At 35.2% G+C, this 144,179-nt stretch overlaps 1 protein-coding gene across 2 annotated transcripts; it reads left to right on the top strand.

Moving 5' to 3' along the window:
- Window positions 1–59,256: 59,256 nt before the first annotated feature.
- On the top strand, window positions 59,257–130,432 carry LOC149532136 (U-box domain-containing protein 44-like). 2 transcript variants are annotated; one of them, XM_089811883.1, is made up of 3 exons: window positions 59,257–61,732; window positions 61,975–62,284; window positions 128,778–130,432. In XM_089811883.1, the coding sequence occupies exons 1-3, from the start codon at window positions 60,497–60,499 to the stop codon at window positions 130,283–130,285; spliced, it is 3,054 nt and encodes a 1,017-aa protein (XP_089668009.1). In that variant the 5' UTR covers window positions 59,257–60,496; the 3' UTR covers window positions 130,286–130,432. The 2 variants fall into 2 exon arrangements, with proteins under 2 accessions (XP_089668009.1, XP_089668010.1); XM_089811884.1 differs by having other exon boundaries at window positions 59,269–61,732; window positions 61,975–62,119.
- The last annotated feature ends 13,747 nt before the right edge of the window (window positions 130,433–144,179 follow it).

Below are 144,179 nucleotides of genomic sequence, written 5' to 3'. Positions count from 1 at the left end.
TATCATCAAAAAATTTCCAAATCATTAACAGGTCATAGGATTACCATTCCATTATGTTTATTTATTTCTATAGCAGCCAGGTAGGCTCAGGGTTATCTTTCTTAACCATGATTACATTATAAGCTTGTTGAATAATCCATGATATGATTAATGAATCTTCTCCTTACTTCATACTTTCTCGATTCATCATAAAAGAGTCGAATAGCATCTCTTATGGGAGATTTTTCCAATGCAATAAACCTAAAATAAAAAGTACAATAACATCAAATTTCATAGCAGTGATTCTCAGCATTTATCATGATGATATCTTGTTTGAATTTACAGATTGACTTTCTTTAAATTTAACCTTGTTCATGGCAAGTGAAAGCCAAGTAAACATGGTATGGATCCGTAAATTATTATACTAATGGATATTAAAATAAATTCTAGAATCTGGAAATCTTCAAACATAATCATGTAATCACAGATTGTGAAATGTTGGATGCATGTGATCTTCTTGTATAATTGACATAGCCGATTGCTTTGAGATCTAAGCACCTAAGATTCACCAGCTATATAGCCATGGAAAAGGGTGAAGAGGTGAGATAGAGTCTGTAATTATTTAGAAAATGAAATTCAGATATGATACATTTAATATAGAATAATATCATTTAATAGCTCACGCATGGTCATGATATTGTAATCTCTCGCTGTTAAGTCGAGTGGTATAGATACTAGGATTGCTCAGTAGATGACAAATGTTCCAAGTCCAATTTTGGGTCGGGAGGGCCTTTCTCATTAGAGATTGTGTGGGGAATAAAGTTATGGTTTTAGGTTGGGTGGTTAAGCCCCTGACAATGTTTCACCTCTTCCCAAGTTGTCAAACATACAACAGAAAAAGATAAGCTATGCATTCAATTGTTTTCAGAAACAAGTAGTTTTACTTTTATGAATTATATGCAAGAAGAGGGTGAGATTAATTGAGTTTTCTTATCATTATAGTTATTTTATATTTAGATGTGAGAGAAATATTTATCTAATGGATTTGTATATCAATCTTTCATTTATATGAATAATAAATATGAGCATATCTTCTAATCTTATGTTATTGCCATAGTTAATCAATCAGAAAGAAAATAAATAATATAGTAGAATCTGAAGCCCTAATTGAATCAGTGGTATCTAAAACCCTAAGTGATATAATGGTATCTAAAGCCCTAAATGATACAGTGGTATCTGAGATCATAAGTGATACAATGGTATCAGAAGCCCTAAATGATCCAATGGTAATCGATGCCCTAATTTATACAGTAGTATGTGATACCCTCATTTTATATAGTGGTATTTAATGGTAATCATCATTTAATTTTGATGTAGCAGTATTGGATGGCAGCTATTATTTGATATTGTTATAGTGGTATTTAAGAACTAATCTAGATGATTGCAGAAGCATTCTTACAACAATTTATCAGTTGAATTCCATGGAATGTGGTTTTTAATTTCTATAATAAAATCATTAATGGTGTTTTAAGTTCTTAGTTAAGAAATTTTATTTAACTAATTTTAACGGTAAATCTCTTTCACATGAACATGACTAATATAACTATCTTCCTATAGAAATGAAGTAATAACTGTATTCTATGAGTATGTTAGTTGTTAATTAAGACTCGAGAAATATGATTGTTACAACTAGTTTATGAGATTGCTTGATGATAGTATTGGTTCTTGGGATGATCTAGAGAAGCTTTTCATGGAGTAGTACAAAGATAACACTAATGCAAGTTTCATGCTAAAAGAATTTTTTAAAATTAAGAAAAATCAAAATGAATCTACATTTGATTTTAATGTGAGATTTTAAAAAGGAATGTACAAGTTATTCCAAGTTATGAGATTAGGTGAGAATGTATATCTCACTACCTATTTCAATGATTTTGATAGTAAGATACCTTATATTCTGAGGGACACATATCCTAATACACTAAAACATGCTCTCAAGATAGCCATTAATATTGAAAATAATAGGAGAGCCTTTGGAAACATGGAAGAAGAGATGATCCTAAGTTGTTCAATCCTAGGAGAAATAAGAAAGAGGGTGATAAGCCTATTACAACCAAAAATCCTAAAGATGACAAAATAGATTAGGTTATGAATTTGCTTAAGAATTTGAATCCTCCAGTAAACCATGCTAATAAGCATGTTGAGTTGTTATTATGCACGATGCTAAATGGTAGGAATTCTTGTGAACTCCTCCCTTGAAAAGATGATTTTGTGAATCAACTCCAAGGTTTCGAGTTGATCTTGTGACCTACTAGAATTCATTTAATTGAAGATAAATATGATTTTTCACAAGGAGGCCTTTGCCAGTTCATTTTGATTTCGAATCAAATGAAGAATCTGCACACTGCTTCAAAATAAAACACACAAGAAAGAACTATCTTTTTGTATTTTTATGTTTTTCATGAATGCAACTAGTATAAAGTCCTATTCTAATAGGGAGGTTAGCAAAGTAAATAAAATGAAATTGAAATTCCTAATGGACATAAGCTATGGAAAACAACACATTTTTGAGTTAAGCTTTCAAAGAAATCGGTAGGTAACCAATGAAAGGAGGAGCAGTGCTTCCTTGATTCCATTGATGCAATCGTCGGTGAGAAACTTAGTGATCATATGATGTTTCACCCTTCATCAAATCACAAGGCCATGGAAAGTGTGCTTATGCGAGACAAAAAGTTATGCAGGCACAATTCGATGATTTCTTCTCAAGCTAGTTATGTCAGTGGAATTCGTCTAAACCATAGAAAACACCAAAACTAATGAATCACACAACCAAAAACAAAGCAATAAACCTTTGGCTCAATCATAATTTCATGAACATAAAGGCACAAAAATATGACACATTTAGGCAAGAATTACTACACTCCAAATGCGAGCACCAAAAGCATAATTTTATTACAAAATAATGGTGGCCCCAATTACATATTACAATGGAGTATTTATAAAAAATAATCTACTCAATTTTTGTTGAGAGTGAGAGATATATTCATGCAATAAAATGCTTTTAATTTAATAAAACAAACTAATTATATACAAACTACCAATCTAATTGGTCCTAAGCAGGACTCCATCCATTTTTTATTCATTAATTGGATGCATGAGCCTTTGCATGTTAAAAAACAAATAATTTATGAGAGGAGAAATAATAAGAAAGCCTTCAATCAAAGTAGAAGTGTTTGGAAGTGCCAAAATTGGAAGTTGATCCTTCACTGGGTGTTTGTCGAAGTTAAATTGTCATCAAAACATTTTTCTGATACATGGAAAGCTCTATTTTTAGAAGTGGCATTTAATAGTTGGTGCATCTCTAGAAAAGAAGACCTGTGCACCTGCACACCTATGGACCTGTGCACCTGCAAAGCTGTAGATCTGTGCACCTCAAAATGGTCCAAAATCTCAAAATTTTATTGAGTGTCAAAATCGAAATTCTAGCTTCTGGGTTTTGTTCCCCTTCATCCCAAAGCTATGTTTGGATATTTGCCCTTGATTTTCTCTATAATCTTAGTCATTTTAGCCACATCTGATAAATCTAGAGCCTCATATTTATCTTTGACCTTTTGTCTATAATTGTCTACCTCAATTTGAGTCTCAACAAAATCCTCAAGTTTGGTATCCAATTCTAATAGGGCTTCCTCTATTCTAAAAGCTTGCCAGATGTCTTCATCATTAGTAGCTTCCTCAAAAATCTTCTTAAAACTCTCCACTACTACCTCTACAGGCAACAAATTTCCCCATTCCTCATCTTCAAAAATCTCTAAACATGCATCGCTATAATGTCTCTCTACTTCCAAAATTTTCTCTCGGGCTTGGTCTTTGAGCTGATGGATCTCCACGTGTAATGTTTCCATTACTTTATTACTATCTACAATCTTCTCTATCTAATCATCAATCAAATCTAATTCTTCCACTGTATATACATCTACCGAAATCCTATATCTCTACCCCTTTATTGTTTGCAAAACTTTCAAGTCTTTGATCCAAGCTCGTACTTCATCCATAATGTTGAAATCCTGCTTCAAAATTGCTACCATCTTATTCACATTCTCCTGTGTAGCATGTAGTACTTTCAAATTTCCTTGGATGATCAAAATGCCCTTCTCTTCAAAACTTTCCTGCCACTGTTGATAGGCTTTTAAAATGGATCTAAACGCACACCTCCACGATCTTTGAGTATGGTGTTTAAGGTCTCCTCAGGGTGCTTGAGGTCTAGAGGACCAACAACTTCAGCTAAATATCCTCTTAGGATCTCATTTTTTCTTTGAAGTATTTAGATTTTGACCTCTTCCTATTCCATATTCCTAAAAACTTCTTTGATCCCCATAGTCACCATTAATCTGGCTATATCTCGTGTGGGCTCCCAAGCATGACCTCTTTGATTTGATAATCTTGAGGACTGAGGCTTTCTATATCTATATTAGTAGAGGGATGGTAACTTGTGCAAAAAAATCTTGATCCCATGTACTATTGACAAATGCCAATGGTCTTGCTTCATGTGATGGGGATTCAAGTTTGTTCAAGATCTTGGCCAACTCAAAAATATCCTCCTCATCAGCATGGAATTGTGGTTTCGTGCTCCTCATTATTTCTTTCCTAAGCCACTTTGGGATCTATTCAACTGAAGATCTACCTCTCAATGACAAAGAAATATGTTTGGCTACCTCCTTTCCCTTATCACTCCTCCTCAGAGTACTTTCCCTTTGCGATGACTCTTCTTTTGTAGCCTCTGTCTCTGTGGACCCTGTAGTTTGCACCTCAGTGTCTTGGGAGGCTAGTTGAGAATATTCTACCATTTCTCCCTCCTTTGGCACTTCATTGGTTGCCATCTATTGTGGATCCTCTTCTTGTGAAGGTTCCTTCTAAAACTATTATTCTTCTAAACCTAGGGGTGGAGGGGTAACCGAGCCTTTATCTATCACCGTGGCTTGTGGTGGAGATAAGGGAGTAAGATCAGGACCCTGTGACTCTGGCAACTTCTATGTCTAGTCTTCCTATTAGGGTTCACCTATAGGGGTATCCCTGATCTTATCCCCAACCAATTCTATTCCCATGGGCATGAAATCAAAATCTAACATCTTAAACACATCATCACCCTCAACATCCTACTCATCCACCATTGTCGTACCTCATCTTCTGAAGAAGAGTCTTCCAAGGGTTCCTCTGGGGTAGACGACAGTATTACTTTGGAACTTCTTCTCCTTTGTTGTTCTATGGCTCTAGCTAGCCAGGTTCTTCCCTATAAAGGTACATCTTCCTCTTCATCTTCCTCTTCTTCCTCTTCTTTTCCCTTAGGAATAGTTTCGGGGATAGATGGGTAAGGAATCATTCTTTTAGTCACCCTTTGCCTCTTATTCAAGAGGATCTTAATTCTTTTATGTTTCATGGAGGTAGAAGGGGATGTTGGTTCTACTTATGGAGGAGGAACAAAGACCTATTGAATTTCTCCTTCTTTAGACTAGCTAGGCACAAAGGGAGGCAATTGAGGGTTAGGCTAGTCTTGAGAAGCTACAATATCTTGTGACCCTTGCACATCTATTTCTGACTGCTGAGGAGGTGCTTACACTTCACCCTCTTCTATTTTGGCCTATTGAAGAGAACTCCTCTTTCTTTTGCCCTTTCCTTTTCTCTCTAGAGGGTGATAGTATCCAATTGGGCGGTCAAGTTGGGATACCATTTCTGGCCTATTGGGAGACTAGGCCGTAAAGGTACAAATGGTAACTTTCTTTCCTCTACCTTTCTCTAGGCGGGCTTGCACATGAAAAATCAAAATTTTAGGTTTTAGGTCAAGTTGAAAGGGTTTCTTGATCCAATCCTTTGTCATCCTGATGGCATGCCTCACCTAATGATTAATATCATCACCCTCCTCCCTGTCAACCTTGACATTCATTATGGGTCTCTCTCAAATTTTGTCTGAGTTGAATAGGAGGTCCAACAGCTCCTTGGAATCTTGTTGTAGTATCTCCTTAGGAATGCTCATTTTAAAAGCCTTCTCTACCAAATACAAAGTCATCCTATAGTAGTCCCTAATATAGACATCATAGTCATTTATTGCATTCATCCAGTGGTCCTCAATGGCCTCTTCATGGTGGAATTCTCTAAAAGCCAAACTCTCAACTTTTCCAATGTTATAAAAATATGGCCTGGGAGAATTGTACTCCTCAAGAGGATATTGCTCCCACTCCCATTTGAAACACAAAATATCCTATTTTGGCTTCACTTGATATGGTCCTATGACCAAGGGGCATGTTCAACATGGTCTTCGTTGTTTCCTTACCCTGTCATACACAGATTCAATATGTCATGCAATCTCCAACAAAACTAGTCTATCACAAGGATATCTAGGGAGCTTTTTCAGGTTGATAGTGGCATTAGCTACCCTAAGATATGTAAATGTTTTGAACTAGATGTAGTAGGCCTTGAGAGCTATTTTCTGTGCTATTACATCATCAAATAATCTTTTAGCGTAATCTCCCTCAATAAATTGAATGGTAGCAAAAATGAATGCATCATTCACGATCCTATATTCTTTGCTCTATCCCAAGAGCTTCTTCCTCACCAATTGAGGGTAGATGATGTAAGGCCAGGCATTGGAATCCTACATGTTCCCCCTCTTGTACAGTCCAGGATAATTGGTTACCCTTGCTACTAGTAGATAAACCATGTCTGAGGTCATATAGAATTTCTTCTTGTATTTGACTGCCCCTAATTGTTCACATAAGTTCTCACTCAATGTGATGGCCCATTCAATTGGCATTCTTGCTGTCTTGATTGTCTTAATAAAGTTAATCATGAAAACATTTAGGTTCTCAGCTGCCGATAGACCCATGACCCTACTTAGAAGAATGATGGAGTATCCAATATCTTTCTTCATATACCCCCTTGCCATATCCACTTTTCCTGTTATCTTTCCTAGAGGAGTCTTTTCAATAAGATAGGAGGACCAAATAATCTCAATTGCCTCTTTCAAGTGCTCCCTATACTACCTTTTTGCTGCCTCATAAGAAAGTCTGATGAATTGATCCACCCTAGGCAGATGAAAGGCCCGCTCAATTTTGTCAAGTTAGAGGTCAAGCACAACTTCTCCAGTCATGCTCTTCACCACCCTTTCCTCAGGAACAAAGTGTTATGCCAGTATCATAATGAGCTCAGATGACTGCATTGATGTCGGGTGCAAAGCTGCATTCACCAACCCTAATCAGATTAATGTTGAAACCAAAGCTGATCTCTCCTTAGGCTTGTTGAAAATCCTTAAGAAGTCTCCCAGGTTAGTATGTCCCAAATTAGTATCTTTTATTTCTGTGTAATCATCCTGGAACCTTGATTTGGATGGGATCCCTTGGAACTTGAATACCATGGGCTTCAGTGCTATTTTCTCACTAGATGAGGATGCCATTATATCTGCATGACAAAAGGAAGATGCTCGTTAGTTAAAAAATGACAAGATTTTAGTATGAAAAAAAAAATGCATCAAAATATCCTAATAACCTCTTTTTTTACAATAGGAATGTAAAAAAATAAGGTGTACACTAGATCAGGTGCGCAAGTGCACACCTCATTTTTGGTGCTTCTAAATGTATAAGGGTGCGCACTTGCACACCAAGTTGGGTGCGCAAGTGTGCACATCTTTGTTTTTAAGGCTTTGGGTTTGATAGGGGTGCACGGGAGCACCCCAAACCAGGTGCGCACTGCCCACCTCTTTAATTTTGCTCATGAGGTTTTTGCATATTTATGGGGTGAGCGATTGCACACCAAAGCAGGTTCACAACAGTGCACCCCTTTATTTTTGTGTTTGAGGGTTTTGATTATTTGGGGTGCGTAGGTGCACACCTAATTAGGTGCACAATTGCACACCCTTTTTATTGCATTTATTCATTTTTAAGTTTTTTGAGTTTTTTTTAGGTTTTTAAATGGAGTAGCAAGATGGGGGGTTTAGAGTTGCACAGTAGCGCACCAGGCCAAGTGTGGACCTGTGTACTGCTTTCATTTTGTTTGCACCATGCACCTTAGAAGCTATGGAGTTTAGAGTTGGAGGAGTTGTGAGTGTAAAGCTTAGAGAAAAGTATGACACAAGAGTTAATGAAATGCTAGGAGAAAATGGAAAAGTGAGGAAGTGGTGGGGGTGTGGGGTTTAAATAACCTCACCCCTTGTTGGTGGTGTGCAAGATGCACAACTGTGTAGGTGAGCACTTTGCACATCACTGACAGGGGTGTTGTGCCTTTTGAAGTCATGCACTAGTGCAGGTGCACTGGTTTGCATCTCTCTCTCTCTCTCTTTAAAAAAAATTCCAATTTTTTACTTTTTACTTTTTGACTTTTCGACCTTTAAAATTTCTTGACTTTTGGACTTTTTCAAAAAGACATGTCCTTTCAAAAATTTAACTCCTTAGCAAGGATGTAGGATGCAATTCTGGGGACTTGATAAGACCCCATTAATCTTCCTGGATCCTAGACTAGGAATCTGAGATCCAAAAGAACTCAAGTTATCACAAATCTCTATGTTATCACAAATTACTATCACAGTTCCATTGTTTGAAGTTTTTAGGATAGAGGAACATAAAATTAAAGCCCTTTCTTAGTTAGGGAGAATTAGGAATAGTACCAACATCAAACAAGAATCAACATTAGGGTAGGACGTACAAATTGTACAAAAAGAGAAAGAAGATAAAGGAGTCATATCCCAAACACCCCAAATGTATCTGGATAGTTCATCTGCAACATATATAGAGAATATTGACCCTTTCTTCCGTAGTTTGATTATAAATGGAAAAACCTTGAAGAATTGCATGATTGATTTAGGAGCTTCTAATATTGTCATGCCTTTTAAAATCATGGAAGCCCCTTGGTCTAAAGGTAGATACCAAACAAGGTAGATGTAGAGCCATGGATGCAAGCGAAGTACCTATTTAGGCACCATTAATGAACTTCCATATAGGTTAGCTAATTATCCTGATGTTGACTTAACCATGAGTGCCCTAGTAGTTGATATTCCTCCCCAATATGGAATGTTATTCTCAAGAAAGTGGAGTGTTGCAATGGGAGGTAGCCTACACTGTGACTTGTCTTTTGCTATATTTCACATAGAGGATAAAGCCATCAAGGTTAATAGAGAACCAAGGGTGATTCATGATATGATTGGAGATAACATTGATACTTATTTCACATGTTTCTTAAATACATAAGTAAATGCTTTCAGAGCTGAAATTACTATTCTAGAAATTGAAAAGACAGTTCCATTGATCCAACAAGACAAATAAAGATGTATGGATTCACAGAATATTTGGTGAATGTATTTTGATGGGCCTAGTTCCAAAGAAGGTTCAGGGGTAGGAGTAGTTTTTATATCACCAAAGAAGAACATATTCAAATACTCCTTTACCCTGAATTTCACTTGAACAAATAATATAGCAGAGTATGAAGCACTTTTACTTGGATTAAAAATAGCTGTAAGTCATGGCATAAAAAAGATGCATGTTATTGGTGATTCTGAGTTAGTGGTGTCTTAGATTAAAGGGACATATGCATCCAAGAATAAGAGACTAAAATAACACATAAATGTTGTATGTGATTAGATTGAAGCATTTGATGCTTTTGGAATCACTTGGATAGATATGAGTAATAATAAAATGCCTTATCTATTAGCTAATGTAGCTATTACGCTTGATGACATATCATTTTCCAGGGTCTCAAAGATTGAAGTGTAGAATAGGCCTTCAATTCCTAATAATATAGCAAATTGGCAGGTATTTGAAGAAGACATAGATATTCTAAATTTTCTTCTACATGAAGAAAATAACCATGGTTAGGAGTTAGATTGCAGCAGTTTGGTTAAGAACATAGATGGGAAGGACACCATCTTTGGCCAAGAAATACTCTAGTTGAAAACAAATAAAGTGCCCAAAGGGTTAGTAGTGCTAGAAAGTATTTTTGACAATCAAGAAAAGGTTCACCTAGAAGTCAAAGACAAGAAACCATAGAAGCTTGAATAAATCAACATTGGAACAAGTGAGTTTCCCAAAAGGGTGTATATAAGTAAGCCTCTATCCCTTTCTATAAGAAAGTCGTTAGTTTATTTATTAAGGAAGTTTTGACATGTTTTTGCATGGTCATATGATGACCTTAAGGTTTATAGGGAATATTTTTTTCCATCATGTTACCCCATTAAAATAGAATGTTAAATCATTTAGATAAAAGAAAAAGCATGTTGCCAATAGTGGCATGTTGTGATGGTTAAGTTGTTGCGTTGTTATCCTTGTCATCAAGGTTCAAATCTCATGGGGATGAGGTCCCCCGTTTGTGGCCTCACTAGTTCATAGCTCTAGGTCAAAGCGTTTACCCCTTTAAAAAAAAAAAAAAAAAGAAGAAGCAAAGGCATGCCAATCCCACACTAGCTCCAAAAATATAGGACTTAATGAAACTTAGGGATGGGGGTATTATTAAGCCTATAAGACATTCCTTATGGGTATCTAATTTAGTGCTAGTTAGGAAGATAAATGATGATATTAGGCTCTGTGTAGACTTTAGAAATCTCAATATTGCCTCCGTGAAAGACAATTATGATCTACCCAACATGGAAGCTATGCTACAACAAGTCACTGGCTCTAAGTTGATGTCTATGATGGATGGGTTTTCTGGTTACAACCAAGTGCTGGTTGATGAAAGGGACCAATTCAAAACCACTTTTATTACACCATGGGGAACATATGTGTATGTTTTGAATGCTCTTTTCTTTAATCCATGGAGTGGCTACTGTCCAAAGAGCAATGGATGTTGCCTTTACAGAATATACAAATAAATTTATGGTTATTTACCAAGAAGATCTAACAACCTACTCCAAGAAAGAGGAAGATCATTACAGACATTTAGAAAAAAATCTTTTAAAAGGCTTTGGAGTATGGAATTTCTTTAAACCCAAGTAAATGTACATTTGGATTTATAGAGGGGAAGTTGATAGGTCATATATTATCTAATGATGGAGTCAAGATTGACCCAGAAAGGGTTCCTACCATAGATAAAGTTCCCAAGCCAAAACATTTCAAAGGTATACAATCTTTCTTTGGCCAAGTAAATTTCTTAAGAAGGTTTATAACTAACTTTTTTGAGATTAGCATACCTATATCTAAGATGCTTAAGAAAGTGGGAATGATCAAATGGGAAGGTGAACCATCAATTTCTTTCTAAGAAATTAAGGATGCAATAAAGAGTGCCCCAGTGCTTAGAACACTTGACTATGTAAAACTAATGCACATCTTCTCTTTTTCATCTTTCCAAACAATACATCAGTCTTGCTCAAGAAGAATGAAGAAGATTTTGAACAACCAATTGCATTTTTCAGCAAGTCACTCCAACCTACAAAACTAAAGTATGATAAGTAGGAGATATTTTCCACAACAAGTCAAATTGTGATATTGCTATCAGGAATTAACTATATATGTATTTTTCAGTCAAACTCATTGGCCCATATTTCATAAGTAGTGATTCACACGAATCCATCTCTCATGAGGTGCTACTAAAAAGCAATGAAAAGAAATTTTATGCTCTTGTGAAAGTTATTAAAGCTTTTAGGTGTTACTTGGTAGGTTCTACTATCATATCATTTGTTTCTAATGTTGTTGTAAATGATATTTTTCCCAACAAGAAATTTCTGGTAGGAGGTGTAGATAGATAAACAAAATCCAAGAATTCAACATGGAGATCCAAATTACAAAATTGGTGAGAGGCTAGGGATTGGCTAAGATGATGACTCAAACTAATTTGGATGCTAATAAGATAAATCTTGTTGATGAAGACCATCGACCATATACATGTGATATTGATAACTGTGAGTGGTACAAAAATGTTATTTATTATTTACAACATATGGATGCTCCACTTTATTTGAATAACAATTAAAGGAGATCTATGAAGCTGCATGCAATAAAATATATTATCATTAATGAGAGGATTTGGTAGAGAAACTTTGAAGGGATACAATTGAAATGAATTAATCATGAAGAATCAACAAAAATACTCACTAAGATGCATTCAGGAGTATATGGAGGTCATTATACGGCCAATACTACAATCCATAAGGTGATGAGAGTTGGCTTTTGGTGACCAATCTTATTCAAGGATACTCATGTTTTAGTCAAAAAATGTGATCCTTGTCAAAGATTTGCTGGTAGGCTAAAGTTCTCTAGAAATACCCCTTTGAAGCTAGTAGAAGTTCAAGCACCATTCTAATAGTGGGGAATGGATATCATGGGAGAAATAGAAAAAAAGTCTAGCATTGGATATTCATGGCTTCTTGTAGCAATAAATTATTTAACAAAATGGGTAGAGGCCATTCCTACTAGAAAAGCTTCTAGAAAAGTTGTGAATAACTTCCTGCTAAACAACACAATCACCAAATTATGATGTCCAGAGAGGATTGTGACTAACAATTCCATGTGCTTTAGATTAGATGAGTTTATACAATTTTGTGACAAGTATGGCATCACTAGATCAACATCATATCCATATCATCCACAAGGAAATTGGTAGGCTAAATCTACAAACAAGAGTTTGTTGAAAATCATCAAAAGAACATTGGATAATAACAAAAAGGAATGAGATTACAAGTTATATCTAGCAATTTGGGCTGATAGAGTAACAACTAAGAAAGAAATAGGTGATTCACCTTTTTATTTGGTGTATCGAATTCAAGCAAGAATGCTTCATAACAACCTGATTTGTTTATATAATTATATCCAAATGTATGATGAGGATATCATAGATGATATGCAAGAAAGGATGGATGAATTGGTGGGATTAAGTGAGCATAGGACAAAAGCTTCTGCTAAGAATGCTAAGTTGCAGTTGTAGATAGAATACTTGTATGACAAAGGGCAATTCCAAGAAATTTTGAGCTTGAAGATGTGGTCCTAATGTGGAGTGCTAGAATGGAAGACAAGGGTAAACAAATAAAATTTAACTCTATATGGCTAGGCCCATATTTGATTCATGAAAAATGGGAGAGGGTTCCTATCTTGTTAAAGAATTATTAGGAAATATTCTAGAATTTACAATTCATGGATAATTCATGAAGAAGTACTTCTGTTGAAGGTACTTGTTTTTCCATGAATAGCAGATTAGGTCTTTGTATAGTTGTAAATCCTTGTATATATGTTGTGTTTTCCTATTGTGTGTGTGTAAATAAAAGTTGGTGATGGAATGGATAGAGGGCATGTAGAATCACTTTGAGTGTGAAGGAGTCACAAAGACTCAAAAGGTGAAAGCTGCAAAGGAAAGATTGAGGGGACCAACCCTAACTTGGTGGAAGTTTCTTCAAGAAGAGAGGGAGAAAGAAAACAAGAAACCAATAACCAATTGGAAGGCTATGGTAACCAAAATTAGAGAAAATTATTTTCCTAGAGACTATGAAATTCAATACCACAAGAAGAGAGAAAGCCTAAAATAGAAGGACATGGATGTTGCCTCTTATACAAAGGAATTTCAAAAATTATGTTTAAGATCTAAGATTCAAGAAGAAGAAAGTGTGAAGGTTGCTAGATAATTTAGGGGCTTGAGGTGGGAAATTCAAGAAAAAATCAATCTATGGACCCCCACCATAGTTCACAAGTGTTTCTAGTTGGCCCTGAAGGAGGAAGAGAAGAACAAGAAGAGGCAATAATCCAATTTAAGGGGCAATGTAAGAGGTAGAGATGCCAAAGGTACCCATAGAGGTGGATATGGAGAAATGAGTAATGAATCCAAGCAATAAGGAGACTCCAAGCTCAACAAGAAATGTAGTGATGGTAATAGAAGGGGTATCTACAATAGAAGAAGAGGCCCTAATAGTGAAGGAAGAGGAAGATTTGGTAGTTTTAGAAGGAGTTCACATTTTGCTAATATGAAGTGTTACATCTATGGTAATTTAGGTTACCTAGCTTATAGATGCCCCGACAAAGAATCCTCATAATCCCATGGGGAAAAAAAGATCAGTTATGCACAAGGAAGGATAGATGACATGATCCATTCATAGGTAAGTGTTAGTTTGTGGTCACTGATCTGGGAAGTACTATACATACTTCATAAATTCTTTAGGGTTCTTTTTTTTGGCTATTATTTGCCAATTTATGGCTGATTATTCACCAATTATGACTAACATGTTGTGACTAATTTTAACCCTAAAGTGGTAAAAATACTTGTATAAAAGGGCTTAGGGTTAGGGATTGTTTCATAATGAGTGATGTGAAATTTCTTCTTGCGATAGTATTGAGTTGTAAGGGATTATGGATTGTAATTAGGTTGTAATCATTGGATCATAATAACATTGGACTTGTTTTTTGGTGGATGTAGCCTAGGGTTTGGGTGAAACATGTTAAATCTTGGTGTCTTGTGTTCTCTTCTGTGTGATCTATTATTTTTTGATATTGTTTATATTTACATTTAATTTTTATTTTAGCCTGAGGTTTAATCCTAATAGTAAGTCTTTCTTCAGAGAAAGGAGAAAACCTAATGTTCAAAAGAGTTCTGATTGGAGAACCAAATAAAGAGGAACCTTAGCAAAGAAGGTCATTATTTATAATCAAATACAAGATCCTTGGCAAGGTTTTCAAAGTAATAATAGACTCAAGGTCTACTGATAATATCATCTCAAAGGAAATAGTGGAGAAACTGAAACTTGTAAAGAAACCTCATACTCATCACTATAGAGTGATCTAATTGAATAAGGGACAAATTGTGCTAGTGAATGAACAAGTTTGAGTTGAGTTTTCTATTGGGGAATATAGTGAAAAAATAATTTGTGATGTGTTGCCCATGGATGCTTGTCATGTTTTGTTGGGAAGAACATGGAAATTTAATATAGATGTTGTACACCAAGGGAGGAAGAATGCCTATACTTTCAAGAAGAGTGGAGTGACTTACAAAATACAGTCCTTAGTGGAAGAGGAATATGATGAAGTAGAAACAATACACCAATTGTTAATGATTGGAAAGGATTTATTGAATGACATCAAGGATGATGAAGGGGTAGGGTCTTCCATTGTGTTAAAACCCAAGGAAGAAGAAATCACCAAATAGTATACCATTCCTAATGAAGTGAAGTAGTTACTTGAGGGGTTTCAAGATATCATTTATGAAGGGGTACATACTACCTTACCTCCTCAAAGAGTAGTAAGCCACCAAATTGACTTTGTAGTAGGGGAATCCTTGCCCAAAAAAGCTTCTTACAAGATGACTCCTGATCAGCACAAGGAGAGAGTAAGATAAGTACAAGAATTGATGGATTGAAGCCTCATTAGGAAGAGCATGAGTCCATGTGTAGTCCCAATGATTTTAGCACACAAGAAAGGAGGTGAGTTGATAATGTATACTAATTCTAGGGCCATTAGTAGGATCACTATTAGATATAGGTTTTCTATTCTTGGAATAAAGGATTTAATGGACTGTCTAAGTGGGGCTAGGTACTACTTGAAGATAGAATTTAAAAGTGGGTATCACCAAATTAGGATAAACAAAGGGGATGAATGGAAAACTACATAGGATCTTTATGAGTAACTTTTTATGCCTCTTGGTCTTGCAAATACACCAAGTACATTTATGAGATTGATGAATGAAGTCTTGAAGGACTATATAGGCAAGTTTGTAGTAGTGTACCTAGATGACATCTTCATCTTCAGTAATACAAAAGAGGATCACATGAAGCATCTTGAGATAGTGTTGAGAAGGTTGCAAGAAGAGAAACTCGCCATTAACCTTGAGAAGAGTGAGTTCATAAAACAAGAGTTGGTATACCTAGGTTTTTTAGTCTCCCAAGGTGATTTGAAAATGGATCCAAGTAAAGTAGAAGCCATCCTAAACTGGCCTACTCCTAAGATAAGACCAAAATTTTCCATGGATTGGCCTAATTCTATAGGAAGTTTGTGAGAAGATTTAGTGAAATATGTGCACTCATACTAGATTCTATCAGAGGAGGGCTCAAAACCAAGCTTGTGTGGACCAAGGAAAAAGATGAAGGATTTGAAAAGTTCAAGAAGGTTGCTAGAAAACCCATCCTAGTTTTTCCAAGTTTTGATGCAAGTCATATTGTTGTGGGAACAATCCTAAGTCAAGAGGATAGACCTGTGGCATTTTTCAATGAAAGGCTAAATGAGGTTAAGTCAAGGTACTCCTCTTATGACTTAGAGTTGTGTGCACTAGTCCAAGCACTTAGAAAGTGGAGGCATTACCTTTTGTCTAAGGATTTTGTGGTCTACACTAATAATCAAGCCTTAAGATTCATTAATACACAAGATACATTAAGTTTGAGACATATTAAGTGGATGGAGTTCCTACAAGCATACACTTTCAAAATCAAGGAAAAAAAGGGGAAAGCTAACAAAGTAGAAGATGAATTGAGTAGGAGGCTCTTAACAGTTCAAGAAATTTAATTAAAGAGCACTAAAATAGAGGTATTCAAAGACCTCTATGAAGGAGATGAAGATTTTTTAGAAGCTTACAAGGTATGCTCCTCATTTAACAATTATTTTCATAGTGAGTTTACTAACTATAACTTGAAAAATGGTTTGTTGTTTAGAGATAATCAGTTATATGTTCCAAGGGGTTCTATGGGAAAAAATATCATCCAAGAAAAACACAATGGAAACTTGAGTGGGCACTTTGGCTTAAATAAAACCTTAGAGCTTGTGATTAGGTACTACTACTGGCCAAGAATGGAAATGGATATTAGAAGATATGTTGACCGATGTATCATTTGTCAAAAGGCTAAAGGAACCTCTTCAAATCTTGGCTTATATTAGTTAGTACCAACACCTAGCAAACCTTGGGAATGCATAAGCATGGAATTTCATAGTTGGTTCACCAAGGACAAGAACTACTTTTGATAGTGTGTATATAGTAGTGGAAAGATTTAGTAAGATTATGCACTTCATACCATGCAAAATAACTCATGATTCCAACTACATAGCACACCTTTTCTTCAAGGAAGTAGTTAGAATTCATGGTCTTCATGTCAACATTGTATGAGATAGAGATGTCAATTTTATGGGGCATTTTTTGAAGACATTGTGGAAGAGATTAGGCACTAATCTAGCTCATAGTTTAGCATACTATCCTCAAACTGATGGTCAAACATAGGTCATTAATATAGTGCTTGGGAACTTAGATTCTTAACCAAAGAGCATGGATAGTCATGGGATCAGGTAATACCATAGACTGAGTTTTCTTACAATGATAACACCAATAGAGTCACTAGCAAGATCCCATTCCAAATTATCTATGGTGTTCATCCATGGGGATTTCGTGAGCTTAGAGAGTTGAAGGAACAAGAAGGAATCAATGGGAATTTGAAGACTTTTCTCAATCCATGAAGGAGATCCACAATCAGGTCAAAAAGACTCTCATAGAGGTAAACCAAAAATTGAAGAGCAAGGTAGATGAGGGGAGAAGAGAAATTCAGTTTCAAGTGGAAGATTAGGTGTTAGTGCATCTAAACAAGTCCAAATTACAAAAGGGAGTTCCAAGTAAACTTCAGATGAAAATGATAGGACCATGTAAATTCTTGGCCAAGTATGGTCAAAATGCATACAAGATAGACTTGCCTAAGGAGTAATACCTTTTAATAATCTTCAATGTGAAAGATCTTGTTCCATACAAAGGCCCTGAACTGACAGAGGACACAAAGAAATTAGAGGTTGATAAAGAGGTCAAAGACATTAGTATACTTGCTCTAGTTAGGCCACAAGCTGAGAGGATACTTGATTCTAGGGCAAAGAAGAAAACTAAGCACACAATCTACATGGAGCACCTTGTGAAGTGGAAACATATTCCTACTGCAAAGGCTACTTAGGTAGCTGAAACTAATTTCAAGAAGCTAGGGATTATAATGGATTTATTACCTGAAGATCCTACTTAATTTCTTCTTGTAGGGGGGAATGGTGTAGGAGCACCTAAGGATCTTAGAGAAAGGTCATAGAAGTTTTAGATTGTAGGTGTTTTTAGCCAACCACTAGGGATAAGGGCTAAGTATGAAGCCCCAAGGGTGTGATTTTAGTTATGTTAATAGGTAGGTGAACGTGAGAAAACTGGGAGTCAAGAAGTGTCCTTAGAATGCCTAGGTTTCTTGTAATTGCTTGAATGGGTCAAGGGTTGACCAAAATTTGAAAAAAAAAATCTTGAGTTGGGAAATAGTGTTAGAAGTTTGTTTTGGACCTTAGTAGACTCATGTGAGATGTCTTGAGGTCTACACATGGTCAAAGTGCAAAGTTGTGAAAAGTTGCACTTGACAACATTGACAACAAATTGCCAAAACTAAGCAACTTGCAAGACTTTGGTTATGGGTTTGCACAGAATGTTTCCACACGTACAAAAGTAGTATTAAATACCATTATAGGCCTAGGAGAAGGTTTGGTGTTCAGTTTATATAGATTCATCTTTGAAGTAATAGCAAACATTAAGCAATTTCTTATTAGAGTCATCTTGCATACTCAATACCCAAATGTTAATAGTTTGATTGGATTTATTGTTTTACATTACTAGTTAGAGGATTAAATTTAGGTTTTTATATCTTGATTTTATTTCTTAAAGTTATGTATAGGCAGGTGTTTGAAAATCATTTTTTAACGGTATAGTTTACTGCCCTAACTGGAGTAGCACCAAGACAAATGTCTCTTTCTTGAATTCCAATGGTCATATCTCTCTAGCCCTTTGGAATCAAGAAGAGAAATGTACATACTAAGTATATATGCATTTTGGAGTGTTTAGGAGTTGGTTTTATATTTTAAAATAAAATCCCTAGGTAAGTAGTAGGCTACTCGGTTGGGTGAAGATCATCAAGACAAAGGTGAAAAATCATAGGAGATGGATTGAAATGATCAATCTAATGGTTTGGTTGGAAGGAGTAAATACTGAAGGAACACCAGGCCAAGGGAGAAGCATTGGGGTTAACATCTTGAAGGGGTTTTGATTGACTCGAGTTATTTGCTGCGAGAAGCCCTCAAAACCCTTAAAAATAGGAGATTTTTGGTTTGGCACTGTACGGATACCTTGGTGACCCAAAACAAAGTGAATATTGAAGTACTATGAAAAGAGTATTGGAATCTAAAATTAGTTTGGAAATTCCTTTGGAAGTATGTGAAGTTATAGGCCAAAAACTCACTTAGGAGGCCAAATTGCTACTAGCCTTAGTAGCCCTCCTAAGCAAGGAATTCTCGAGATCATCTACAAACTGACGAATCAAACCTCATCAAGCACCTTAAAAATCATTGAATGTATAAGAATGGAAGCCCTACATGCCATGGAATCCTAGTGAATGTCTTGTTTCATCCTATGGTGGGATTCAAGTCAAGGGATACAACTTAACCTTGGAGTTTGTGAAGAGTTACAAATTGGTAGGAGTGGATTGGTGAAGTAGGGGAATATGAGAAGTATTCCCTTAGTGGTAGGGTGAAGATAAGACCCTAAGAAGGCTATAGAAGAGCCTTGAGTGCCTTGGTGGATAGGCTAAGGTAGATTAGAAATACCTCCTCATCAATATATAGTGAATATATATAATTTTTCTTATACACTTTTTTCATGTGAATTAGAATAGATAATGTAATGCCCCGCTTAGAGATCCTTGGAACAAGGATAAATAAAAGCCAAACTATTGTATTTTATTTTTAAAAAAGTATGTATACACACGAAAATCAACATAAAAGGATCACAAAGATCAAAACAGAAGGCTAAACAAACATCCAAACACCAACTAATCTCCAAGTGCCAATACTGACCAAAGACGACAAAACTACAAAGGTCAAAAAAAATGTGTTTGAATCTGAAACATCCTAAATTTGAAAGGTCCAGCATAAGGGTTCAATAACTCTATAAAGGGTATCCAAATCACATCTTGAAACCTTTTATTCAAGTCAAAAAGTGCTCGTTGGTCATCCCAGTAGGTCTTCTCATAAGGTCGTGCAACACTTTCAAATTATCATGCAATACTTTACCAATATCATACAACATTTCTCAAAAGGTCATGCGATACTTTCAAGGACTGAGCAATATAATTTCTAAGGTCATGCGATACTCTTCCAGTATCATATGACATTTCTCCCATGGGTGTGCAATACTTTCCAGTATCACACACCATTTTTCCTTTAGACCTACGATACTTTCTAGTATCACATGACATTTTTCTTTTGGATGTGTGATACTTTCCAGTATCGCTCAATGCTAGAGTACTATCACCCATAAATGTAAGAAACATTTCAATAAATGAACATAAGGGAGAGATAGAGTTAGAACCTCCACACTAGGGAGTACCAGATCCACAAATTAAAGCTTGGACACTCAAACACAAGAGTTATAAGATGAAAACACAAATGACCATCTAATCCAAAGCAATATAAGAAAATGTATTGTAAGCAACATCGTAATCTACAAAAAAAAGAAGCTCTTACACAGTTCCTCCTAACCATAATAGCATCATGAGACCTCGAGGGTCCTAGCCATCCCCAGCGCATAACATCCCAAACTACCAACTAGATAGTTAGAGCTGTCTTATGAGGGTGTCACTACTAAACATAATAACATTGTAAGAACAAGAACATCTAACATGCTAAACCAATAAACATTAGATATTCCAAATAAGTATATCACATCATCTAACCATATGCTAACATAATAATAAAGTAATGCATCAAGTAAACTAACATCATCTAAACATGATATCCAAGCATCCTAATAAAAGCATAAATCAAAAGGTAACATACTCCAGAACCTGAAGTACCAAGTGAAACATCAAGCACCAATTGCACTAGAATAGTAGATTGTCTTTGTACACTACTCCCCAACAACGGTATAGGTAGCTATGCCTCCCAATCATGTGGAAACCCATAGGTCCACTCCCACCATGTTGATGGAGATAATGATCCAACTACAAACATACATAAAGAAAATGTCCATGGCTAACACTCACACCAAACAGTAAAGATGACTCAAACCAAGATCATGAGACAATGCAAGTGGATCAGGTCCTTGTTAGACACTCAATGGATCAACTATGTGGGGACTCGCTGGAGGATAAATTGCTTGGCATTGGGTAGCCCAAGCGAGTATCATGCAACATCAACTCCCCCAGGGAGGCACACACACTATGTCCTCAGACTAAATCGGGTGCTCACATATCCTTTTATTATCTTAAATTTATTACCTAGTAATATATTTAGTTGTCACTTAATTAAGCCTTCTTTATGCCAACCTAGGAAATATTCACCAAGACCCTCCATGGTGCTACCCTACCCTACATATGCTCATCTAGTGATGAGTGCCCGTAGGCATGCATATTCCCAACCCAACCCCAAATGAACATAGGTCCATTAAAATACAACTAGGAGTTTGGGACTCCCAAGTCACCTAACACATGCATGCACACACACTCATGTGTTGGTGTACCACCATTATGAAGATCATAGGGTTGGATGAGAACACAAGAAAAATAACACTCAATCAAATAAAAGGTCAAGAGTTTAGATGTGACACACATCCCAATGCAACACAAAAATGCAATAGTGGTCTGGTTGACATCTTATGGATAATCCAAGTCCACGACCAACATCATGCCAAGAAAACTTGAGAAAATTGGGTGGCACACAAATCAAGGCAAAAATCTCAAAAACCCAAAAACTTTGAAATTAAAACCCATTTGGTCTTAAGGCACAAAAGTCACAAAAATCTAATAAAATTTAGGTTTGAACACCGTATGTAGAAATGACCAGCATAATGGTGTGAAACCCAAAAGCCCCATCCCAAAAATTGGGAAAATGTTCATACTTGACCAACCGGGTAGAACTAGCAATTAGAAATAGAGGGGTACACTAGTTCTTAGCCTCCTAACATACAACTACTAGAAACATAAGCAAAAATAGAGCTAAAAAATAAAAATAGGAGAGCCCTACCTAATAGCCAAAAGGGAAAAAATGAGAAACAACAAAATAAAATAAATATCTTACGAAAGCTGTCGAAAGTTGTGGCAATCCAAGGTCTTCCCGAGCTGGATCCAACGAGACTAATCTCACAAAGATCCCATGCCTGTCGCTCCTATAGAAAATAGAAACACCATCCTCTAGAAGAGAAATTGGAAAAAACTCTCAAATTCTAATTTCTAAAGGTGAAAAGTGAGGAATAAAATTCCTCTTTGGATACTTATTTACATTTCAAGTGAATAATCAACTAGGGTAAATAACGAGGTAACCTAATTAAACCCTGAATTAACCCAAACAAAAGTAGGATATTCCAAGTAATTGGAATTCATCTATGAAAAAGCTATTGGGAATTAAAATTAATTAAAATAAAACTAGAAAACCATTAAAATGAAATCACAGAAAACTTTCCAAACTTTTATGACAAATGCGAACCTCTAAATGCATAGACACATTTACAAGTCTAATAGCATAATGCAAATGAGTCCAGATTTAATAAATCACCAGAAGGTTTAATTTAAACAATTAAATCAGATACGTCGACCATACAGGGACAAGATTGGTTAAATATGAACAACTAAATCACTAACTCCATGTACCATTGCCAAGGATATAAATTCTACACATTAAAACACGTGATCAAGTTCAATTGCATATAATAACATAGTTGAAGCAATAAATACATTAAATAACCTAATTTAACCATTTATTTAATTATACTAAATTAATCCATTAACATCACTCACGTTTGCATAAAACATAACAAAGTGAGAATGAAGTAAATAACCATAGCATTAAATCCAACATAAAATGTAATCAAAGAATATATCCAAATACTAGATAAACAGATATCATCATAAAACATACTGTCATCTCAAAATGGCATCATCATGCAAATATGATCAACTAAACAAAATAGTAATCTAACATCTACGATACTGGAAATCAAAGTATAACATCTAATCATTAGGTCATCTCAAAAGTAAAAATAACATGAGTAACAAGTATCTCTCAGATCAAAATATAATAAGGTACAAACGACAAACACGAGAGACACTACAGATAAGATTGAGACTTATGGTTTATACATTTTTTTAGGTATATGCTACTGATACTTCTTTATTGTACTTCCTTAATATTGAAAGTAATATAAAGATATTTTCTCTAGACTCTCAATTTGGATACTTGGTTGTTTAATATCTTGCATTCTACATTGTCCTCCTGGATTTATACTACTAATTAATGGATTGAAATTGATATATGCTCTCAATTATCAAATATTGCATGCAATATAATATTTTTCTAATTGATATCCTTTGGCTAGGGTCGACATCATTTAGACTAGGGTTTGTATTTTTAAGTTCTCTGTCTAGTAATTGATTGAGTCTACACTATCTCCAAGGAGTTAAATGATAGTCAGATCATGTGAAGTTGATTCCATTTTTCCAAAATTGGATTAAGGCTTGGCCTTGCCCAATTAATTTAAGTTGATATACAATTGTAGCTGGTGAGGTTCTTTTCTTGAATTTTCTATATATCATTGAGTTAATTCCAATTCATATTTTCCAATTACCTTTATAAAATCTCAAAGTAACATATAATTTTATAATTTTGATTTCTCCTTGAGAACTACTTGCCATTCTAAGAGAATTACTTAAGAAGTCTGCAATAAAATCTTTGAACCCATTTTTGGACGTTGAATCTATAGGTCTACCCACCTAGGTTTTGTAGAGCTTCAAGAGCATAGGAATTTGATTATTGAAGGATCAAACCCATTCATTGGCTAAATCATGTTGAAGTACCCACCATGGAGTGATAAGCTCATAGGATTTCAACCAATAATTTGAGGAACCAATATGTTGATTGCTTCAAAATAAAAAATGTAGAACTATTATTTTCAAGGTCTTCTCAATTTTCTATAGAATGGGAAGTCAAGGTAGCACTCACACCATAGAAGATTTCCCACCCAACTATGGTTGATCAAGAAGCAAAGGCCAATAAAATGGAGTTTATCATGCTACAAATCCTTGACTGCTCCTTTTTTTAGATGTATTGAAGGCTTATGAGCACAAGTGACAAGATGTATGGTATGAAGGTACCATCAATTGCGTATTGGAAACATTTTCTTTATTCATTTATGTGACTAACTTTTAATATTTATGAAAAGCAGAATGCATGGTTGTGATCCCTCTTTATTTTATCAAAAAACTTCCAAGTTTTAGAATGACAAAAAGGTAAGAATCAATCTATTCTTCAAATCATTTCAATGGTAGTCAATTCTGTTGCACAAATTCCCACTATTGGATGCAAATTTTAACTCCTCATTTCAACAAAAAGGGAAATGAATCAGGTGTAATTAAGGCGTCAAAGTCTTTATATCAAATGCCTAATAAACAATGTAGCAGATGTACAAAAAACTATAGAAGTGGCATAGAGAAATGTTGTAGTTGAGAAATACCACATTTAATCATTTGGAGTGTTTAGATATGTAATAAATTCATCGACAATATTGGAGTCGCATACTTCTAAGGAAAAATTGTTATCTCAGTTCACTATTCTTCATTATGATATTGTAAACAAGTGTTTCCCCCTCAAGCCATCTACTTAGAGAAGAATCTATATTGTTAGGATAAACCACAGACAGAAATAAAAACTACATGCAAATATAACCAATAACAGAAAATAATAGAACACACAAAAAAATGAACACAAGGCACCAAGATTTAACGCGGTTCACCCAATCCCTGGGCTACGTCCACCAAACATCAAGTCTGATCTTATTACAATCTAGTGATTACAACCTGATTACAATCCGTAATCCCTTACAGCTCAATACCGCCGCAAGAACCAATTTCACATCACAACATTATGAAAAATACCCAACCCTAAGCCCTTTTATACAAGTATTAAACCGCTTTAGGGTTATAACATGTCGGCCATATGTCGACTACCATGTCGGCTACTGCCCAAATTTTTTTTTAATATTTATGAAGTATGTACAGTACTTTCCTGATCAGTCACCACAATCTAACATATATTACTTATAACACTATTTATTTTGTCCCTAAGATTCATCAATGACATCTATATTCCAAGTATAAAACCTTCAATAATTTTGTTGTAAACCTTGGTAGGGATCCATTATAAGGAGAGATACATTATAGGATGACATCTTGTGAAGTGGTTCATATTAATCAATTTTTGCATGATAATATTGTAATACATGCTATGGACAAGATGAGTGGATGAAAAACAAATGACAAGTCTCCATTCAAGTACACTTGCTAGGAGTTTCATCTTGGCTCATGCAAGTTGGATTCATCAAGTCAATAACAAATGTAATCTTCAAGCAGATGAATCTAATAGTATAGGGTAGCAAACAAGAGAAGACTAGTTACCATCAAGCACAGTAGGATAAGGATGAGGTGCCCATACAATTGGGCTGGGATCTTGATGGGGTATATATATATATATATATATATCAATCACATGTTTTTATATAGAAGGATTAAAAAAAAATCCTTGGCCCAATAAGAAATAGAGAACCTTTCTATTCTTCAAGTTTCCCATTCAAACTATTTTCCTTTTCAAAATAATTCTTTTAGGATTGTCACTTGTTTTGCTACCATGTTAAACTTTTACAGTGTATATAGTTTTCAATCTTATGCTTAGAGGAAGACTCAATCTTCTTACATATATGATGGTGGTGCTAGTAATAGAGGAAAACCACCTTTCATATAATTATTGTACACCCTAAAATTGGCATTAAAATTAATTCAAAAAATAATCGCTAAATCTAATATTAAAAAAAAATCAAAAGAAAATGAATCATTAAAAAAAAAAAAAATGAAAAAGAAAAAGTCAAAAATTGAAAAGAAATGCAAATTTAAATAAATCAAATAAAGCCATTATCCTCTCAAAAGTGAAAATCCGTCTTTTTGGATTTAAAGAGAAATGAAAAAGCCTATTTATCCTCACAATTCAAGTTTGTTGGACTTTTCCTCTTGGGATTTTATGAGATATTTCCTATTTCACCATTACCCTTAGTAAATAAGTAAATCCCACATCTTTATCCAAACCCCTTCTAAATTCCTATAAATAAGAGGCAAAATTGAGAGCAAAGGGCCCCAATTCTGCATTATAATTGTTTTTACATTAAGCTAGAGAATTTATCATAATATTTGGTTAATATATCATACCATTTATTTAACATTATCATACTTAGAATCATGTTTAGAATCAATTTTTGTTAATTTCTTCACCTCACCTCTAACTAATCCATCCATCTTGCATCTAGATTGACATAATTATTAATAGATCTGCATCCATTTAGCACTATCATGTCATTTCTCGCTTAGAACTGTCACTAAGATGCTTCTCTGAGGGTCATTTTAGCAGTTTTAGTTAGGGATACAAGGGTAGTTCTTTGAAGCTTGTTACTTGTTCAATCTTAGCATTTAGACATTTAGATTTGGTATAGTTTGTGCACCTTCAACATTATGTTGATCTCATATTGGTTTTGCCAAGTGAGTGTTGATACACTTAAGTCATTTACTTAATTCATGTTGAGTAAGTAACATATGCTGAGCACAACATATAAATTAGAGTATGCCAAGTAAATTGTGAGTGTTGAGTCACTCATGTGCCGAGTCACTCAAGTGACAGGTAGATAGTATATGCAGAGTGATTTAGGAGCCGAGTAATCAGTATATGCCAAGTCATTCAGATTCCAAGTGATAGTATTAAGTCAATATGTGTCGAGCACCAGGGACTTTAGTTGCCAAGTAACACAGTTTTGTCATAGTTGTTTGTATTGGCATAAACTATTATGTAAACCATTTTTGAGCCATCTTAAAGATTGAATTACGATATTTTGGTGATAAGGATGAATCTTAAGTTGGAATACCTATGCATTACATGCATCCAATTAGGTATAGGAAAGGTTTTCAGTAATATGGATGAATCATAGTCATTGATTCGTACCTAACCCTAAGTTACCTAGGTCTTCTTAAGGAAGAAAAACCCTAAACTTTCTAAGGAGTGAGATAGGGAATGATTGAATGATCAAAGATAATTTTGCATGCACAAACCAGGACATTCATGGTGACCAAGTTATTATGATTTGAATTTTATTGTTGAATTAGTTAAAGGAGAAAAGAGAAAGGAAACAATGACAATCTGAGAGACATCTGATTAAGAAGGATCAAGAACACAACAAGATAGAGGTGATATGTTATCAAGCATAAGAGTGTTAATCATAGGATCAATGTTTAGACATTCTAATAGGTGAATGAGTTAAATCTCTTAATAGAGTAGTCCTAAAAGGTTGTATTGAAATACTCTAACAAGGTGCTTACTTAATTATGAGTTGAAGTCCTTTAATCAGGCACACTTTTAATAGGGTGGGACCTAACAGTCTTTGTAAGCTTTTAACAAGGTAGACCTTTCACGGGGTGAATCATGTTTCATGATCAAACATTGTAACCTTCATTGGATACACTTTATTGCTGTAGCAGTGAAGATTTATGGGTGGCATCCCCACCCTAGTTTTACCTTCTCATTGGAGGGTTTCTGGGTAATCATATCTTGTGTCATATATGTGTGAATGTTTACTTGTTTACATGCTTTAGATGTATATGTTTTGCATGGTATTTCAATTTACTTATTGAATATATGAGATGGATATGTGGTGAATATTTTATGAGTCAAAATTTAAAGCACTGATTCACCAACTTACCTCCCCCCCCATTCAAAGTTTATCTTTCCTATTGTAATTCCAACAATTGGTATTAGAGCCTTGTTCTCTAAAGAGAAGCTTTGCAGCTTTGAGGAAAGATCTTGGAAATGGAAGTCTACAAGTTGGGAAAGATCATTAAGAATTAGGGAATTGAAATACAACTCATTCTACATCATTTAAATGTGCTGAAGTGGCAGAGAAGAGAAACGCTATAGGAGGCAACATTGTTGAAAATGTAATAGGAAATTTAATGTTATGTTTTAAATGCTTTTAGTTTTTGAAGTTTGTAATAACGTCCTACATGTGGTGGCATACCTAGAGTAGCAGTTCGATAAGCTCTCCAGATATAGCCACCTAGGACCAAGTGTGTGGATCTTAAATTAGAATAGTTTTTTTTTAGTTCGTAGGTGGAGTGTTTAATGATTTTTAAAATCCAATAATAAGTAGTAGGCAGTTTTTGGAATATTCCTGACTTAGAAAACGAATGTCTAATATTGGTAGAAAAATGTTTCAGATTCTTATCCTTTTCTTGGATAGAAGATAAAAAAAATGTTTCTCATCCTTTTATTAGAAAAGGAGAGTCAGTTTTAAATAAGTCGGTTGGCTATGTAAGAGAGGCATTCGAATTTGGGTAATAGAGAAAGTTTCAGTTTTTGCCTTAGAAAGGATATAGATAATTGACTATGGAGTTTGGCAGCAATTCGATCTTGGTCTCTCTTGTCAAAGTGCAAATATATTTTCTTTGAGGACATTCCGAGTTAAAGATCTTGGTGTGCGGGTGAAGATAAACTATGGAGATTTATATATTCTGATTAATCCAATCTTGAGTTTGGTTGAGTTCGATCTCGGCTGATTGATGTCGTGCCCCTTGAAGTAACTCAGTTGAGTGAGTATTCCTCCTGAGTTTTCCAAGGTGTGGCTCTGCATCATTTTTGGTATCAGAGCTCAGCAAAAGGTTTGGGAAAAAGTAGTTGTGTATATGTTTGTGTGATTGTGAAAGATTGAGAGAAATAGTCTGAGAAGAAGTCCAGGAGACTAGATAAGAAGAAAATAACTTAGTTGAGGAATGATGGGACAAGAAGAAGTAGCTTTATTGTATCTTTTTAGAAGGTATCAGCAGAGAAAGGATTCTAAACAGAAGGAGATAGAGGAAAAGAAGAAAAGAGAGAAAGAAGAAAGGAGAAAACAAAGAGAAGAGCTAAGCAAGATAGAAGAGGAGATAAACAATTTGAGAAGGAGACTTGAGGAGAATGACGCTAAGTTGAAAGAGAATAAAGCTAAGTTGAAAGAAGTGCAGCAAGAACACAAAGTGCAGCAACAAGAAGTGCAACAAGTATCTCTTGACGAGAGCAGTAATAAGACAAGCCCTATTGGATTTGAATGCAAACAATCTGTAGTTGGAATAGTAACATGTCCTTTGAAAATAGAGAAGAGTACAATGTTGGAAGGTACTCCTATGGAAAATATTTTGGAGGCAACTGATGAAGCCTTAAATATGCATAATGACGAAAAATGTCAAGACGAATGGCATGAAGATGAAGCTAAGGAATGTGTAACAACAAGTTCTAAACAAGAATCTGATTTATGGGAAAAATTTGTAGCCATTGTGGGAGAATGGAAAAGGCATGGCGGTAGTACGAAAACTCAGCTTGAAGAAGAAAGGAAAGAGTGCAATACTGTTATTGTTCTTGAGAAAAGTTGTAATAAGAAAGAGATATTTGAAAGTGAGATTACTACAGAAGATCAAGATGATGATAAATGTTTAATAAAGGAAGAAGAGATAAATACGATTCTTAAGATTCAAGATGTGAAACTGGTTGATAGTCAAGAAGCAAATAAGTTTATGGTTACTATTGATGAAGATAGATATGATGCACATTACATGGTGTATAAGGAAACTCATATTCAAAAAGAGAACTCAAATAATCTTAATGCTGATGATATGTTTTCTTCTAATAATGTTTATGTAGGGATGCAGATTTCATGTATAGTGAATCATGTTGAAGAATTTTCTGTGACATTTACAGCATTAAAGAATCAAAGCTACAAGGTGGAGAAGTTGGATATTATTTTTGTTTTTCTTGTAGATATGCTAATCCTAGTTCAAAGAAATTGGAAAGTTTGAAAGAAGAATGAGATTCATTTCTACAACACATCATCTCAAGAGGACTTGAGATTCATTCTACAGGGGAGTATGTTGCAGTGGCAGAGAAGAGAAACGCTACAAGAGGCAACATTGTTGAAAATGTAATAGGAAATTTAATGTTATGTTTTAAATGCTTTTAGTTTTTGAAGTTTGTAATAACGTCCTACATGTGGTGGCATACCTAGAGTAGCAGTTCGATAAGCTCTCCAGATATAGCCACCTAGGACCAAGTGTGTGGATCTTAAATTAGAATAGTTTTTTTTTAGTTCATAGGTGGAGTGTTTAATGATTTTTAGAATCCAATAATAAGTAGTAGGCAGTTTTTGGAATATTCCTGACTTAGAAAACGAATGTCTAATATTGGTAGAAAAATGTTTCAGATTCTTATCCTTTTCTTGGATAGAAGATAAAAAAAATGTTTCTCATCCTTTTATTAGAAAAGGAGAGTCAGTTTTAAATAAGTCGGTTGGCTATGTAAGAGAGGCATTCGAATTTGGGTAATAGAGAAAGTTTCATTTTTTGCCTTAGAAAGGATATAGATAATCGACTATGGAGTTTGGCAGCAATTTGATCTTGGTCTCTCTTGTCAAAGTGGAAATATATTTTCTTTAAGGACATTTCGGGTTAAAGATCTTGGTGTGCGGGTGAAGATAAACTATGGAGATTTATATATTTTGATTAATCCAATCTTGAGTTTGGTTGAGTTCGATCCTGGCTGATTGATGTTGTGCCCCTTGAAGTAACTCAGTTGAGTGAGTATTCCTCCTGAGTTTTCCAAGGTGTGGCTCTGCATCATTTTTGGTATCAGAGCTCAGCAAAAGGTTTGGGAAAAAGTAGTTGTGTATATGTTTGTGTGATTGTGAAAGATTGAGAGAAATAGTCTGAGAAGAAGTCCAGGAGACTAGATAAGAAGAAAATAACTTAGTTGAGGAATGATGGGACAAGAAGAAGTAGCTTTATTGTATCTTTTTAGAAGGTATCAGCAGAGAAAGGATTCTAAACAGAAGGAGATAGAGGAAAAGAAGAAAAGAGAGAAAGAAGAAAGGAGAAAACAAAGAGAAGAGCTAAGCAAGATAGAAGAGGAGATAAACAATTTGAGAAGGAGACTTGAGGAGAATGACGCTAAGTTGAAAGAGAATAAAGCTAAGTTGAAAGAAGTGCAGCAAGAACACAAAGTGCAGCAACAAGAAGTGCAACAAGTATCTCTTGACGAGAGCAGTAATAAGACAAGCCCTATTGGATTTGAATGCAAACAATCTGTAGTTGGAATAGTAACATGTCCTTTGAAAATAGAGAAGAGTACAATGTTGGAAGGTACTCCTATGGAAAATATTTTGGAGGCAACTGATGAAGCCTTAAATATGCATAATGACGAAAAATGTCAAGACGAATGGCATGAAGATGAAGCTAAGGAATGTGTAACAACAAGTTCTAAACAAGAATCTGATTTATGGGAAAAATTTGTAGCCATTGTGGGAGAATGGAAAAGGCATGGCGGTAGTACGAAAACTCAGCTTGAAGAAGAAAGGAAAGAGTGCAATACTGTTATTGTTCTTGAGAAAAGTTGTAATAAGAAAGAGATATTTGAAAGTGAGATTACTACAGAAGATCAAGATGATGATAAATGTTTAATAAAGGAAGAAGAGATAAATACGATTCTTAAGATTCAAGATGTGAAACTGGTTGATAGTCAAGAAGCAAATAAGTTTATGGTTACTATTGATGAAGATAGATATGATGCACATTACATGGTGTATAAGGAAACTCATATTCAAAAAGAGAACTCAAATAATCTTAATGCTGATGATATGTTTTCTTCTAATAATGTTTATGTAGGGATGCAGATTTCATGTATAGTGAATCATGTTGAAGAATTTTCTGTGACATTTACAGCATTAAAGAATCAAAGCTACAAGGTGGAGAAGTTGGATATTATTTTTGTTTTTCTTGTAGATATGCTAATCCTAGTTCAAAGAAATTGGAAAGTTTGAAAGAAGAATGAGATTCATTTCTACAACACATCATCTCAAGAGGACTTGAGATTCATTCTACAGGGGAGTATGTTGCAGTGGCAGAGAAGAGAAACGCTACAAGAGGCAACATTGTTGAAAATGTAATAGGAAATTTAATGTTATGTTTTAAATGCTTTTAGTTTTTGAAGTTTGTAATAACGTCCTACATGTGGTGGCATACCTAGAGTAGCAGTTCGATAAGCTCTCCAGATATAGCCACCTAGGACCAAGTGTGTGGATCTTAAATTAGAATAGTTTTTTTTTAGTTCATAGGTGGAGTGTTTAATGATTTTTAGAATCCAATAATAAGTAGTAGGCAGTTTTTGGAATATTCCTGACTTAGAAAACGAATGTCTAATATTGGTAGAAAAATGTTTCAGATTCTTATCCTTTTCTTGGATAGAAGATAAAAAAAATGTTTCTCATCCTTTTATTAGAAAAGGAGAGTCAGTTTTAAATAAGTCGGTTGGCTATGTAAGAGAGGCATTCGAATTTGGGTAATAGAGAAAGTTTCATTTTTTGCCTTAGAAAGGATATAGATAATCGACTATGGAGTTTGGCAGCAATTTGATCTTGGTCTCTCTTGTCAAAGTGGAAATATATTTTCTTTAAGGACATTTCGGGTTAAAGATCTTGGTGTGCGGGTGAAGATAAACTATGGAGATTTATATATTTTGATTAATCCAATCTTGAGTTTGGTTGAGTTCGATCCTGGCTGATTGATGTTGTGCCCCTTGAAGTAACTCAGTTGAGTGAGTATTCCTCCTGAGTTTTCCAAGGTGTGGCTCTGCATCATTTTTGGTATCAGAGCTCAGCAAAAGGTTTGGGAAAAAGTAGTTGTGTATATGTTTGTGTGATTGTGAAAGATTGAGAGAAATAGTCTGAGAAGAAGTCCAGGAGACTAGATAAGAAGAAAATAACTTAGTTGAGGAATGATGGGACAAGAAGAAGTAGCTTTATTGTATCTTTTTAGAAGGTATCAGCAGAGAAAGGATTCTAAACAGAAGGAGATAGAGGAAAAGAAGAAAAGAGAGAAAGAAGAAAGGAGAAAACAAAGAGAAGAGCTAAGCAAGATAGAAGAGGAGATAAACAATTTGAGAAGGAGACTTGAGGAGAATGACGCTAAGTTGAAAGAGAATAAAGCTAAGTTGAAAGAAGTGCAGCAAGAACACAAAGTGCAGCAACAAGAAGTGCAACAAGTATCTCTTGACGAGAGCAGTAATAAGACAAGCCCTATTGGATTTGAATGCAAACAATCTGTAGTTGGAATAGTAACATGTCCTTTGAAAATAGAGAAGAGTACAATGTTGGAAGGTACTCCTATGGAAAATATTTTGGAGGCAACTGATGAAGCCTTAAATATGCATAATGACGAAAAATGTCAAGACGAATGGCATGAAGATGAAGCTAAGGAATGTGTAACAACAAGTTCTAAACAAGAATCTGATTTATGGGAAAAATTTGTAGCCATTGTGGGAGAATGGAAAAGGCATGGCGGTAGTACGAAAACTCAGCTTGAAGAAGAAAGGAAAGAGTGCAATACTGTTATTGTTCTTGAGAAAAGTTGTAATAAGAAAGAGATATTTGAAAGTGAGATTACTACAGAAGATCAAGATGATGATAAATGTTTAATAAAGGAAGAAGAGATAAATACGATTCTTAAGATTCAAGATGTGAAACTGGTTGATAGTCAAGAAGCAAATAAGTTTATGGTTACTATTGATGAAGATAGATATGATGCACATTACATGGTGTATAAGGAAACTCATATTCAAAAAGAGAACTCAAATAATCTTAATGCTGATGATATGTTTTCTTCTAATAATGTTTATGTAGGGATGCAGATTTCATGTATAGTGAATCATGTTGAAGAATTTTCTGTGACATTTACAGCATTAAAGAATCAAAGCTACAAGGTGGAGAAGTTGGATATTATTTTTGTTTTTCTTGTAGATATGCTAATCCTAGTTCAAAGAAATTGGAAAGTTTGAAAGAAGAATGAGATTCATTTCTACAACACATCATCTCAAGAGGACTTGAGATTCATTCTACAGGGGAGTATGTTGCAGTGGCAGAGAAGAGAAACGCTACAAGAGGCAACATTGTTGAAAATGTAATAGGAAATTTAATGTTATGTTTTAAATGCTTTTAGTTTTTGAAGTTTGTAATAACGTCCTACATGTGGTGGCATACCTAGAGTAGCAGTTCGATAAGCTCTCCAGATATAGCCACCTAGGACCAAGTGTGTGGATCTTAAATTAGAATAGTTTTTTTTTAGTTCATAGGTGGAGTGTTTAATGATTTTTAGAATCCAATAATAAGTAGTAGGCAGTTTTTGGAATATTCCTGACTTAGAAAACGAATGTCTAATATTGGTAGAAAAATGTTTCAGATTCTTATCCTTTTCTTGGATAGAAGATAAAAAAAATGTTTCTCATCCTTTTATTAGAAAAGGAGAGTCAGTTTTAAATAAGTCGGTTGGCTATGTAAGAGAGGCATTCGAATTTGGGTAATAGAGAAAGTTTCATTTTTTGCCTTAGAAAGGATATAGATAATCGACTATGGAGTTTGGCAGCAATTTGATCTTGGTCTCTCTTGTCAAAGTGGAAATATATTTTCTTTAAGGACATTTCGGGTTAAAGATCTTGGTGTGCGGGTGAAGATAAACTATGGAGATTTATATATTTTGATTAATCCAATCTTGAGTTTGGTTGAGTTCGATCCTGGCTGATTGATGTTGTGCCCCTTGAAGTAACTCAGTTGAGTGAGTATTCCTCCTGAGTTTTCCAAGGTGTGGCTCTGCATCAAAATGGAGCAAGAGATGATCTAAAGAAATCACTGAAGAGAAGGAAGGAAATTGCTATTGAGGAGAATGACACACAATACCAAGAGATGGACACTACTAAACTATTAACAAATGGAGAATCTAATGAATTTGATGCAACAATTATAGATTTAATGGAAAAGAATAGAATTCAAGCTAAAAAAATCATAAATCTTAAGTTGGAGCAAGAATCACAAGCCATATTACTATGTAAGGTGACCAAACAGAAAAAAGAAAGCTATAGAAGACAAAGCCATGATTGAAGATGACAAAAGAGTTTTCACCAGTAGATTGGAAGAGAGATCATCTGAGGTAAATAGGATTGCTAATATGAACTTAGAAGCTTTGGGTCAACAAATGAATGCAAATCATGAACTAAATGCTAGGGACATTGAAATAACAACACTAAAGTTGCAGAAAAAATAGTTGAGAAATGATCTAAAAAGGGAAAAGGTGTTTACTGAAAGTTTCAATAAACCTAGTGAAGCCATCAAGTACTTTGGACAATTGATGAGATCCCCTAGATCTAACAATGACACATCTAGACTGGGATACACAAGTACAGAAGAAGGAGAATCATCCAAAAATGTTGAAGAAAGAAGTAGCAAAGATAAGAATTCCAAACCTACTTGTCATAATTGTGGTAAGAAAGGACATACTACTAACATGTGCAGGAGCAAAATTGTAAATCAAAATGTTAAGTGGAAGAGCATGTGTCACTGCCATAAGTACAACAAACAAGGCTATTAGGCACATGAATGCAAAACCAAGACCATGCACACTCAAAGATTTGAAGGATATTGTTATAATTGTCATAAGTATGGACATAGAGCTTTTGAGTGTAGATCCAACCCAATGTGGTTATCAAATAAGCAAACAAAGGTAAACAACAATGACAACATTTATAATTGGGACTATAATACAAGGTATAGTTGTCACTACTTTTAAGAGTTTGGACATGTTCTTGAGAACTATATTGTAACACACTTCAAGAGTCACTACAAAAGGTGGTTGAGTCAAATCAAATATTTTAGCTATTTGAAGACTGGTCACATCAGTCGATATTGTCCAACAAGGACAAAGACACCAAGTTGTGAGTTCAACAAAGGCAAGGCAGCTATTGAAAATGTTAGAAATGAGATGAACAAGACATGGAAGAGAAAGGAGGATTGCAACACATCAAGTGGATATGGGATTACTTCACCCAATGGGTCAGGTGATCACACCTCATCAAACTAAGTAATCAAGAGGTATGTTGAGTTGATATTTAAAAAGTTATACCATACATCAGTTCCAAAGGATTAAGTTCTGAAAAGATTACATAAGCATGAATAAAGATGCAAAGTGTTATTAGGAATCAAAGAAAAATCTTCAAATTTTGTCAGCTTTTTCATGTTACTATTGAGTATGAAAAGTATCCTATGATTGTCGAGTGAAATGTTAGTTGATGTTGAGCTCATAATAATTGTTGAATGAATGGAAAGACAAGTGGATGTCGAGCGAGCCAGGAATCAATTGATGCCGAACTTACAATTGTGTAAGCACTTAGCATTAATTACAGTGTTTTAAAGGGCTATTTGATCAATTTCTGCTCATTTAACATCATTTGAATTTGAGAAAGAGCAATAAGAGCTAAAGTCGATCTAGAAATTCCATCCAAAGCATTTGTAGGAGATTTGAGCAGTTGTTTGACATCATTTCATCAAGATGTACAAGGTATTTGTTGTGTTCCAAGCTACTCTATTTCAAACTTCATAAACCCTATATTTATATAATGGTGTCTAGTTCTTCATAAATGAAAGGTGTAGAGGGAAAAGAGGTTTTAAATGTTTATTTAGTTAGTTGGCTTTGAGATAAAACCACCCATTTTCAAGGCTATTCTAGAAATAGCATACAAACAAGATCCCTCTGGTGCATTATCCATGATACCACCATAAGTTTTAATGATTCAAGATGTCATAAAGTGTTATAATTGTAAGATTAGTTGCATTAGTGACATGGAAATTAGAGAAGCAGATGGAAATTTATGTGACAATGCTGTGTTGAGGGAAGAATTCAAGATTGTCAAAAAGAAAGGGTTAACTCGTGCCCTAGATTTCTCTTATGTTTTCAAAACTGAGTGGATCAAGATTATTTTGAGTAGAGTTCATGATAGCTTAGTGTGGTTAGATAATGGACCAATAAAAATCACAAAGAGGACAATTCATAGGGTAACAAGGTATCCAACCCTAGATCGACCAAAGACTATGAGAAGTGATTCTAAAGATGTTGTTAAAAAGAACATAGGGGTTGTATGGAACGAAAGAGGTTGACCATAGACACAATCATAGATCCCCTGATAGATTTTTTAGTGAAGGTAATAACACATAAGTTTTACCAATCAAGCAAATTGAATAGTGTACCCTGCATTACAGTGGAAATATGCTAGAAGATTGTGAAGAAAGATCATACATATGATCTTGTCAAGCTGTAGTTACAATAATTGATTGAAAATCTAGGAGCAATAAGGAAAACAAAGAGTGCTCAGTGTAAATTTAGATCTATTTTGATATGTATCTTCTTTTATGTACAGAACACATTTCCTACATTTGGTATTGTTGCATGGAAGACAAATAGGTTTATTGCAATTCAAATAGAAAAGTTCATTAAATAGTTAGGTGATAATTTTGAGTCAGTAATGACTAGTTATTTTGAGGACTTCAAACAATCCATGAAGAAGAGATTAAGAATTCTAGCGTCATTAGTGGAAAAATATTGTGATGATGTTTGTTTCCTAGTTGATGTTGATCACACATTTGTTCAAGCAACAATCCCTAGAGTGAGATGGCTAAGGCCATTAGGTTATGAGATTAATGTTGATGAGGCCTCTGCAACAATTATAACATTACTTGCAGAAGAAGTGGACAAAGATGCCAAAGCTTTTGGTAACTATGAGCTGGCCAAATCAAAGATTACTATGGAGTTGAAAACCACTTCAGTAATTAGGAAGAAGGATAAATTGTTGAAGAAACTAAAAGAAAAATTTGGTAAAGGTGTTGAGGAGGAAGAGGATGAAGAGGAAGAAGACACTCAGATTCAAGCACCACTAGCATTGACACAAGGTCAGGGTGAGGATCAACAAGAGGAAGAAACAGAGAATGCAGAAGGTGTCGAGGAAGAAGAAACCGAGGAAGCACCTATTCCTACTAAGAAAAAGAAGAGAAAGGCCAAGGCACAAATAGTGACAAGACCTAAAAAGGTTTCTAAACCAAGCCAACCCAAACTAACAACACCTACCACAAGGGCCAGTACACAAGTCATTGCACAAAAGGCTAAAGAGGTAGCCAAGTCTACAGAGTAGGAAGGTGGAGCACAAAAAAGACCAAGAAGAAAATATGTTGCTCAGGCTGAATTTGATGAGGAAAGGACTAAATCTGATGACAAAAACCAATTCCAAGTGGTGAGTCATAATCCATCTTCAGATCTAGATAACTTATGTGAGAATGTTTGAAATAATGTTGATTTATTAGGTTTCTCTCACATTGATTTTGAAAATCTTGGAAAAGTTGAGAAGAATCAAGTGGAGGAGGCAATATATGCCATGATGGTTATTTTTAAGAAGGCTCATCTAGAAATTTCGAACTCCATACCTAAAAGTCTATATGAAAGAGCGAATTAGGGAGACAACCTCGCTCAAGTTAGGGAGATAACCTCGCTCAAGTTATGCCAAAACTTAGCAAGGCACATATATCTAAAGGCATAAAGAAATATGTTGTTAGATTTGTTCCTAAGTATATGACATTCAGCATACTGCAGAACAACATAGAGGATGTTGTAAAGAAGTCCAAACAAATATGGAAGATCACATATGGACTAGCCGTAGTCAAAGAAGGTGAGCAAGAACCTATTGAGGTCAAAGATGATGACAATTAAGAAGGCACAGTTGAGGGAGACACTGATATGAAAATAGATGATTAGACAACAACTGAGGAAGAGCAATAACAAGAATAGAGTGTACAAGATACAAAAATGTCGAGTGTCAACCCTCCACAGATAATAAATGTAAGTACTGAAACTATTACAATAAAAGATGTTTCTTATCTTACTACTCAGAACATCAATCCCTTAATAGAGGAAGACTTGAAAAAAGATACTTGACCAATCCACATTATAAGCCAAATTATGTGACAAACCTATATTGGTGAGTGTAGATGAAATCCAAAAATCTGTGACTATAATTGCAAGGAAGGAGGTGAAAACACAAGAACTACCTACAAATATTCCACAAGTCACTAATAAGACATAGAGTCGAATAGGTCAAGTAGATTCACCTGCACCTCCAACATAAGAACAAGGTGTAATTCAAATCAGTGAGGCAGAAAAGGACAAACCTGAAGAGACTGATTTGACACCCAAGCTGAAGGAGCTAACAACCATTCAAGCACTAGTAACTTTACCAAAATCTAGCACTCCTTCCATTCAAACTCTTTAGAGGCCGAACACAGATGCAACACCATTGCAATTCTCAATGCCAAGTCCTAGTTCATCAAAGGTAGAAGAGATAATAACCTATGGAGATATTAGCCTAGATGAAGAAATTATATTACCCAAGTTTGATCTTGCAGCAATAACAATTGAGCAGATGGGTATACTTCAAGAAGCCTTAGCAAGAAATAAATAACAAGAATTTTTTAGAAGGGAGCATAGGCAGAAGCAAGCTTTAATTGAGATCAAAGAAATTTTCTTAGATGCATTCAATTTGCCTACTCTAGATGAAACTAAGCCACTCATTGAAAAATTAACCATCATAGTGGAAAGAGTAAGTGATACATATCTTGATACTAATCCAAATTATTAGAATGGTTTGAGAATAAGTTTCAACATAAAGTGATTGAGAAGATATCTAGTGAAATAACACTTACACAAGTTGCATTGGGAACTAAGATAGAAAGTGTGAAGAAGGTACTAGAGAACATTTTCTCTTTGTACACCAAACTATGTAATCCTACTCTCTTCACATATGGAAAGTCAAATGCAATCATCTAGAGCTAAATTGCCCATGACCCCAGCTCAAAGTGAGAAACATTTCAAAACACTCTTGCAAACCCAAAGTTAGTTAGCAACATTATTTGTAGATGAAGCCAACATAAGGGTTAAATTGATAAGCATCTGGTGGAGTTGATGAAATCCAACTCCGAAGATGCCCAAGATCACCTGCATGCAATAACCTATCAAAGGGAAGCCAAAGAAGGAAGAGCATAGAGTAAGGGAAAAATCCTAAACGGACATGAGAGAGAAGATATTGTAACACAAGAAATTTTATTTACAATGAGAATGCAATGAGATACAATGAGAGAGAGGCTACTTATAAAGGCCTCAAGGAAGCTTGTAGAACAAGCTGGAAGGTGGTAGAAGATAAGGTTGACAACCAAGCACCCTTCCACAAAAAGGTGGAACATGCTAGAAGGGAACAAACTCCCGTGTTGTCAACAACTCACCACAACATGAAATACTAAATATTAAATAAATGCATTAATCTAAGTAAGCTTAAGCAAATAGAATACATAATTAATAATTAATTAATTATTTACTCTAACACCCCCCCTTAAGTGCAACTTAGGGGAATTTCTTAAGCTCACACAACTGAGAAATGAAGAAATGGGTCCTGGTTACGAGGCCATGTTAGGTACCCATGTACAAATGCAAAAGATGCAACCTCTGTAAATGAGGAAAGAGAGAAAACCATGTGGGAAAAAACCTCCTCCAAAAAGAGGTACATGGGAAAAAACCTCCTCCAAAAAGAGGTAAGAACCTAGTGAAGAACTGAAGAAGCCTCCAACTAAGGGAATGTCCCCTAAAACAGGAACACAGAGTGATCATGAAGAGCATCACTGAACCATGTAGAAGCCGCAAATCTACCACAAAAAAGAAACTGTTGATCTGAAGAACCACCAAGGAAGAAGATGACATGAACTGAGCGTGTCTATATGGTAGATGATCCATCTCACCGAAATGCATAGGTAGACAGCCACTGCAATCGCCTTGTATATAGGATCAACCACTGAATACATAGTTCACACTATTGAACCATTGAACCATGGATGCATTAGAACAACAACATAACCCCCCCTTAATGTAGATGGGGTGAGATGACAAGCAACTGAGAAGGTGGGCCAAAGTCTCCTACAGACGAACCAAGAACGATGAGAGAGGAAGAGGTACAAACACCTATAAAGACATGGTCACACTGACACTACATGGGGCTAATGTCGTAGAAGGGACACTCACTTGACAAAAGGAGAATGCCTAAAACAGCAAACAACTATCCCCCCATGGTGCTTTATAAAAATAGTGCATGTACAATTGACTCAAAAACAACATTCATGAACTCGAAATGCAAAAGTGACACTTTATCTCAATGCGTATACAAAAGTGCTTACAAATGATGTCTACAATGATTAGAACAAGGAAAAAGCTGACACAAAAGAAAGTACAATCCAAAACAAAAGAAACCATGTCAGGAAAACGATCCTCGGACCTAAAACACCCAAGATATCCACCATATAGCAAAAATGCAAAAAACATGATAGAAAGAGCATGGGCCAAAATCTAAGGAAAAAGATCACATTTATGAAAAGATGACAAAACTAGCTTTTCAAAAATATAATGTTTTCAAAAAACTGACATGGGACGCAAAAGATATGCATACTGGAGTTAAAAACATAACTTTAGACTTCAACTAAAAAATGGGCAATAAAAATGTATCAAAACTTGAAAAAACTACACCAATGTCTTTATCTTGGAACTAGCTTTCCGATGCTTCTTTTAGATCAAAAAAATACCTCTGTATGCTCATGTTATGGCCAAAAAATCAAAGGTAGGTAAAAAAGGACCTTGGAGAGGTGCAAGGGACACATGATGTAATGTTGATGTCAGCATTTCATGAGCTTAAAATTAACGGCCAATCAGCTATCGCAAAAAAAAAGAGGCCACGTGGCACACCATGTGATAGGTCCACGTGGCAACCACATGGTAGGGGTGACGTGGTAGGTTCATGTGGCAAGGTGCCACATGGCACCCAAGCCACGTGTCACCCCCACACTGTGCCAAGTGGCAGCAAAACCTGTCGAGGTGGTAAGAGTCTCCACGCAGATGAGCTAGCTATACTGGTGGTAGAACTCAAGGTAGAGCGACAAGTTCTGGTGGCTCCGTGGCTGAGGGACCTAAACAGAGCGATGCTAGAGCAGAGGTGGCGACGCCGGGCGCAGTGGCCGAAAGGAAGCTCGCCAGTGTTGGTGGGGCGCTGGTGGAGTGTGGGCGGCCCTGCAGTGGCCATTAGGTGGAGCCACGGTGGCACACTCTACGTAGATTTTTTTTTAAAAAAAAAATTGCGCTCAAAAAATTTGTACAGTCCATACGACCACCTATAGTGTTAAATTTTTTTGCCTCCCGGAGCCCTATCTCCAAAATCAACAAGTTTTATATAATCCTAACTGCAAACGACCTTCTGGATCCAATGGAAGCATACGTTTGGGCCCAATGTGCTCTAAAAATTCGTTGTCCCCCTGATTTGAAGAAAAATGCATAAACAAACTAGGGTTTGTGACTTCAAATCATAGCTTCAAAAATCTTTCAATGAAGCAGCAACAGGAAGGCTCTGATACCATGTTGGAGTTGATGAAATCCAACTCTGAAGACGCCCAAGATCACTTGCATGCAATAACCTGTCAAAGGGAAGCCAAGGAAGGAAGAGCGTGGAGCAAGGAAAAAACCCTAAACGGACATGAGAGAGAAGATATTGCAACACAAGAAATTGTATTTACAATGAGAATGCAATGAGATACAATGAGAGAGAGGCTGGTTATAAAAGCCTCAAGGAAGCTTGTAGAACAAGCTGGAAGGTGGTAGAAGATAAGGTTGACAACCAAGCACCCTTTCACAAAAAGGTGGAACATGCTAGAAGGGAACTATTGGTGTAAATACATACTTTACAATTGACACTTACTTGAGTTTACTTAGGTTAATGCATTATTTAATTATTTGCATTATTTTATTATTTTTATTTGTGAGACACTTAGGAGTTTGCACACATTTTGAGTTGTCATGTAGACAACATAGGAGTACGCAACTCTATTTAAGCACATGGTGTCTACAACACTATTTTGCGTGTCCCACCCTTGTAGGCTTATCCTCTCATCATTGCACTTACTTCCGTGCTTAATGGAGGATAATCCATATCTAGTGGACATGTGCTTGGTTGTATAACACATCATGATGCTAACTTCTATGCATTCTAGAAGCTCTCCCGAGGCCTTTGTATTCAGGCACTCCTAGTGTACTCTTATGTGGAACCAGTTATTGAATACATTGTTATTCTGATCATACTCTATCTACTTTTGGTTTATTGTGTGCTTGTGTTTGAGTTCTTAGTTCTTGCGTGAATTTTTCTCTTAGACAAATTCTTACATGGTATCAGAGCAACTTGGAGATTTTCTCATCACAAGCCATTCGAGACCTCTTGCTTACTTCATCACCTTAGCCTGAATCCGGAGTGCTGCAGAAATTGGGAGCATCTAGCACCAGATCTGACCTCGCCATTGTGTCCGAAATGCTGAATCAGTGAAAATCGACTATAAGCATGCCTACCTTGGCTCAAAGTCGACCATGAGGCAAATTTTTTTTGCAAATCGAAACCCGAAGGCCCCGATTTGCGATATGGGTATGGTCATTTTCAGATCTTTGATTTAATTTTCGAATCTGAATTTATTTTCTCTATATTACTTGTATTTCCGTCATATTTTTCTTACAAATTTTTGAAATTTTTTTTAGCCCTACGGGCTGGTAGCAGAGAAATTTTTTTTGACAGACCCGGGCAGTGACATCCCAGATCTATCATTGGGAGGCTTATTATTGGTTCACAGGGTATTTATTTGGCACAGCAGGGCAAATTTTACAGTGATCGACTAAACTAACCGACGAACTTTAACATTGCATTAAAGGTAACCGAATTTCCCATCCGAGTTATACCTCTACCGACGACCCAATCCAGCGACGGCAACCTGCCCAACCACATCACCGGTGGGCTTTGCTCTTTGTATTTCAGTCTGCGGTATATTTATTTTAAAGAGCACAGAGCGCTATCCTACTACAAATGTGGGACTAATTCCCATATACTGACGATGACCTTGGAACAATTCTCTGGCACCGTCCACAGATCGGTTTTCGACGACATTGAAAACTCTGCCCGTCACTGTTTCGTCGTCCCGCGCGCTTTCGGCACCTATGTCTGCAAATTTTAAAGCATTCTCCAACTACGATCTACTTTTTATTCTTCTCTATTTCCCAGTGTGATTCCCGTGCACGAGTTACATTTCAGTAAGGGTTTGCCTTTCCCGCCCGCGCAGTGAAGACTTCAGCGATTGCATTTCCCGCCGCTTTGAAATCTTTCAACTTCCGTGAACGCATTTGATGTGACATCCAGCACAAATATTCTATCAAGGACACTTTTTTAAATTTGCAGACCACAGACCTATCATCTCTTGACACGTAGTTCCTGCCAACTAAGCTGCCTCCACTGCCACGCAAGAGAACAAGTGGATAGTACATGTCACCTGCCAACTGCTCGAAATTGCCATGTTTGCCACGTAGATAGCCAATACAACCTACTACCATGTCATCCATACAGATTGACATGTGTGAGTCCGTACAGAATAGATGGTGACTCAGCTTGCCACGTCACCCAAGGGCATTATTTTTTGCTGACATCATCTTTTGCCTGTGTTAAATTTGATGCCTGTCAAGACGTCATTTCCAGGTGTTTTAAGACTACGTTGACAGCCAGTTGACTATCAAATTTAGACTCGCAGTTTTACCTTGAGACCCCTCTCCAGAATGCTTTTCAGTTTGGCAGCTTGACTTTGCGAGCCCATATCTTGGACATCTAGACTCCGATTCAGGTGTAATTTTTTTTCAAATCAGGTAGAATTTCCTGAATTTTCTAGTGGTGTGTTGTTTTCTGATTTTGGTTCACAAATTTTGTAGAAATTGCATTTTTTGGTGATTGTACCTGCATAATCTTGTGTTTCACAACTTCAGAAGCTCCGTACGGGCACATCTGGTCACCTTTTCAGGTTCTATTTTTTTTGAAAGTGCATTTTTTTTGCCTAATTTTTAGATCTAAAGTTAGATTCTAGAGTTGTGTGGTAAAATTTCTCACTTTCAGAATTAGGCCTTCTTTGGCATTGTAAAGCTTTGATTCTTTTCAGAATTGTTGTAAAACTAAGCTACAGTGCTTAAGTGACAGATTTAAGCCTCATAAGGCAGTTGTAAAAGCAAAATCAAAAAGTCCAATTTGTTCATTTTGACAAGTGGCCCATTATAAACGCACTACTTATAAAGTGCCAAAAGCATCTCTTGTGGGGGGGTCTTTTGATTGAGTGAAAAGGGGGGGTGTGTACTATTTTTTTTGTGTCTCTATTGTGCTCTTTTCATTTTTGCATCATGGGTTTTAAATGTCCTCCTCTAACTTCACGCAACTATTCTACATGGAAAGATATTGCATGGAGTAGATTAATGGAAAAAAGATATAGTCTTTATGTTGATGGTACAATTACCAAACCTACTGATGCTAAAGAACTCATTGATTGGACAAGACAAGATCAACAAGCTTTAGGTGTAATTAGGAGTTGTGTACATGGGGATCTTCTCTTTCACATTAAAAATTGTTCAGAATCTAAGGAAGGTTGGGATAAACTTGAAAAATTGTATGGTAAAGTGGATGAAGAAAAGGGATTTCAAATTGAAGATGATCTACTTCTCTTGGATCCTAAGAATTATGACACAATTCAAGATTATATCATTAAAGTCAATGAGTATAGGGTACTTCTTAAAGATTGTGGAAATCCCATGAAGGATGATCAGCTGATTCATCACATCCTGAAGAATCTACCTTCTAAGTACACCAACTTTGTTTCAAGTTTTAATACTCATAGGTTAACCATGGGATCTGCTTACTAGAAGCCTTCCTTTGATGGATTTGTAGACATGTTTATTGTTGAACAATCTCACTTGGTGGATTTTGGACTTCTCAAGTCATCTAAGACCAAAGCCTTAGTGGCTAGTGATTATCACAAATCAAGTCAAGGAGGGAAAAACAACAAGAAGAAGAAGCAGTGGAAGCAGAAAACACAATCTGAGACACAACATGACTCCTCTCAGTAAGGCGGTTCTTCTTCAAACAAGAAAGGAAGTAATGAAAAGAAGGAAAAACTCTTTTGTGCATACTGTAAAAAGCCAAATCATGACGAGCATCACTGCAAGACAAAAAGAATCGATGAGTTAGAAAATCTACTCAAGAAGAACAAGATTCAAGTGTCAGGTACTTCCAAGGATTCTACTCCTACCTCTTCAAAAGGTAAAGTTCAAGCACTAATGGCAAACTCAAATTCTTCTTTGGAATGGATACTTGACTCAGGTGCCTCCTACCATATGGGTTCTTCAAAGGAAGACTTTTCTTCATTGAAGCAGTCAAAGGTATCACACATCTTCGTGGGAGATGATGCTAAGATGGAAGTTGAAGGGAAAGGACATGTCAAAATGGAAGATGGGGAATTCAAAGATGTTCTCTACGTTCCAAATCTAAGCTCTAATCTCCTATCGGTTTACCAAATCACTCACCTTGGAGATGGTCATAAGGTTGAGTTCCTTCCCGATTCAGTGATGGTGCGAAGTCTTAAAGATGATTCATTGGTAGCAGTGGAGAAAGTCAATGATGATAAGAGGTTATACTCCTTCTCCCACTTTGTGCCTAAGAGTCCTTCTCAAGCCTTCTTAACTCACTCTACTTCACAAATCAACTTATGGCATGAGTGATTTGGTCACCTTGACTTCCGCTCTCTTCAGCAACTTTGCTCAAAATGCATGGTCAAAGGTCTACCTAATATCAGCTTTTCTAAGGGAGAGTGTTCATCTTGTTCAGTGAATATGAATCTCAAGGAGAAGTATGATAAAGGGAAGTCTTCTCAAGCTCATTTTGTTCTTCAGCTAGTTCACATGGTGTTAGCAGGACCCTTTGTAGTGACTTCAGTCAGCCAAGGCCGCTACATACTCGCATTTTTTGATGACTTTTCGAGACTCACTTGGGTCTTCTTCCTCCATCATAAGAATGAAGTGGTTCATAAGCTTCAAGAATTCAAGGCTCATGTTGAACACAAGTCAAGGAAAGCCATCCAAGTATTAAGAGTGGACAATGAGAATAGACATGTTGATAGAAGACTCAAGAACTTTTGCACAATTGAGGGCATTGATCTTCAGAACTCACTAGCATTCAGTCCGCACAAGACAGATGTTGCAGCAATGAGGATCATGACTCTCAAGACCATGGCAAGTTGCATGATAAAGGCCAAGTCTCTTGATCCTACACTTGAAGTTGAAGCCATTAGCAGTGCTACTCACATACTTAACAGATCTCCTCATCCAACCTTAGATGGCAAGACTCCTTTTGAGGCATGGTGCAACAGAAAACTGGTTGTGAGTCACCTTAGAGTCTTCAGTTGTCCAGCATGGGCAAACCTTTCTTCTAGGAGTTGCAAGGCACCGGCACCTAGGTTTTGTACCTTTATCGATTATGAAGAAAATGTAAAGGCTTACCGACTAATGGATCCAAAGACACACGAGACTTTTGTGGCGAAGGATGTTCATTTTGAGGAAAGTTCTCCTAGCTTGTCCTCTACTCCTCTCCACACATCATACACAATGTAAACTGATAATGACACTAGCAATAGTGCTTCAACAGGTTTAGACATGTGGGGTTCTATCGACAGTTGCAGTGAGGGGTCACATCAGTCCAATCCATGTGCTTATATTGCCACAGTGAAAGGTCCATCACAACATGGTACATCTCGTCTTCCAACTCTAGTTTCACTTGACTTGGGAGACAAACTTGAGGACTTACATCTTCTCATTGATGATGATTCTTCTACAGTTGTTGCGAGGGCTCACTTTGACCCTCATGTCCATTCTCTATATGATCAATCTGAATAGGTTGGCGTGATTGTGGATCCTTATGAACAACAATTAGTGGAGGTCTTTTTGTTAGTAGAGGAGACAGATGGTTCAGTGGAACATGTTCAACAAACATCCTTGCCCAATTTGCATTCATTCTTTTCAGCACAGTTGGAAGGGGTGAACTTCAGCATTAGTACAAGGATACTTGAGCAACCTTCAGGGCCACCATACATCTTCAGGAGTGTACATTTGCCTTTTTTTCTTCCTAAGGGGAGGAACACTATTCTGCATTCTTGGACTTGCTTCTTCATTGGAGTAGCTTTCACTTGTTGTCATTCTTCTTTTGGGGGGGGGAACTTATTCTGTCTCTCTTCCTTCTCTTATTCTCTTATGTATATACTGGATGTATTTCGTAATGGGGGGGTCTTGATTACTCCATCCATCGATGCATCCTTATTTATCTCTCTTTTTAGGGGAGGGTTTTTTCCATGAGGTTTTCCCTCTTTCCTCGCTTTATGGGAGATTGTATTTTCATTATGTACATGGGTACCTAATATGGCCTAGTAGCCGGGACCCATTATCCATCTTCATCCTAGTTTGTAAGCTTAAGGGCATTCCCCTAAGTTGCACTTAAGGGGGGGTGTTGGTGTAAATATGTACTTTACTATTTACACTTACTTAAGTTTACTTAGGTTAATGCATTATTTAATTATTTTGCATTATTTTATTATTTTTATTTGTGAGACACTTAGGAGTTTGCACACCTTTTGAGTTGTCATGTAGACAACACAGGAGTATGCAACTCTATTTAAGCACATGGTGTCTACAACATTGTTTTGTGTGTCCCACCCTTGTAGGCTTATCCTCTCATCATTGCACGTACTTCCATGCTTAATGGAGGATAATCCATATTTGGTAGACATGTGCTTGGTTGTATAACAGATCATGATGCTAACTTCTATGCATTCTAGAAGCTCTCTTGAGGCCTTTATATTCAGGCACTCCTAGTGTACTCTTATGTGGAACTAGTTATTGAATACATTGTTATTCTGATCATACTCTGTCTACTTTTGGTCTACTGTGTGCTTGTGTTTGAATTCTTAGTTCCTGGGTGAATTTTGCCCTTAAGCAAATTCTTACAGGAACAAACTCCTGTGTTGTCAACAACTCACCACAACATGCATTAAATACTAAATATTAAATAAATGCATTAACCTAAGTAAGCTTAAGTAAATAGAATAAATAATTAATAATTAATTAATTATTTACTCTAATAGCATCCATACTACATTGAATCCTCACATGGAGATTCTACACAAGGAGTTAGGCTATGCAAAAACTCTTACGAAGGAAGACCCCAGTCTGGCCTAGTAAATCTTGTTGACGAGATGGCCATCTAAATCAAGTCTTTAGAGGTAGCATGTTATAATTGAGATGCAACTCTTAGGATTATTCTTGAGGTCCATAAATCCTTTCTGGACAAACACACTATTAGTTTATAACCCATTGACATCAGTGTCAAAAAGGGGAAGTAAGAGCTATAAGGGAGCAAGAATGAGAGAATAAGAGTAAAGGTAGAGAAAGAGTATCAATAGTTGAGGCAAATCTACTCAACTGGAGAGATTTTGATACGAAATACATAATAGATCAAATAACTACAGATCAAACAACTTAGGGGGAGTTATGAGATTTTTGAGGTATAAGTTGTTGCAAACTTTTGATATTTTGAAATTTTGTATAAAAGCCAAATAATTAGTTATGTTATGCTCGTAATACTTGACCAAATGTTTTTGTGACATCATGTCAAAAGGGGAGATTGTTGATCTTAGATTGGTTTTGACAAGTGAGTGTCTATACACTTAATTCATTTACTTAATTCATGCTGAATAAGTAACATATGCTGAGCACAACATATAAATTAGAGCATGCTGAGTAAACAGTGAGTGGTGAGTCACTCATGTGTCGAGTCACTCAAGTACCAAACAGATAGTATATGCCGAGTGATTCAAGAGTCGAGCAAGTAGTACATACCGAGTCATTCAGATGCCGAGTGATAGTATTGAAGTCGGTATTTGATGAGCACTAGGGACTTCAATTATTGAGTAACACAATTTTGTCACAGTTGTTTGTATTGGCACGAACTACTATTTAAACCATCTTTGAGCCAACTTAAATATTGAATTATGATATTTTGGTGATGAGGATGAATCTTAAGTTAGAATCCCTATGCATTACATTCATCCAATCAAGTAAAGGAAAAGTTTAAGCAACAATATGGATGAATCATAACCGTTGATTCATACCTAACCCTAAGTCACCTAGGTCTTCTTAAGGAAGACAAACCCTAAGATTTCTAAGGAGCGAGATAGGGAATGGATGATGATCAAGGATAATTTTGCATGTGCAAACTAGGACATTCATGGTGACCAAGGTATTATGATCTGAATTGTATTGCAAAATCAGTTAAAAGAGAATAGAGGAAGGAAAAAATGAACATTAGAGAGACATCTAATCAAGAAGGATCAAGAACACAATATGATAAAGGTGATATGTTTTCAAGCATAAGAGTACTAATCACAAGATCAATTCTAAGACATTCTAACATGTGAATCAGTTAAATCTCTTAACAGAGTATTCCTAACAAGCTGTATTGAAATCCTCTAACAAGGTGCTTACTTAATTGTGAGTTAAAGTTCTTTAATCAGACACACTTTTAACAGGGTATTGAAATCTTTTAATAGGATGAGACCTAACAGTCTTTGTAAGCCTTTAACTAGGCAGACCTTTCACAGGGTAGATCATGTTTCATGATCAAACATTGTAACCTTCATTGGATACACTTTATTATTGCAGTAGTGAAGATTTGTGGGTGTCATCCCACCCCAGTTTTACCCTCTTATTGGAGGGTTTCTGGGTAATCATATTTGTGCCATAAATGTGTGAATGTTTACTTGTTTACATGCTTCAAATGTATATGTTTTGCATGGTATTTCAGTTTTCTTATTGATTATCTGAGATGGATATGTGGTGAATATTTTATGGGTCAAAGTTTAAAGAATTGATTCACACCCCCCCCCCCCCCTTCAGAAGTTTACCTTTCCTATTGTAATTCTAAAACATTAATGTTCCTTGAATACACAAATAATCATGTAAAAAATGGCACCCACTATGGGGCACATATAAATGCATCATTTTCACTTGATTTTTTCATGTTAATCTTTAACATTTATTGCAAATTTGTGTGTTTCTCTCTTTGCTTGTGTAGATCTAACTTGTTGTAGGTCCTAAGGCATTTTAGGCAGCCCTTTCAAGTGTCACACACTCTTTGAGGGACTCCCTGGTTTCTAACTCATGTTTTTAATTCTGTTTTAGCCATTCTAACACATCCATGTTCTATTTTAACACCTATATCTATTTCTATAATGCCTCAGATATTTTGCACATGATTATGGATTTTGTTAACAATTAATAGAAGGTGCTTTTGTTTGTTTGTTTTTGGGATCTAAGATACTGAAAGGAATCAACCTAACAACCTGAATCATCTGTGGAGTGCAAGAAAAACCTCAAAAATGTGCCTAGCCTTTGCTAGCGTTTGGAATGGTAAGCCTGAACCTTATCTAATTTCTTTTGCTTAGACTATAACATTTCACTTTCAGAACCTAACTTTAATTAATGTTAGTTTGCTGATACACCAAATCTGAGCACTAGGTCTATGCTCTTCACTTTTGATGTAGGAACATCCTAGGTGTAAGAGCAATCTTGCATCACCCAAAAATACTTCCTTGCAGTTGTTTGAATATGGGTTGTCTTAATGTAGAGTTGTTGTTTGTGGAGGCTTGCTACTTAGTAATCAATCATACGAGCTCAGGATGTCCTAATTTCAGAGGTGGATGTTCATCTTCGATATATCAGTCTACTAATTGAGTTTCAGTGCCATATCATGAATATTCATGGATTTATTATGGATTTTTGGTTTGCAATTTTGGTATATAAAATTTAGGCTTATCGTTGAAGGCCTAAAAGTGCCTGGATGAGGCCTAAAAGCTTGAAAGATGGGTGCTTGCACCAATCCAAGCCTGTAGATCAAAAGTTGAGGTTTTTGAAAAGTGGTTATAATAGCCAATCAGAGTAGCGGTTCGAGAGTTATGGCCTTCCAAAGTTGGGCTGACCAAAACTTCTGAAAATAAATGTCAGAAATGTATTTGGCTAACTCTATATGTATTTTTAGGGTATGTTGGCCCTAGGTATTAAGTTTGAATGTCTAGAATCTTCCCGGGCAATATAAAATTACCTATTTAAGAAATGTGCGAACATTGTCTAGGACAACTCAGGGTGATAGTTTGTAGCTTTGTCTTGCATATTACTATAATGAAGGCGTCTATGTGGGTTAGCATATTGTAACTCTAAATTCTGTAATTTCACATTTGCAGTGATAATAAGAAGCCCATATTTTGATCTTGCAAATTGACGTTGTTTCCTTGTTTCTATTATGTGTTTATGGTATTAAGGGGAGTACACTTCATCAAGTGGTATTAGAGTTGGAATTCTTGGGTGTGTGGACAAATTGTCGATTGTGAGACAGTTTGCACTAGGATCATAGTTTGGGTTGTGCTTGTAGAGAGATCATCGACTGTGAGGCAGTTTGCACTAGTGTATCAACAGAAGCACAAAAATGCCTCCACAGAGAGAGCGTGGTGGAAGAGTCAAAGCTGTTACAGTCGAGGATTTTAGAACCCTCTAGAGGAAAATGCAACCATTGCAAGAACAAATGCATAGAGGAATGAATCTTATTGTAGGAGATGATGAAAGAGAAGAAGGTAATGCAAAACAAGTCATAGTAGAGGAAGTTCTCAAACCAGAGGAGGCGAAGATTTTTAAGGCCATTTCCAGTATTAGAAAAAGACGTAAGCTTGATGTTCCTATATTTTTGAGAAATCTCAATCCAGAGGAATTGATCAACTGGATCAATGAATTGGAAGAGTACTTTGAATATGAAGATATTGAAGATCCGGATAGGATCAAGTTTGTGAAGACCAAACTAAAGGGTCATGCAAAGATCTGGTGGTAGGATATCCAATTGGATCGAAATAAGAGATGAAAGGAAAAAATCACTATATGGGATTAGATGGTAGCTAAAATGAAGTGACAATTCATTCTCATGGATTATGAGCTTGATATGTTGAAGAAAATGCAAGGGTTGATGCAAGTGGGAAAATATGTTCAAGAGTATACCGAATAGTTCTATCGAGTTCTCACTAAAACTGACCATGTAGAAGCTAATAAGGAGAAAGTGGCCTGTTATCTTAATGGGTTAAGGCCAAGCATTCAAGAGGAGTTGAGTCTTGTTCGAGTGACCAGTATTGAGGAGGCGTACCTATTTTCTCTAAGAGTTGAGGAGAAGCTAAGCAACAAGTTTGATAACAAAAATAGTGGTAGAGGTCACAATGGAAGATCTGGCGGATGATCTTATGGAGGTCAAAATGATGATCAAAAGAAAATGATGAGGATGAAAGTAATAGTCAGAACTAGAGGGGAAAAAATTCCACTCGTTTCCATGATCAAAATAATAGAGATTATAGAGGAAAAGGTAGAGGACAAGGATTTGGAAGAGGAGGCTTCTGTGGGAAATTTTTTCACTGCGAGGAAGAAGGGCATAGAGCATTTGAATGTTCCCAACGCCAAGGAAGAATAGATCGAAGAGTAGAAGGCTAAGCTAGAGTTGTGTCTTTAAAGGTCTCTCAAACCCTCTTCTATCACATTCTAGCTCTTCTACCATGATTCCTTTGCAGATGCATTTTTGCACTTGTTGCTCAAGCCCACAACTACCGTCTCGGTGCAAACTATCTCACGTTCAATGATCTTGATACACACTTAGGAACTTCTACTCTGATACCACTTGGTGAAGGGTACTCCCTTATTAGCACAAATACCCACAACACAATATAGAAATAATTTGAAATTACAAGAACATGAAATTGGCTTCTTTTATCTCTAATAAAATGGAATTACAATATTCATAAATATGACATGCAAAACTACATGAACATTTTTCTTACAATATTTTGTGAGCTAGAGTCACCGTATACATTCCCAAGAACAACCCAAGACAACCCTATAGACCTTATTTATACAAACATTTTAAAACTACCCAAGAAGGTTCTAAAAATTTTCAACTCTAAAATTTGAGGATGACCAACCTTAAGATATTATTATTTATATTTTATTACATTAGAGTAGGCCCCAAACAACTTTAGAACTCAAAATAAATTTTGAAAGAAATTCATTTTTCATTCATTTTAAGTAGCTAAACTTCTGGAGATCATAAACTCATTGCCAGTTGCTTTGATTGGCTATTATGACTCCATTTCAGAAATGCCACAAATTTCTCTACAGTCTAACAAGTGCAAGCTTTAGTCAGCCAATGTTTGACCCCATTTAGGAGCCTCTAAAGTTTTCAAAACTGATTTCAAAATTTTTGTACTCTATCAAAAATATAATTTTCTTTAATATCTTAAAAAATAGACTTAATCTTACACTAAAAATATACTGACATATATCTAAAGTGAACATCTAGAGACGAAATTACAACATTGTGAGCTCCTACAACCAACTTACTAAAAATAAAAACCTTCCAGAAATAACAATTCTACACTAAGATAATCCTTATTGAAAAACAAACCAAATAATATTTTCAGATGACTTTACACATAAAATGATCTTGCATCATCTAGAAACATGAGTTAAGTCACAAATAAAGAAATATTATAGTATATTCCTTTTAACAAATATTTTTTTTCATAAGACCACACCTACTCAATAGATAATATAGAAACATTTTAGTATAATCCTTCTAGCAAATAAAAAATTGTATCTTATACAAACTTGCTTAAATTTAAGATTCGTAGAGGATCCAAAAATAATTAAGAACACGACGAACATAAGAAATTAATAACAATCAACAATTTTTTTAATTTAACATTTCAATTCCCAACTAATTATTAGCCGATAGGCTATTATATGTGAGCATTTCATCTAAATCTGTCCAACGCTTGAAAACAAGTAATGGTTTTTTTTGGGTGGTTTGCAAATTTCAATAAATGCAATATCTAGGGAAATCAAAGTTTGATTGAATTTCAATCTTTTGCAATAAAGGTGAGATCTTGCGCAATACATGTGTGATCAGCTATAAATAGCTATATTCTCGAGATTGTTCTTCACCTTGTTCTTCAGGGCAGGATCGAGGGCCAGAGTTTTGAACGTGGACAGATGCTTGAACCCCACCAAACTCCACCTTGCTTGGCTCTCATTGTTACTGAAAAGATTCCTCTCCTGACTCCTCCTCTACACATCCTTTGCATATTTTGAAATGTGGTCAATACATGGAGCTAAGATCTTTGCTCTGTCTTTGCTCAAAACTTTTAGGACGTATTTTCTCTCTATGCTTCTTTCTCCCCTGTCTTTATCGCTCCCCTATTTTTCCTCTGTTTTGAGCTGGTGCATCCACCATACTTCGATCTGCATGAATTTGTCTTTGATTGTCTGCTCAGATGGGAGATTGAAGGCTGGTTTGTTTATTCGATTAGGGCAAGAGATTGAGACTCTTGGAGCACTTGTTGTTTCTTCGAGGCTGCTGAGATAGAGTCCCATAGAGAAGTATATCTCGTTGGAAGATCCTATGGAGGATTCTTTGAATTCAGGGATCTCTATGTGGGCGTATGCACTCAGATTGTCTCTGTAGAGCTTCCAAAGATTGTAGAGTTGGCAGAGATAGGAAGGGATGCCGTTGGATTGCAGGGACATCAGACCCATCATCGACCATAACATTGTTTTGTCTAGTTCCATCTTTGCAAGCGAACTTGAATGCAGGGCTCTAGAAATTTGCTTGTTTTTGCTTGTGAAACTATATGTTTGAGAATGTTTATATTTTATTTTGTGTAATGGGCTCTTACATTGTCCACTTATTATTATTACTTAATTTTGGTGGAATGCTTGTGTTTGAAAATGGTATCTTACATCATTCATTCATTATGATTATTATTTAATTTTTTTTGGTAGAATGACTATGTTTTGTAAATCACATCAAAAATAATTTGGGGTTGATTTTAGAGGAAACTTTGCGGTTAATTGTGTTTGAGCTCAAGTAGTACTAGAATGGGAGATCTTTCACAAAGTCCCGATGTTTCACCTCTGTGAAGATCACTAGACACATGGAATGCTAAGTGTTCTATTCATTCTCATGAGAGAAGGGTTCTTGTGAAACCACTCATGAAACATGTATCAATGTTATGATGTCATAAATGTGACGACTTTGTACCCTTGCACATTTCAACAAAGGAAACTCGTTTCCATGAGAGAGACGTGTTTTCAACAAGTTTTTTACAAGTTGAATGACTTTAGGATTGTCATTTATTTAAGTATTCATTTTGATAACTTTCACTTTATTTATATCAATTTCTAATCCACAAAGTTAAATTAGGTGCTTTAATAGTTACACATTTTATGTGAAATTATATTAAGTTTTGAGATGTTTGTCATCAAAGGATTGGTTGCATATTCATATAGTATAATTTGCATGTGATTTGCTTTCTCACTAATTTATCTATTACAACTAAGTTTGTCTTCAAGTAAGTATATCACTTTATAGTCCGCACATGGGTAGTAGAGTTCACTTAAAGTTGTGGGTAATTTCCCATAGTCTTGGGTTCAAATATGCTTCTAGGTTTATGAGGCAGGACATGTTGTGAGCAACAAACTTCACCTGTGCAGGGACTAGTCTCACCTTGACTTGTACAAGTATCCAAGGTATTGGTTGTTGGTTGTTGGGCTAGAATGAGGGAGTACCTCCCATGTAGTAAAAACAAAATGTAAATCACTATAGGACAACAAGTTTATTATTAAATTATTACGTTTAATTTTTAATAAATTAACTATTTTTCAAATAGTTTTGAAATGATTTAATATTTTATATAAATATAAATTATTTAAATATATTTTTTATAGCTTAGTAAATACATCTGTGTAATTTTTTTTAATAAATTCTAAATTGTTAAAAATATATATTAATTAAAATTTATGTATTATGACAATTATATTTTCTTTTCTATTTGAAAATTCTTTTAAAAATATATTTTAAAATGGGCTATGATTATCTCTATCTTTTATTTTCATTAGATTTTGTGTTGGTTGTGTTTCTTTTGTGTTTTGTTGTTTGTTGTCCTTTCTTGGTTGGCTTTTGTTCATTGGTTGGCCCTATCTTTTTTAGGTCTTGTATTACTGCATGGGCTTAATGTTTTAATCTTCAAAGTACCCTTGTATAGGGTTTCAAAGGTCCTTCAAAACCTATTTTCTTAATAAAAAACCTTTACTATAAAGCATTTTTTATTATGTGAAATTTATATGCAATCTTCTAAACATTTGTTTCTCTTCAAATTGTGGTTTTCATTATGTTTCTCTATTCTTGGTTCTTACAACATAGGATTAATAAGTTTGATTCAAAAGCTACACAGTCAAATCATGATAACAATATTATAAAAGTTTTGTTTTTCTAAAAGAAGCCAGAGTTCTTTTTCACACAAAATAATATTACTGGAAAATGCACATCCTCAACAATTCTTTACTTGTATTTGTCACATTTCTTGAAAAGTTTAATAGATGGTAGACTTAATTCATGATTGCCAAAGAAACTATAATCATTTTGGGCCCATTACAAAACCAACCACCATTGTCGAGGGCCACTCTTTCTAGCCATGGTCATAGGAAAATCCACACACATCTCTTCAAAAGGGATTTTCTTGCACCCCCATTTCATGGATGGCTAATGTATTGTGTTTTTCGTCCTCCAGTAATAGTCTTTGGAACTTACTGACCTCTACATTTGGACAAAAATCTAGTAATAGTAATTGTGCACAAATGTTCTACTAAAAGTGTACAAATTGGTCAATTAGCAATCAAAAAGTTAAAAAATGATGATTCCTTAAATACTCTTATGAAATTACTACTTGGGAATCAATTCTATGAAGAGCATGCGAGAATTACGCATGCTTTTCCCAAAAACTAATTGGTAGACTTTGACATTTATATTGTTGGTATTTTAATTGGTAAATAGATAAGAATAAAAGTACTATATATAAAAATATACAAATAAAAGTGGATTATTTAGGATGTCACTTTTCAGTTATAATTAAATATTATACTATAATTTTTAATATTAATGTCAAAATGTATATTTCCTATTTTTTTCTCATTGTTTAAACTTAGTTTGTTCATTTTTTCTTTCTAATGCATTGATATGTGTCAAACTTAACTATCAAGTGAAGAAAGTAAAGTACTAAGTTTTTAAAGTTTTTTTTTATTGTTCTCTATGTTAGTTATTTAGGTTACGAATTCTATAGGAATATTTTCAATATTAAAGATAGTTTATAAAATACATTATGAAAACCAAATTTATATCCATCCATAATATTAGCAAAAAAATTAAACTATGAGAAGTTCCATCAGAGTTTAGTTAGCTAAAAATTATACATGTATTATATCGCATTAAACAATAATAATTAATAGTCCTAAGCCTACTAAGATTAAAACAGAGCCCTCGTCATCAATAATCCCAAGGCCCTATGATATTATTACTTCCTTCAAGTTGATCAATTTCATATGTACCCAAGGGTGGTTCAATATTTGAAACAACTCGTCTTTCTTAATTAGGAGCATCTTTTTGTTTAGGTACTCTATTTTTTGCACCTATAGATCAACTTTAGTAATGTGTCTATTGTTCAACACCTATTCCAAGGCTTAGAGCTCATCTTTATCTAACATATCTTTATATGCACTAAATAAATGGGTAGAAATAACATCATATTTGTAGAGGAGCATAACACCAATTGAATATTGATAGCAATATTACAATTTGAGTTGCTATGGAAAATATCTCCTACTTATCAATTAAAAAGATTTTAAGGGCTTTCTAATCAATGGTTGATAAGGCATAATACTTGGAGAAGGTTTTGCAAATGGAGTTGCAAACATAGTCAATTTAGCTATTGGGGAAAAAGCATAGTTAAGTACACTCGAGCTAAAGTAGAATTGGGATGGTTGATCTTCTAGGAAGTCCGAGTGATTATATTAAATGTTTAACACAAAATATATGCGGCCAACCTTCTTATCTCCACTTGCACCTTTTGTCACTATCGGCGTACACTTGCTCCTCTGGATGCAAGTGCTAGTAATTAATTACATTAATTACTTACATTTATCATTTAATTGAGCTAAGAATAATCTAACGAAATATTATTTTTCTTTTACCCAAATTTCCCATGTATTGGAGAGAAAATTAAAAAGAAAAATTGGTATTTTACTGACGTCATATGGGACCTACAGAATTCCACATGACGTCATTAATGCGTGTAAAAGCGGCAACGGACAGACATTGTTATTGATTTATAATTAAATAAATTAAAATACGGAATAAGATATTTAATTTAATTAATTGTTTAGAAATGGCTGATTCTATCGACTGAATATCCATCCAACGCGGAGTCTGTGACGGAGGCAGTGACGAGTTGTGACGATTTTGATTCAACTTGACGCCGTTACTACGGTTGACAAGTCTGACCAGAAACTTTGTTGCAATAATGGGGAAAGATGTGTGGAGAATTCTCTCTCTCTTGAAGGTCAAAATTTCCCAATTCTCTTCATGGATTAAATCATCCACAATCAAAACAAAGGTTTTGGTGAAATGTTGGTTAACTAATGAAAAGGCTGATTCAACCTTCTCCTGCCAGGTCAAAATTCAACGGGATTGATATAAAAAATGTTCAGTAAGGAACATGCGACTTTTTAAATTCGTTTTTCATGGTAGGTGCTGTTTTCATTTTTGATTATTTTTGGGGCTCTGTGAATTATTGAAGATAATTGGCGTCTCGAGATGGCAATTCGAACCAGTTATATGTGGGGTACGATTTGGGTAGTCACTGATTTTTTTTCTATTTGATATGGTCCTCGGTGTTTTTTATGCAATACCAATACCCATTTGCAGAATTAGCACCGAAGGTAACGCCCAGGAGTCCAATTCTAAGGGTCTCTGCGAGGGTGGTTCCAGGCGAATCCCTCGCAGGGAACACAAATAAGTAGAATTGTAAGAAGGGGTTATTTATGCACATTTTATGATATAATAGGGTATTGGATCAGCAGCTCAGCTCCTGGGGAATGGCTTTGTGATGAGCGCGCTTGCAAGCAGGTGCGTAGAAGGTAGTATTTGGACACTTTAAGCAAACCCACAGGACAGTTTAGATGATTGCGGACATGGAGGGGTCTAATTTCAGTGAATTTTTGAAATTTTAGACATCTCAGTGTTGATGTATGTAACAGGGTGGATAGATATGCTTTCATTATCCCTTCATGAACTGGGCCCAGATGAGTGACCTTCTGTCTTTTTATGCTCTTACGCATGATATGATTGCAGCTTCAGAGGCAGATATTGTTCGATTCTGCTATTGTATTTGTCACCGGGCCTAACCGGGTTCTTACGTTGCGGCGAGGTCAACAAGTCCTCGTGGAAGACCTATTGAGGAAGTAATCTTGGTACGGAGACGGACTTGGCTCCTGGCCTATAAAATCAGAATATATTAAGATGCTGGATATGGGAGACTATCGCGAATTTGAGTAAGTTTCCCTTGTGATAATCTGTCAAGAAAGAATTCCTGATAGTACAGAGCCTCATAGCTTTTGCCCTCTAAAATCAGACTTGTTTGGAAGGCTTGATATCAGAAGGCGTTGTGATTTTAAAGGAAAAAGATGATTCAACTACCATTCAACCTAGTTTTTATCTCCCGTGGTTAAAGTTGGAGCAATATGGCTTCTGGTGGAGTACTTGGCAATGTAGCCCTTGTGCCAGTGTCTGAGGTGTTAGCCAGACTCGTAGTGCTAACTACAGAAACCATTAATGCGGCACATGATGTGATTATCAAGCAAGAGAGCCTCACTGAGCTCTCCAAGTATTTGGAGCATATAAAACCTATATTGAGGGAGCTTGCAAATAAAAATGTCAGGGAAAGTGAGATAATTAGAAAATCCCTTGAAATTCTGGAAAGAGAACTCAAGGCCGCAAAGAATGTTATAGACAATTGCTCCCATAAGAGCAGGTTTTATCTGCTGGTTAATTGCAGGAATATTGTCAAGCAAGTGCAAGATATTACGAGGGAAATTGGACACGCTCTGAGTCTGGTTCCTCTTGCATCGTTGGATATGTCTCTGTCTATTCAGCTGAAAACTCACAAGCTTTGCAAGGATATGCAGAATGCCGAGTTCAAGGCGGCAGTAGCAGAAGAGGAAATAGTGAATAAAATTGAATCTGGAGTCAGAGAAAGGAATGCTAATAATGTGTATGCAAATAGTTTGCTTTTGCAGATTGCTAAAACAGTGGGAGTTCCTACTGATACGTCTGCCTTGAAACAAGAGTTTGAAGAGTTTAAGAAGGATATGGTAGATGCCCAACTTCGTAAAAATCAAGCAGAGGCTCTGCAAATGGAACAAATCATCGGATTGCTTGGCTGGGCAGATGTTGCATCATCTGCCAAAGAGAGAGATCAGAAATACCATGACAAGAGGATCTCTTTGGGTAGTCATCCTTTGCCTCCCTTACAATCCTTTTATTGCCCAATTTCACAGGAAGTAATGGAAGATCCTGTTGAGATTTCCTCTGGACAGACATTTGAAAGAAGTGCTATTGAAAAATGGTTTGCAGAAGGGCATACGACTTGCCCTTTAACTAACCGGATGCTCACCAGCAAGGAGCTCAGACCAAACATCATCCTGCAAAGATCCATACAAGAGTGGAAAGATAGAAATACAGTCATCACAATAGCTCTACTGAAACCTAAACTAGAGTCTGGAGAAGAACAGGCTGTGCTGTATGCTATAAATGAACTTCTGAGATTAAGTGAAGAGAAAGAAACACATAGACATTGGATTGCAGCAGAAGGTTATATTGGTCTTTTAGTTGACCTTCTGGGTCGGAGCAAGCCATCCATCAGAAAAAGAACGCTAGCATTACTTTGTAGCCTTATAAAAGACAACAGTGACAACAAGGTAAGCTTGGCAGAAACTTTTTGTGCTGATATGTGAAAGATTAAGTACTTTAAGTTTCAATTCAAATTTCTCAAATTGAGGTAGAAGAGGGGTGGATTCTTTTGCTCACATGCACAAATTTCAGGTGTAACTTTGATTTACATGTTAACTATGAGATGCATGTGCTCAAAAAAAGAAAAAGCATTGAGCGCGCATCTTATTTTAATCATGTATTTGAAATCTATAAATGGGTTATTTGACAGGCAAGAATAACTGAAGTGGAGCATGCAATCGATTTTATTGTTCGCTCTCTTGCACGTGATATTGGAGAAGGTGCAAGAGCTGTAGCATTACTGTTAGAGCTTTCAAAGGATAAGGATGTGTGTGAACAGATTGGCAAAGTCCAAGGTTGTATCCTACTCCTAGTTACCATGTCTAATAGTAATAATGATAATGCTCAAGCAAGTAAAGGTGCAATAGAAATTCTGGAGAATCTCTCATACAGTGAGCGGAATGTTGTTCAAATGGCAGAAGCAAACTATTTTAAGCCTTTGATACAGCGCCTGAATGAAGGTGTGCACTCTTTTGACTAACATAAAAATTTAGTATTTTTTAAGTATTTGTGTTATGACATACAGATCACCTTTGTCTTCCCAACTTAGAGAACAAAGATGCATAAAAGGCTGAAATCTTTAGATCACGTTTGTATTGAGTACAGTCTACGTAGAGTGTTGTTCAAATGGCAGAAGCTTTTGATACAGTGCCTGAATGAAGGTGTGTACTCTTTTGATTAACATATAAGTACAGTACTCTTTTGGTATTTCTTTTATGACGTTTAGATTACCTTTGTTTCCCCAACTTAGAGTAGAAAGATGCATAAAAGGCTGCAAGCTTTAGATCATACTATCTTTTTCTATGAAGTCTAGTTTACCTAAACAGATTTACATTATCAGGAGGTGCTGCTCCGATTGTATCAGAGAAGATCACCCGTCAAACTGAGAAATGAAGTATATGTTTTTACGACTGATAAACATGCTATAACAAGTGTACTGATCCAATCACTATACACTCTGCTTTTATGCTCATGTGTGCCAAGGGGAAGCATAATCAGATCCAGATCCATGTCTTTGAAATCAGTCTGGTAACATGTTGTTTCCTTCTTAGTGTCTCCTTCAGGATCTGGTCTGGTAATGTTTTTCTCCTCTAAATATTTGATCAGCAGCTCTAGCTCATCCTTATTCAGTTTGTTCCTTCCTTGAGGAAAGAAATGGGTTTATTTTATCTCTGTTTTGCAAACTATTGTGAGACCCTCTTTCTACAGTATCATGAACTGATCCTTATGGAACTCCAATGCTACAGAAACCTAAAATATAACAGTGAGATAGGTGAGTTGGAATTCAGTAAGACGCTTCCTTTCTCCCTTAAAAACTCATCATTCCTCTTAATCTCATAGTAAGCACAAGCCAAAATTTACATTAAAAAGCATCAACATAACCAACAAGAATCTCATGCCATGAAAAGCCAAGGTTCTCATTCAGATCCCCAGTATGACTAAACAGGAAAGACCAAATGCTAGGTGCATTCTTAAAGACCAAATGATCAAAAGTTTCAGGCAAAGCATAAAGGTTACAGATTCTAGTAGACATGCCATATTTATGCAACCCATGACCGACAAGTTATTTGAGAATGAAATGACATTGGAAACAAGTTAATGTTTGGTTCAACTGAATAATGCCACTTTTGGAGTAGCTTGTGGGACCATTTAGAATCAGGCTAGTTGAGGTTCTGGGACTGATTAACAATATACCTGCCCCAAGGCAGATATCATCATGTGTGTGTGTGTGTGTGTGTCTCTGTTATTAACAGAGTGTTGCCTCAATTTTTGAAGACCCAAAATGTAAAATTACCAAGTCATTTCCCTTTGTCTGTGACAGTTTCTGAAGTGTGAAGTCTTTGTGAAGAACAAAGTTTTCCATGCCATCCCTTAACTACTTGTTGAACACGAAAGTTTTAAAAACTTTAACTTCCATACTTTTCCTATGTTACCTCGAGTTTCCGGGACGGGGGGACGAGGAAACAGGTTTTGTTTTGGCTGAAATAGAGGATGGCAGGGGGACGGCTATATATATATATATTCACGAATTTCAAAATTACATAACATTGTCAGATTCATCATAGCAACATAACTTAAAATTATCAATTTCATTTATTAAATCAGCATAGAACATAGCATCAAATTGAATCATCGTCTAAGAATACTAAAGTCTAAGAATTGGAATATAGGATGACGTCAAATGAGAGAATCAATTTGGCATAGATGGACAATATGTTTAGACTTTAGAGCCCTTTCATGTGGGTTTTGGAGGAAAACTGAATTTGTTGTGCCAAATCTTCCTAGACGGGTACCAGCCATCTTGTTTGGGCAATAATCAGCAACAAAACTTTATTTCTGGGCAATTGTTGCTGCTATCAAAGCATTATCAAAGCTGAAAACAATCTGGGTATTCCTCAAGCCAGAAACAATCATTTCTAGGTCTGCAATATAAATATCAAATAGCAGTCTGATTTACAATCATTTTCAGGTTTGGTTTGTTGAACAAAAGTTGAAGTTTGAATTTTCAGTCATAGTTGGATGCCAAATTCGTAATGGCTTTCAAAAAAAAAACTTTCAACATATGTTATATTAACATATTTTATTATTATAATGTGAAGCCTGCGAATAGGCTGAAAATCACCATTTATTAATGTTTTTTGAGTAAAATTTTATTTTAAAATTGGAAACTTCAAGCAGTCCCTGGGACGGATGGGAAACGTCCACGGAGTCCTCGGGACGGTCAACACCATCTAGAAACACGTTGACCATCTCCAAAGTTTCGGGGACGGGTTTCTGATTCTCTTGCTTGAGTGGGGACGACTTGGAAATGTTTCCGGTCATCCCCAAGTCCCCAAAATGGGGATGGTTTCTGAAACTCAAGGCTTAGGTTTGGAAACGCATCCTTGGCAACATAGTACTTTTCCAACCTTAGATCTTAACTTTAGCAATTTTGGAACTTCAAAAACTAACTTTAGCAGTTATTTCTCCAAAATCTTAACTTTGTGCACCTTTTGGCTCCAAGCCTAACTTTCACGCTTTGGGAACTCCAAACCTTAACTTTTATGTCTTTTCTTCCAAAACTAAGCTTAACCGTTGCGCTCAAAAGCTAAAATTTATAACTTTTGCACATGATAGCCCAAAATCTTTACTTGTGCGTTTGAAAGTTGAATTTTCAAAATTTTACACCTCTATTTGAAGAACTTGTAACCACTTTTCAACTACTTTCAAGAAAATGTAATTGGAAGCCATAAAGCTAAACCTCTACCTGTACACATGAAAGAAGCAAAGCATTGAAAGGCCACATCTATCGTCATACATAATACATCCTTATAATGTCATGGAGTGCAACTTAGGCACAGGCACTGCTTAGTGATTGAAGGAAACACATCAAATCAATTTTCTACAGTGTATTGTCCCTTTTTTCGTGAGCATTAGAGTTTGTTTATTTTAGCCTCTCATTGACCCTCATAGGCTAAGTTTGGTGGATAGAGGGTTTCAGTTGGTTGAGCCAAGTGCTATATTTCCACTCCAAAGGCTAGGGTTGTGCAGGATTGCTCTTCATTTGAGTTAGATTGACACACTTATATTTATAGTAAGTGTCCATTTTGGGAAAGTCATGGTTACTATCTTTAGCAAGGCACTTGATCAGCTTGGTGGCAGTGTTGATTGGAGCAGTTATTCAAACTTACTATTTATAAGTGTACCATTGATACTAGGGCACGTCGGGACAAGTTTCCAGGATGCGCGGACAAAGGGCCTCAATTTTGGGATGTTGGGGGGACGGCAGTGGAGAGTACGGGAATGTTGTATACTATACATGTAGAACTTGAAATGCTAGTAACGAAATGATGTTTGAATATGACATTCCAAATTGAAATACTTGAAGACAACAAAATTGCAACACTAACCAAAACCATTGAACATTTAACATAGTACATACCCAATAGTAACATCAAAAATCAAGATTCAAATAGAAACTCAAGTACTCATCCCGGTTGTGGCATGGTTGTGGAATGGCAGAGGTGGGGGTACTTGGATACTCTAAGTACCTAGTGTGGGGACGTCTTAGGGATGAGTATTTTCAAGGTTTTGGCTGGGGGGTGGGTGGGTTGTGAGTCCCTGTGTTTCACTTCTATTTATAGTAAGTCATTGTTGAGGAGCTACTATATTTGGCATGGGTGCCTAGATTCGTGGTATACATGGTGATTGACTCATTTGTCAGTTGGCTCAGTTTCAGTGACTCACTATTTATAGTAAGTCAATTTATGGTCGGTGCAATTTTCGGTAGGGCACCTTGGCATCTAAGTTAAGTGGTGAGCACCTAGGTTTGGAGTGAGTCATTCAAGGAATTTAATGAGCTATTAAAGTCATTATTAATCATCAATTAAATTCTATTTAATTAATGATTTAATAGAAAGTTTATAAAGTGACTTGGTGCCTGTATTTGGAGGGAAATATAATAAACTATTATATTTCAAACATGGCAGCAAAAGCAAATATTTTAACGCCCAAGTCATCTTTTAAGTTATGAAAAATGTGACCGAGAAGCCTCTAGTAAATTTGCATTTGCGAATTATAAATGCGTTCAATGCAAGGATCAAATAATTTATTGTGCATTTGATATTTGTGAATTTGGTGAAATTGATGAGGAGTTGGTGCCAAGGGTTTCAGATATTGAGAGCTGGAAGAATCGATTTTTTTCGAAGTGTTTCTGCATTTTGAACTGGTGCAACTATCCAGTGAGGTGCTTGTGGATGGTTTAATACAGAACCATCATTTGTGCTTCATTTGTGATCAAATTGAGAGGAAGTTTCTGCATTCTATTTCAGCAAGTGTTAACAAAATCTGGAGTTTAAATTGAATGCAGATTCACAGCCTTTTAGAGGTCTGCGTTTGGGAATTTGAGCAGCCAGCAATCATCAGCGGCCAGAGTTTGTGAGGCTGCATTCGTATTTGATGGGAATAATTTGATAGTAATTGGGCACATTTTGATATAAGTGTGCCTTAGTATTTGATTCAAGGCTTCAGTGTCTATCTGAAATATTTCCAGTTGGAGTTAATTTGGTGCATAGCTACATGTTTCCCCTGTCTTTAATCAAATTTTAGGCTAAGCATTTGTCATTATAAATTGTTTGAATCATTTGTGGAGGAATAGGAATGCACACCCAATGTTTGATATAATGTCATGTCTAAACTGCTCATAATCAGCATATTAGTATCATGTCAAGTGTTTGGCAAATTGTCGCTGCGGTATAAGTGGTGGCTTAAGCATGTTATGACAATACAAATATTGACAGAATCTTTAGGCAAACACTTTTAATTTTGTATGGTGTTTTGTGATTCAAGAACTCAGAGAAATTTCACACTATACCTTGTATACTAATTGTTTGATGAAATATCATTGTGTTATAATGGAAAAAAGAGTTGGAACTTGTAGGGGTTCTTACAATGGTATCAGAGCGGTTCCTGCCACCCTGTTGGGGAGGCTTCTTGCATTCAGAATAGAGGATTAGTTGTGAATCATGGTAAAACAAAGTCTACAGAAGAGCTTATGCCAGAGCTCATGCAAGCCTTTCAAAACACAGATAAGAATTTATCCAGGCCACTACATCATAGGGAGATCATGGATTCTTTGTTTACCGAGAAAAAGGAAGCAAACAACTAATACAAGTAATCTTATCAGTCCTAATAACTTATGTTTTTTTATGATAGCAGCCCTTTCTTGAGCATAATGATGGTGTCGATGTCTGGAAAGTGTGAAGGATGTTGTGGGCATCCCCTTGAGTAATTTACACACAAGATGGGAGGGTTAAACATGAGGATTGTTCAAAAAATACCATATATGACAATTCAATTTTTTATGACAGCAGCGAGTTATGTTTGCAAAAACATGAGACAACAATTCACATGTGGATGCAATTTACGATGAAGATGCATGCCAGAATGAGTTTGGTTTTTCATATCACGCCTTAGAGAAGGAATCAAAAAATTCATTTAGTGGAGGTCGTAGTATCGTGATTTGGAGGGACTTGCAGTTACATTGGAAGCATAAGTGTGTGAAGAGATTGCCACAACTACAACTTTCACTTTACCAGCTGAGCCATCTTTTGAGGTACATAACAGAAGTACCTCGGTCGATGATGTGTGCACCAATGATAAGACACATGATGTTGTTGACCATGAGGTGAGCATTGCAGATACAACTTTATACCATAGTACAGACTTTGATTAAGAAAGTGTGCACGGGAGCCGTGAATTTGAGACACCATTTGGTTGGGCTAGTGGAGGTTAACGATAGAATGATTGTCACAACCACAAAGCATTTTGATGTTGCTCATCAGATGTTGGCTACCTATGGTTGGAATGCTTTAATGATAGATGAGCATTATGATGGTAGTAGTCTTTCCCATATAGAGTTTCCTACACTTTGAGAAGCCATCGAAATAATGAAACAACTCTTTTTATGGTTATTGGCTGACAGAGACTATCTTCTCGAGTGGGGTTGCATTTTCTATGAGGCACTAAGGGGAATGGAAGAGGAGGTAGATGAGCTCACTCACGTGTTGGGAGTGACTAAGGATTTATTAGTGAGAGCATAGTTATCCCTTTACGAGTCTTAGTCATGGTGAGTGAGCTTACTGTGAAGTTGAGTTTGGCACATTTTTCACCAGCTACAAACACAGTACAGTCTTCTATGGTGACGGTGATGACCTTATATCCATGGGTTGTGGTGGTGGATGTGTTAAGGACGTGGCTACATCCATCACAGATTCGGGTACAGTTGTCACAATTGGGATCAATATATTGGAAGAGAGCAGTAGAGAGCCATAGAGCTATTAGTATATGGGATAGTATATGGGGTGATCTTACTCAGGCATATAGATTCTAAATAATATATAAATAAATTGGTATGAAGTATCAGCTCTTATAATAGGCAGCATAATAGATCTTGTTTTATAATTTCTTGCTCATGAATAATGTGTATAAATATATAATATTATGGTATGTTCTTTTATTTGAAGAATACATGCAATAATGTGTAGCTCTTTTATGTGTTTGTGTAATAGCTCCCCTATTTGTAATAAGTATTTAATAAATAAGCTAGTAAATATGTACGTATCATATATATACTAATTGATTACATTAATCAAACATTAATGCTATTATTAAATAGATAATTGTAGAATAATTTATATATTGATCACTAAAATAAATAATAATCAATTAATGAATGCATAATTATTATAAATATTAATAAATCATATATATAAATAGTATATTGATCAATTCATAGATAATTAATAAAGTTAATTATTCTCAATTATTTAATAAATTGAATTACTAAACATATATTTTGTTGTCGACCCATTTGATAAATTCCTTATTATGAATGGTGCATCCAAGGAGACATATTTGATGTCTAATAATGAAGGCCATTGTTCCAATTCAAATGTCCACGATGATTGAAGGCCATTGTTCCAAATCGAATGTTAATACCTTCCATCAAGACTAAATGTAGGGAGATTATTATTAACAAACGAGGATTAGAATGGGATGTCGTCAGTGTTGTTAAGGGGCATGATCAAGCTTAGCGAAGGATGCAACCCTTGTATGAAAGGGATATATAACACCAACTATCGGTGAAGAGAGGAGACCATTAAGGCTACTAGAAGGTTGTCATTCAAAGGGAAATTAAAGCCAATCAATTTCTTAACAACATACATAAATATTAAAAGGATCTCAGACTATAATCTGAGATAAAACTGGAAAGAAGAATAAGGAAATATAAATGAAGAGCAGATCTAAAGAAGATTGCCGATTGTTATTACCACCAGTCTAATTTGACACAAGGGTTTTACTATTATAAATTATATTAAATATTTGAAGAAACATGGAGATATATACACAAACTGGAGATCAATGCATTTTCTCGTGAATTCAGCTTAGGATATAAAAATGGAGATTAATTTAAATAAAAATTGAACATGGATTAGCAGGGGCCATTACACTAAACCCATAAGGGGACATTACAATTTGCTATAGTCAATCATAGTAGGGATAATAAGGGAATGCATAGAGGGAGAAATTGTTATGAGGTCCTCTTATACACACACCACCTCATGGTGGTGATACGTTGTCCCATGAGGCCAAGATTGCCCTTGTCCTTGGGCTTTTGAAGAGAAGGACACTCCAAATACTTTGTTGTAGTTTCCTCAAACCCATACCTTGGTTGAGCATTTTGTTAAGGAACTCTAGTCATACAAAGGAGGATAAGGGTGGCAATGGAAGAGGCAAATACTTATTGGATTCTTTAGTAGGCACACCCCCTCATCTGGATGGCTAAAGGGCCACATTATGGCCAAGAGGGATGACATATGCTCTTGAGCCTAGGGTAGATGTTTAAGGCATACTAATATGTGCCTAATCCTAGCTCTCCTATGGTTGAACTCCATCAACAAATTAAATATATCTTATGATTGAAATTATGTTCCTAACACTAGCTGAAATGATCTATGCTTTTAATGTTTGTATTAAGGAAGATGTACTCTTGTGTATTATGTTTCAATGATTCTCTAACACGTTGTAGGATCTCAACTAGGTACATGATTCTATTCTACTTCTTGTTCTACTTGGAATGCACAATTTTAAGATGAAACTAGGGCAGTTACAAAAGAGGACATTACAAAGAATTAGAAAACCTTTCATTATTTTTTGTGGAAAAGACTAGAAAACCCTCCATGATATTTTTTTGGAAAAAATATTAGAAAATCCTCCAACAGAGAATGAACCCACAACTTCTCAAAATAATGTTCAAAATTCTAGAAAACATAGATGTCTTCACACTGCAAACAAAGCCCTTCATCACACACACCTAGTAAACCCCTTAGCTAAAAAAAATGATTTTTGTTGACGCAAAAGAACGATCTAATAAACCCTCAGCTCTAAAGAACTTGATTTTTGTTTAAGCAAAAAACTAATGAAAAGGCCCTAAAAAATCTTCTAAAGAATTCCTCAAGAAATGTCAAGGAAAAACCACATTTTTTTCCAAAATTCACCAAAAATCCCACATTTCATGTTTGAGAAAAAAATTGGGCAATTTTTAAAAAAAAAGTTCAGCGAGATTTCTAGGTGGACCTTGTGATTGTTGTTTTAAAAGTGAGGCAAAAAAATTCTAAAAATTTCCTCAAGATTTCTAGGTAAACCCTGTGATTTTTCGTTTTAAAAAATTGATTAAAAAGAGCTTCTAGAAATTTTCTCAAATTTTCTTGGTAATTAAACCACAAATTTTATTAGGAAAAATTGCCAAAAACCAACCTTCGCTCTGATACTATGAAATGATTATGGATTGATATTCAACATAAAACAAAGGAGATGAATACTTTGTAAATAGAGATTATAAACAAAGGTTCTAAAATAGAAACAAAAACTGAAAAGAAACATTCTAAATAAGAACTAACTACAAAAAAGATCCTAATTGAATGACCATTATAGAAACATTACATAATTACTTTAGTAGACAATCTAGTGGCAATTATACTTCCCGTTTTACTTATCTATTCAATGGAAAGTCTTTGGATCTTGGAATGCTTCTTGAAATTGGTGCAACAATTCTTCCATTTGCTTTTGATAATTGTTAGTATATAGACTAGAAGCCTAGAAGTCTTATGAAGTGCTAAATCACTCAAGAGAGATGAAGCAAATTTACCATTAGCATTTATCAATGTCTTGGCTGGATGTACACTTACCAAACATACAGCTGATTTGCTTTTGTATGCGTTGGCAATGAAACTTTCAGCATCTTTATCAACTTGTATTTCCTAAGTTGTCTCCAAGAAACATCAGCTTTGGAAGATGTTAAGTTTGTAGTTACAGTCAGATTGATATGATCATGAGTTTCATTATTGATGGTAAATAATCATTAGATAAATATTCTTTTATATATATATATATATATATTACATATATTATATTATATATATGTGTGTGTGTATATAATACTCTATATATTAGACATATGGTTATTTATATTATTGATATACTAACTAATGATGTTTAAACCTTGGAGACATGTCTCCTCCTCTCATACTTATATGAGATCCAAATATGCATTTGGAACATACCTATAACAATGGCAATATAATTACATTTGCAAAAACGATCCATGTTTTTTAACATGGTATCCGAGCAAGGCTGCAAATATAAAGCAAGTGATGGAGAAGAAAGTAAATACATTTCATAAAGAGAAGCAACAACTATATTAGAAATTATGCAGTGATAGTTGGATGTGTTGTTTTAATATGGAATGATTGGCGAGCGACAAGTTGAACTTATAATGATATCTGATTACATATCAATATCACATCATTGGAATTGAAGTCTTTTAACACTGAGGATACAGGAGATGTTTAAATGCATAGATTCATCGACCCCATACCTGTTTCTAAACTAGGCATCCCTCCGGATGAAGAACAACTTCGTGAAGACTTTTTTAAATTCAACGTTCCATACATATCTCCAACTTGAACGCATGTAATCACATATATATGTTTGAAGTCTTCTATTGCTTGACTCCATTGTTACACAAGACTACTCGATTCATACACCTCCTGCCCTTGACTCGAATATGGGTTCATCTTGTTCATAGTCTCATCTTGGTTCAACTCTCTTGTGCTTTGGTTTGTATTCATACAAAGTCTGACTCGAATGATAGATACATAGTCTGAAAATGTATATAAATAGCATGAACCGAAATAAATTTTATTGGTAAACTCATTCATTGAAAAATATCTCTAGTGTGGCCCATTATCATCAGCACTGATACATACTCAGTACCTACGGGTCATTACTCATGAATAGATAGTATATAAATAATATTGTGACTTTGCATGGAGACAAGTATACATTTCATCCTATCACGTCCTTTCATAAATAGAACTAAATATTATCTGGACATCAATCAAAGACAATAAAAGGAGAGAAAGCAGACAAGAACACTAGAGCTCGATTTCGATCGAGTACTTCTCACGCTCCATGTTGTTATACAAGTTTGTTAGATATGCATCCGACATAGTACAAAGACAATAAGAAGCCATACATGACATCGATTCCAAACATACTTAATCAATCACTTGAAAGCATCAACTATTAGGAAAAGGTATAGGTAGAAGAAAAACGAGTAATCTATGTTCGGAAAATCACATGATTGTGGTATCATAATAAGGACACAGAGGTATGTGGTGACATAGATTAAGGAGGAGAAATATCACGAAGGAAGAAAGGATCTGACGAATAGGCTTATATAAAATCAAGGAACCCCATACTCAAATAGGGTTAAGAACCTATACTTGGCGGATGAATAGATCCAAGACAACCCTTAAAGGTTCGATACATTGGTCCCATCGATCCCATTAAGATAGCTTGGAGTATAGTGGTGACATCCTCGTATGTGGTTGGGGAGAGGAGTAGAGCCGCTTATTAACAATTTCAAATTCCATGTGGAAACTAGTGTGTTGAATGCAGAGCATGAAGATAATATTAAATCTTCTACCATGACCAATATGGTCCCTCTAAAATTACGAAATGAAGAAGGGTAAAGACATGTGGATATGGTGGCACAAATAGTTATATAGGAGGGTGTAAATTTTTTGTAGACTAGGCCAGTCTTTACAATACATAGCAGAATGATTATGATGGCCTCACAATTGACAATAATATTATGAAATCAAGAGAAGCAGTTTAGCCTCAGATTTGACGAGGATACATTCTATCCTTGAGATAATGTTGAACAAGGAACAGAGGCATCGGGCACAGTAAAGTATGTAGATATATTTTATTATTGTTATTAATATAAATATGGCTATTGTTAAATGTAATATATATATATATATATATATATATATATATATGTGAATTTATAATAATTATCTATAGTTATATAATATCAGATAACCAAAAATATATGTTGATTATTAATTCTTATGAATATAAGTGAAATTGGTTACCTTAGATTTTTTTTATAAGGAAATAATATGTTTAATATATATAAGTTTGAATATATGTATGTTCAATATATATTTTATCTATATTTTTATTGGAATGGTCTTATTATGTAGAACTAATTATTATCCTTGAATATCATTGTTGTCTCTCTGTCTCTCTCTCTCATAAAGATATTTTTATAAGAGCTATTTGCCTTGATCTTTTCCTCTGAGAATGTTCTTACAGAAAAAAGTATAGCCTACAAATTGCTCTGTAGAGGAAGTTGTTAAGCATGTTGGTGGATAGAAGTTGCACAGAGAGGCGCCCATGGGAGTGAAGGAGATGGCATTTGATTTTATAAGCCATGGAAATGATTGAACCATCGGTTATACTTCAATATAATCAAAATCATATTAAATATTAAATACTGGTTAGTTTTTTATGAAGAGGTGCAAGGTTTGGAAAGGTAACCAATGCCTTTTGATCCTTTATAAATATATGATGTAAATAAACAATGACCACCATTCAGATATAAAAAAAACTCTCTGCATGTTTGAAGCATATGTGCTATTTAAACTCCTTTCTTGGAAAAGATTGAAGCTTGAACCAAGCTCTTGGATAGTGAATTATTGGGCATAAATTTTGATATTATTTGAGATCAAATTGTGTTGAGTGAAGCATCAGCATCTTAGTGTCATCAACACGATTTTTTCTACAATATAATAGTAATATTTTTATTTGCTTCAGAGTTAAATTACTATATAGTTCGTCCTTTGTGATCATCTTTCTTTTCTATTAATAATTTGTTATTAGGATAAGTGGATCAAATTGTTTGTTGCTATTTAAATCCAATAAATACAATTATTGTGATTGTTTCCTTATTTGTATCTATTTTGTCTCTATAAGGGTTAAAACATCATAGACTGGTTCAAATACACATGAATACAAAGTGATTTGATGCATCTTGATAATTGAATTATTTATAGATTTAATATACATAATATTATAGAGTTGTATGTGAAAACTTATAGTTTTGACTCTATCGCCTTTTTAAATTTCAGCGTTGATCATTAACTTGCTCATAATTTGCAATCTATATGCTGGCAATATTATAATCTCTTTCCTTTAAGGGTTTGATATCTATTTGTTTTAATAATTCACTTTTGATCTTATTTCAACATTCACAAGTTTATTAAAGTAATCATATTTTCGAAGATTAATACTCACTATTAGCAATCCAGAAGTTTCCTTAATCACTTGCCATTTCGGGGAACTGTCTTTGCATTAAATCTTTTTGCTATAAACGTCTTGGATCCAAGTTTGTTATCCAAGATCGGGTGCACCGACCTTGGTTTTGCAGAACCAGAAGCGCAGAGGATACAGATCAAAGTGATTGATCCTATCAAGTTGGCCATAATCGATTAGATATCCTAGTATTGAGTAGGCAAGGCTCGTAAGATTCTAATTTATGGTTTTGGGAACCAATAGTAGGTGCCCAACAAAAGTGATAAGGGTTTCAAATACAGAACTAACCCTCGTTGGTAGGCTCACAAATCTGCAAAAAAAATGGCATCCAAATGCATGGAATGAGCACCGAGGCAGAATTACAGTTGCCCACAATGCAGACCCTAGATATTGTTTCAAACGCTGCCTGTAATGAAACACCCAACCTATAGTAATGGCACCGCCCTTGAGGCAAATCACAAAGGTTCTTAAAGGCAATCCCAATCTCCAGAAAGTGGCATCACAGCCTGCCCAGAAATACTGACGCCTGTAGATGTAATTTTCAGCCACACTGCAAGAAATGACAGTCACAAATGCCCAGTTCGATCCTTCACTTGCAAGCATAAATTGGTGTATCCAATTTAGACAATTCACTCTCACAATCTTTAGCTAATTAAGAAACCAACTCAAAATTTTAAGAATTATAATTGTGATGCAATTTGTTCCTTTCACCAAATTTGAATGCTAAAATCAATAACCACTTCTCCGTAGACACAGATTTACAGTAGGAGAGCAAGGCAAATTATACACCTCAACATAATTTGCAAACACTTATTTCAAAATTCTTAGTGTGATAATGCCAATCTCCCAGACATAAATAATCACACATAGGAGATTTAACTAATGAAATCACTATACATCAGTAGTGACTTCAGACAATCTTCAGAAACTTAGAAACCCTAATACTTCAGCAAGGGCATAAATATTAGAACCTCAGAAAAAGCCACAAAGGAAACTAAAGCAAATATATATCCAAGCATGCTTTCCTCAACAAATGGGCTTGTATTTAATATTTATTGTTGGAAATATAAGAGGAGTAACCGAGAGGGGAGGGTTGAATTAGTTATTACAAAAATGAATCTTAGATCCCTTAGATGTCAATACAAAATAATTCTGTGAAAGCTTAATTCTACTGATGCTCGGCAAACAAAGAAATGTTACTGAAAATGCTCGGCAAACAAAGAAATGTTGTAACTTGGTAAATACTGAAAATGCTCGGCAAACACTTATCATGAAAATCTTAAGATGTTATTTGTGATTACTTATTACTTTAACTTAGTTGCAAACACATAAAAGAAATAGCATGAACACATTTGACACCAAGATTTAACGTGGAAACTCAATTTAGGAAAAACCACCAATTGCAACTGGTTACTGTTTTCAACTCTTCTGAAGTGAGCCCTGTTAGGAGCCAACCCTGTTAAAGGTTACAAAATACACTGTTAGGTGTAACCCTATTAGAGGATTTAATCACCCTATTAGGAGTGGCTTTGTTAGAGGTCTTTAGACAATTCAATAGAACTGCCACCTTGTTAGAGGATTTACAAATAGCTGTTAAGTCAAATATGTTAAGAGATTTAGACCACTGCTACAATGGTTAGAGAGTAACAATGACATGACTTGATTTCTGATGCAACTAAATTGCTGATTTCAGATCTCAATTTTGGCTTGCATACTTGATCCTTCTTGATTGAATATATCTTTTCAGCTTCTCAAGGATATTTTGCTTATCCTTCTAATTTGCTTCCTCTTGGCATCTTTTGATCTTTAGTTCACTTCCATTCACTCACCTTTCTAATCCACAACTCGACTTTATATTTATATCTTTCACATTGTCAAGTCGGCTAGAATATAACTTAGAATAAATAATATTCATCTTCTCAGTCGGTTAGAACCAACAGATAAAACAATTGAACTTAATATGCCAAAACAAAAAAATCTTTTGTTAGCCGACCCTACTCAGTAGACACTAACTTAGAAACGATTTTCCTGTGTTAACCAAGTGAACTTGGTTAACATTGTATACACAAAAAGTTCCTTTGGTAACCGAGTGAGCGTGGTTAACATTGGTTCCATCCAACATTTCCTTCATTAACCGAGTGAGCTCGGTTAATACTCATCTTCTGTAGACTTTCCTTTGGCGCCCAAGTGAACTTGGTAGATACTGCCTGTTGAACAAGGCAAACTCAGGAATGTTCGGTAGCCACAGAAAACTATCTTTAATGCCTAAGTGAGTTTGAGATGCACTAACTGGTAATGATATGACATTTTGTGTAACATCAAAGACAATACATAATTAATCAATTGTTCCAACAATCTCCCTCTTTGGTATTGATGGCAATACAACATGTCATAACACAATGAAATTTTGGAGCAAGAATAAAGTAAGGAACATATTCTTAGTTTCATTTTGATTCTCATCCATGAGAACTCCTTCTGTCAGTGTGAACTCTTTCTACCTTTTGTTTCTCCCTCTGTCAGAAAGCTTCTGTCTGCTAGAACTTCTGCCAAGTTCATTCTCCCTCTTTGACAATTCTCTCTATGAGATATGACAACAAACCTCTCCACAAAAAATTTCTATGAGATAGGACAAAAAAACTTCTCCCTCTTTGACATCTCATGTCAAAGACAATAATCAATGAATATCAATGTACCTCAAGTATAGGTTCATTTGCAATATGCCCTTGTTAATATTGCACCAACTGAATGATCTTCAACATGTTCTGGTTGATGCATCACTAAACTTCATTTAGTTAGCTTCAGATAGGGGAATGACTCCTAGCTTACCTATTCGATACAGAAATGCATCCTTAGCTAATGGCTTGGTGAATATGTCTACAATTTGTTCTTTAGTATTTACATATTCCAATTTGACTTCTTTATCTTGCACCAGTTCTCTCAAGAAATGATATTTTATGGCAATGTGCTTTGTTTTAGTATGCATCACTGGATTCTTTGATATATTGATTGCATTGGTGTTATTATAGTATATAACTACTAGATCCTTGATTTCTATCTTCATACCTGTCAATTGTTGTTTGAACCAACCAATATTAGAACAATTGACTGCTGCTGCCACATATTCTGCTTTTACTTTGGATTGAGAGATACAATTCTGTTTCTTACTTGTCCAAGACACTAGTCTTTTACCAAGAAAAAATGCTTCACCACTGGTGCTTTTCTTGTCATCAATACTTCTTGCCCAATCAACATCTATAAATACTTTTAAGTCCAAATTGCCTCCTATTTTGTACCATAAATCATATTCTTTAGTACTTTTCAGATATCTCTTGATTCTTTTGACTGCCATCAAGTGATTTGCTTGGGGATTTGTTGAGAATCTTGCCACCATACCAACTGCTAATGCAATATCAGACCTTGTATGCACTACATACTGTAATTTTCCAATCATTGATTTGTATGTGGTCTGATCTACTTTTTTGGAGTTGTCATTTTTGGAAAGCTTATGTCTAGTAGACATAGGGGTTCCAACTGGTTTTGAATCTTCCATTCCAAATTTCTTTAATGTCTCTTTGATAGATTTAAATTGAGTAATATAGATACCATCTTTCTTCTGTTGAATCTGCAATCTAACAATTTTTCTAATCTCTCCAAACATAAACATCTCAAATTCTTTACTCATTTCTTCTTAAAATGTCTTGCACAAGTCATCATTTCCTGTGAATAAAGTATCATCGACAAATATTTTTGCCAACACAATCTTTTTGTCTGGTCCTTCTTTGATATACAGACTACTGTTATCATTTGTTCTTTGAAAACCACTCTGTATCAAGTAGTTATGAAGTCTTTCATACCCAGCTCTCGGAGCTTGCTTGAGACCATATAATGCCTTGTGTAATTTACAGAACATGTCTTTTTTGCTAGGATTTACAAAACTTTCAGGCTGTTCAATGTAGACTTCCTCATCAAGAATTCCATTTAAAAATGCAAATTTTACATCCATTTGATAAACTTTAAATCCTTTGTGAGCTGCATATGCTAGTAAAGTTCTAATACCTTCTTATCTTGCAACAGGAGCAAAAGTTTCACCATAATCAATACCTTTGTCTTGAGAATAGCCTTTACATACCAACCTTGGTTTGTTTCTTGAAACTTTTCCATCTTCATTTAACTTATTTCTGAACACCTACTTTGTGCCAATTACATATTTATCCTTGGGTCTAGGAACAAGAGTCCAAGTTTTGTTTTTCTCTATTTGTTCTATTTCTTCATTCATTGCTTCAATCCAACTTTCATTATCAAAAACATCTTTAATATTTCTAAGTTCAAACTTAGCAAGTAAACATGTACCTTTCAATTTGCTTCTTGTCATTGTTCGATCTGATTTGTCTCCAATGATCTGATAAGGTGCATGATGCCTTCTGACATATTTTGCTAACACAGGTTCTTTGGATTTGGAATGAGTTTCATTGATTTCATCATGAACTTTAGTATCAAGCTGGGGTCCCATTGTCTGTGACTCGGGTCTAGCAGACTTGATTTGCTCTAGCTCGGTAGTCTTTGATTGTGACTCGGGTTGCACTGTCTGCAACTCGGTAGCTGTTGGAGATTTTGGGGACTCGGAAGGTGAAGCCTCCTTTCTTTCAGATAGATTTGGCAGGGTATTAGGTTCATAGGAAACAAATCTTCTGTAATCCTCAGACTCTTTTCTGCTTTCTTCTTCACTTTTTCTTGCAAACTCATCAATTCTCACATGTCCACTTTCTATGATTTTATGAGTAGACAAATTCAAACATTTGTATGCTTTACTTTTGCGGGAGTATTGTAGAAATATGCCTTCATCACCTGTGATATCAAATTTGCCTTTTCTAGATTCTTTCAAGATGTAACATTTGCTACCAAATACTTTAAAATAATTTACATTAGGTTTGTAGCCATACCTTATCTCATAAGGAGTTTGATTTGAGTTTTTCTTCAACTGTACTTTGTTCAAGGTATGAACTGCAGTGTTCATAGCGTCCTTCCAGCATTTGATTGCAACATTTTTTTTCTATCATTAAAGTTCTTGCACAATCCATGATGTATCTGTTCCTTCTTTCAGCTATACCATTCTACTCTAGTGTACCAGGGACTGATACTTGTCTTTTAATAATTTTTTTAACGCAAAATTCATTGAATTCATTGGAGATGAATTCACCACCTCTGTTTGATCTCAAACATTTCAATTTCTTTCCAGTTTCTTTTTCTACTCTTGCCAAATACCACTAATGTCATCATTCTAGAATAATCATCAACAAAAAGAAACAAAAATTTATATCCACTATAACTCTCTATTCCAATAGGTCTACGTAAGGTTGTGTGCACAAGCTCTAAGACTTCTTCAAAATGATAGTTCTTTCTTTTGAAATTGGTCTTTCCCATCTTACCAATTTGGCAATTTTTGCATAGACCCATATCAGGTTTCTTCAAGCTACCTCTTACTCTTTTATGTTTGCTTATCTTAACTAGATTATCAAAGGTTATATGAAATAATCTTTTGTGCCACAACCAACTTTTTTCTCCTTGAGCAATAAAACATGAACTTTTTTTGAGATCAAGATAAAATAGATTACTTTTTGTTTATTTGCCAGATCCAACCAGATTTCCTTTTTCATCCAGCAGTTTGGCCTTCCCATTTATAAATTCTACCTTGAATCCAATGTTATTCAACTGTGTCACACTCAATAGATTATGCTTTAGTCCTTCAACCCAATAAGCATTACATATAAGTTCATTGGTCAAAGAGATACATCCTTTTCCTTCTATGCAACAAGGTTCATTGTTTCCAAATTTTACACGACTACCATCATAGTATTCCATGTTCTCAAATTTTGTTTTATCTCTAGTCATATGATGTGAGCAACCACTGTCAATAATCCAAATTTCATTTTTGCTAACATGAGAGATAAGTATCATCTCATCTCTTTGATCATCAGATTCATCTTTTACAACAATATATACCATTTCATCTTCACTGTTATTAGAATCTTTAGCCATAAAACAAGATTTCTTACCTTTGTCCTTGTTGTTTTTGAATTTCTTCTTGCCTTTGTACTTGTTGCTTTTCTTTTCATCATTGTTTTCTCTGTTTGGGCACCTAGCAGCAATGTGATCAATTTCTTCACAAGAAAAGCAGATTAGAGGAATCTTGCCTTTGTACTTTCCTCTGCCTTTAGAGTATTTCTTTGCAAGTAGGGCTTCGACAACTTCAAGATCACTATCAGAATTTTCTTTTGTTTCTTCTTCACTTCCTGATTGATTGGCCTTTGATTTCTTACTCTTTTTCTTGAGTGAAAGTTTGGCTTCAAATGCAGACTCAATACCTTTGGAATTAGGAACATAGTTATCATAATTATCCAATTCAAAAGCTGTCAATCTTCCAACTAGAGCATCTAAAGATATTTTATTATTTGGATCACATCTCATATCCAGAATAGGAGATACTCTAATTGCATAAATAGGAAAAAGGGTTCTGAGTACCTTGCTTACAATTGTTTTGTCATCAATGTCTCCTCCAGATGCTTTGATTGCACTTATACTTGCTTTGATTCTTTCCACATATTTTGCAATGTTTTCATCTCCTCTCATTTTCATCTGATCAAATTGACCTCTGAGACTTTTGCTTTAGCTCTTCTTATGTCGTCATCTCCTCCATAAATGTCTTTTAGTTTGGTCCACATTGCATGAGTTGTTTTGTAGTCTTTTACTTCATCAAATTCAACATAACTAAGAGTAGATGCAATATCAATCATTATGATGTTATGATTTTTCTTTTCAGCAATGTCTTCAATTGATAATGTTCCAGTAGGAGTCTTGTATTCAGCATCAAGATAGTTACAACCTGAATTAGTGATAGTCGCCAAGTGTAATCTCATAAGTCCTTGCCATGCTACAAAATTGTCTCTGTTCAACTTGGGAATCTATCTTTTGTAAGACATCTTGATCTTTAGCTTATGTCCTTGAAACCTTCTCTTCAAGCACCAAAAGCTCTGATACCAATTGTTGGAAATATAAGAGGAGTAACTGAGAGGGGAGGGGTGAATCAGTTACTACAAAAATAATCCCAAATCCCTTAGATGTCAGTACAAAATGATTTTGTGAGAGCTTAGTTTTGCTAATGCTCAACAAACAAAGAAATGTTTTAACTCGGTAAATACTGAAAATGCTCGGCAAACACTTATCATGAAAATTTTAAAATGTTATCTATGAGTACTTATTAATTTAACTTAGTTGCAAACACATAAAAGAAATAACATGAACACATTTGACACCAAGATTTAATGTGGAAACCCAATTTGGGAAAAACCACCAATTGCAACTAGTTACTTTTTTTCACTCTTCTGAAGTGAGCCCTGTTAGGAGCCAACTCTGTTAAAAGTTACAAAACACACTGTTAGGTGTGACCCTGTTAGAGTATTTAATCATCCTATTAGGAGTGGCCTTTTTAGAGGTCTTTAGAGAATTCAATAGAATTGCCATCTTGTTAGAGGATTTACAAATAGTTGTTAAGCCAACTCTGTTAAGAGATTTAGATCACTGCTACAATGGTTAGAGAGTAATAATGACATTACTTGATTTTTGATGCAACTAAATTGTTGATTTCAAATCTCAATTCTGGCTTACATACTTAATCCTTCTTGATTGAATATATCTTTTCAACTTCTCAAGGATATTCTGCTTATCCTTCTAATTCGCTTCCTCTTGGCATCTTTTGATCTTCAATTTACTTCCATTCATACACCTTTCTAATCCTCAACTCAAATTTATATTTATTTCTTTCACATTGTCAAGTTGGCTAGAATATAACTTAGAATAAATAATATTCATCTTCTCAGTCAGCTAGAACCAACAGATAAAACAATTGAACTTAATATGCCAAACAAGAAAATCCTTTGTTAGGTGACCCTGCTTGGTAGACACTAACTTAGAAATGATTTTCCTGTGTTAACCAGGTGAACTCGGTTAACACTGTATACACATAAAGTTCCTTTGGTAAACCCGAGTGAGCTCGGTTAACACTGGTTCCATTCAATATTTCCTTCATTAACTGAGTGAGCTTGGTTAATACTCATCTTCTGTAGACTTTCCTTTGGCGCCTGAGTGAACTCAATAGATATTGCCTTCTAAACTAGACAAACTCAGGAATGCTCGGTAGCCACAGAAAACTGTCTTCATTGTCCGAGTGAGCTCGGCATGCACTGACTAGTAATGATATGACATTTTGTGTAATATCAAAGACAATACACAATTAATCTATTGTTCCAACATTTATAACCTCCAAATTCTCTTTTGTTGCCAAAATGTAACTTCACTTAAGAAGCTTCACCACCCAACATTAATTAGAAGCTTCCATTAGATTCTCTCACTTGACTTAACTAATTAATAAATGATACTTTCCAATGATAATTCAACTCTCAACTTAAGTGAAATTATAAAGTTAAATTATAATTTTATAATAAGCCATTTAATAATTAATAATAATTTGGCCACTAAAAAATATAATAACTCCCAAAATACTCATCATATAAATATGCTGTCTGAATTAGGAGGCATATCTATTATTTCTTCATTTGACCAAATGCAATTTCTAAAAAAAGAAAGGGTCCATCTCAATCAACACCAACTTATCACAAATAATAAGTACACAAAACTAAGCCCAAACGAAGTCCGATCTGAGCCAAACGAAGACCAACCTGTATTTTACTGAGATGTGGAGAAGATAAGACCCTCCCAAGCCAAGCCACTGCCACAAAAAAACCCTCTATCCACAATAATTAGCCTATGAGGATCACAATAATAGGATAATCCTTGAAACTCCGATGTTGGGAAAAATGGGGACATTACAATTGAATAATAGATGTGGTTCAATTTTTTTTTGATCGGTAATGAAGTATATTGTATGGATATCAAAAAGTTGAGCACATAAGTAGATTGCCAGTAAGGCAATGTCGAGTTTGGATCAACCCAAAAAAAAACCATAATTCCACCTAGACCCTTCTACAAAATCGAAGTATTACATCGATATCACATGACATACTGGCCAAAATGTGATTAAAACATGACTATAAATAGTAAACAAACCCTTCTACAAAATCGAAGTATTACATCGATATCACATGACATACTGGCCAAAATGTGATTAAAACATGACTATAAATAGTAAACAAACCCTTCTACAAAATCGAAGTATTACATCGATATCACATGACATACTGGCCAAAATGTGATTAAAACATGACTATAAATAGTAAACAACTACAAGAAACCCCCAGTGTGTTGTGAGGTTTTCACACCATCGCCCCGAAATTTTGGGGACCCCCCTTTTTTATTTTTTTTGATCGCCTCGGCAAATTTTTGGATTGTCCAACAATTTTGAGAATTTTGAGCCTTGGGCACTTTTGGGCCAGTGGGGAGAGGGTTAGATTTATTTTCATCCGGTTTCAACTTGATTTTCCAGAGTCACCAATTTCATCCTTAGGCCGAACAAATTTTAAAAGAGCAACACTTGGCAGGATAAAATTGTAAATTTTGCATTTAGACATTTTCTTTTGAAAATTTGGATATAATTGTATAAATTTGGATAATTTTCAAAAAATGAAAATTTTGTTAAATCTGGTCGTTTGGAAAATTTTGATTATTTTTGGTAAAAAGGATTAATTTTTGTGATGGTGAAATAAAATTGCAAAATCGATTTTAGGCTCTAGAGAAATAATTTTATTTGTGTTAAAAAGCTAAAATTGCTTAGCTAAATCGATTTTGAGAGAAATTGCAAAAAAATTGGTTTTAATAGATTAAAATTGCCTTGAAAACTTTTTGCCTTTAATGAAATTGGTAATTTAATATTGAAAAATGGCTTTTGGTTAGCCAAAATCCAAATTTAATGACGTATTAATTACTAAACCCCCCATTAAATGGAAATATTTAACACCCTCAAGGCATTATTTAATTTTTTTTTGCAATTTAGAACTAATTGGCAATTTTGAAAGTTAATTTTCATCACGGCAAAATTAATTTTGGTTAAGTATTTAATTGTGGGCCATAATTTTGCATTAATTATTTGTTTTTCTTTCTCCCAGGGTCCAAGAAGAAAGTTGGGTATAAGAGGAGGCCTCTCTCCCATTTCTTCCTCACTTCTCACTTCTCCTTCTCAAGGTGTTGGTGATTTTGCAAGAGCAGATCTGCACTTTTCTTGCTTGGTGAATTTTGTGGAGGGCGAAATTTGGGAGGCTGAATTTTGTAAGAGCCGAAATTTGTGGGAGCCGAAATTTGTGGAAGATAAAATTCTGATTATTTCAAGAGGCTGCGATTTTTGCCCTAGGTTGGGTAATTTTATTTGGAGGTGAATTGCATGATAAATTTTTGATTTGCAAGGGATTTGAAATTCTTGAAGTCATATCCTAGGTTCCGAAAAGCCACTGTAAGATTATTGGTTAAGGTGAATTTTCATCATCTAGAGTTGCAAGGGGTCCTTAAGCTGACATCCATCTTTCGTTCTAGTCTAAGGATTGCTCCTCTTGGTTCTTCTTGCCTTTTGGTCCACCACTCTACCATCCCGTAATAAGGTGACGAGCATGGAGGATGGTAGTGCAAGTAAGAATCCCAAGCGGGCAAACACTAAGAAAGACAAAGAGGATATGATGCCCAAAATTCCCTTCTCAAAAATGAAGAGAATAACCGACACCAATATCGCTACAGTGGACATGATACGGATGAAGGACAGACTAAAGGAAGGAGAATCCCCCTTGGCTATAGGTAGAGGTAATTTCAAATCATTTAGAGTTGCAAGGGGTCCTTAAGTTGACATCCATCTTTTGCTCTAGTCTAAGGATTGCTCCTCTTGGTTCTTCTTGCCTTCTGGTCCACCACTCTACTATCCCGTAATAGGGCGATGAGCATAGAGGATGGTAGTGCAAGTAAGAATCCCAAGCGGGCAAACACTGAGAAAGACAAAGAGGATATGATGCCCAAAACACCCTTTTTTTTGAAAATGAGGCGAATAACCAATACCAATGGTGGTACAATAAAAGGATATACAAAAGGCAGTTGCACATCACAACCCAAGCGTCAACACTTCCATTTCAACCATGATGAGCAACGCTGAGGTGGTACTTGATTTTGAGGATATCAAAGAAGAGGATGTCAATGAAACAGATTTTTGGATTGAGGTTGGATGAGTTTGAGAAGGTTGCTATCAAGAAGAAGCATTTGGGCACTTTTTCCTCTCTCAATGCTTTTATTGGATTTGAGAAAGAATATGAGAAGGATCACGAAAGGATACTACAAGTAGCAAGTGGCGTGGCAAAGTCAGCGGAACTCAAGGCGAAGCACACACCTTGTCCTCCTATGGAAGAAGTTAACGAAAGGCTAGCTAAGTTCATTGCCTTAGCTAAGAAGATGAAAGAAAAGGGAAGATTTATATTAGATCATTTGATGTAAGCCCAAGTGGCAATTTCCCTTTCTTCTAGAATAGGACAAGTGTTTATTTCTGATTGGCCACCATTTTGGTGCCTTCTCATTGGTTGCCACTTTTTGCACTTTTTTCATTGGTCCATTGATGAGGTGGTGGCTTCTCATTGGCTGATGGGGTGGCAACCCTAATTAGGGTTTTGAGGATCCAATCTGGATCGTTGATCTTGTTTTGATCTCCATCGTCCGTTGTATTTCTGGCCCCTATAAAAGGCCATTTGCTCTCATTTGTAAAGGGGGTTGGAGAAATTGTTGCGAAGATTATACCAAAATTGCTCTCTTTTTCATTGTTGTGGTTTGCATGTTGATTAAGAACATTGTGTATTATTGCATGTTTTCTACTCCCACTTAGTTAGATTTCCTTTCAAGTTGTTAAATTTGGTTTCATTTCAAGTTTCTAAATAGGAGTGAAGTAGATGGATAGTTGTATGGTAGCATTGGTAAATGTTTGATAGGGATCAATACTAGACCACTAGCATCCTAGCGGCTGGTTGGGAAGCTTTGTGTGGTAAGCTAGTTTATTATTCCTTTGAATCATTGCACTTGTGGAAGTGAGGCCGTTGGTCAGCTCTTATTAGGTTCGATCCCCATCCATTTGCTAACCTTCCATTCATAGGAGTAGGAGTAGAATAGTAGTAGTTGGGTAGTCGAAGCTTAGAGAAGCAAGTTAGAGGAGTAAGTTAAGCATTAGAGCACATCCATTCACCTCCCATAACCATCGCTTTCCCATCAACATCATCGCTGGTAGACACATCCTTCATCACCACTACCATCACATTATCTGCCACTCGCATATTTCACAAACCCATCATCATCTCCATCATTCCACCAAAGTCCAAGTCATCCTCGAATGAATAGCGTAAGGCCGCCTACGTGATTACCAGCAAATCACATCGATAAAACTGAGCGAGTATCCAATGGTGTAAGGAACATTGGAGCTATTGCTTATGTCTTCATGAGTAATAACTTTTCAAGAGAGGAGTTGCATGTTTGATATCCCATATTGAATGTTCAATTGCTAATATGTTATGTAAGTGATACAAAACTCGCATCAACACAGTGGCTTTCACTTGAACCATTTGGCTGCTTCTTCACGGGAGAAATTGGGGAAATCATCACCTTGTGTTGGCTTTGGCTTCCCATCTCGGAGGCTTGACTGAGCAAAAGATTTTGCATGATCCACCACCAATGAAACATCAACCCCAAACTCTGCATGGAATTCCGTAGGGTCGACACCACGAGCCTTGTCCGACCCGCTCCTTGGTTGGAATTTGATGGTGCACTAGAGGGCGACCAAAATCATCCATGTGGGCATTTGACTTTATCGTGATCACTGTCCTCTCATAGATACTCGACTCAGTTCCAAGGACATGAGCTTGTCCCAAAGATCGAATAAAAGAGGTGAGTTGTCACCATCCTGTTGATGTCGTCGGAAAATTGACTTCTAGTGGGTCGACAGACGATCGAATCAAGAGGGGTTGAAGTTCACCTAGACCACCTCCAATCATGCACCAAGGACGGTTTCCGATGTGTAATCCTACCCCAATCTCAACCCTCTGCACAATGTCTTTGTAGCCCACTCCCCATTTAGTAAAAAAACAATCCCTTGCAACTAGACGCACTTCCATTTTGGACTCGACCACCATTAGACCCAATGCCATGAACATCGGTGATATGTCCAAGTTTGACTGAGGCCTTAGGTCATTGCTTAGATATTCCTCACTGAAAATGAGCTGCATTGCCTCCTGCCTCCCAAAACAAATCTCCATCCAGCTTGAAAACATTGCGCACCCTTTTAACCATGATGACACCTTCAAAGGTTGGAATTTTGCATATAGTTCTCAAAGAAAAGTTCGCCTCCATTAGTTTCACCAATAGTTCTGCACTCAAGATTCTGAAAACTGTGGTTGAAAAAAATGACAGAAGTATAGGGATTTAAAACCCATAGAGATCTCAAGAAAGATCAAACTCTAGATCTTACAAGATCATGACTCTGCCGCTCTCACAAAATTTGTACTTGCCTTTGGCCTTTTGAGCTTTGCCACCCTATCAATCTGCCTCCATCTCAATAATGGGGGATTCCCAAAGCCTGGAGAAATGGTGATCAAGGACAACTATTTGTCCTTGATCATAATAGTTCGATGTGTAGGGCAAAGAAACACATTTCATCAGTGTTGAGTCATTTATCCTCCCAATTGATCATGGAGTGATTACATATCCAGCTTATGTGGAGAGTTGTTATTGAAAAACGACGTGATTTCGAGCTTTTCTTGAAAAGAGCTTGCAAGCATCTAAATCATTGCACAAATTCCCATTACTTTCCAATCCGTCACATATTTATCACAAGTCCAAATCGTGTGATGAAATATTCATATAATTAGAAATCTTCCAATATTTCAAAGTTTTCATCTAATGAGCTTGCCACCCCAACATGTGAAAGCTTATTGGCAAGTGAGTTAGCCTCCCTTGGCACATGAGTTACTTTGAATTCATCCACTTCGTTGAGTAGGGTTTTAATTTGCTCAACATATTTGTCGAGATACCAAGTCTCTAAATTGCCTTTGGCAATACCATTTACCACGAAATGAGAATCACCTTCAAGGTGCAATTTCCAAACACCAAGCTTTAACCCCTACAATACAACTTCAACAGCGGCAAGACACTCTATTTGGTTATTCATACCATCCCTCACCCTTTTTGCACAAAATGCCAAGATGCTTCCATTATCAGATCTAGCTGCCACACCAATTCCTGAGGGTCCCAGATTTCCCTTCGAAGCCCCATCAAAGTTGATTTTTACCCATCTAGGCTTAGGCAGGGACCATGTCATATAATCTTTCTTAAAGGCTGATGAATGGGCCTATGAATGGGCCTATGGAGTTCAAAATTTTGATATTAGGTGATTATTCATATATAGATACATAGACAAACATGTACAAATAACATGCATAATTCTTATTTAACATATTGGATTTTCGATTCAGGTATATTTTGTCATATGTCTTGTGTAAAATAGTGTGTGTACTTTTTGACTGCTGTAATCAGCCATGATAGGGAAAATGAGGGAAACAATGCTGAGGTCACCCTCTAAGCGTGCTACCTCATGATTAAGGCTAAGGAATCTAGTGGGGCCAAAGGGGGACAAGGGGACTGCCTTTGGACTTAGGAAGGAGGGACTATTTGGACAAACCATGGTGAATGTCCCTCATAACCTCTATCATGGTGAATAAATGCATAGAGATGCTCAATCACTGGGGATAAGATAGAAGTGACAAGACTGATGGAAATGGTGATAGGACACTACACTAGGTATGCCACATCATATGATTGGCATGGGCCACATGAGGCCAAGGGGATGTTATATCTGCTCTTGGGCCTAGGGTAGGGGGTCATTAGGACACCTCATCAAGTCATTCCCACTTAATCACTTCTGTGATTGAAATTTGAGACCTCTTAAATCTGTTTCAAGCAAATCTATTGATTTCATATGCACACTCAATTTATGTTTATTTCTAGTCAAGAATGCGTGATTATGAATTATGTTTATAAATGATTTCTATCTTTCTTGCAGGATCTCAATCAAAATAAAAGGGTATCTCTAAACTGTTCTTGTTGTAAATGAAATATTGTAATCTAGGAAAAAATTTTGGTACTCATAATTTGGGGGCATTACAGGCAGGGATAATGGGAGGTTTTTTTATGTAATGCAGAGTATTTTTTCCCAATATTTGCAGTTAATGCACCATTTCAATAAATAGTTACACACCTCCTAATCTGAGAATAAGACATTAAATTTACCACAACCATTCAATCCACCATTTAGTGACCTAAACATTTCAAAACTCAGAAATGTATCAGATTCAACACAGGGACTGTTTTGCAACAAGTTGTTGCACTGCTAGTAGTCTGAAATTTGAAACAAAGAAAGTAATATTGTTAGTCCCTGCCAATATATAGGCAGGGAACTAATGTTCCTGGTTGACTCTTTTAATTAATTTTCACGACAAAAATAACTGCACATCTAAAGTTTAGGAGCTGTTTTATTTTAAAATTAATTTCTAATTGTTAACTTCCTTTTTCTGATTGGCAATTTTAATTTTGCCAGGGGTATTGTTATTTTTTAGTTCTAAAATAACAGTAAAATAATGTCTCAAAGATTCCACTGAATGTTATTTGTTTCGAAAAGGGTGCTCCTGTTCTTTGGACTGGATCAAACAAGTATAAAATAAAATTGTCAGCGCCTCAGCTAACTGGACTTAGATAAGGGTTAAACTTGTTCTTCAAAATTTTCCTTCATTGCCGAATCTGGTTCTGAACTCTTGTCATGGCTTCCACTGATAGATCAACAAGAAAACAAATAATTTCAACTGAAACTAAATCAGACAACATTGACTTCCCATTATGAAGCTATAATTGAAACAATTTGTCTTGCAGAGACAAAATTTTCACAGTTCATTAAATTTTGTCAATTCAGTTTTATTTTGTAGAGTTTGACTGCACAATCTTATGCAGTCAAATCTAAAAACATCTGTGCTAATTTCTCTTTTGTAAGAGTATAAGAATCAAACAGACGAATATGAATAAAAAATCTTCAATTAAAAAAAAATCTAGATCTGAGAATCAATCAAATAGGAAGGGGCTAAACCCTGTTCTTAAATATCATCCAACCTCTACGCAAACCCACTGTTATTTTTTTCCAAAAGATTTCCCACTTACCCTCTTCATCTTCTATGGCAAGGCAAATCCTGATTATAGTTTTAGTATTTTCAACTTCACCATACTGTCCTGAAACCAAAACTCTCTGGCAGTTTTCGAGTGATTTTTCAACACATAAATTCCTCTGGCGGCACCATCGAGCTGTGGGCTCTGTTTTTCTGCAACCCAAAAAACCTAGGCTTATTTTCAGGCATGCACAGTCCCTGCAAGTGCGAGCATTGATGGATTATGTCAAAATATCTTGTGCTCTGTTTGTGCTTCATATCATGCAAGGGCCAGAGAATGTTGGCAAACTCTGTTGAATATGGCATTTTCTTGAGAGTTTCAGCAACCCCTTTTCCGTTGGGATTTTCTCTGAATGCATACATCTATGTTGCTCTGTATGATTGTATAAAACTCAACTTTACATGAAATTACAAATATCTTTGGGCTGCACTCAGAAGGTTTTGTAGGGTCTTGGCTTTGGAAGTGGCAGAAAAAACATAAAAAATGGTCAATGCCCTTTTTGTGTTACTCGACCATGAACATCCTTCTGGCCCTGCTGATTTGAATGAATTGACAGGGCTGAAAATAAAAGAAACACCAACAATTTTCCTCTACCTGCTAGTGATGATCTTTTGCGTAAGGGGAAAATTAAGTTATCTCCGTTGATATGGAAGAGTAATCATAGTGTTTTGAGCCTCCATGTTGCTGTAAAGCATGATGCCTATGATCATAGTTTTTGATGGCTGCTATGCTATCAATTCTCACATCAGGCTTTTTGATATTTTAAAGTAGTTTTTTGGAAAATCATTTTGTCTCCTTGGGTTATATTTACACTTTGGCTCCATTTGGGCATCTATGACCATTACAGGAAATATTTGGCCGTTAAAAGACCCTCATTTTGATTCCAAAAATGTAATCTCAAAAATTTATATTATTAATATATATGGTTCTTCACTTTTTGAAAAATAATAATACAAAATAAATATAAAATATAAAATAATTAAGTATAAAAGAAATAAATTATATTATAATTAAGTTTAATGAATGATCAAAAGTCATGAAATGTAAACATGTGAATTCTTCAAGCATGAGATACAAAAGGGGAAATAGAATTTCATTTGCAAGAGGGGAGAAAAATAAGAAAATGTACATGCATCAAGAAAGAGAATAAAGTGTCAGATCAGTACTGGAGGCTAAGTGCAGAGATTGCAGTAAATGTCAGTTTACAGTAAACACATGGAATCTCCCATTGCCATGTACGTCTCTAGCAAAGAAATTGGACAAATCTTTAATATTTAATATTATATTTATTTTTAAAAATTATAATAAGATTTTAATACAAATAACTGTTAAAAATAATAAAATTACCCAGCCTTTGTCCATGTTTATTCAACCATACAACAAACTTGCACCTGCTTTTAATAAAAGGCAGGGACTCTAGCTCCATCAGAGCTCTTGTTAATTGTGAAGAGGACAAGATTTGAGACCCCAAATGCTCTGTTAGTTAAACGCACTAGTTGCACTCTAGTAGAATTTTCGAATGACCCAACTACATAGAAAGGAGCCATTTTTCTTTTAACTCAGGTTACATTAGAATGCTTAGATACCAAAAAATATGCTGGAGGGTGGCCCTACCATTATGAAACTTATTCTTTTCCGTCTGTTTTTTCAAGTTTTGAGCTTTTGTTATGGCCGTAGCTTCCTTTGCATTTTTGTAGTCAAATCCTCTTGGAGTAGCAAGGAGACTAAGGGCATGTGGGATTTGCCCAAGGCTTTGGAACTTTCTTCCTTTGCTTGTATCTAAGTAGGCATTTTCTTCCCTCCTACATTAAATTTTGAAAAAGTACCTCCTAAATCAATTTCCTTTAGAAATTTCACCAGGTTCAATGTACACACCTTTTTCTTCTCGCATAGCTCATTACTTGTCTCTACGGCTATGTCCTCTTCTCTATAATTTTGATTCTCGTAGAAGACATATCTGTTGCTGATATTTATTTCAGTTAAGAAATCCTCTTTCACAATCAAAGAGCTTGGCTTTGTCTTCCTTTCTTGTAATTTTATTTTTTGTTGTAGCATTTGAACCCTTAGGTTTGATCTGCAATGAAGATCTTACAACACCTAGAACATACCTACATTTTTTAACAAACACGGAAACATAATACCTTGAGGGTAATTACACAACCATAAGATGGATTACACTTATATATCTAAACAATAATGCAGATATGCTTATAAATATAATTTATATTAATAATATGTTATACATAAGATGATGGAGGACCTTTATTTGTAATAAGAAGAGGGCAGGTCTAACTTCTCCTTAACTACTTCTAGGGGGCTTGATCTTATGTAAGTTGCTCTTTTATCCTAAAGTATTAATTTGCTAAGTAGTAAGGACTGTGGATGAGAACGTAAAATTACAAAGAGTAAGCTTTGTAGTAAAACTGCTCATTGAATACATAATAAAGCAGAGACTCTAGGTACAAAGAAACATACATGATTATTGATGTTAGCATAAGGAAATAGAGTAAGTGACCACAAAAAATTTCGTTGAGAGAATATGTTAAGCATAAATTACCTCTTCTAGTCTCCTTATTGCTTGGCATCTTAATGGCTTGGAGTTGCCTCTTAGATTTCAAGGAGACAAGAAATTGTCTATTAAGAAAATGTCCTGTTGAGAAGGAATCAACTTAAACTTGGGCCTAATCTACTCCGAACTAGTAGGTGTTCTGTTGCATGTGCCCTTTGTATGGTTTGTAATATTAGCAGTTAGTTTGTCAGAAGGGCCTCTTTCCCTATTTTGCTATATAAAGGGTACAACAGCATATTGTAGAATATTCCTAGGATTGTATTAGATTCCTCTATAGAAGCATACATGATTTTTATCATTAAGTACAATTGTATGCTGAAACTTTAATTTAATGGCAATGTTATTAACTAATCTATTTTAATGTTCCTATTAGGTCATTGTGCCAATCTAGTCCATTCTTATACTGTTTTGGTCTTTTATAGGATCAAGTAGGGGGACCACGGGCTCGGAATAGATCCTTATGGAACACAGTTATTTTTGCAATTGGTTTAACAATTATTAGACATTTAGATCAATGTTGTACATCAATCTATTTGAAATTTGGTTCTTTACAGAAATCATAGAAACATTCATTAGAAATTAATGAGAAATTTGTATGGAATGTCAGTATCGGATACATGGTCAATGTGAGGCAATGTAATTGCATGAAAGCATCCATGTTTTCAGGTGGGAGAATCTGCAATGCATGAAAAAGTGCTGTTGTGGACTGGTATAAAATAGATCTAGGTTTAGTCCAGTTTGTTGAAGATTGTAACTGTGATAGAGATCTTTATCTCTGATTATATGGAATAGAAATATGACTGTTATGGTCATCTTCAACTAAAAGAGACATTTGTGATTATATTTAAGATAATATTAAATAAAGAGACACATAACATGTGTCATGCAAAGAGGTGTGCGTATGGAAATATGAAGTGTTGGACATTTGGAAATATGAAGGGTTTTGTATTTGGAATTTGAAGAGACCTTTGTGTTTTATATGAAGAGTCTCAATTCAATCTATTTATGTGATTGCTTAGTATATTGTAAGGCAATCGAGTGAAAGCTTTATACTTGAACATTTTATATCAATAAAAGAGACATTTTGCTTGTATTGTTGGGTTTTCCCCTTCAAGTGGAAGGGTTTTCCCAGGATAAATTCTTGTGTCTTTTGTGCACTTTTCTTATTGTTGTTTATCTAATTTTTTAATCAAAACGTTAACATGGTATCGGAGCCTAGTTTTGATTACAACAATAAAGAAGTCTTTGAAAAATGAAGTTTTTTTGATAACTTTACTACTATTTGTGTATGATAGTCACTCAGATCTGTTGAGAATGAATGGATATTGGAGGCATCTTTGTGGAGATTTTGTATACATCATTGCCTCTAGAGTCTTTCTATCATCATTCTTGGGAAAGGTTTTGTACCATGACTAGGTCAACTTGTTTCATTATTCTCTTTTCAGTAGCAATTGTAGCTAGTGGTGCCACAAATTTACTTGATGAGAGGGTGTCGTCGATTCCAAGTGCGATTGTGGCATACGAGCAGGAGAAGCTTCCCATGACATGAGCCATTCCACAAACTCTCTTAGAAGATATCTCGTCTGATGTTGAAGGGGAAATAACGTTGGATGTGGGCAAAAGAGGACTGAAGGCAAGTGTTGGGGAACAAAGCATTGTTGCATCATTGAAATAGTGTGATGCGTTCTCAGAGTGGAATGATGTTGAGGCACCCATCGACATTGTGCATGCTTTTGCTGGAGAAATATTTGATGAGTGGAACCAAATTGTCCCTCACCTTTGATCTGTTTGACCATAGCACCCACAACTTTTTGTGAGAATTTTTGCAAGGGCTATAAATGGGCAAGATAAATTGTTTTGAAGGGTTCTTTTATTTTATCCTTTCACAATGTGGATTGACTAGAAGCACATGGGATCAAAGTCGTTGTACCACCTTTAGAGCTTGTGGCTCTCTTGATTATCTTATGTGTTAAGTGCACAGTTGTAACATCAAACGATTTCTTGGATGCACCAGGATTAGTATCACCCCTACTTGCGACTCTTGTATGTATATTTAGAAAGCAATATTGCTGGGAAAATCATTAGGAGAAAAATAATTTTGAAAACAAATTTTCCTTCATTACTCTGTGTCCACCTTGTTTGTGTCTTATTGATTGTATTGTCTTCAATGGGTTATTGGGGGTTCTTGCTTCCATTCTGTCACAAGGATTCAATATTGGAGATATTGAGCTAGGCATAGAAAGTTTATATTGGCCTTCGACACTGACCTCATTCTAAGCCTATAGGAGATAGAATCAGTTGTTGCTAGTCCTGTTGATGGAAAGTGATAATATATGCATTTTCGCTATGTTGACAGATAACAGACTAGTATGCACGAATGGGTTGCATTTGCAGAACACAAAGTGAAGACAACTGTGTGTGTGCAATTCGTGTTGTTCATGTTTCGCTTCTTGGCCGCTCGTCTTTCTTAGGGTTCTTTACTGCTTTGTATGGCGGCGGTTATTGCTTTAATGCATTCCAAGACATGAAGGAAGATGATTGTGAGTGATCTAATTTTCCCATCTTGTCTTTGAATGCTTGATTTGGTTAGATATCCATGGCCTTGGCTCTGCAACTTGGTTTTTCTTCCATTACCAACCTCGTTTCTCGTCAACGCTTCCAAAGATCTTCGCAACATGAGCATATTTGTGCCTCATCCTGCCGTGTCTATGTCTTTGGTGTTGCAATGGGCAAATAAGTTTTCTTTTATTTACACTATTTGAATATTGCAGTGTATATAAGATTGAAGGATTTGTGTTTTTGTTTTGACGTAAGTGGTAGAGTTTCTTTATCTGCGTTGTTCATTTGGTGCCATCTTTGCTTCTTGTATGTTTCCTATTAATTTGTATCGAGGCTCCATACGCCCATAGTGGCTTGTGGTTATAGTGCAATGTTTGGTGTTACCGATTTTGACTTTGTGTAAAACAACTGACTCTTGAATCTACGATGCTTGCGATGCAATTGATGGGTCTTGATTGCAGCTTTGTGAATATCACAGTCTCAAATTAGAAACATGTTCAGCTAGAAACTTTAGCGCCACAACTACTTTTGTGAAGAACACAAATGTCTCTTGTGAGGGAGGGTCTTTGTAAAGTGGTAGAGATCTCAACTACATTATAGTTTTAATCATAGTTATATTGCCTTGGGGGATAGGCGATGGCGGAACATGTTTCTGGGAGTGGGGGATAGAAGGGCCTTATTATAGGGACTGTGGGGGGATGGTGGTAGGGGATGAGAGGGGTTGTATATACTATACATATGGTAATTAAAATGCTAGTTATGAAAAGATGTATTACAATATAAGATATAAAGATGTAAACGAGTAAACACTTGGAACTTTGCATTGAACTGGAACATCAAACATTGAATATAAATAGTCAAATCAGCAAATAGTCAACTCCTGTATGTCCCCCCATCCTCGATGGATGTGGTGAAATCTAGTGGCACCGTTGGGGATAGGGGAATGGAGTCCCCAAGTCTCCGGTGCATCCCCGTGTCCAGGACATGGGGCAAAAAGGGGTGGGAATGCGTACCCGTGTTACTATGGTCTTAATGAATAAGGAAGAAGGAAAAAACAATAGGGATCAATCCCATCTTCTCTTGTCTCTGTTGACAATTCTTAATTTATAATAGTAAAATGGCTTAAGGCTATGCATTCATCTACTTTTCTTCCTCCTGAAACTCAATCCTATGCCTTCAACCATACTCTAGTTCCTTGTCATTTGACAGTTGATCATGTGGAGCCTAGCCTTGTCATTTTGACACTCAAAGTCAAGCCATCCATTGCGAATGTATATGATATATTGTATGGAGGAGTGGTGGTAATGATTGCGAGTATTATGGAATTGGTGGCTGTAAAGTCAATTGGCAGAGATAAAGAGTTTGTGCTGATTAGAATGAGCATTTCTTGGCTATCTACTGCATGCATTGGACTAGAAACTATGTGTAATAAGGTATTCAATCCATAGCAAGAGGTTGCAGATGAAAATGAAGAAACTTGCATGAATTCAAAGGAGATAAGTATTCAATGTTTATATCTTTGAGTATAGATCATGAATTCTTGTTCTATCATTGGGAATAGTTGATTTAATAAGAATATATCTCTTGGTTGTAGGGTGCAACAAGAAGCAACGAGATGAGGATGTTTCCTTGATGATACATATTTAGAGGGAGATGTTCAACTTCAGAGTGAGTTAACATGAACTTTCTTATTATGGTTTACAAAGTTGTCTTTGCTGAGAGGGAGTCTTGTTAAGAGAGAATCTCAGTTATTAATGAGTTCTTCTTTATAAGAGAAGTTAGAGGTGAAATCTGTTGTTAATGAGTTCTTCTTTGTGGGAGAAGTTTGAGGTGAAAGCCCTTGGACCACTCTTTGCATCGAGGTGTTGTCGAAATGCATTCTTCTTTGGGAGAAGGTTGAGGTGATAGCCCTTGGACCACTCTCTACGCTGAGGCATGGTGGAAATGCATTCTTCTCTGGGAGAAGTTTGAGGTGAAAGCCTTTGGACCACCTTTTGCATTGAGGAATGATGGTAATGCATTCTTTTCTGGGAGAAGTTTGAGGCAAAAGCCCTTGGACCACCCTCTGTGATTAGGCATGGTGGAAGTCATGTATGTGACTTCATGACTTCAAATTTATGAACTTATAAATTAATTGTGGTGAATTATGTTATGTTGAGATAACATGTGTTATGTAATGTGAATTTATTATTACCATCTTTGGAAGCAGCTATGTGTGTTTGCCTTACTAAAGATCTCTCTTGCTAAGAGGGAGTGTTGAAGATTGTAGCTGCAAAAGATATCTTTATCTCTGATTTTATGAAATAGAAATATGACTGTTATGGTCATCATCAGCTGAAAGAGACATTCATGATAATATTTAGCATAATATTATATAAAGAGACATATAACATGTGTCATGCAAAGAGGCATGCGTATGGTATGAAGTGTTGAATATTTGGAAATAAGAAGGGTCTTGGAATTTGAAGAGACTTTCCTATGTAATATGAAGAGTCTCAAATCAATCTATTTATGTGATTGCTTAGTGTATTGTAAGGCAATCTAGCGAAAGCTTTGTACTTGAACATTTTTATATCAATAAAAGAGTCATTTTGCTAGTGTGGCTGGGTTTTGTAGTGATAATCGATGTTGTTGTAGTTATATTAAACAAAGGAGATAAAACTCCTTGTATAGATTTACAAAAACAATGTTTCTAAAAGAAACAATCGTGAACTATAGATGGAAATAGAAACTACCTAATGAACTAAAGATTAACTAAGCTGGCCATTAGAGAAAAATTATAATATTCTAATATCCTCCCTTAATGGCCATCGTCTAATTGCTGTCTTTTGGTCACAAATTCTTCAAAACATTTATCTAGTGTTGAGACCCTTCTGAGATGTACAAAATGTTAATGACGAAGAATCCATCCAAAAAAAGAAAAAGAAAAGGATGCCCCCTTCTTCAGAATGCTCTGCAACAAGAGGCGAGCCTACCATTGACTCTACCACTAATCCTCCTAGAATTGATAAAACATTTGACCAAAAATCATCACAAAACATCCAACCCAATGTTGGATAATGAAGCTGCTCTTCCCTGGAGATAGAGACAAACATTGAGAATAACTAGCATGATTTTGAGGAAAAATCGACAAACCCTCCAAACTTTGCAGATGAGCACGATGCCCCAAAATGGATTGCAAAAAACCACACATTTTTAGGAGAAAAATTAAAAAAAACCAAATGCGTTTTTTTTTGTTAAATAGCTTCAATCAAATTGAAGCATATAGTAAATATAACTAAATTGATATATATATATATTCTAATTTGCGTGCATACATATCTAATATATATTGAAAAAATTGATTTACTATACACTTATCTGCTTATAGCAGATTGCACTACATCTTGGTGTATATATCTCATGCCCTGCTCGGGCTCTGCATTATGTGATTGATGAGATTTGAAAATATATATTTATCGGGCTCTATTTTCATTAGTTGACCCTTACTATCAGAATAGGGTGAGTCTCTATTTTTATCGAGTGCTTTGTCTTAGTTAAGTGTTAACAAACAAACGGTCATGACCACGTAGGGTCATGACCCTATGTTTCATGTGCCACGTAGAGTCATGTCTCTACATGGGCTTGACCATTCCTATCAATCGCAACAACAATATTACAATGTGCAGTAACATTGAAGAATATACTTACTCCAAGACTGTTGATATATGCAGCAACATTTCCATTATATATAATTGCAGTCATCTCTTATTAAAGATAGGATCAAAACAGTCATAAAACTGTGTAAGTTACACTGTCCATGGGGATGGGGGACCTAGGGGACAAGTTTTTGGGATGGGGGAATAGAGGGGCCTTAGTTTTGGGATGGCATGGGGACTGCGGTAGGGGACTAGGGGGAGTTATATATATATTATACATATGACACTTAAAATGCTAGTTATGAAAAGATGTATTGCAATGTAAGATATAAAGATGTAAAAGAGTAAATACTTGAACATTGCATCGAATTGGAACATCGAATATTGAACATAAATAGTCAATTCAGAAAATAGTTAACACCAGAATGCCCCCCCATCCTCGGTGGAGGTGGTGGAATCTAGTGGTATCGTTGGGGATGGAGGAATGGAGTCCCCAAGCCCTCGGTGCATCCCTGCCCCCATTGCGTGGGACAAAAAGGGGTGGGACGTGTCCCCGTGTTACTATGGTGTAATACATTAAGGTTTGAATTTTTATCAGAATTGCTAAAACTCAATCATTGATCTCTATTCCTTAACATGGTATTAGAGCCTAGTTCACAGAGTTTAGACAAGATATTGAATTTACTTCTCAAACTTCAAACCTGAGGACAGACTACTCAAAAGAGCAACTGTGTGAATGGTGTTAGACTTGAGGATAGAGTCGAAGGTGAATCAAACTTTGTATCATGGAGAATTCGAATAATGATCATTCTTCGAGAACTTGAATTAGAATCATATGTGGAAGAAAAAAAATCTATGTTTGAAAATGAACTAGACAAAATCATATGGAAAAGGCATAACAATAAAGCCATGAAAATTATTATAGACGCTGTAAAGAATCATATACTTCCAACTATATCAAAATTAAAAACCACCTATGATATGTTCATGACTATTCAAAACACATGAAATCAATAATACAAGCAAGCCACTCACCTTGAAACAACTTCTTCATATCAAGATGAATAATGGAGAAACAATTACATATATTTATGAGAATTTCAGAATTAAAAGATCAACTTTCCACTATTGGAAATACTGTAGATGACAAGGAATTATCCTTGATAGCCCTTAAAGGTTTACCAACTTATTGGGAATCCTTTATTCACGGGATCAATACACGGCCTGAACTACCAAAATTTGATCAACTTAAGAATGACTGCACTTAGGAAGAATTGAGATTAATTACAAGAGGGATCAACCCAAATAAAGAAGGAGAAATACTAGCCCTGCATACAAACACAAACAATGAAGGAAGTAAAAGAGATTTCAAACAAAAAAGGGAGAAGAATAATCAAACCAACAAGAAAATATACATGTCTAAAATATAATGCTACAAGTGTGATGAATTTGGATACACTCACATGTATCGTCCAAAAAGAAAGAAAACTCATGCCTCTATAGCTGAAGTCAAGGAAGCTGAAATTTCACCATTCTCTTTAGCTTTATCAAGTGAACTAAACACTAACAAGAAAGCTTGGATAATTGATAGTGGAACATCTCGACACATATTTGGATTTAGAGACCACTTCAAAACTTTTGAAGGACACTAATCTGAAGAAGTCACGATGGGGGATAACTCCACCTATCTAGTAAAAGGAATTGGGACTTGTTTAATACAATTGAAAATTGGAGTTAACTTACAACTAAAAGATGTACTATTTGTACCAGGCATCAAGAGAAATTTGGTCTCCATCTCTGGTCTAGTAGAACAAGGATATTGAGTCACTTTTTAGGAAGATAAGGTTCTATCTTGGCCTAAGAATTCTAACATTAAGAATGCAATCACTATAGGGTTCAAAGATGGAAGTTTATAAAAAATTTGTAACACTCAAAACCTAGCCTTAAATCATGAAATTTCAAAGACTAATGAAACTTGGCATAGAAAGCTAGGACATCTCCATTTTCATGCCCTACCCTCCATAGAAAAAATTGTGACCAGCTTACCTAGTCTAAAATTTGAACATGTTGGAACGTGCAAGGGATGTGCTTTAGGAAAGAATTACAAAGGATATTTTCGATGTTGCGAACATAAATAAAAATTTGTACTTGAACTTATTCACATTGATTTGTGTGGTCCATTGTTAGTACCCTTAGTAGGGGAATTTTTGTTATTACGTGCTTTTTGTTGATGACTACTCTAGAAAAACCTATATTTATTTTCTAAAGCTTAAACAATTAGATGAAGTATTATTGAAATTTAAAGAGTTTAAAGCATTAGTTGAAAATCAAAATGGAAAGAAAATTACGACTCTTAGACAAGACAATGGGGTTGAATACATTTTTGAGAACTTTAAAGAATCTCACACTTTTGTTGAGATTAAGAGGGAGTATACAATACCTTATAATCTGCAACCGAATAAAGTGGTAGAAAGGAAAAACAAAACCATTATTGAAGCCGCTAAAGCCATGATGCACGACCAAAATTTTCACACTTCATTTTGGGCTATGAAGTATTATTGAAGTTTAAAGAGTTTAAAGCATTAGTTGAAAATCAAAGTGGAAAGAAAACTATGACTCTTAGATCAGACAATGGGGGTGAATACATTTATGAGAAACTTAAAGAATTTCACACTTTTGTTGGGATTAAGAGGGAGTATGCAGTACCTGATAATCTGCAACAGAATGGTGTGGTAGAAAGGAAAAAAAAAATCATGATTGAAGTCACTAAAGCTATGATGCATGACCAAAATTTTCACACTTCATTCTGGGCTGAAGCCTCAAATACAATAATATACATTCAAAATAGATGTCCTCATTTAATCTTAGAAAATATAATTTAAGTTCACTTGTGTATTTTTGGCTATCCTGTGTATATTCATGTCCCTAAAGAAAAGAGGTTCAAACTAGAACCCTCAGGGAAGAAAGGCATATTTATGGTAATAGTGAGTCTTCTAAAGCCTGCAATGTATATATTCCAGGATAAAGAACTATTAAAATCAATAGAGATGTTAAATTTGAAGAAGATGTTGCATATAAACTTACTAAACATATTGAACCAAATGATGAACCAACTACAAAATTAGATGAAAACCCTATAGTTGAGATGCAAAGGGAGAATTTCTTAGAAGATCACGAGCCCATATCATCTAATCTTGAAATGGCCGAAATCCCCAACAACAAGAAAAGACCACTACGGGCAAACAAGATGATTGAAGACAATAATGTAGCCCCTGAAGAAATCTTTAGAGAAAGTAAGAAAACAAGTTGTCACTAATGTTATGTTGCTCTTATAATTGAGCTCATCAAATCTGAAACATTAAATCTTGAAGAGGCCTTTACATGCCAAGCTTGGAAAAATGCTATGATGGAGAAATATCAATCTATATTGAAAAATGATGTTTGGGATATTGTACCTAGACCTAAGGACAAATCAGTTGTCTCCATTAAATGGCTATTCAAAATCAAACATGCACCAAATGGTAGTATTGAAAAGCACAAGTTCAGATTTGTCGCTAGAGGTTTCTCTCAAAAAGCTGGAATTGATTATGAAGAAATATTTGCCCTTGTTGCTTGATATACCTCTGTAAGAACCATAACTGCCATTGCAACATCCAAAGGATGGAAGATGCATCAAATGGATGTAAAGACCACATTCCTAAATGTTTTTATTGATGAAGAAGTATATCTAGAACAATCAGTAGGCTTTGCCATCGATGACAAGAACTCTTATGCATGTAAACTGAAGAAAGCCCTATACAAACTTAAACAAGCCCCAAGGGCATGGTATGGAAGGATAGACAGTTATCTTACCAAACTAGAATATGCCAAAAATGAAGTAGGTCCAAATATATTCCAAAGTATCAGATGGGGACATGTTAATACTTGTTCTCTATGTTGATGATGTTGGGTGGATATTTTGCAACTGGCAGTTTTGGATAAAATCGAGTTGCAAAATAGAATGACTAGCCACAACATGTGAGACAGAGTCTCTCCTATCTTAAAGGAGAGTCTCTCCTACCTTAAAGGGAAGGCTCTCCCTTCTCATTATTCCTTTGATCAACTCAAGGTAAGCAAGAAGTTGAGAGATTTTGTAATAAGGTGTTAGTAATATTCTTTCCTCTTAATTATCAAGAAAGAATCCACTTACTCATGGAGCGAGTAATGGGCAGGGTGAAATCTCTAACTACACTTTTATAAAAAAGTTGAAAATGGTGATATCGATAAACCAACACTAACTCAAAAAGCTAGCTGAAAGTGTACCGATTTGGCTCTAAGTCTGGTCATATTTCTATATGAATAAGCTTTACTAATAGGGCACAAAGACTTACAAAAGTAAAGATATTCTAACTTCTTTGTGAATCAAGAAAGAGATATACGCTACAGACAAAGCATCTAATATATATTTCTACAATTGCTCCCAGTCAAAGTTCTTGCTCCAATTGCTTCCTAACTCTTTTTACACTCACTTATCAAAAACACAAGATTATATGAATCAAAGATAACATATGCAAATCATAGACAAAACTTCCACTTCACATAAGTGACAATTGCACTCAATCAAAGTTCAATTTCAATTGCTCCTTTGTATTTACTTTTTTATCAAAACAGTGCTACACAATCAAAGTTTTGCTGGCACAATTTCTCCAGAGCTCTCTTGCATACAATAAAAGATGATTTTTACAATGAGGGGGCACTCCTTTATATAGGCAAAGGAGTTGAGAAAAAAGTGGAGGAAAAATTGGGAGCAACTTAACCAACTTTTACCCGGTCTAACTAACAAGAGAAATTATTGGATTACATGTCATTATACAATTTCATGTAATTACATCATTTCATGTAATACATCATTTCCATCTACAAACATGAAAGAAGAAGAAGAAGAAAGTGTTGAGCATATTGATTATGAATGAATCAATCTTGTAGACTATCAACAAAATCCTTGTACTACGTGATGATCTTGAGATCGGGGATTCCAGTATTCTACGCCACTACATTATCTTTGACAAGTTTTTAGTTGTGATTTGAAAACTCAATGTGTGTAATAAACCCAACCGGTTATAACTTCATCAAACACCAAATTCTTTTATAATTAAGTTGTTTGACATTTCGTCAAGCACTTTGCAAGCAAGCTCTGATACCACTGTAATAACCCCAACCGGTTATAACTTCAACAAACACCAAATTCTTTTATAATTTACTTGTTTGACATTTCGTCAAACACTTTGCAAACAAGCTTTGATACCACTGTAATGAGCCTTGTTGGCTCTCAAACAATTTGTGATGAAGAATTGATTCCTTTTTTTTGTTTTTGATATTTTGTAATTTTTGATACAACAATATAGTAGCAAAATAGAATATATTGCAATAATAATTTGAAATCAAATAATTGGAAATTACATAGGGAATATACAATTAAAAATTCGGATTTTAATACCAATTTAGCTACTGAGCATTTTCACAAAATATCAACCCAATTGATAAAATTTCCTTTATTATCTAAATCGACAATATTCAAAAAAATTAGAAGTTACAATCCATGAACTTACAAGTAGACATGCTTTGAAAACCCTTTGAAATGAAGACTAGCAGCAACAAAAGAATTCTGCAACAAACAAATGCAATTGCAAATATGTTGCTCCCAAAATGCAAATAGAAAATAATGTCTGACAACATATATAAATGGTGCCCAACCAGCTCCAAATCAACCAGCACACAATTTGATATAACAATTCTAGCAGATGCCTTCACAAATTTCAAAACAATCTCCAGCAGCAAGAAAAATTAAACTTCTCCTTAGCAGCAGTTAATACAGTAGGAGAAAAAGACAATTGTATATCTCAACACAATTGCAAGTGCAATCCTTAGAATGAAAACTTAGAATTGAATCTTCAATACTTAAGATGTAGATCCCAAACCTTTATACTTCAGCAAGGGCAAAAATTTCAGAACTTCATAAGTGTCACAAAGACAACAAGAGGAAAATAATATTCAATTAGATGCCTTACTCATCAAATGGGCTCATATTTATAATCTCCAAATGGCACAAAGTTTCCCAAATGAACTTCACTTAAGAATCTTTCCGCACACAACATTAAAATATAATAAAGTGCCATTATAATTTAATTTATTAATTGCTTTTGGCTCCAAAAATGACCTTCTCCACCATAACTTAATATTCTGACACGTAAGCCACTGTTTCTTGTTCCCATGATTTAAAACTTTTCGTCTTGGTTCCAATGAGCTATGATACTGAGGTGACCAACCAACAACACCAACAAAAATAGCAACCTCAACGTATTTAGATGAATAATAATAATAATTCACCCGTCTTGTGAAAACAATTGAAGAAACATCAGAATCAAAATCGGACAACACCAAAATGACCTTGATGATGAAAGACAATGAATGATCTTAACAGGGTAACTTATTATAAATAGATGCTCCCTCCAAGATTCTTGGAGACCAAACCGAAAGTTCGAAAGAAAAATTGAGAGCATTACCCAACTCCTCTAACTTAACTAAGCTCATCGGAACCAATAGTTTGACACTATAAATAGTAAAGTCCCTCAATTGGAGCCAAAACGCAACATAGACTGCTGAAAAGCTTGTAACCCCACAACTGAGACCCTCAAATTCCACTGTCAGCTCACAAGGGTCGCATTGGTGAACTGACCAAGCCAACTGCAGGAACCTACTAAAAATGAGAAAATTACAGTCCTCCCTCCCTAAGATTGCTTGTCCCCAAGCAATCCTGTAGCAAAATGAACATCACAATCCATCTGGATCCCAAAGGTAAAACTGTGTACTATCCCTGTCATGTACAAGCAACTTCTGTAGCATTAACACCCAAATAATGGGCATAAACATCATAATCATTTGAAAACTGCCACTAGGCACTGAGGAAGGCAACAACTCATTGGAACTCAACCCAACTGAAATACCAACTCTGTCTACATTTGAGTTCCCATGAAACTGATACTTATACCCAACTGCACTGTGGAGATGGGAACAATCATAGGTATTTGAATCACTACCACCATCTCCAACCTCTGCCAAAATGTCCTGGGTGTGTAGATACTGCAAAGGGTCTAACTTGCAGTTGTCAATCTCATTTGCAAAAGATGGTGCTAATCCATCCCATAATGGATGGTATAAAGCTGGAGCCAACCGATGCCGACGTGAAACCAAGTCCTCTACTTGTGGGTCAAAAGAAAAATGATGAGCACTCCTCACAGTGTAATGCTGATAAAAACTCCCAATCTCTATCAAGAGCTCATCATCATCAAACAGGGAATCAGAAGATGGCTCCAATCTTTGACTCCAAACTATTGGTTGGGTAGGATCCTGGGCAACCCTCTCAACAGACCCAACTTCAAAATCCCTGTGGGGAAGCATAGTAGACAAAGTCTTTACAATCTTTCCCACCAACCTCTGAATAGCACAAGAGCCTCGAACGAGAGTACCGTCAAACAGTCTGTATAAATCCTCCCTCACATCCAAACTCTCCAATAGATACTCCATGGACCCTGTGCAGTAGAAATTATATGTGGAAGCATTAGCCTGCTTCCCTGCGACCCACAACGGGTCCCTCTAAAAATGTGGCACTGCTAACTGTCAAATGGTACTAGCTCTATGAAATGAAGAAATAGATTCGCTTCTGGCAGAAGGAAGCGAATCACTATGAGAGATTGTCTCAACTGATGCTCTTACCTCCTTTGTACCTACTGCACCCATATGTTGGATGAATGTGTCGGCCACATTATCACATCCTTCATCCCCAACTGTAGAAGGAAACTCACCACCAACCACAATATGCAACTAAACTGGATCTGGGGCTAGTGTGGTTTGAACATGCTCTAACTCCACGGTCACCTCATCCAATCCTAACTGTGACTCCTAAAGAGCCAACTGAGTACACTGAAGAGAGTCCACAGTCACCTCAAGTTTTTCGGTGAGCTCAACCACCTCCTCCTCTTTCCTAACAACGTCTCATAGCAGGTGTTACCCCACTCTAGAAGGTAATTCCTGTCAGCAACTAATTGAGAGTAACTATGCTTCAAGATCCTGACAGCTCTCAAAGCGTATGAACCTTTGCTAGGGAAATACTACTATCACCGTGCTCATTTGACACAAGAGCATCCCAACTAGATGTAGCTAGCATTTGACGGATAGCATCATAATGCTTAAGAGCTGAAGAAATGTCATTATCGCTCACCTTCAGGTGACAAGTCACATGATGCCTTTCTAATCCCCGATTCCTATGCAAGCTCTTTGTCTCACTAACTGCACTATAATAGGAAACTGGATCGGAACTGTCCACCACAAGATTGCTCATTGCATGTGTGCTATCATCCTCACACAATTCTACCTTTGAGATACAACTACCATGTACCTCAACCAACTCCACATCCAAAGAAATGGAAGCCTTCGTACTATCAATCTCCTCGCATGTCTCAGCTTCCACCTCAATAGTAAAATCCTACAAACATGGATCTTGGGACCCATCCAAAAACTCCTCAGAGTCATCACCCAATATCTGACAAGGGGTGTCATATCTACTGCAACTCATAGCATGATTAAATAGATCATCAAATGTGTCTATACTATCTGCATCCACTCTTCCAATAAAGCTTCAACTGCCAACACCTAACTTTGCACACATGACTCAACGACAACCTGTGAATCAATAATGCTAGAGCATGAACCCCCATCTACTGACTCCGTTGTATCGCCCAAATCACCAACATCACAACTGGGTGACTCCATACATGCATCGGTCCCACCTGAGGAAGCAACTTCCTTCTGCATTGGAGCAACATTATGACAACTCACTTTCCAATATCCAATAATAATCCCCTGCTCGAGAGAGTGTGAAGTATCAGTAGTAACAACAACATTAACTGCCTCTACACTAACTACAACAACAACTCTGGGAGCCTCAACTCGTTGAAGCTCAGTGTCGCCATCCTTCGTTGCCGCTGACACAACCACATGTCCTTGTGAAATAAGTCCATCATCAATATTGTGGATAGGACTAGTAGGTGTCATACTAAATATAGGTATATTTGCGTCATGGACATCTATTAGGGAAAACTCAAGCCTCCTCGCTGACCTTCTAAAGGAAGAAACTATATACCTCGCGACTCTCTCAACTATCTTTGGATTTGACAAGTTCTCTGCCAACCTCTGCTGATGAAGCTTAAGTTTATCCATACTCTCCCTCAAGGCATTTAATTTCCTGCTATCTTCCTCACTACTCCGCCAGCTCCTACCAGGTCACTGTTGGTATCTGTCCATAGCTGGAAAAAACTAGAGTGCTGGTCACTCTGCAAACAACAATAGATCTGAAATAAAAAAATATTTTCCTACCCCACAAGATAGTAGGAAACCGCTCTGATACCACTATAATAACCCCAATTGGTTATAATTTCATCAAACACCAAATTCTTTTATAATTCAGTTGTTTGACATTTTGTCAAACACTTTGCAAGCAAGCTTTGATACCACTGTAATAACCCCAACCGGTTATAACTTCAACAAACACCAAATTCTTTTATAATTCAATTGTTTGACATTTCGTCAAACACTTTGCAAACAAGCTTTGATACTACTATAATGAGCCTTGCTGGTTCTCAGACAATTTGTGATGAAGAATTGATTCATTTTTTTGTTTTTGATGTTTTGCAATTTTTGATACAACAATATAGCAGCAAAATAGAAGATATTGCAATAATATTTGAACTCAAATATTTGGAAATTACATAGGGAATATACAGCTGAAAATTTTAGATTTTGATACCAATTTAGATACTAAGTGTTTTCACAAAATATCAACAACCTAGTTGATAAAATGTCCCCTATTATCTAAATCAATAATACCCAAAAAAATTAGAAGTTACAATCCATGAACTTACATGTAGACATGCTTTGAAAACCCTTTGAAATGAAGACTAATAGCAACCAAAGAATTCTCCAACAAACAAATGCAATTGCAAATATGTTACTCTCAAAATGCAAATAGACAATAATGTCCAACAACAGATATAAACGGTGCCCAACCAGCTTGAAATTAACCAGCGCACAATTTGATATAACAATTCTAGTGGATGCCTTCACAAATTCCAAAACAATCTCCAGTAGCAAGAAAAATTAAACATCTCCTTAGCAACAGTTAATACGGTAGGAGAGAAAGGCAATTGTATACCTCAGCACAATTGCAAATGCAATCTTTAGAATGAAAATCACAAAGACAACAAGAGAAAAATAATATTCAATCAGATGCCTTACTCATCAAATGGGCTCATATTTATAATCTCCAAATGACACAAAGTTTCCCAAATGAACTTCACTTACGAAGCTTCCCACACACAACATTAAAATATAATAGTGTCATTATAATCTAATTTCTTTAATTGCTGTTGGCTTCGAAAATGACTTTTTCCACCATAACTTAATATTCTGACACGTGAGGCCACTGTTTTTTGTTCCCATGATTTAATTTTTTTTGTCTTGGTTCCAATGAGTTATGATATTGAGGTGACCAACCAACAACACCAACAAAAATAACAACCTCAGCGTATTTAGATGAATAATAATAATAGTTCACTTGTCTTGCAAAAACAATTGAAGAAGCATTAGAATCGAAATCTGAAAACACCAAAGTGATCTTGATGATGAAAGACGATGAATGAACCTAACGGGGTGACTTACTATAAATAGACGCTCCCTCCAAGATTCTTGGAGACCAAACCGGAAGCCCGAAATAAAAAGTGAAAGAATCACTCAACTCCTCTAACTCAACTAAGCTCATTGGAACCAATGGCTTGGCTTACTATAAATAGTAAGTCCCTCAATTGGAGCCAAAACACAAGATAGGCTGCTGAAAAGCCTATAACCCCACAACTGAGACCCTCAAATCTCACTGTCAGCTCACGAGGCTCACAATGGTGAATTGACCAAGCCAACTGTAGGAACTTGCTACAAATGGGGACATTACTGTGTGACCAAGCTTTTCCTCATTCTAAGTTGTCGTGAATTCTCCTTTGTAGATTGACACATTTTGGAGTCTCCTTGAACTTAGAAGACCTTCTCGATAGTGTCTGGATGTAACTCGGAACAACTTTCCACCAATACTAACTTTTTTTTTTTTGAAGTAAAGTGCTTGACATGTTCCATCACGAACTCTGGTTCTTAGACAACCATTCGGAAAATAGAGACCAGAAGAATTACCACTTCTTTGATTTGAAGCACGCCTTCTTTATTGGATGTCTTCATTCTTTATAGGAATCCTGACATATCTTGACTTGCTACAACATGAAGATGAGAACATCTTCCAATGAGATTGAATCCTTGAGAACTTTTGGGATTTTATTTACAATGATGAATCCATGAGGGGTGGGTATTCGAAGCATGGATTAGACACTTACGGAACACATGATGGTTGGAAATGAACTGAAAAACATATGTATTTGGATGGAAAGGGTCAAAGTCGGACTTGGAAAGATGGATTGCATGTAAATAGGAACGAAGAATGAGATTGCATGTAAATGTGGATGGAGGGTGAGATTACAAGTAATCACATGTAGAGAATGAGATGCAATGTGTCATGGCATGAAAAGTGGAATATCATGTAATTGTTCTTGAAGTGTAATTGCATATGAAAGAAATGGGATATGGAATGAAATGATTCACTTGCACGAAGAGGTGGAAGGTGAAGTGAAGTGAAACGTGCTCAAGTTTTTGGGAAAGAATTTGCAATTCTTCCAATAGAAGAAAAATGAGAAAGCAAACAAACAAACAACGAAAATAAGCACAAAACAAACACATGCCTTTGGTTTTAGACTTAAACATGTCAAGAAGCAAGTTGCTTTCAAGTGCAATTTCAATTTTGGAATTTGGGAAAATTCCAAACACTTGAAAATAATTGTTTTCATCCTATTTAAAGAGAATTTGCACTTTACATGGTATACATTTGGACAAATGTCCAATAATAAGCCATAATATGCATGGAAATAGCAAGATAAGCATGAATTGATGAGCAAGTTTGAAAATGTCCACTTACTTGGAGGTTATGAGCCAAAATAGCAAGATTTATAGATATTGAAGACCAATTCTCCCTCAAATCCAGATTTTCAAACAACTTTCAACTTTTTGACTTCTTCTGTACTTGCATTCAACAAATATTAATGAGCAATGAAGGGTCGAATTTGACTTGAGAATGCCAAAAACGTGGTTTCCAAAGGCAATGGCATGCATTAAAACTCAAAAAGAACCCCTATTGATTCAAAGGCATGGGGTGGAAATGCCATTAAAATTTTTTTTTGAACAAAAACGTGGCAAAAAAATGCATGTTTTTGAGTTATTTTTGACTTGTGAATGCAAAAACGACTTTCCCAAATGTATATTCATGGATCCAAATACGAAAATGTGGCTTCAAAATGCGTAAAGCAGATTAAAAGCCTAATTTTCTGGACGTTTTTAACAAAAAACGTGATTCATAAAAGGCATGAAATGAAGATTTTTTGACATCTTAAGGCAAAAGCATGTTCTTCATTAGTATATATATGGATTTAAATGCCAAAACGACTTCTATTTGAGCCAAAAAGTGATCAAAACTGCCCCAAATCTGAGGGTTTTTAGCAAAAACGTGGGTAAAAAATGCATGTATTTGAGTCATTTTGTCTTGAATATGCAAAATCATGACCCCCAAATGCATACACATGCATTAAAACTCAACAACACCCCTCTTGTGATGAATTTCAAGCCATTATATGGGCAGATCTAAGCATTTTTAATGAAAAATGTGTTCTTGGAGGAAGAAAACATCAAGTTTTTTGCCCTTGAATCTTCGGAAACTGATTTTTGGGATGCAAATGTATATCTTATAAGAAAAAATCACCTTTTTGGTGCCACTACACATTTTAAAACTCTCAAAAATAACCTCTATTAGGCAAAACACACCTTTTGGGTGTCATTACATGTTTTAAAAATGTGCATGCAAGGTAAAACTCACCTTTTTGGTGCAATGATATGTTTTAAAATTGACCTCTAAGGCAAAACTCACCTTTTTGGTGTCATTGCATATTTTTGCAATATTCATGTCTCACCTTTTTGGTGTGATTGCATGTTTTTGCAATATGCATTTGCATCTTTTTTATGCACTTACATGCATTTCCATTCAAAATTGCACCTTTTGGATGCAATTGCATATTTTTTATGAAAAAATGTTTGTAGACATGTTTGCACAACTTAAGTGACAAATTAAAGCACATTTCAATTTAGTTTTTGAAGAAATATTACTGAAATGAGTCATAAATAATATTTACACTATATAGATAAATTATATATAATGTGTGAATATCATTTAAAAGTAATATTTACTAAGATGTTTTGATTTAAAACACAAAAATTAAATTAAACTATATAGTTAATATAGTCTCTTAAGTGAAGAATTAAAAAGCAACTCAATTTAAAAATATAACATGAAGTGCACTATAGTTACTTTAAGTGAAAATTAAAAGGATAAAGTAACTTAAAACATAACATAAAGTGAACTTATGTTATATTTTTTAAAAAGTGAATGTCAAATAAAAAAATATAACATGATATTTTTAATTCATGTAGTTGTATCAAAAAGCTCTACTTTTTGAGCACTAAAGTGGTCATGGTCATATCTTTTAATTGCCAACTCTGATTAAGCTCTAGGATAGATCAAATCAAAGGGAAAACCGAAAGCAATGACTTAAAACAAAACCAAATGACTAAAAACCAACACACTAAAAAAAGAGAAAAAAGACTTTGAAGGCCTAAAAAATAAAGCATAGGTTCAAGAAACAAAAAAAATGAAAAAGACTTGACGAAAGCCTTCAGTAAAAAGATTCATTATATTAATTGGATTTGATTGGTTGATTAATACTAACCAATTAAATAACAAACTAAACTTGAGAAATGCAAAACTAAGTTGAAAAAGTTTTGTACTGTTTCACAAAAGATGATATACTAATAATAAAGGAAGATCGTCTCATTATAAAATGCAAACATGATCTTGCGTCTAAATTTGATATGAAATATTTGGGTCTCCAGCACTATTTTCTGGGTCTAGAAGTGTGGCAAAAAGAGAACTATATTTTCGTAAATCAAGGAAAATATATTATTGACATTTTGAACAAATTTGGAATGATGGACTATAAACCCTTATCTACACCAATGGAGACAAATCTTCACAAGCTTAAAAGTGATGCATATGAATCTAAACCTACAGATCCCACACATTGCAAACAAATCGTTGGATCATTAATGTATTTTGTGAATGCTCGTCCTGACATTTGTTATGCAACAAATGCATTGAGTCAATTCATGTGTGAACCTAAGAAAATTCACCTCATGGCAGCCATACACATCTTGAGATACTTGCGTGGAACCACTGGATTTGGTCTATAATATGAAAATGTGGAAATACAACTTCAAGGATATTTAGATTCAGATTGGGCCGGAAGTTCTGTTGATCCTAAAAGCACTACAGGATGTTTTAGCCTAGCATCTGCAATGATATTGTGGTTTAGCAGGCAGCAATCTGTTGTTGTTTAGAGTTTTATTGGAGCAGAATACATAGCAGCCTCTATGGAAGCCCAAGAAGTTGTATGGTTAAGAAAGTTACGGGTTGGATTCTTTGGGAAGTCCCTGAATCCTATAGTCATACACTATGATAATCAAAGCTACGTAAACTATTTGTTAATCCAGTTTTCCATAACAGATCCAAGCACATAGAGATATTCAATGATCAGTAATGTATTTTGTGAATGCTCGTCTTGACATCTGTTATGCAACAAATGCATTGAGTCATTTCATGTGTGAACCTAAGAAAATTCACCTCATGGCAGCCAAGCACATCTTGAGATACTTGCCTGGATCCATTGGATTCGGTCTAAAATATGAAAATGTGGAAATACAACTTCAAGGATATTCAGATTCAGATTGGGCTAGAAGTTTTGTTGATTGTAAAAGCACTACAAGATGTTGTTTCAACCTAGCATCTACAATGATATCCTGGTTCAGTAGGAAGGAATTTGTTGTTGTTCAGAGTTCTACTAGAGCAAAATACATAGCAGCCTCTATGGAAGCTCGATAAGCAATGCGGTTAAAAAAGTTATTGGTTGGATTATTTGGGAAGTCCTTGAATCCTACAGTCATACTTTGTGATAATCAAAGCTGCATAAAACCATTAGTTAAGCTAGTTTTCCATAATAGATCCAAGCACATAGAGATTTCCTATCACTATATTAGAGATAATGGTAAATAGAAATGTCACCAAGTTGGTATACATCAGATTTGAAGAGCAAACTGCTGATACATTTACCAAACCTCTTGCAAAGATAAAAGTAGAGTACTTTAGGGGTAAACTTGATATGATTAAAATGTAATTGTAATTCCTGAGATTGAGTCTCAGTCATGTTTAAGTGCAATATATATTCCTTTATATTTTAAATGTTAAAAGAGTTACCATTTTGCATATGTGGATTATGTCATAAAAGGTGATGATCTTCCATTGATGTATTTGTGAGAGGTTGTTATTGTAAGGTGATGATCTGAACAATGGCTTGACCTATTATTATGATAGACCACATTAAGTTTCTGTTTTAGAATGTGCCGGAGATGATGATACTCGTCATGAAGGACTACATTCAATTGTTGTCTTAGAGTGTGCCGAAGATTGGATGACCCATATCTTTCTAAGAGATAACATATTCTTTTGGTAGGCATCACAGATTTGATGCTAGTGCACATACCAAGAGTGTTAAGGTTGTAGCTTTAATAGAATTGAATTGACTTGGAGATGATTCTTTTATGGTTATTTGTAAATCATCATTAGACAAATACTCTTATATCTACTTATATATGTATTATACATATATTACATATATGGATATGGTTATATATAGATTATTGTTAATAAATTATCTAATGATGATTAACCATAGAGACATGTCTCCTCCTCTCATATTTATAAATCATTCAAAACTTCATTTGGAACACACCAGTATGATGGCAGTGTTATTACATTTGCAGAAAATAGTCTATAAAAATCAATATACTATCAGAGTCGGACTGCAAATGTAATTGAAAAAAATAGATATTAATTGATCCTCATTAATATACAGGTGACAATACTCTTAAGGATTGAAATCATACACCATGGAGGATATTGTTAATGGGGAGAAATATGAACACATATTAAACACATTGTCTTCAAAGCTTCTATTCACCATAGAAAATAACTTATTCAACGATTGTCAAAGTTATACGTGGCAAGATAAGTTTGATTTGGCATGGATGCTGAATTAATAATAATTGGTCCAAGGAGAACCTTTAAATGACAATTGTCAACCAAAGATGGTGTTGTAATCTGACTTCCATTAGATCATTCATCGCACCTTGAATATAATCATTGGGACTGAATTTCCTTGCTCGATTTGTGAAGAATCAATAAGGAATGGAGATAGATTTCTTGGTCCAGCAACCATACTTGTAGATATTATCAGCGATTCGTGTTGGAGATCCTTTTTTATACATTGGATCAGTGCTCATCAGTTAAGAGGCATATACCAGTCACATTAGCATCACACTCAATCAACATCCTCATCAGAGATCCCAACATCATATCAAACTTGTGTGATTGCAACATTCAATTTTTTTTTTTCATATTATATTGTAAGGAGCGAAAACTTCTTAATATCTTTGTGATATTAATGATTTCTATACTCAAAGGCTGTGGCATAAAAACAAGTATTCTGGCATTCATTCTGAAGAACATAAGCAACAACATTCACTATTTCTTTTCAGCAATTCCATAGACCACAAAACATCTATCTATGACTTTGCTGCAATCAAATATAAACTATGTTTGACCATGAAGCATCCTTCTATTGTCATAAGGTACGATGATGATTATATCTGTAATTAGGAGAAGTTGCAAATAATGATAATGTTAACTAGTTGAAAGGATAAGTAAACAAACGTTCTCAGCACAGAGGCGGAGGTGGCATTTAAATCAGAACAATAAGATAATGGAACAAGATGTTTAAATCAATAACAAGTTAATATGGAGGAATATATTGCAGCATATTGAAGTAGGAGGATCTCGGCAAATGGGAAAACTTAATTTTGTGATACTTATATCCCTTTGTTGTATACAACAATGTATCTGCAATAATAATGGATACTTCACTTTGCCATAACAATGAATGCTATGCTGTGAGTAAATGACTTTAAAAGACTGTTGAAAATGCATGTAATCGTTAGTAATTACAGAGTGATTTTTGTGAATACAAAGAAAAAAGTTGATTGGCTCACAGAAAAAATAAGAGCTCGGGATCACACAGTTTCTGCAGCAAATGGTGATGCGGATGAGAATACCAGAGTTATCAGTATGAGAAAGTTTAGATCTGTTTCTTCGAGAATACTGATTACAACTGACCCTTTGGTTTGAGGTATTGATTTTCGACAGGATTTCTTGTTATCAATTATGACTTGCCAATACAACCAGAGAACTATCTCAACCATTGTAAGGTAACTAGTGATTCTTGTGTCACAAAGGATGTCATATGTAGAATGAAGTAAAGGCTTAGGCATGTATAAAGTTTCTCGTGCACAAGAATATATGGTAATTAATCCTCCTAACCATGACAATCATCTAATCATGAAATCCATAATATCAATGAAGTCACTTGAAATACTTCAATAACTTTGCTCAGAATAAAAAGTAAAAAGGTGAGTGTCGGCTAATAAGAAGCAGAAAGAGTAATAAAGCAGTAAGATTAATATACACATATGCATAAAATCTGTTTCTCAATTTGATATATATCAGCCACACATTTACATATATATGCAACGCAATTTTTTATGAGGGAGATGATCAAACAATTAAAAAAGAGAATACCTTAGGGATTTGTGCAATCAGATAAAGAAGTGTCATTACGAATATTGTCACATACAATGGAGTGTTGAGAATTCACAAATTTTTTGAGACAAAAAAGCTAGCACAATATGGATATATTCTTTTGAAGATTGGTTTGAGTATCTCAAGACCTGAATTAGGTTGAAGACTATTTGTGAAGAGTCTTCTTAATGCATTTGTGATAGTTTAGTTTTCAAGGAAATGCTTATTTGAAATCATTTTCAATTTCTAACAACATTGATATTTTTTGATTGAATGGGTGGGTGCTTGTGTAATGAGAGAGCTTATGTTCTTAAGAAGAGAGGTGTTTCGTGACTTAGTGCTTTGATGGGAAGTTTGACTACTATGGAGAGGAAACCACTTTTCTATAGAAACACGGAAGAATTAAAAATCATCAATGCATGAACCTCTCAGTGGGGAGACCTAACTGGGAGATCAGATAAATCAATATCAAGGAATTAAATATTTATTATTAAATCAATAGTGAAATCAAATGAAATAACTAGTGAAAGCAAGCTACCGAGAAATGATTTCACCAGCTATTGATAGAAAGATCCCTGTTTCCATGAACGGGAAATCTGATTATTGAAGGATGTATGTATTGAGATGTATACTGTCCTTGTCACGGAATTTGCAATTTGTAGAGCCATATTCATGCCATCACAAAGCAAGGTTGAGAACAAAAATCAATCACTATTATCAACTCCAATGCCAAGGCATGTGTGAAGGTGAATTAGTCGATGATGGTTGTCATCCAAAGAATCACAGTTGAATTCTGATAGCAATATCACAATTTGACTTGCTGTGGAAAATATCTGCTATTTATCAAAATAAATTTCATCAAGTTCGTGACAGCAGATGTATGCAAATTGTTTAACAAAATGTCGTGCTCATCGCCTTTGCATGCTTAAAAGACCTTTGAAAGAAGAAATGGATCAGAATAAGATGTTATAAGTCATTTAAAATTGTTCAAAGATATAATAGTGGGAATTTTACATTGTGGGGGAAATAATAACCAATGCTTCATTTCCACTGATTAACAAATGCATACATGGAATTATTTTATGATTTGATACTTATGGACCTTCATTGGAGCAACTGTATCAAGGATATTGATATTTAGGTAAGTATTACATTTATCTATTCATTATAGTCTCTCTCTTATTTGTATTTCTATATGTACTATGTTTTCTTGTATTTGAATATGATATTGTAGGAAAAGAAGAATGGTAAATTAGGCATATTGTACATAATCTTACAATAATAGCTCTAAAGAAGTTGTGATCTAGAATTCATTATTCATCTAATGACAAGGTAGGATAAAGTGAGGTTTGTGAAGCAAATATCTTTGGTGATTGAGACTATGAGTATTCTTCTATATTAAGAGGGAGTCTGACAGTTCTTTAAGGGCAACACAAGAAGATTGATATTCAAAAGGAGTCTAAAATACATGCGTGTGATTGCATGATACTGATGAGCCTACCCTTGTGTACATTATGAGAAAGTAACGACTTGTCACCAGAAAGATGGAAGATTGATATTAGATTTAGAGGGAGTCTGACAGTTTATCACAGGCATTCTTGGACAAAGAGAGCCACTATGGGAGTAGCTAGAGGATCTAACTTCTTAGGATCTTCTGTTTAGAGGGAGAATTACGAGGTGCAATTCCTTGTTAATGAGCTTTCTACGAAAGAAAAGTTTGAAGTGAAATTCCTTGAGGGAGAAGTTTGAGGTGAAAACCCTTGTTCCACCCTCTGACTTGGTTTATGGTGGATATCATGTGAGTTACTACATGATGTTGTTGTCATTTATGTCATGAAAGGTGACGATATTTTATTTGATATATGTGATCTTTCATTTGATATATGTCTGAGGTCACTATTGTAAGGTGACGATCTTAGCAATAGCTTGACCATGTTATTATGATAGACTTTATTAAGTTATTGTCTTGGAATGTGCTAGTAATCATGTTAACAAAATGTATCATGATCGACTACATTAAATTGTTGTCTTGGAATGAGCCGAAAATCATGATATTGTGATTGTTGTGCTATATTCTTGATCCATTGTCATGATAGACTACATTAACTTGTTGTCCCGGACTATGTTAGAAGTCATGATGATAAGTAAATTATGATAGTCCTTGATTGAGCCAGAAATCATGAGATCAAGATTGACTATTTGATCGATTATGTTTGTGTTCTGGAATGTGCTAGAAATCAAATAGTCTATAAAGGGTTATAATTGTGTGTAAGCATTTTTTGATGCAAACTCGAATATGAGATTATTGAGATTAAGAAATTGTTCATATCCTCCCTCTCTAAGAGGGAGTGTTAAAGTAATAGCTTCGGTTGGATCTGATATCAGTATATGGAACATACATATACGTATGTATATGTATATATATGCATATGTAAATATATATACTTACATATATATATACAGACTATTATCTCATGCTATTCGATACTTTATGATTATTGCCTGATTGGGCTATATATATTCATATATATGCTATGATAGTTCCTCTCATATATCAAGCATTTATTCATGACATTAATGACACTATATTTTTTGCTCGTGAGTTCTTGATTCGGAATGTGCCAGAGATTGTGATACTTATCATAATGGAGACTACATTGTTGTCCCTAATATCAAGGTTGTTATCTGATAGACTACATTCAGTTGTTGTCCGGAGTGCCGAAGATCAGATAACACATATCTTTCTAAGATGTAACATATTCCTAAGATGTAACATATTCTTGTTGAATCATACTTAGAATTATATTGAAAGGTAACATCTAAGTTTATATATATATATATATATATATATATATATATATATATATATATATATATATATATATATATATATATATATATATATATATATATATATATATATATATATATATATATATATATGTCATTCTAGGAATATCATATTGAGATGATATCTCTCCATATGCTTGAGAGCATAATGTGTTTTATAACAATCCTCCCTAGCTAAGAGGGAGTGTTAGGGTTGTAGCTTCAATAAGATTGAATTGATCAGGAGATAATTCTCTTATGGTTATTGGTAAATCATCATTTAGACAAATACTCTCATATATATTATTGTTAATATATTATCTAATGAGGATTAATCATAGAGACATGTCTCCTCTCATATGTATAAGTCATTCAAATTTGTATTTGGAACACACCAATATGATGGTAGTATTATTGCATTTGCAAAAACGGTCTATAAAATTAAACAAAGAGAATACCTATAGGGTGTTCTCAAAACATCATTATGAGATGATTGTGATGATTCACCCTCGCTTGCTAAGAGGGATTGTTAAAGATGTAGCTTCAGTCAGATTTTTTTTTGACTGATAAACGCTGGAGGCCTAGATTAATTATTATTAAGTGTTAAGCTTGTGTAGACTCGAACACAAGACCTCCCACAGGAGAGGCTCACTAGTTACCGTTGTGTTGTATGCTCTTGCCTATAACTTCAGTTAGATTGAAGCATAGTGTAAATCATAAGTGTGTGTATAGAGTGATCTAATTTATAAATTGATTTGCTATACACTACATCTTGGTGCATATATTCCATGCGTTGATCAGGCTCTCTATTATGTAGTTGATGACATCTGAAAATATATCTGTATTGGGCTCTGTTTTCATCAGTCGACCTGTACTATCAAAGTAGGGTGAGTCGCTGTTTTGATCAAGTGCTTTGTCTTAGGTAAGTGTTAACAAACAAACATACACAAACAATCATGACTATACGTGGCATAAGCCATGTAGAGTCATGACCCTACGTGGCATCATGTCCCTACGTTATGCCATGTAGAGTCATGTCCCTACGTGGGCATGACCATTCCTATGTGTATATATATTCCATATTCGCTGCAGAAAGTATATCATTCACAACGGCTATATTACAATTTGCAGTAACATTGAAGAATATACTTTAGCACTGTTGATATATACAGCAATTATATATAATTGCAGTCATCTGTTATTAAAGATAGGATAAAAATAGTCACAGAATTGTGCAATACATTAAGGTTTGAATTTATATTAGAATTGCTAAATCTCTATCATTGATCTCTATTCTTTAACATTTTTGAGATGAAAAATTGATCAAAATCCAATATGATCAGAATTAAAGTTTTATTTTTGAGGAAAAACGGTAAAACTCAACAGATAATTTTTGAGGAAAAAAATTATAAACCACTGGATAATTTTTGAGAACAAAGTTATAAACTCACAAAGGAATTCCACACAATTTTGCAAATTATAGAATCAGTTTTTTTATGCAGGGACAAAATTATGAAAACCCATCAAATAATTTTATAAGGGAAAAAATAATGAAAACCTAGTAGAAAAATCTTCATACAGCAAAGCATGAGACTTTGCATGGCAAAACAACACTTGTAGGAACATGCAACTCACAAAAAGCACATGCAAGTTCATGCAACCTTCAAAATTTAAAGACTTTTGCTCAAACAAAGGAATTGCGGAATCAAAACTCTCGACTAGGCTTGCGATTATCAGCAAAAAAACTTCGAAGACGAACCACAAAATTTCATAAAATACTTCTAGCAATTTTTATTTCAAAGAATCGAAATTTTTTTATTTTTAAGAAACAATTCCAATTCAAAGAAGCTCCAATTTTTCTTGAAAATTGTAATGCCCCGCCCGGAGATCGATCCTTGGAAACAAGGATAAATATAAACCAAGATAAATTTAAAAAAGAAAACAAGTATGGATGTACACAACATACAACATACAAGGATCACAAAGATCGCAACGAAAGACTAAACAACATCCAAACACCAACAGAACTCCAAACACCACTACTGACCAAAACGACTAACCACAGAAGGATGCAAACAATTCCGAATCTGAATACATACCGAATTTGAAATGCAACTCCAAGGTATTCGAAGACACCATAAACAGTATCCAAAACACTTCTGAAAAACTTCCAGTCAAATTGAAAAGTGCTCACTGCCCACTCAAGCAGTTTTTCCCAAAACCCAGGCGATACTTTAAATCAGCACAGTACGATACTTTCCTGTATCGGACGACTTTTCTGATGAAGGCGTGCGATACAATCAGGGTTTGGGAAACACCTCTCAAGAAGACGTGCGATACTTTACCAATATCATATGACCTTTCTCCAAGAGGTGTACGATACAACAGAGTGTCGCAAGATAGAGTTTACATGGGTGTGCAATACTTTCTAGTATTGTAGAATTCTTCTCCTTTGAGCGTGCGATACTTTAATGTATCTCCCAATGTTGATGCACGGTCGCCTAGTGAAAGCAAGAATTGCTCTAAGGACCAAAACAAGGGATAAAATAGGAAATCAAACCTCCACACTGAGGAGTATGGGATCCATAGTCGAGGCAAAGACACTCGAAATAGTAGCCACAAGACAGAAACTGTATCTAACCATCTAACATAGCAGTGAAGGGAAAGTACAAAAGGTAACATTGCAGTGTACTAAAACAACATCGCAATGAACAGATTAACCAAACTAAGTACGTAGTTCTTCCTAACCGTAATAACATCATAAGACCATCATGGGTCTTAGCCATCCCTTGTTCGTAACATCCCAAACTACTGACCAGATTGTCGGAGCTATTTTATGAGGATGTCACTACTAAAACGTGCTACAACATAAGAATAAGGAAATTTAACATGCTAGAAGTAAAGCATAAGATAATCCTACAAATCAAACTCATCATCTAACATTTGCTAAACATCATAATAAGGAAATGCGTCAATACTAACATCATCTAAATATGATATACAAGCATTTCAATGAAAGCATAAATCACAAGAAAGTATACTCCGGAACCCGAAGTACCAAGTAAAAACATCCAACAACGGTTGCACTGGGATAGTAGACCGTCTCTGTACATTGGTTTCCAGTAGTGGTGAAAGTAGCTACACCTTCCAACCACGTGGAACCCATAGGTCTACTCCCGCCGTGCTGATGGAGATAATGATCCAACCACAAACACACATAAAACAAACATCCATGGCTAACACTCACGCCAGACAGTATGATGATTGAAACCAAGATCATAGACAATGCATAAACTATAGGTCTTGGTTAGACACTCGATGGGCTACTAAGTAGGGGTTGACATCATGGAGAGTCACTTGGCATCCAAAAGCCCAAGATGAGATCATGTGGCTCAACTCACCAATGGAAGGCTCTTGCACATACATTTTATTATTTTAAGCTTTTATTACCACGCAGTATTTTCTTTAGTTATCATTTGATTAAAACTTCTGCGCACCAACCCTCAAAAAATAGACACTGGGTTGTGGAAAAGAAGGCCCCTCCATATGATACCCTACCCTACCCATGCTCATCCAACGATGAGTGTCCGTAGGCATGCATATTCCCAACCCAACCCCAATGATCATAATTTTTGGCAAATCCACAGAAGATCGGGTCTCGCAAGTCACCCAACAAATGTATGCGTACATACTTGTGTGTGGTGCACCACCATCACGAAGATCATAACACAAGGACTAGATGAGAACACAATACAAAATATCACTCAACCAAAAACAGCCTCGGGAGGATGGATGCGACATGCATCCCAATGCAACAATGGTCTGACTGACATCCAAATGGATGATCCATGTCCAAGACCAAACTCATGCCAAGAAAACCCAAGAAAACAGGGCAGCACACAAAACGAGGTAAAAATCCCAGAAATTGAAAAATTTCGAAATTAAAACCCATTTGGTCTTTGGGCAAAAAAATCCTGAAAATCCAATAAAATTTGGATTCGAAAACCACATGCAAAAACAACCAGCATAATGGTGCGAAACCCCAAACCCCCATCCCGAAAACAGGGAAAATTGTTCATACCTGACCAACTGGGTAGAACCAACAACCAGAAACGGAGGGGAACACTAGTTCTCAACCTCTTAAAAAACTGCTACCAGAAACATAAGTTGAAACGAAGCAGAAACAAGAAAACGGGAAAGCCCTATTTGATAGCCAAAGGGGCTGAAACTAAAAACAACACAAAAAAATAAATTGCTTGCTGAAACTGCCGGAAATCTCGGCAAAGCAAGATCTACTCGAGCCGGATCCAACGAGACTGACCTCGCGAAGATCCCACGCTCAGCTCTCACAACGAATAGAAATGCGATTGTCCAGAAGAAGATTCTCAAAAAAGCTCTCAAATTTGTATTTTGCAAAAGTGAAGTGAGGAATTAAATTCCTCTTTTGATACTTATTCACTTTTTGAGTGAATAATTAATTAGGGAAAATAGCCAGTTAGACTAGCTAGACTCTGAATCCACCTAAACGAAAACAAGCTATTCCTATAAATAGGAATTCATTCATGGCAAAGCTGCTAGAAATTAAATAAAATAAAATTAAAAGCCCGAAAACCCAAAATTACAAAAATTTTCATAATGACTTTTGCGACAATGCGAACCTCTAAATGCACAAACACACTCACTGGTCTAATCACGTAATGTAGATGAGTTCGGATTTAATAATCATCGAAAGGTTTAATTTAAACAATTAATTAATGATACATCGACGATACAGGGATGACATTGGTAAAATATGAATAGCTGAATCACTAACTCCATGTGCCACTGCCAGGGATATAAATTCTACACACTAAACATAAATGCATTAAGCAACTTATTTAACCATTTATTCAATTATATATAAATAATCCATTTACATCACTCACGTTTGCCTAAAGCATAAAGAGACAAGAATGAAGTAAATAACCATAGCATAAAATCCATCACATAATAGAATCAGAGATATGTCCAAATACCAGCTAATCAGATACTCATCATAGACCTACTGTCATCTCAAAATGGTATCAACATGCAAATATGATAAACTGAACAACATAGTAGTAAAGCATCTATGGTACTGCAATCAAAGTATAGCATTCGACCCTCAGGTCATCTCAAAGTACATATAATAAGAGTATCAAGTATCTCTCGAATCAAAATAAACAAGGTACAAACTGTAAACACGAGAGGTACTACAAAAACATTTGCCAAATTTTATGAAATCTCATCAACTTGTCTCTAATACCATGTAATGGTAAATCGATGTTGTTGTAGTTGTATTAAACATAGAGGAGATGAAAACTCCTTATATAGATTTACAAAGACAATGTTTCTAAAAGAAACAATCATGCACTATAGACAGAAATAGAAACTACTTAATGAATTAAAGACTAACCAAGATGATGATTAAGGAAACATTATAATATTCTAATAGGTTTTCCCCTTCAAGTGGAAGGTTTTCCCAGAATAAATTCTTGTGTCTTTTGTGCACTTTTCTTATTGCTGTTTATCTAATTTTCTGGGCAAAACATCAACACAGTTTACTTATGGATGTGACAATGTGGTTTAAAGTTAATGCACTTTAGTCAGACATGCAATAATTCATGCAGCTTTAGTTCATTTAGATCTCATTTAGTTCACTTGTAGATGCGAATCATGATAATGGTTCCTGTCGATTTAAGTCACATTGGTTAAATACTCAGTAATGATTATAATTCACGTACATTTGGTTCCCGCTATACATTTACCTTTGGGGAGTTCAATTAAGTAGTTTTGAGTGTACAACAAATTCTAAGGCTATACTGGGAGGCTCACAAAACCTGATATCGAGAACTTTTATGTTTGGAATTCAAAGTTAGTGATATTATTGGGGTGAGAAACATTAGGACATTTCCAGATGGAAAGCAGCTAACCCAAAGAATGGGAAACTTGAATGAGTAAGAAGCCAATGAAGATAGAGATAGTGATGTTATTTTGTTCAAGTCAAATTAGACATTTGTCTTGATTTGATAGAGAAAGTTGGAATTCTGAAGTGTTTCCAAGTTCCAACAATGATGATCTAAAAATGGATCCATTTCAGGATTGGAAGGTTGTTTTTTCATCTACTCAGTCAAGAAGCAGTTTCAGGAGAACCTTCACAAAGGAGAATGTGTTTTGTCAGTTTCAGAGTACGAGGAGCATGTATACAGGTTGAATACAGCCATGGGATGGTCTGGAGCATTATAGGGAAGAAGTGTGCCATGTGTGCAGGCTTCTAACCTAATTTTTTTCCAGTTGCAGTTTTGGCACATTCACTGCTTACCACAGACAGAAAATTCATCAATATTATGGCAAATGCTTCTCTCTGCAGATATCTTGTCAAATTTTGTGGCGATCTTGCAAATGCCCCACAAATGGACCTAGACTGTGGGTGGTCATGAAACCAGTGGATTCTCTACAGGTGAAAGAGGGTCAGAATGTGAATGGTTTTGAATCTCAGTTTGACTTCTATGTATTGATAATCATGTTTGGACGCCAAAGGGTAGTGTGGAGCTCTATAACAAGAAGTTTTGTGAGCCAGAGGTTGGCACTCGTGTTTAGCTCTTAGAATTGATTTAATTGACTGTAGGCTTCATTGTAGGTTATACAAGCTTGGTTACATGTACAACAAGAGTCCTCCAGTGATGTGCTTGTCTGATTTTACAGTGGAGATGAGGATCTTTAAGTCCTCTTGCTGGAGGTTTTTCCTCAAATTAGGGAGACTTATACAAGCTTGCTGATGATTTATGGAGCATGGTTATATGTACAAGAGTTTTACAATTATGTACTTGACCAATTTTACAGAGGAGATGAGGAGTTTTTAGCTCTCTTGCTGGAGATTTCTCCCCAAACTGTGGAGGCTCCAGGTTAAAACCTTGTACAGTCATTTTCATGTATTCTTTTGAAGTTGTTACTCATTTATATGCTTGTGTGATGCTTACCTGTTCTGTAAATCATGTTTGTTTGAGAACATTAATGAGGAAAGTTAAGAGGTGTTTGTTGGAGGCAACATTAGACAAATCCATTTTTCATGAGCTCTTTGGGAAGGCCTCACTCAGTTTGTGGATCAACTTTTGAGGATTGTGCTTCTCATACAAATGGGGATTTGATCTGGAAAAAAATACTTGTGATACTATAATGTAACATCCAGTTACAAATGCAATATCTTTTTCTTAGTCAGGATTAGGTCTTGAGGAAATTAGTGTCCTCAATAAATTCTGTGCCAGAAAAATGTCCATGAGATGCTGACCCAGAAGTTATAATAGAAGGATGGTGCCAAACTATTCTGGTAAAAGACCTGTACTTCTCATTTGAGTGAAGATGGGATATGATAGCTCTGCTGTGCTGGAATTCTTATTTCTTCTTTGAATTGGATAGCTATCAGATAGCAACATGATTAAACATAAAAATATAAAGGACGCTGTTACACATACTGAATTTCCTTGAAAAACCTAAAGTCATAAGGCATAAATCTCAATATGCTTTATTTTATTTTATTAGAATATGACATTATTACATCCTTAAATCCTGATTACTGCCTGCACTTCAACAAGCTATTTACTTAACCTACAACGCTAACATCCAAGTATTTATTTCATCTGAATTATATCACAGAGTGATATGTCTGGATGAATTGCAGTATTGGATTTAATGTAGGGAAAGATTGGCAAATGGGCCACTAAAGATCATGTAGCTGGCTAGAAGAAATTAATCTTCAGATTGCTTTAAATAGCTCTTAAACTATTGAAAAGTATTCATTATTAAAATCTAGAATTCTATTTCTTTATTAACACAGCCATTGCTTGGAATGAAATATTAAAAGATTGGGTATCCTGATTGTTGTCTTTTGGATCTTGAATGCACAAATTGAAGGATGTTTTTTGTTTTGGCAGGATCTATCACAGTAAGAAATGTTATGGCAAGTGCTCTGTCAGAAATGGGTTTGACAGACCAAAGCAAGGCTGCATTGTTGAAAGAGGGAGTTGTAGCTCCACTTCTTGAAATGATTTCAAATGGGAATGTTGAATCCAAATCAGCAGCTATTGGAGCACTTCAGAACCTTTCAAGTTTACCTGAGAATGCTTTACAAATGACCAAAGATGGAGTGGTTCGGCCCATATTAGACCTTCTATACACCCCAAAATCAATTGTATTGACTTTGAGAGAACAAGCTGCTAGTACATTTGCCAACCTGGCTGCATCTATTGCATTGCCTGAAAGTACAAGTGACACAGTGGTTGCTCTCTTGGAATCTGATGAAGTCATATACAAGCTGCTGTCTTTAATAAATTTGACTGGTCATTCTATACAGGGAAGCATTCTACGAGCATTCCATGCTATGTGTTCTTTACCAACTGCAGTTGAGGTCAGAGAAAAGTTAAGAGAGGGTGGAGCTATTCAAATACTACTTAGCTTTTGTGAATCTAGCAACTCAGAACTGCGAACCAGTGCTGTTAAATTGTTGTTTAGCTTATCACTGGATGGGGATGGGAGTATGTTGGCCGAGCATCTTGGGCAAAACTATACAGAACAAATGGTGAAGCTTCTTTCAACATCATCAGATGAAGAAGAGAAAGCCGCTGCAGTTGGAATAATTGGTAATCTTCCTTTATATAATAGACAGATAACTGAATGGCTTCTGGAGGCTGGGACATTGCCGATGATTATAAATATCCTATCCTCAGGAAGCCTTAGAACTACGGGTAATGCTGTGAAAAATCAGTTGATTGAAAATGCTGCTGGTGCATTGTGTCGGTTTACTATACCCACAGATATTGATCTGCAAATAAAAACAGCTGGGGCTGGATTCATTCCTGTTCTTGTGAGGTTACTTGGATCTGGGACTCCTTTAACAAAACGTTGGGCAGCCATTTCACTTGCACAGTTTTCAGAGAATTCAGGGAAATTAAGCAGAACAATCCAGAGAAGGAAAAGTTTTCCCTTTACGTGTTTCTCCGCACCACCTGAGCCACCATGTAGAGTTCACAGGGGTATCTGTTCAGTTAAAACATCTTTCTGTCTTGTTGAGTCTGAGGCTATCCTCCCTCTTGTCCAAGTTCTTGAAGAACAGGAAGGAGGTGCATCAGAAGCTGCACTAGAGGCTCTCTCAACTTTAGTTTATGATGAATTCTTGGAAAATGGTGCTGTGGAAATTGAAAGGGTGGGAGGTATTATGCCAATTGTTCGGATGTTGACTGTTGGAGCACCAGGTGTGCAGGAGAAAGCAGTCTGGATTTTGGAAAGGCTATTTCGAAATGAAAGATACAAGACAGAATATGGAAATATAGCTCAAATGCCCCTTATAGACCTCACACAAAGAGGCACAAATGCAACAAGGCCATTGGCAGCAAAAATCCTTGCTCACTTGAATGTTCTTCACGATCAGTCTTCATACTTTTAAGTCCCCTGTAATTTACACTTGTAAAATTATGATGGTCATTGTTATTAACATATCTCAGAAATTGGAGAGGTTAAATCTAGTTTTATTGAGATAGAGATTATCTTGTTATTCTCTTCAGCAAGATAAGGTTCCTTTAATTGCCCAAAATTTTGCGTTAATTATTTCTTTGCATGTCAAGCACATGGGGATTTTCCACATATACACTAACCTAGTATCTTGTATTTTGTGTACAATACAGAGAGAGAATATGTAACGGTGAAGGGGACATAAGTCTAGATCAAGAAATGTAAAGGGGTCCGAACAATCAGATTCATTGGACAGGCATATGTGTATGGTTTGTAATAGTAAGTTTAATTTGAAACCTATTTAAATTCTCTGGATTTTCATGCGGATAGAGCATCCCAATAACTATATCAAGAGTTTGCAGTCATTTAGAAATAAATTTGAGCTACTTAATGGAGCATATTTGCACATGTTAACAATTTTCTGATGCTCACTGCTCAACATTTTATTATCAGTAGAATATACCCCTGAGGTGGCAATGCTAAACACACTACAAAAACAGGTAATTCCCAATTTCCCATCCATTCAGTTGACGATATTCCATCCTTCTGGAGAATTGCCGCCTGCATGGTGGATTGTAGCATTGACTACACTTCATATTACTAGTCTTTGGTATGACTACACTTAAATTATTTTCTAAGCAACATACCTTGATTACTATTATCTTTGGGTTCACATATCAGACAACTACAATTAGAGTCCTTTTGTGTTGCCGATGTGGATAAAGAGAGTAGCAGGACTGTGACATTATAATGATTAAACTGTGATAGTTTACCTGTAGAAAAAAATTCCTCTTCAACAGTGGTATATTTCTCTTTGAAAGGCCACAGTAGCCAGAATAGGACTTGGCCCCCTTACCAGTATCCACACATCTTTCTCTCTACATATGTATGGCATCAAATTTGTAAGGAATAGACCTTATCCTATTTTCATCACAGAACTAGGGATGCTTAATTGAAAACGAAGTTGCACAGGGAAAAGTGGTACCTGGGCACTTAGAGTGCGGGTGAGGGTATTTTTGTCAAAATAGGTGATGGGTACTTGGGTATATCAATTTTTATTAATATAATTTAATATTATGAAATTTTGTTTCTGGATTGGATTGTGTATGTTTTTTTTCAAGTATCAACATTTTGGATCACACTCTGTGATTCAATACCAGCATGCTGCTAAAAAAAACATACACAACTGAATCTAGAAACAAAATCTCATGACATATAGATTGTGGAAATCTAATATTTATAGAAAATCTGGAAATGAGTCGTGACAATGATTTTTCAAAACAAGAACAGTAGTAAAGTTTGCAGATGTAACATATTTAGTCGGTGTCTTCATTAATATGGTTACCAGCTTATTATTTATGGTTACCAGCGTATTGTAGAATTATGGTTACCAGCTTATTATGGAAATTATGGTTACCTGCTTATTGTAGAATTATGGTTACCAGCTTGTTTGTAATAATAATATATGCTAAATGTTTAGACACAAAACAGAAAAAGGCAGACACTTTTGACTTGAACAATGATAAAATTTACTGTTAATCAATATTGTATTAAAGTTTTAAATTGATTACTTATAAAATAAAGCTTGATAAACAATAGGCTGATATGCAAACAAAACACCGAAACAAAAATCAGAAATTATAATCAAGCTTCTTAGCTATGGTACTCTCCATTGAGTACCCTGAACTTGATTACGTGGGTACGAGTCTCAGGGGTGTGGATACGCGTATCCATGCAACCCACATCGAATACAATGTTTTAGAGCACATGCTATACAAATGTATGTTCAATTTCGATTCTGCCTCAACTTCAACAATTATTTATTATGTGAAGAGACTTAAACCTATGATGGCAGTTTGAGGTGTGTGTAATGGTATGAGGCTGAGCCTTTTAATAAGAACAATTGTTTTTTTCTTATAAAATAGCTGATATATTTTAAAATAATTAAGATAAAATATATACCTGATAAATTCAAACTTCTTCTTAAGATATTCTCTATAATGATTAAAATTACATGTGAAGTATAATACAGGTTCATGGACATATAAAGAGACAAAAAGATGTAGTCAGAAAAGAGAAATATGATTAGTAGTCCCGGCCTTATCTATAAAGCAGGAACTAATGTTTTCAGTGGTAGTCTATAATTAATTTCTATAACATAAGTCATCTTATTTCTAAAAGTTCGAAAGTTATTTATTTTTAAATTAATTTAGAGTCATTAATTCTTTATTTTTTATTGACTAATCTGTATTTTCTCAAAGGTAAAATTGATTTATTGACACCAAAAAAATTTCTAAAAATTTCCACCAAATTATCTTGTTAAGTGCTAATTGTAGGGAAGCCCTAGCCATGGCTTCTTCCTCAAATTTCAACCCAGATATCTTCCCAACAGAGAAGCCACGACACAATCTTCTGTTCAATTATGAATTGGAATTTATGGATTCGCAGTTTGCAACAGAAGTTCACAAATAAATTCCACAATTTTATTAAGGATATCGGCAAGCATATAAACATTATTTCAGGCAAGCCAGTCATGAATCTCACCATTTAGCTCAATCTCGCTCCACACAACTAGAAAACGGATAGCCCAATTTTCTCTGAGCAATCCCAATAAACAAGAAATCCAATTCAATAGGAGTTTGCACAAATTCTGAGTTCAACTTGATCTGCAGATCAGAATCTGCCAGAGTCTTCCAAACTAGACTCTTTTCAATTAAAAAATCATAAATCATTTATTAAATGCTACATATACAAAGGGGCTAAGCAGGAGAAGATAGTTGAATTATCTTGAAATTTCTTCACGTCTTTCCCTATTCTTTTTTCTTACCCAAAAATTAAAAAAATTAAGAAATCATGTCAACGGAAAAGGCATTGTGATGCTTAAAATTATTTTTTATAAGAATTGATGATAAAATGTAAATGAAGCATAAATACTATATTTTTTAAAAATAATTTTTGATATAAAACATATGAAGAGATCATCAATAAGTCCAGCTCATGTATTAGAATAATAAAAAATATTTATAAATTATTATGTTACCTATAGATACAAAAATTAAACTTATGGAGTATTTTAATTTATTATATGATTAGTTTTCACATATTTATTTAAAATTTTTAAAAATTGATCAACGGAATTTATAATTATTTTTTACATTTTAAAATTGAAATAGTAAGATTTATTTTGTAGATGGAAATTGCACATTAAATTGATTGTTAGAGCTAGCTTGACTAAAATTTATCACTTGTTGTATTTAAGCTAGTTTTAATATATGTAAATTATAATCAATCAATTCAGTTCGTATAGTACATAACTTCTATCGTAGAGTTGTTTATTGTCTATTATGCTTTTAAATACTTAGTAATTATGATTCTACACAAATCTACCTTTAATTTTTAACAAAAGACAGAGATTCAAGCTCCACATAACTCTTGTTAATTTATTAATTTTTTTTTTTTTCAATTTATTTGTTTTGAGCAAGATTGAAAATTGTACAATAAAGAATGTAATCACAAAATGCTGTTAACTTTTTTATATAAATATTAAAATAATAATGAAAAAACATTGTAAAAGGTTTGCCAATCAATGGTTCACAAATAACAAGAGGCAAGCAAGACGATTGGGTAATCTTTAACCACTAGTGGGCATTCTGTGTGCTCATGTTATGGTGGCATTTAGGTCGCATAATCACTAGAGACGTTGAAGGGAGATTCTTATCTCACTTCTTTCAGCCATGAATATGATTCATTCCTCTCAAATCTCAACCTTATTTCAATTTAACGGTAAGGTTTAACCATGGAGGAAACTCCGTAGTTAAGCACGCTCAGGCTGGAGTAGTACTGGGATGGGTGACCTCCCACGAAGTCCCGGTGCTTCACCCCTGTGAGCATCACCTAGATCCAATGAGTGCTAAGTGGTCCATTTATTCTCATGAGAGATGGATTCATGTTGAATCACTACTCATGAAACATGGGTCAATGAATTTGACTCAAAAATCACACAGCTAAATCCTGATAGTAATATCACAATTTGACTTCTTGTGGAAATTATCTCCTACTTATCAATTGATGAGCTTAAGGGGCTTTCTAATGAATGGTTCATAAGGCACAACACTTGGTGAAGGTTTTGCAAATGGGGTTGCAAGCTTTGGGTTTAACCATGGAGGAAACTCTGTAGTTAAGCACGCTCAGGCTAGAGTAGTGCTGGGATGGGTGACCTCTCGGGAAGTCTCGGTGCTTCACCCCTGTGAGCATCACCTAGATCCAATGAGTGCTAAGTGTTCCATTTATTCTCATGAGAGATCGATTCATGTTGAATCACTACTCATGAAACATGGGTCAATGAGTTTGACTCAAAAATCACACAGTTAAATCTTGATAGTAATATCACAAGGTTAAACTTTGTCAAATGATCATTGTTTTACAGGTGAAAATGCTTGTTTCAATGAAATTCAATGGTAAGGTTGAAGTTCATCAAATGATCATTGTTTTACAGATGAAAATGTATGTTTTGATTAATCTTTGTCTTAAATGTTAGGAAAGAGTATAATAATAAGTATGAGATAATTTTGAGTCAAACTCATTGACTCATGTTTCATGAGTAGTGATTCAACATGAATCCATCTCTCATGAGAATAAATGGAACACTTAGCACTCATTGGATCTAGGTGATGCTCACAGGGGTGATGCATCGAGACTTCCTGGGAGGTCACCCATCTCAGTACTACTCCAGCCTGAGCACGCTTAACTACAGAGTTTCCTCCATGGTTAAACCCAAAGCTTGCAACCCCATTTGCAAAGCCTTCACCAAGTGTTGTGCCTTATGAACCATTCATTAGAAAGCCCCTTAAGCTCATTAATTGATAACTAGGAGATAATTTCCACAACAATTGAAATTGTGATATTGCTATCAGGATTTAACTCTGTGATTTTGAGTCCAACTCATTGATCCATCTTTCATGAGTAGTGATTCAACATGAATCCATCTCTCATGAGAATAAATGAAACACTTAGCACTCATTGGATCTAGGTGATGCTCACAAGGGTGAAGCACCGAGACTTCCCCGGAGGTCACCCATCCTAGTACTACTCCAACTTGAGCGCGCTTAAGTACAAAGTTTCCTCCATGGTTAAACCCAAAGCTTGCAATCCCATTTGCAAAACCTTCACCAAGTGTTGTGCCTTATGAAAAGCCCCTTAAGCTCATCAATTGATAAGTAGGAGATACTTTCTACAAGCCAAATTGTGATATTGCTATCAGGATTTAACTGTGTGATTTTGAGTCAATCTCATTGACCCATGTTTCATGAGTAGTGATTCAACATGAATCCATCTCTCATGAGAATAAATGGAACACTTAGCACTCATTGGATCTAGGTGATGCTCACAGGGGTGAAGCACTGGGACCTGGGAGGTCACCCATCCTAGTATACTCTAGCCTGAGTGCGCTTACCTATGAAGTTTCCTCCATGGTTAAACCCAAAGCTTGCAACTGCATTTGCAAAACCTTCACCAAGTATTGTGCCTTATGAACCATTCATTAGAAAGCCCCTTAAGCCCATGAAACATGGGTCAATGAGTTTGACTCAAAATTACCCAGTTAAATCCTGATAACAATATCACAATTTGACTTGCTGTGGAAATTATCTCCTACTTATCAATTGATGAGCTTAAGGGGCTTTCTAACGAATGGTTCATAAGGCACAACACTTGGTGAAGGTTTTGCAAATGAGGTTGTAAGCTTTGGGTTTAACCATGGAGGAAACTCCGTACTTAAGCACACTTAGGCTGGAGTAGTACTGGGATGGGTGACCTCTCAGGAAGTCCTAGAGCTTCACCCCTATGAGCATCACCTAGATCCAATGAGTGCTAAGTGTTCCATTTATTCTCATGAGAGATGGATTCATGTTGAGTCACTACTCATGAAACATGGGTCAAAGAGTTTGACTCAAAATGACACAGTTAAATCCTGATAGCAATATCACAATTTGACTTGCTGTGGAAATTATCTCCTACTTATCAATCCATGATCTCCCTATGATGTAGTGGCCTGGATAAATTCTTATCTGTGTTTTGAAAGGCTTGCATAAGCTCTGGCATTATCTCCTTATCAATTAATCAGCTTAAGGGGCTTTCTAATGAATGGTTCATAATGCACAACTCTTGGTGAAGGTTTTGCAAATGGGGTTTCTTTGGGTTTAACCATGGAGGAAACTTCATAGTTAAGCGTGCTCAGGTTGGAGTAGTACTAGGATGGGTGACCTCCCGAGAAGTCCCGGTGCTTCACCCCTATGAGCATCACCTAGATCCAATGAGTGCTAAGTGTTCCATTTATTCTCATGAGAGATGGATTCATGTTGAATCACTACTCATGAAACATGGGTCAATGAGTTTGACTCAAAATCACACAGTTAAATCTTGATAGCAATATCACAATTTGACTTGCTGTGGAAATTATCTCCTACTTATCAATTGATGAGTTTAAGGGGCTTTCTAATGAATGGTTCATAAGGCACAACACTTGGTGAAGGTTTTGTGAATGGGGTTCCATGCTTTGGGTTTAACCATGGAGGAAACTCTGTAGTTAAGCGCACTCAGGTTGGAGTAGTACTGGGATGGGTGACCTCCCGCGAAGTCCTAGTGCTTCACACTTGTGAACATCACCTAGATCCAATGAGTGCTAAGTGTTCCATCTATTCTTATGAGAGATGGATTCATGTCCATCATGTTGAATCATACTCATGAAACATGGGTCAATGAGTTTGACTTAAAGTCACATAGTTAAATCTTGATAGCAATATCACAACTCTATACTAGCAATAGCAATTGCATCTTGGTGTGTAATGGATATCTTGAACATAAAATATAAAATTAGTAGAAAGAAGGTGTCATTCTTTCTTTTTTCTATTTTGACAGGTAAAAGGTCCTAAGGCCATAAGTTCTTCTATTTAGTTTTATTTAATTTTAGTATACTTATGACTTTTTAACTAACCAATTATTTAAAAAGAAGGTGTCATTCTGTTAAGGTGAGAGAGAAGTATTTAACTTTTCAAAAAATTTAAGTATTTCTAACGGTGATAATTACAATGATCTACTACAAAGTGAACGGTTTTGTAACCCATGGATCTATTTTCATTTCGAGGGAACAAAAATGATATAAAGTGCTACGTCTATAACAATCAACCAACCAAAATGACCAGGGTATCCTTTGGTTAACGATGGGAAATAATCACCTTGACAAATGTGCTTCACTATTGAGATGCAGATTAAACAAGATCCTAGTAAGAATGCCAAAATTGCTCATAAAGATGTTAGTTTATGTTCATAAACATGATAGGGAAAGAGACATAGTAGTCGCCCACACTAACTTCATGCACCTATAACTCATAATCCATACATCTAAATTTATCAATTTTTTTGGTGAACCTCCATAGGTGACAAAAAAGCTTAAAGCTAATGTTTAGGCGTTTCCACATTTATGAAGCTCTCTCTAGAAGTTGTAGAGCATGAAGTGGTTGAAAAGTGTCATTTCAAAACGTTCACTCGAAACCTGTTATGTTCATCCCCCAATAGTCGCTCAACAAAACAAATTGTATTTTTGCACAAATGGACTAATTAGAAACCAAGAAATCTAAAAATGACCAAATATTAGTACGTCTGATTGACTATTAGTACATGTATTATCATTTTTTGGAGCTTTTTGAAAGTGGTAATTGGGGGGCGAGGTGCGGGGTGGGGTGATCTATAACAATACAGTATCAGTCATTGGACCCCTGGACATCTATTGGGTCTCTTCCCCTAGCCTACAACTAAAAAATGAAGGAAATAAAATGTACCCTTGAAGTTTTAATTTTTGTCGCACAATTAACAACAAACATAATGTGGATGTTAAACACTTAGGCTACATTTCCATACAATTCTATATAGGATTTGCAAAAGAAGCATAAGTTGGGCAATGATAACCTGAAAACATTTTTGTTGATTTTCTACTTGCCACATGACAAGTTCACAATACAATTGAAACATGTAGAGATTGAAAGGAAAATTATTACATGACCTTGTTGAAGATGAATTCATTTTGAAATGGGACGAATCAAACTTGTCTCTCTTATGCTACTTCAATTGATTCATAAAGTTGATAATTATTTTCAATTTTGCCCCCTTGCTTGATGTGTATATAAGATATTTCTACAAAAATAGGACATGTGGGTAGTTTTTGCAAAAAGGTTAAAGCATAGACTAGGTATGCAGATTGTTTGGTAAAATGCAAATAATCATTTGCAATGGTTCATATCAGCTTGGACAACTAATGTTTAATTCTGTGAAGCAAACAATTTACTAAAGTGGCATTTTCTTTGGACCTTTTTTCATGTTGGGAATGACCGTTCATAAGCAAAGAATATGAGAGCACATCTGTCCATTATGTTTCTGCTCACCTATCCCATTTCAGGTGTACAATGATCACTACCTACTGATCACATTCTACTTAAACACGTTTAAATATTTCCCCAAAGATTCCCTTTTTATTTTTGGACCATTTTGATAGACAATAGTTTATGCCAATCAAATAAGATTTAAGGTGGAGATGGGTTTACTGAAATACAAAGGTGCAGTCAAGATCAAACAACTACTGGATGCTTAAAAAAATTTAAAATCCTAAGGATAACCATGAGGCCATGATCATGTCCTTGTTGTCTCGTTCAATTAATTGTCTTACTAATGGGTCAAATATATCTCATATTGCAACTTTTTGATTTTTTTGAAGAATTGACCATGGAATTTTAAACCAAAGTTTCACCAAAAGAAACATTAAATATATATTGAATAGCTAATGAGAAGTGATAAAAATAAAACAAATTCACCTCTTATGCTCTCTTTTATATATCTTTGGCTTACCCATTGCACATTAAAGTGCAATTGCTAGTTATATATCTTATAATAATAAAAAATAATATGGGAGCTCTGATATACACTCATAAATATTTAAATAGACCATAATCACAAATTATTCTCAAAAAGAAATATGTTTTAATTCTACCTATCATGTTAAATTTTTTGATTTCATTAATATGACTTATTTTTTAATCTTAAAAATGAATTTAAAAAAATATATTTTTAAACAATACTTTTAAAAACAAATAACTATTCTATTTATATAGAATAATTATTTTATTAATATATAATTTATTTTTAAGAATATATATTTAAAATAGTTTGAAATCTTTCTTATATAAGAAACTATTTAAAAAAAAAGATATTATAATCATCCTTTAGAAATCTCAAACAAAATATAAATTTGCATGTCAACACATACCTAAAGATGTCAATTGATTGACTAAGTGCACATATTTATAACTATGTTCCTTGATTACTGCACTAAATAAAAATAACTTTACCCAAAAGAAAACTTTACCCAAGAAACATAAATATATATAACCTAGCCAAAAAAAGACTTTAAATATTCATGTCTATCACTTATTAAACACCACCTTTCAAGGTATATATTCACATGATATGGTGCCCACAATAGTTATTGAAAATAACATGAATATTTTGTTGGGGAGATTGAAAGTTTGTATGGACTTTTCCCCATAAAAAGTGTGCTTTTAAAATCTTCATCCAATAATTTTTTTGCTATTGTTAAGTGGAGGCAGCTTAGTCATTTAATTTATTTGACTTATGGGAAATGGCACTCAACTCTTTTTCAAACCATATGAAAAAGCCATTTGGAGAAAGTTGAAAATCTTTGGTGTGCCCATCACATGTATGTTTAATGTGATTGGACAATAATGCGAAAAGTTCTTTTTCCCTTTTCTTGGTGGGTGGAGAGCTATTTCTCTTGATGTTATGGAAAAGGTAGAACTTCTCATTGATTTTCAAAGAGATGTTTAGGTTAGTCTTAAATAATTGGCTATTATAATAATTTAATTTTACAATTGTAAGTTGTTATTAATATTAATATTTGTATTTTAAGAAGGCATAATAATAATTACGTTAGTGATAGATTATATATTTGAATATTATGTCAAACAATATAATTTAGGGATAATTATTATATTGATACGGTAAAAAAGTCAAGTTGTGGTGGTCTTATTATTAAGGTTAAAATCATATTATAATAATATAAGGAGTGGGATTTGTCATGACTTCATAACTTCAAGTCATGAGAATTTATCTATCTTTAAAAAATATATAAATTGAATAATATAGTATATTTTGCATATAATTTTATTCAAAAGTATGTGTATTAAAGTTATATTATTATAATTTGATGTATAAATTTTATGCTCTTCTTAACAAATATTTGACAAAAGATTGAGAATGTTCTTTATTTCTCTTCTCATTGAGCATTTAGTCATGTATTATGCTTTCTTTTTGTTATTTGAGCCTATTGTGAATATATTTTTCTCCTCCTAAAATTTCAATTAGAATGATTTTCCATTGTTAGGTAAAAAAAATATTGTTAGTCTAATAGTATAGTTAGAAAGAACCTTTTTAAATGTAAAATAAAAAAAGTTATAAAATAAAATAAAATATATTTACGATAGAGAGGTTAATATTATGTTGCAATATATTCTATTGTTAAATACCCACCTACAACATATAAATATTGTAATAAGTTATACATGAATGATTGTTGTATGAAATAAATGATTTATATACACTTTATAAAGGGTGCACAAGTATATGGGTTTGAAAGTGCACATATTCTATGTCATAATTTTTTGATGCAAAAAGTCATCCTAACATCAATCAAATAACTTTTTACTAGTGTTGTGAGTATTATATAAAGTTTAGAAGGAGTATTATATAAAGTTTAAAAGTACTTAACAATATCAATTAATAAATTAAAAATACCATATAAAATCATACACTTTGCATGTACATGACATAATATAAATTGATCTTGTATTTTTATGGCTTTAGTGGACACTAGAGATCAAGTCTTGTTGCAACCATGAGGCTAAGAATGTGCTCTAGATAACTATAATGGAACGGATACTCTTTCATCATCGCCTCTCATTCAAAGATATTTTAATCTTTGAATTTGATATAAAACCCTCCAAAATAAATATAAAGTTATAAGATCGATGAAAAAAATGGTTTGGAACAGTGTGCCTAAAACTTAAGAATCAATAATTATATCTTACAAATTGAAATAACATCAACAATTCCAATAGTCAACTAAAATTAAATTACAAAACAAGAAGGATTTTCGATAATCATAATTTGAAATTATTTCGCACGTAGTCAACTGCTAGGATTAAACCACAGACAAAAATAACAATTACATGCAAATATAAACAATATCATAAAAGAATAGATCACACAAAAAAGAACACAAGACACCAAGATTTAATGTGGTTCACCCAATCCCTGGGTTGCATCCACCAAATAGTAAGTCTGATATTAGTACGATCCAGTGATTACAGCCTGATTACAATCCGTAATCCCTTATAGCTCAATACTGCCACAAGAACCAATTTTTGCATCACAACATTGAAACAATCCCTAACCCTAAGCCCTTCTATACAAGTATTTTTACCGCTTTAGGGTTATAATTAATAATTACATGTCAACCCAAAATCCTGATAAAATAGGGCCCACATTTTTTTTTTGGGGCATCAACCCCAAATAATTTATGAAGTATGTATAGTACTTTCCTAATCAGTCACCACAAACTAACATCAACTCCATTTCAAAATACATTATTTTTAACTGTAATTAAAGAGAGAGAATACATAAAAGACACATGGGGAAGATCTATTTGCATATCTTACTAACCTTGGGATATGGACAAAAAATATCATGAGGTTGATTTCTTTCTACAAATTAAAAATATAGTCTCCTTGAAAAAGTTATAATTCCTCATAAATTAAGCTCTTACCTTCAAACTAATCTCCTATCAAGTAGGGTAAACATTCTTGTTAGTCATTTGCTGTTAGAATTTTGGTTACCATTTTTAGAGCTAGAGTTCTTCCTACTGTGATCATGAATAGTCTTTAGGACATATCAATCACCTACACCTGAAAACACTAGTGCCTAATCTTTAATAACAAATTTATTAACAACTTAACTTAGACTTTTTCATCTTAATCCGTGTGATGTGAGAATCAATCTTTAGAAAAATAGAATCGTATCAAATTCATTCTCACTTGAGTGATAAATTTTTAGTTTGAATATCTACTTACTAAACCTTGTCATGCTCTCATTTATAAATGGTTTACGATGATATAAGACTCATTAGAAACATTGACCATGCAACTTTAACAAGACTTTAAAGAGTAATGGTATAAATTTTTAACCATGAAAATATTGGTCTCCAAGTCATGTTGCCTATTACTGTCAAACACGTAGTCATTTGTAAGGAAGAGTTGGTTAGTCAACATTGCGACTGAGCTATTCTATGAAGGTCGAGTAATGTCTATGGCTTGTTTACATTTCAATTTGAGCCAAGCAAGTCTTAGGTTGTCAAGAACCCTACTATGTACTGAGTGATAATTTATGCCAAGCAAACTAGAAATTAGTTTACACCAAGCTAAACAAAGTTAGTCCATGCCGAGTCACTCAATTAGTGTCGAGCATTCACAAGTTGAGTGACAACATAAGTCTTAGTCATGACCGAGCATTAGGGTATTCAAGTGCCAAGTAAACAAAATTTGGTATATGTGCTTGGAATGACACAAACACTTATGTAAGCCATTTTGGTTGACTTCTACACATGATTTAAAGGTTGTGGAGACAACTAAGGAGTTGATTACATATTTTTTCAGAGATCATTAATCCTTATGAAGGAAATGTAACCAATTAGAAAAAATGAAGGACTAAGTGGAAAAAGGGAGAAATTTGGATCATTGATCACAATCTAGAACCTTCTCTATTTGGTTATTGAAGGGGGGTCTAAATTCAAAATAAAGATAAATGAAGGAAAGAATTGAAGAATGAATTGTATGTGTGAAAGAGGTTATGTTTAATGGTTAGAAGCAAAGATCAAACATATCAACCTAGTAGTGAAGGACATAACATAGTTTATCAGATAGGAGATCAAATCAGAATTGGAAAGAGGAGATCTGTAATCCAACATTAGAGTGATAACTAAAGGATCAGGTATTGATATATTTTAGCAAGTGAATTAAGGTAAATCTATTAATATAGTGGTCCTAACAGGCCTATACAAATCTCCTAATAGAGTGCTTACTTAGTCATAAGTTTAAATACTTTAATCAAGGTAGAATGAATAAGTCTTATAAGCTCTTAGCAAGGCAAACCCCTCACAAGGTAGATCACCAAAAGTGATCAAATTTTGTAGCCTTAATAGACACACTTTATTCCTGTAGTAGAGAAGATTTGTGGGTGTCATCCCCACCCCAGTTTTACCTTCACCTTGGAGGGTTTCTGGGTAACCAAATCTTTTTTGTTATGTGTTTACATTTACTTTCATGTTTATGTATGTGATGAATAGTTAGATCTATTTCAATTTATGGTTATATGGTTCATGATGCTAATATGAGATGGGTTAAAGGTGAATGCATTTGATTTGTCTCAAGTAGACAAAAGTTTAATAGATCCTGATCCCCCCCCCCCCCCCCCCCCCCCCCCTTAGTATCCTATTTTCCTAATAGACTTCCAATAATCAGTATCAGAGCTTTGTTCTCTTAGAAGAAGTCTAACCACTTGAGAGTTGAGATCTTGGAGATGGAGGCTTATAAGTTGGGAAAGATAATTGAGAGATTTGATACACTGCTACAATTATTAGATAGTAACAATGATATGAATTGATTACTGATGCAACTTAATTGCTAATTTCAAATCTCTATTTTGGCTGAAAT

The sequence above is a fragment of the Cupressus sempervirens genome, chromosome 11 (genome assembly GCF_028749045.1).
Source record: "Cupressus sempervirens isolate cs-2001-9-10 chromosome 11, ASM2874904v1, whole genome shotgun sequence".
Lineage (NCBI taxonomy): Eukaryota > Viridiplantae > Streptophyta > Pinopsida > Cupressales > Cupressaceae > Cupressus > Cupressus sempervirens.
The sequence above is the reverse complement of the archived record's forward strand: the minus strand, read 5'-3'. Positions and strand labels throughout refer to the sequence as shown.

Excerpts from the sequence above, each read along its gene's own strand:
- LOC149532136 (XM_089811883.1), top strand. The coding sequence starts at position 60,497 with ATGGCTTCTGGTGGAGTACTTGGCAATGTAGCCCTTGTGCCAGTGTCT. Across the intron at positions 61,733-61,974 it reads AAGACAACAGTGACAACAAG|GCAAGAATAACTGAAGTGGA; the intron begins GTAAGCTTGGCA and ends GTTATTTGACAG. Across the intron at positions 62,285-128,777 it reads GATACAGCGCCTGAATGAAG|GATCTATCACAGTAAGAAAT; the intron begins GTGTGCACTCTT and ends TTGTTTTGGCAG.